The sequence below is a fragment of the Andrographis paniculata genome, unplaced genomic scaffold (assembly GCF_009805555.1).
Source record: "Andrographis paniculata isolate CXL003 unplaced genomic scaffold, ASM980555v1 Contig15END, whole genome shotgun sequence".
NCBI classification, from domain to species: Eukaryota; Viridiplantae; Streptophyta; class Magnoliopsida; order Lamiales; family Acanthaceae; genus Andrographis; species Andrographis paniculata.
Genome location: NW_026137435.1, coordinates 498,160 through 642,338, shown reverse-complemented (window position 1 = coordinate 642,338; position 144,179 = coordinate 498,160). Strand labels below are relative to the sequence as shown.

Sequence of the window (144,179 nt, the reverse complement as noted above, 5' to 3'; positions counted from 1 at the left end):
TTTTGGTTGATGTTTGCATGTTGTTTGAATATCAAATGGGCTGTGCAGCAGGAGATTGAGCCTTCGCGATGATCATTCAATAAACAACCAGTCTGTGTTAAGAGATTTTTCTATATTGAATTTAAAATTTGTTGTTGCCATGCGTGAATTAATCATCTTTAGCCTACCGTTTTGTATATGCCATAATTAAAAATTGAAAAGTAGCAAATTAATGAAAAAAAATAAAATTATGTCATATAGAAACATATGTTGTGTAATTTATATATTGTATTGTATTGTATAAATATTTTTATTATGTTGAAATCAATAATATATTATGTTACGTAAAATTATATAATAGGTTGCATGTTCTATTATTATTATATACTATCATATATGTGACGTCTGTCTCATATATATATGTGTGTGTCAATTGAGTCAAATTTGAACCGTACTGATTTAATCTCGTCAATACGGTAATCGAAACGTTTCAATATACTAAAATTTTTGAATTTTTAATTATGAATATTTCTTTTTTTTTTTTCTTTTTCTTTTTTTTTTCTAATTTTGTAATTATAGATATTTCTCCTTTTCCATGACTAACTTTCTAGATTGCATTTTTCATAGCAAAGTTATGTATAAAAGGTTTATAATTCATTCACAACCAAATTCTCCTCTTCAACTTTCTATTTGGTTATTCTATCTTTACTTAGTTAGTCGATCTCTTTTAGTTACAGTGCTGCTTCGAAGAATAGTAAAATTTTGAATTAAAATAGTTGTTTGATATGATATAAATATGTATTCATATGATATTTTGAATGTAAAATTAAATTTTAGTGTAATAAAATAAATAAATATTGAATATTTAATTTAATGTTTTTAGAGAGAAATGAAAGTTGGAATACTAAAACCAAAGGTAAAATCTTATAATTAACCAGAGCCTTAGTCATTTTATCTTCGTAGATACAAATAAATCAGAGGACCAACGAACGTGTTTTCATTATACGGAAAGAAATATTCATTGACTTGGCAAGTTTCTTCTCATGTACTCCTTCCGTTCCAATATAATAGTTATGTTTATCATTTTTGTATATCCTCATATCACTATAAAACTATCATTATTTTTTTATTATTATTACACAATTGTCAGTACTTTTTATACTAATACACTCACAAGGGCAAAAAAGTCTTTTACGTGTATTTTTTACCCACTATCAATAAAATATCAATATTTATATTGTTCACTGTTTTTTTTTGTAGCACTTTCCCTAATTTATATTGTTCACTATTTTTTTTAAATATTAAATCAAATATTTAATTTTTTATTTTTATATATTATACAAAAAAAAATTAATTTTACATTCAAATTATTACATCAATACTTATTTACATCATATCATACAATTATTTCAATTTAATATTTTAATTATTCAAATTTCAACTTAGAATTTCTAAAACAAACACACCCTGTACCTATTAGGCTCTTGTGATAATATTCAAAATTGTAAATAAAATACAATATTCTTAATTTAATTTAAAATACGTCATTCGTTCCAAAAGTATAATCTTATTATGTTGGGTAGGAGATTCAAAAAATATTGATATTATATTAATAATGGGTAAAAAATAAAGATAAATAATTTTTTGTCCTTCTGAGTGTATTAGAGTAAAAAAAAATAGTGGTAATTGTATAATAAAAATAGGAAAATAAATATAATTTTATGGTAATATAATTATTTATGAAAATAAAACTATTATTTTAAAACGAAGAAAAATATAAATAAGACTATTGTATTTGAACGAAATGAATTTTAAAAGGAATTTTAAAAATAAAAATAAAGTGGAAAACAGAGGTCAAAGGCGTTGCAGAGCAAATGGACGTTGACGTCATCTCCACGTGGCCTGTCTGCCTTACTGCAGATTCACCATATGCAGTGGAGCCCACTCACACTTACTTCCCACGTGGACCCACTGGCTTCTTATTTATTTTTATTTTTATTTTATTTTCTTAGATAATCTACTTTATAAAATTATTGAACTATAATTATTATCCATAATTGTCTTATGATGTATTTATTATTATGATTTTAAATTATTAATAAAATATAGTGAAGTATTATACTATTTCCTCTCAACTCAATATATTATTTATTAAAATATTTATTTTATTATATTAAAATATATTTTTAATTTTTAAAAAAGTTTCATTTCATTTGTACCGTAAATAAATATATTTTAGATATTTTTATTAATTAATAAAATATTATTATTTTTTTAATTTAAAATAAAAAAATAAATTAATACTTTAAATTTGAACAAAAGAAGTATATATATTTTTATTTTACTTTTTTAATTATTCAAATATTAATTGTATACTATTATTTTAGCAATTATAAACTGTACCTTATAGTATTACAAATATTATAGAATTTAGACTTATTTATATATATATATAATTATATTACTCTACACATTAAAAATAAAATAGTATTTTAACTAGCTAAATAACCATGAACTATAATAAAATTATTCTTTTTATTTGGAATCTGAATTTGTTCATCTAACTTATTTAAATGGTATGATTCTCCTCCTATCCTATATCCTATATATAATTATAGTAAAAAAAAATTTAAAATTCATGCAATTTTAGAATTTCAAGGTTTCTTACGTATTTTTTTATTTTTAAAATTTTTATATTTATATTTATTTTAAATATGTTAGTGAATATACAGTTTTATTCAATTTTTTAAACTATGGTAATGTATATACAGTTTTATTGTGTTCTCTAAAAGTAGATTATATAACATTAAAAGTTCTTGGTCGGGTGAAGATAGTTTCAATCTATTTTTGCAAATTAATTTTTTTATTTCTTTTGTTTTTTTCTATTTTATTCTTATTTATTCTAATAATGGTTTTTGTTGTTGTTCATTTTATATAGAATCAAGAAATTCATTGTTGTTATTAGAAGAAACTACTTTTTGATGGACTAAGTTATTGGTCGTGAGTTGAAACTTTGAATTTGATTTATATCTATTATAATTTGTTTTTTTAGTATTCTTTTTATTTTAATTTCATTTATTCATCATCGGGCCGAAGATAATTTTGATATATTTTTTAAATTAATTTTTTTATTTCTTTCTCATTTTTTTTCTTATTTTATTCTTATTCATTCTAATTATATATATATATATTTTATGTAGAATAAAAAAATTCACTCATGTTATTAGAGGAGACTACTTTTGAGATGGACAAGTTATTAACATGAGTTGAAACTTTGAATTCGATTTATCTCTGTTATAATTTGTTTGTTTAGGATTATATTTATTTTTATTACATTTATTTCTAAATTGTCTTCTATCAATTATTATAATTTCAATTTATTTTTTTTGTTTTGGTCGTCGGAGTAATATTTTTAATATTTGTAGTAATTAATTATTTGCATTTTCTTCTAATATTTAAAATAAAAATATAAGTAAAATTATAGAAAAAATTTCATTAAAAAATACAACCACTAAAATAGTAAAATATAAATATATTAAATTATATAATTATTTTACATATATATTTTTTGATTTATTTTAAGGGTGTGTTTGTCTGGGGGTTTGGATTTTGGATTGGGATTTGAATAGTAAAAATTTTGAATTTGAATAGTTGTATGATGTGATATAAATAGGGTTTGATGTGATGTTTTGAATGTAAAATTGATTTTTAGTATAATATAAAAAATGAAAAATAGGTGTTTGATGTGATGTTTTTGGGGGGAAAAAATTGGATGAATAGTAGAAATCCTTCAAACAAACACACCCTAAATATTTATAAAATCAAATAAAAATAATATAATAATTACATTTAAATATAAACATCCGTGTATAACACGGGTTTAAACGCTAGTAAATATTATAAAAAAATATATTATATTTTAACACAATATAAATATACATATATATTCTATACGCTCATAAAACGTTAATAATTCAATATAAGATATTACTTTTATACATCTATCTATATATATATATATATTTTTTTTAAAAAGAGTGTAATATTTATTAAAGTTTATAGTAAAAATATTTCTGTAGAGAACAGATTCGCTACATGCAATGTTCATGGCGGAATGGGCAGACAGTTATGTGTCATTTTCTGAGTTCCTCCTCTTTTATTATATTTTTGTAAATATTTAATTTATTTAGATATAAAATTTTTTATGTTTTTATTTATTGGATCATATAAGTAAACTATATTTAATAAATATGTTTAGTTTAAATATCTAAAATTTCATTAATAATATTTATTCATTCTCCTTAATACAAAATTGCACCACAAAGGAAATAAATAATTATATATATATATAATTATTCTAGTTAGTAAAAATGATATATATAGGAGTGACCTAGAATATTACATATATATTTTTTTATTATTATATTTTTATTTGAATATAATATATAATATAGTATTCAGACTGGGCCTGTGCGAATGGGCGTGCCTGATCCGATACGATTTATCAATTAAAATTTTAATTTATATTATTATAAATGTATAATAAAATAAAAAATTGATTATATGTTTAATATTACAATTTTAAATTATCATTATATTATTTTGTATCATAATTTTATTGATTTAAATTAATACTATGATTTATTCTTAATAAAAAATTATGTGTTTTTTTAAATAAAAATATTTTAAAATTTGTGTTTGTCCGGCCCAACACTATTCGAAGTGGGCCATACCTATGCTTCTAAGCCCAATTAAAAATCGGGCTAGACCTATCAAGACACAAAACAAGAATAGGCCGGACCGGCTCGAAATTGTCACCTCTACGTGAAACTAGTTTCATGATAAAATTTCGATTGAATCTTGAAGCCCGTGTGACACTGGTCCATTGGGTCGGATTGAGATATGGGCCTCGGTTTGGGCCCAAATGATCCGTTGTTGGGCTTTGATTGACGTTGGCTCGGTGCTACTGGACTTCGCTCGATGTTGTTGGTCTTCGATCGGCCTTTTGCTTTTTGATTGATCACGAGCCGATTTTATTATTGAGTTGAACCTCGATTCTATTTTATTATCTTGAACTTCATTCATACAAGATCTTGTCGATCCAAGGTGTTTCGAGACAAAGGTAACAATGAAGTTGTTTGTTTGGATGATTTGCTTTGGTTTAACTATTCATAATTTTATTATTTTTTAAAAAAATATTAAATCAAATACTTATTAGTATTATTTTTTATACTAGTCTGACACTAAAATTCATATTTTCATTCAAAACATAATATTAATTTCTAGTTATATCACATCAAACAATTATTTAAAGACCAATTCAAAATCCCCAAACAAACACCCCCACTCTTTTTCTTAGATTCAATTTGATTTGAATTTATTTGCAAACAATGTAAATATTTTCGATAAAGTAGAAATAAAGGGAAAAAGACTAAATTAATCATATTAGTATTGTATGATATAAATGTAATGACATTTGTGTAATATATTGTAAATTGAAAGAGTATTTGTAATGTTAGGTAGATAGTACAATTACTAAAAAAAAATGGAAATGAATACTTTGTTATGGGACAAACCAAAAATAAAAAAATAGATAAATTGTTAATGAACGGAGGGAGTACAAGTTTATGTTCAAATATAATTTATAATTTTGAATGAATATTCAATTTGATTCAAATACCAAATAGCTATATATTCACAAAGAATTGAAACGTACACACGCCTACTTTTAATATACACACCATCCGTCCTAATTTAAAGTACAATTTTTATTATTTTTGTCCGTCTCACTCCAAAATATTATTTTTCTATTTTAGTAAAAATAATTATATTTCAAATATTAAAATACCTTTAACTTGTACTTAAATTACAAATATATCATTATAAATGCAATTACTATATAAAATCAAATATAAAGAATGCTAAAATTTCTTACACATTTCGAATTAACTAATAAAATACCATTCTCTCCGTCACAATACAATAGTCTTGTTTACCATTTTTGTCCGTCTCAAAACAATAGTTTCATTTCCGTAAATAACTATATCACAATAAAACTATCCCTACTTTTTCATTATTATTACACAATTGTCACTACTTTTTACACTAATATACTCCAAAGGACAAAAAAGTTATTTACCTTATTTTCTACCAACTACCAATATAATATCAATAATCCTTAAATTCCGTGTCCAACACAATAAGACTATACTTTTAGGATGGAGGGAATATTATTTTTTAATTACTACTCTCTTTGTCTCAAACAAGGTGCAATATTTACTTTTGGCACGAGCTTTTAGATGAGCAGTATTAAGTAGGATAATTTAGAAATTATGTGATGTAATAGAGAGAGAAATATATATTTTATTTTTTTATTTGGATGATGTGAGTGGATAAAGTGTGGGGTAGAGATTAAGTATAATTAATTATTTTCTATTTTAGAAATATTGCAGAGTGTTTGAGACATACCAAAAAAGAAATATTGCATGATATTTGAGATTGAAGAAATATAAAACTCCAAAAAAACCACTTTGAAGTAAGTGGGACGGACGGAGTATTCTTCTGTGACGTTGAGATCCCACAATTTTGTGGCAATACAAAAACTTGAAGAAACACACATAACTTAAGGTTAGGATTATTGTGAGTTTCATAAATTTAATGCCCCGTAACGTTTTTATGTTGAAGTTTTTGACAAGTGATTAATTTGATTATTGAATATATATATATATTATATTATATTTATGATAATCAACTGCTGAGAGAGAGCAAATGTGGACTCAAATGACTGCATAAACAATACGATGCCATTGCCATTGCTTTTTGGCTTCCCTTAAGCTGTAAGGAAAGTAATTAGGTCAACCAAAAAACCTTAACCCTACACGAATGCGACACGTGGCTCACTTAAACTTCAAACTCATGTGTCCGTCTTACTTAATTAGGGCATTATTACAACAACGCCTTTCTATTCTAGGCACACAATATTCTATCGGGTATTGCGATAGATTAAAAAATAATAATATTTTATTAATTAGTAAAAATATAAACGAAGTTTGATTTTGTTTTTATTTGATTTTTTTATAAAGTAATTATATATGTAATGGTATGTTACTATTTTAATTATAAGTTATAAAATATTTTGATATTAATATATAATAATTTTTTTAATAGGAAAAAAATATTATTTCCTCCGTCATCCAATGGTGTACTTATTTGATAGGATACAAGTTTTAAGAAAAATAGGTAAAAATAAAATTTTTTACTTTTTTGAATAAAGAAAAAATAAAAAAGAAACGAAAATAAATTTGGATGACAATTTTTTTAAAAAAAGAAATGTAAAATGAGAACAGATTTGAATAAAGAAGAAATATTGAGTAACACAAACAAAAAATAGTAAAAATAATATTTTGAATTGAGACGAAATGAATATGATTTAATATTTTTGTTCTATCAATCAAATCAAAATATTTGACTAATAAGTCTAGCTCTAAACTTGGCTTCACAACAATCAAAATATAACTATTTATTGTTACAAAATATCATATTAAAATATTATTTAAATAAAAATTCAAATAACACTTCATTTCAAATCAATTTCAAACTATAAACAAACAAATCCTAATTTACTACTATCTCCGTCTCATTTAAATTGTCCACTATTGTTTAGGCACAGAATTTTAGGTATTTTGTAATCAGTAAGTAATTAAAAAGTGTATTAGTAAAAATAATTATAATTTAATAAAAATAAGATTAAATTGCACAAAATTCATCGGTGGTTTCACAAAATTGCGCCAAATCCCCATACTTCTAAAATTGCGTCAAACTTACTCGTGGTTTCATAAACTCTGTTCTAAACCCTTCAGCGGTCCTTATTTAACGGAATTTGACATAAATGCGCCAAAACCGTGAATAAATTTTAAAATTTTAATTTCTAAACCCCTAAAATTACAAATATATTTATTTTCTTATATTTAGCCTAAAAAAATAAAAATAAACTCTTAAAAATTAAGAAAAATAACTATTTTTTTAGCATATTCACTATTTTTTTTAGACTGCATATAAAAAATAAATATACTTGTAAGTTTAGGGGTTTACAAATTGAAATTCTAAAATTTATTCACAGTTTTGATACATTTAGACCAAATATCGTTAAATAAGGACCGCCGAAGGGGTTAGACGACATAGTTTATAAAACGACGAGGGAGTTTAACGTAGTTTTAGAAGTATAAGAGATTTGAAGCTATTTTTATGAAACTATAGGTAGATTTGGTATAATTTAGCTTAAAAATAATTAATAACTAAATAATTTAATTAAAATAAAAAAATTAAAAATTAAATTTTTAAAAATATAATTAAAGTATATAATTATATATATTTTTTAAAAAATAAAAAATTATGTGAGGCGACTAAAAAAAAATAATTAAGTAAATTGGTGAGAGTATTTAAAAGTAAAAAAAATAGAAAGGAAAACTAAATTCCAAAACAACCAACCCGTAGTAAACACTAGTGTTTGTTTTCCGACCGCTGCTCAACAACCTCCGCCATTTCCCTTTTTGCCAGCTGTCCAACATTCTCTCTCTTCACTCTCTCTCTATATATACATACAATTTTTGTGTTGGCTTTCGGACACAACAATTCATAGTTCTTATTACACATAACTCATAATTATATATATTAATAAAAAATAATACAAAATGGCAGTGATCTTCTGCTTCAAATCCAATTTGGTGATGTTAGCAACCGTGATGGCATTTCTCTATGGGGCCTTTGCTCAAGTCGAATTCGTCCTCCCTCCCGGCCTGTCGCCGGCGCCGGCGCCGGCGCCGGGCGCCGCCGGCTCTCTGCCGATCTCCGCAGCCGTCGTCGTTTCTTCTTTGGTCATCACTCTCCTGGCCCTCATGAAGAACTACATGTAGATTTGGCAATATTATTATTATTATTATTATTATTGTTTATTTATTTATTTATTATATTGTTCTTACATATAGATATATATTGTTATATTGTCTTATGAGGGGAGAGATGATTTGGGTCGTATATATGTTATTTTGTATCATGTGAGGAGTTAATAAGAGTATTGTGAGGCACTCGCCTATACCTTAATTGTGCTCGCTTATTGGTTTATTTTTACATAATTCTTTATTAATATTATTTAAAATATACAATATATATATAAACACATATAAAAATCGATAAAAATATAAAAAATATTTTTTCTCATACTACTTTTCCAATTCACTATATCTTATAACAAAAATATATAAAACTATAAACATTAACACTCATGTAGGAATTTAGTTTTTTTTATATATATATATATATTTAAGAAAAATAAAATTTAAAAGATAAAAAATTATCTATGTGTTCATCTTCATCACGTGGTTCTAAACTAGTTGATATCTGTTCGCTGGTATGCCACGTAGGTGCCACATAGACATTGAGGACTAAATATACAAAAAAATTTCATTTACAAAATTATTTTAAGATAATATTTACTAAAATGATTAAAAAAGTTAAATTACGAAACTAAAATACCAGTTTACTCATTTATAATACTAGTATCAACTAAAAATCCTTATATTTTTATCTCTTTCTAATATATAAAATATTTTTTATTTATATATATTTTTATAAAATTAATTTATATTAATTATAAATAAATATTTATTTATTTATTTATATATTCATATTGCATGTCAGCAACCGCTACCCGAAAATACGTGCTGAGTGAGTAAACTTTCGGCCGATGCAAATTAGGTCCGACAGGCAAGTTATAATAAGGAAAATATGTGTAACAGGTGACCTGAGACATTTAAATATAATATTACCCGGTGCGCATTTTCGGATAGCGATTGCTGTTCCCACGGCATAAAAAAATAATAATAAAAAATGATAAGTTTAGAACCTGAGTACATTCAATAATTCATACAGGTTACTTATATATTTATGTCACGATTAAAAAAATTTGTCATATAATAAATTTTATATTAATTATTAATTAGTCGAAAAATATTTGTATCTTTATATGAAATATTTTTTATTGTCATAAATTATTTAAAGTATACTTCACATGTTCTATATAAAGTGTTCATTTTTTCTATTTTTTATATAATTTATATATTTTTTAAAAAAATATGATTATACATTTTAATTTTATTTTAAATTTTAAATTTATAATATTTTTTAATTATAATTAAATTATTTAATTATTTTAATATATAATTATTTTTACTAATATAATTTTTAATTACTTACTTAATCTGAAATATATTTAAAGTAACATAAACACTTTTAATATTACTGAGTATATATTTAAAAAACTTATACAAATATACAATACTAGTATATAATTAATACAAAATAGTTTAATAAGAAATACAAAAAAAAAAAAAAAATACAAAAAAATCACATTAATTTGCTATATATGCATATAAATTACAAATAAATATTAGCTAAATCAAATTTTACCGATTTGATTTATTTTATTCCTTAATAAAAAAATTAATATTAAAAAACAAAGCATTATTTTTTATACTACAAATTTCTCCTACTTCACAATAAAATAAAATAAAATAAAATAAAAAGTTTGTTTGTCTACAATATTCCAAAATACAAAATATATTTTATCCATTTTAATAGTACCTCGTTCAACGGTCAATTCATCCATTTTCACTTTTCTATCAATATTTTTAATATTAAAAATATTTTTATATGTATAATTTTTATTATACAAATGTCAATATTTTTATCATTTTTACTATATATTAATATAATAATTCATATTTAAAAATTAATTAAAAAATAAAATGATAAATTTGCTATGAAAGAGATAGTATCTAATACTCTTTTATCCCAGTACAATAGTATCTTTATCATTTTTGTCTGTTTCAAAACAATAGTATCATTTACATAAATAACCATATAACTATAAAATTACCATTGCTTTTCATTATTATTAGATAATTACCACTACCTTTTTACACTCGTACACTCACAAGAACAAAATAATTTTTACCCCGTGCTTTTTACCCACCAAATACAACCCAAACTATAATCTTTAAATTTTAAATTTTATAATTTTTTTAATTTTAATTAAACTATTTATTTATTTTAATTTTAATATATAATTATTTTTATTAAATAATAATTATTTTTATTAATATATTTTTTAATTACTTATTAATTATACTTTACCTAAATTCTTGTGTATAAATTAATATCCATATTGCATGGCACAAAGATAGTACCTCGCATCAAACCAAAAAAATAAACAAACAAACCAGAAAATACTACAACCTAAAATACCAAACAAACACACCCCTGATAAATTTCATTCAACCAAATTTCTTCCTACAAATCAAAGTATCAACCAGAAAAATGGGGGAAATCTTCCGTGGGTTCATTTACCCAAAAAAGAAAGACAATTAGGCGCGGCAATGTTGGTAGTGGTGCAGTGTTGTGAATATTTGCAAAGTTTCGGATCCATTACCATTAACATTCCTTCAAACTCCACCTCACAATCATGCAATCCATCTTTGGAAGCCCTAAATACGCTCCCTATTGTGCGGTTAATTCATTCATCCACTAAAAAGCTCGCTATCTTCATTGTCAGATGTTTCATGGATTTTGTTTCGGATTCTCCCTCACGCCTGCCATGCCTAAGCGGTATATATAATCTTCCTTCGATTTTTTGCAATATTCGTGTTATGTTATATGACTTTGCTTGTGCGTTGTTTGATTTGGTGTTGGAATTACGAATTTATGCTTTTCGCGTGTCGTTAGTAGTTTCGTGTTAAATTTATTTTTGGAATTTCATATTTTCGGTCAAGTTATGTTGTCATTTGATTTTTATAGGTTAAGGAAATGCCGTTTCTGTAACTATAACTGTATGGTTGAAACCATGACTGTTGAAGTTTAAGATTAATAGGGATTTGAAATGACCATATCTTGATTTTCCCAATGAATTTAGAGCTTCGTGTTTATTGTAAAGCTTATTTCTGGGTAATGTGAATTGGACTGGACAGGAAAAGCTGGAATAGTGCCAATTTATAGCTTGTTATTCTAGTTTTGTTGTTTTCCTGCAAGTGTTTGGAGACAATTATATTTCAATACAAATAGTTTTTTTTTTGAAATATCTCAAATCCAAGTAAAGAAAAGGAAACTGAGATCTGTTAGCTGATAATATCATTCCTGTTCATGATGTTACAATCTCTTAGTTGTGACAACACACATCTTCTACAAATGATTTGGCTTGTCATTGGCTTTAAAGCAGGATTAATATTTTGTAGATTTGATGTACATTAGGGTCACTCTCATGGAACTGATATAGAGATTTTAGAATAATTGATATGCTACCTTTTAGTCATGCAAGAGCATTAGCCTTTTTGGGGCATCGTAAATGGTTTTCGCCCGAAACATGTCTACAAATCATTCCAGTAAGAAAGGCCCCAAGGTAAGTTGGCGAGGCCGAAAAGATGATAGGAAATCTAATGAGTTAAGCCCCTTCATAATCTGGTGAACAATTTGTGGAAGGAGTTATTTTTTTTTAAAATGGATCAAATTGGTAACTATTTGCAGTTCAAATCAAATGGTTTACAACAGATAATATCTGTTTCTTAAACTATTGCAATCTGTTTAAACTGCACTTAAGGAAATAAACACAAAGGGAAATATAATATGATTGGGCGAATTTTTATTGTCTAGAAAGAATTATATTTAAAATTTGCATCATTAAATGAGGCTAGTATTATCATGGGCATGCTGATTCATTGTGAGTGCATCAGGGTTCTTTGCAAATTCTTCGCCCACGGGGCGTGTCTAAAAGGGGAGCTTTGTGAGTTCTCGCATGACTGGAAGGCCCTAAAAAATAACGTAACTTCCTTTTCAACCAGCTTCATGTCTTGAAAATTGTATTGCTATTACGCTTTATTTACATTAAGGCATTTTATCACAGATATGTCCCTTCTATCAAAAGGAAAATTGTGCTTATGGTAGCCAATGCCGATATGAACATATCAATCTTTCACGGTCACAACCGTCATCAGAAGATGCTTTTCGCCATGTCGAACCTCTTTCTGGTACTGCAGTAGGTGAAGCTAGAATAAACTTTGGACATTCACCTTCTTTAGGACCTCTTTCCTCTCCTATAAGATATGGATGGAAAGAAAAGACTGGGCATGAAGATATCCTAGATAAGGATTGTGATGTTGGGTATCTTAGTTGTAATGTTGATCCAATGAACCAACCGATTTGTTCATTCGCGGCAGTTGGTGATTGTCCACGTGGTGAAAAATGTCCCCATATTCATGGTGAATCTTGCCCAATCTGTGGGAAACGATGCTTGCATCCTTTCAGGCCTTTGGAAAGAGAGCAACATATGAAAATGTGTGAGAAAAGGAAAAAGCGTTTTGAGACGCTGCAAAGAAGTCAAGAAATAGAGTGTAGTGTTTGTCTTGAGTATGTTCTCTCAAAGCCTACGTTGGGAGAAAAGAAATTCGGAATCCTTTCTGAGTGTGATCATCCTTTCTGCATATCGTGCATCAGGAATTGGCGAAGTAGTTCCTTAGCATCTGGCCTGGATGTTAATTCTACGCTAAGAGCTTGCCCAATATGTCGAAAGCTTTCTTACTTTGTTGTTCCTAGTGTCATCTGGTATTCATCGAAGGAAGAAAAACAGGACATCATTAATCGCTACAAGGCAAAATTGAGGTAAATTTTTTATTTCCTTTCATTGTTTTTTGAGTTGCTGTTTACTTGCTCTTACCGGCTATTTCTCTTTCAGCTCCATTGATTGCAAATACTTTGACTTCGGGAATGGAACTTGTCCATTTGGAACCAGTTGTTTTTACAAGGTATGTCAATGCTGTTCCAAATCATAATGATTGGTTGCAAAATTCGTGTATCATTGATAAATTGCAATTCCTCTGTGTTGATGATTACTTAACAAGAAATCTGATGAGTTTGTTTTTATGTCTAGCAGTAAAATATGTCACTATGGCTCCCCTTCACTAAAAAATTTAACACAGATAATTGCCGGGACACTATAAATGCTCAACATTGGCCTTTCTTTTGTTTTTGCAAAATTTAAATGCTGTTTTCCTGTCCAAAATTCTTGAAAAGAATCGTTAAAAATAAAAATGATTAACCACGACCAATTCTTTTCGTAACTTCTCTTTCAGCTGCAGTAATATTTACTTTACCCACCGTTTTAACAGCATGCATATCAGGATGGTCACTATGAGGGAGTGATTCTCCATCTTGCGGCTGAAGATGGAAGTACAGTGATTGCTAAGAATATTAGGTCTCTACATTTTCTCTACCATTTGAATATCCATTTACCATTTTGAAACGATCGTGTTCTATTATCAATTCACCTCTTCTAACTGTGATATTTTCAGGTTCTACAATTTTCTTAGGAATTTGCAGATACGATGAATAAAGGTTTAAAGATTTTAATGGGACTTTTTAAGGTTTGAATCTCACTCCTTGATCGTTATAGTCATCATTCTATGCTCTGAGTCGGAAGTCTTTTATGAGGATGATGAATTTGAGTGCATAATCAGGAGTAGAAAATTTACGATTTTTTCTTACTTAGATACATAATATCGAAAATTCTTTATAAAATTCAAACGTGTAAAGATAACGCATCCATGACAAGTGAATTACCTAATACAGAACACATATTTTACAAATGTGACATTTTTGGAGAAAAAAAAGAATTTGAATAGTAAAAACATGTAGTAAAACCCACAAAAGAACACAACCTTAGTGTAGAAGTCCTCGCCTCGCGATCTATTGTTGTATTTCTCTTGTCTTCGACAATTTCAAATTCTTGGAGAGTCATACACCATTTTCTCATGTTACAATCAGATCATTTTTTTATTTTATTTTTTACATTGATCATCTCTTGGTTCAGGTGCTCGAATCATATCCTCGGAATGAATTATTTACCTAGTCCTTTTGATTCGTGCTACCATGATTTCGCATTTTCATGGATTGTTCAAACTCAAAACTTTTTATGATCTACCCTTCAATTGTCTCAGATATTACAGGTTTCCCGGCTAATGCAAGTTTCGATCATCCGGACTTTAGAAAGGTACTCATTCTACTTCGACGACATTGCCCGAGCTTGGGAAGTAGCTTGTTAAGTGTATTGCCAGATCAATGAACCTCCATGAAAGTTGAAGAAAATGCTAACCATTGTTTTGTTGATACAAAATAAAATTTAAAAAATTTTAAAAAATTGTATGTATATATGTATAAAGAACCCGTTGGGTTAATTGTGTTCATTTTTTGTGTTGATGCTTGAAATGTGCATTGAATATTTATTATTATTATTATTTTTATTAAATATCAATAGCACAATATATAATTATATATAATAACATAAATCGAATTTTAAGACAATAGTAATTTAATTCAATCAATAAATATCTATCTATATATATATAAAAGAAAATGCTAGCAAATATGGTGAGTAGAAGATTTTTGAAATTACCAGTGTATTTAACTGCATTTAAAATTGATTAATTACATGTACTATATAAATTCTTATTTTCAACTGTACAGTCGATGCAAAGGTACATGCATTTGACAAAAGTTGTAAACATTTTAAATATATTTTTCTATATTACTCCCCGGTGACGGTGTGTTTGTTTGGAGGTTTGGATTTTGAGTTGTGATTTGAATAGTAAAAATTTTGAATTTGAATAGTTGTACGATGTTATATAAATAAGTATTGATGTGATGTTTTGATCGATAAAATTGATTTTTAGTTTAAATATAAAAATAAAAAATAGGTGTTTGATTTGATATTTTTTGGGGGAAAAATTGGATGAATAGTGTAAACTCAATCCCAAAATAGGTATTTGATTTGATATTTTTGGGCTCGGCATGTGGATTAAAAAGATAAATATTTTATTGGAAAAATAAAAAAAATTTAATTAGAAATAAATAAGTAGTATTTATTATAAATAAGTGTTAAACGAAGAGTATTAATTAAATATTATTTTTTTTATTTTTTCAACTATAATAATGAGATAATTTTAATAGACTGAAAATGAGAATAATTTTAAAAAAAAAAAGTGAGAATAATTTGGCGGGCAGAGTGAGTATTTATTATTATTTTAGAATTATTTTCTTTAAATTTAAATTTTCTTAGAATATTAATTATCCCAAAATTTTATTTAGCATTCAAAATAGTATACTTAAAATTTATTTTTTATTTATCTTTTTTTTTTTTTTTTTTTTTTGTACAACCACACTATATATGTTGTAATTGGAAAATAGATACATTGACCAAAGATTAATTAATGAATTTGAACTAACCTACTGAATGCATGTATAGAGTGCATGGTATTTTTACCAAATTCCATATAATTAGAAATTTATGCTTTGATTAGTACTTATTGAAGATTTATCAATATTATATTGATTGTCCAAATTAGTAAATAAAAAAAATACTATCGATAACATATAAAAATAACACAAGATTGTATATGTGGTTGATTCTATTTTATACATGTGCAGCAAATTTATATATAATGTTCGATGATATATATTATTGTGTTGTCGGTACAGTGATAATTATATTTAATTAACACTGTAATTATCATTTAAAACTTTTTATATTTTATTTTTTTCATTTGAAGATAAATTTTAATTTTATATTTAAGATATTATATAAACATAAAATTAAATCATCACATCAGATAATTGTTCAAATTCAAATTTTTATTATTCAATACAATTGCTATATATATATATATAATGTCTATCCATCCTTCATTTTGCCTATATATACAGAGAGAGAATCAACTTATTTGTATTGTCACACATGCAATTTATTTTTGCATTAGCCATTTAGGGCATGTAATCAAAATGAACCCTAAATTAAGTGTTGTCATACTTTTCATATCCATTTTAGCTTCAACTACAATTGCATTCACTCCACCCCCTCCAAAACCGCCGCCAAGAGCGCCGCCGCCGCCGCCACCTCCACCGCCATTTCCACCATGTTATTCTCCCAAGTACCAATACCTATTTTGCCGACCACCGCCTCCTCCTCCACCGTGCGCCTATCTTAACACAAAGTATGAATATTTATGTCGCCGGTCACCACCACCACCGCCGCCGCCGCCGCCGCCGCCGCCGCCACCACCATGCAAGCCGGTACACCAACCTCCTCCATGCCGATGCCCTCCACGCCCCCCGCCGTGCCGTTACCCCCCTCCACCTCCGCCGCCGCCAATAGGCCGAACCCCGCCACGTAACCCTAGAGAACTTGACGATTAACCTCATCCTCAGACATAAATAGATATATATATATATATATGTATGGCGATGGATCAATAAAATTATCACATTAACACATATATGGTACAGCTTCAAACTCAGAAATTAATGGTAATATATATAATATTCCATTGTGATAAACTTTTACTACATGACTGTAAATGTAATGCATGCAAGGACATTTCATGATGAGGATTATATATTATATTTGTCATGTATGGATCAATGGATGGATTACGATTAATAATAATAATAATAATAATAATAATAATAATAATAACGACGAAAGTTATATAGGTTACGGCTCTATTTTTTATTTTTATTTATTTTTAATAATTATTTAGTATTATAATTTTCTTTTTATTTTTATTTTTATTTTTTATTTTTTATTTTTTAAAGGGAAATGGAACTTAAAGATATAATGTAATGATCTTCAAGCAAAATCTACTAACCTAAAAGAACATAAAATTTTAAACCCAACGGCCTTAAATGTTGATTGCCATCTTAATATGGCCCCACCATATATATTTGTTTGATTGAAGTTTAAAATTGATTAAAAATAAAATGTTAATTTAATTATTATTTTTTAAATAGTATTTTGATATAATATTTTATAAAAAAAGTAATATATTTTTATTGAAAATTGTATAGGATGAATAATATTAATTTTAATTTTAATTTGTAAAAAAACAAACCCATGGAACAAATGAATTACTAGTAGTAGAGATGAATAAAAATAAAACCAATTAGAACATTATAAATCAAGGTTAGATAATTGTGTTTATAACCTAAAATTTGGCCGTAGTCTAATGATTTGCATGGTTTATTTCTTCTCAATATATTTTTATATATTGATTGTTCCATCACTTGTTTCCATCAATCAATTTATGTACTAATCTTGTATATTATCAAAATCGATATATATATATTGATCTTAAGTATTAACATACTAATAAAATTGATTAATTACATACACAAAAAAGTTTAACTAAATATGTATGGATCCATCCTTATTGAACTTATTCCCTCATGGGTTCGTACTATTCACATTTTTGTATCGATCATATATGAAAGCACAACAATGTACATCTCCGCGCCAAATAACATCTCCATCTATTGCTACCTACGCCTTGATGTTTTATTTTGAAAATATTAATACAGTTTGAAATCGCAAAAGAAAAAAAGTATACGATAGCTAACTTCGATCATTATCTTGAAGATACCTAGTGAGATTGATGAGATTGTGGATATATTTTCAAGAATTCAAGATGAACATGAGAGAGAGAGAGATTAATATTCACCTTGAGAAGCAAGATAAGGTAAAGAGGATATGTTAGCCAACAAACCCTCCCAATCCAATTCTCCCATTTTCAAGCTTTCTTCTAAGTCCCAATTATGATTCCCAACTCCAACCATTTCTTCTGCAATGAAATCATTGTTAATTTCACCATCATTCTTACTCAACAAGTTTTGATTAATCTTGCCAAATTTCTTATTCATAATTTCACACTCGCCTCTATCGTTGTTCATGCGTTCAAACTCTAGTCCTCTTGCCTCAAATCCGGGGACCAAATTCTCATTGTCCGACCCCATAACAAATGGCTCCCCAATTCCCAAAACACCTTCGATTCCACCAAACCCTAATTGCCCGAAATATCCACCCGAAGAAGGCACTTCAAACATGTTTCGATAGTGATGATTATAACGATGATCGTTGGTGATAGGGTTAGGGTTAGGGTTAGGGCTAGGGTTTATGAGGGAGTGCAAAGCCATGTAGGGTGGTTGCAAATTTGATGAGGTCGAAGAAGAAGAGGAATCCATCGAAAGAGGTGGCATCTCGTATTCTTGCATGAATAGTGTCCCTCCCATATTCGGACAACCAAAGCTGTTAGGACCATTATTGAACTCTGATCTATCATCCCCGTTGTTTGGGGATACTAATGATGTTGGAGTTTTATGGTTACCCTCGTTGTCTTTGTTGTTGTTGTTGTCATTCTTGAATCTCTTTTTGATCGTTGAATTCCAGAAATTCTTGATTTCGTTGTCTGTCCTGCCTGGAAGTCGAGCAGCAATTTGAGACCACCTGATTAACAAAGATGAGGATTTATAAATTAGACTTTGTGTTGTCTAATTAAATTAAATCTTGATACTACATCAAAGAGAAGCAAGTAAAAGTATACCTACAAAGAAATAATCTAATTTTCATACTTGTATTTTATTACATGTTTTCTTTCTAATTAAATAATTTGTAGGTCCCAAATTAATAGCTCTGTGTTAATTTTTTGCTTTCATTTTTCTGGGATGTATCCTTTTGTTATTACAAAATAAAAATTAAAAAAAAAGGATTTTTTTGGAGAATTTATTGAAGTGATTATTAGTGAAACTTTGTGTTATTGATTTCTTTGAGCACATAAATTATGGTGAAAATAGATTATTATTCATGTGAAGCATGAGCTAATTTTTTAAATAAATATGAAACTCAATAGCAACGAATTTTATAAAGAATTAGCATTGCTATACATTCAACATTCACTTGTGCCTACTTCATGACTAATTATATATAAAATCATAAAAAGTTTATAAATTCCAAACTTGCAATGCAATGTGATTAAATAACCTTTTCACTGAAAGTTATATGTCATCATTTATTCAATCTTACAACAAAATAATTGCTAAATTATCATCTCTATCTAAAAGTTTAAAGCAATAAAAAAAATAAAATAAATACTTGTTAATTACATATATTATAGTTTTACAACAATAATATATCAAAAAAATATATATTGTCTTTTAGGAGAAAACACACAAATTTCACAAATTTGCTCAGACTCTTAATAAATTCATCACTTAATCCATACCATCTTAGGATTTCTTCATTTGTATTTTATTTTATTATTTTGATCGATCAAGTTTCTATAAAATATATATATATATATGATATTTTAATAATATAAAAAACATATATTTTTATTCAAAGCTTCAATTAAGCATATTTTTTTGTATAAAAAACTTAAGCTTTATTTACTTGGAATTTAATTTTAGTGTTTTTACTATACAATTCTTACAATTCTCTCTCTCTCTCTCTCTCTCTCTCTCTCTCTATATATATATATATAAATATATATCATTTCACAAAATATCATATCACAATTACTATCTAATCGAAGCCTAAATCAAAATACAAAATCTAAGTCTAAGTAAACAAAACATAAACTAAAAGTAAAAATAAAAATGAAGAAACCCTAATTGATAATTGGAAATGTAGATCAATCAAATGAAGAGATACCTAATTACCTATTGCCAAGAATGGAATGTAAATGGATGATAAGTTGTTCCTCTTGCGGCGAAAATGCGCCGCGCTTTAGATCGGGACGGAGGTAATTGATCCAACGGAGACGGCAGCTTTTGCCGCAGCGTTGGAGGTTGGCATTGCGCGCGATGTCGCTCCAACAACCTTGTCCATTTTTTAGCATGTAATTCATCAATTTCTCGTCCTCGTCGGGAGACCACAAACCCTTCCTCAACTTAACCTTTGGATTAATGTTGTTGTTGTTGTTGTTGCCCTTTTCCTTCATCATTAGTACATTATTGTTGTTGTCTGGTTTCCTCATGATATCAATCTATCCTTATAATGTATGTATGTATATATATATATATCAAGAATTTGAATGAATGGGATTAATCCCAACTAGGAATTGGCCTTAGGATATATATATATGTGTATGTATATGTATAGGTGGGAATGAGAGGTTTTACTCGATGGCTCCACCTCCAACTGGACTTGATGGGGACTATGAAAAATGGGATGTGTGTATATATATATATATATATATATAGATAGAGAGAGAGAGAGAGAGAGAGACATAATGTGAAGTGGAAGCAAAATGTGTAGCGGTTCTCGTAGAGATATGATGATTACCTTGTGAGTGAAGAAAATTTACAAATATATGTGTATATATATATATATATAGAGAGAGAGAGAGAGAGAGAGAGAGAGATCTAGAGAGACAGAGGGATCTGAAAGAGTCAAAGACAAGAAGACCTAATATTCCTTCTTACGAGGTCCCTCTCCAATCCGTTTTCCACTCCACCCCTACTCTCTCTCTCTCTCTCTAGATTGTGCTCAAAGTAGCTAATTTGGTTTGCATTTTAGTTATTGATTAATAGTAAGTATAGTCTGGAAGAATGTCCCACAGACCATCGCTGTCATCATCACCATTACCACTCCATCAAGCTTTCTCTCTGTCGCCTCCCTCTCTCTCTCTCTCTCTCTCTCTCTCTCTCCCCCTAGAATAAACCATTCAGAGAATTTTGACACACGTGTTATTCAAGTATAAACCAGACGATCTACATCATCCGATTATATATTCGATAGGAAGTTATATATATATATATATGTTGTTTACGTTATAAAAAAAGTTTTTTTTTTTTTTTTTTTTTTTTTTTTTTTTTCACGTTTTAAAACAGGTTAATCAAGCAGTCTTAGGAATAGTATATTCGTAAGTAATTAATTAATGGATCATTATATATATATATATATTTTATCAATTTCTTGTACTATATATTTTCACCATTAGCAATAAAAATTTATGAGTACTACATATTTGTATACAAACTTCTCCATCCGGCTATGTTTGTTTAAATTTAACACGAATTTTAATAAATATAATATTATATTGATTAATTATAATATAAAAATAAAAATATTTTAAAAAATATACTAGCGAGTTAATAAAGCGAGAATACTTTTTCGATAAATTGAATATATAATCATATAGTGTGTTGTATGAATATATATATATATATTATGTTGGGATCTATCATAATATGTGATTTATGTGTTGTATGTTCATATGTTACATTTATATTATACTAATATAAATTTTGTAATGTTTATCGCTATATGGTGTGTTAATTGTTATTTACCACTACATTATCGATGCTAAATCATAAAATTTAAGTAACTGCCACCACGAAATAATAATAATAATAATAATAATAATAATAATAATAATAATAATAATAGTAGTAGTAGTAGTAGTAATTTTAGTACAAAAAATTACCTTAGATTATGTCTCTCTCTCTCTTAACTATATATATATATATATACACGTGTATATATATACAAACAATCATCAAATTTTTTTCCATCTTAATAATTTTATTGTGTAAAAATGTCAATTATTCACAACTTTTAATTTGTTACATATAACTATATATCCAAAATTACGATTAATTAAATTAAATTTATGAAACTAGTTAGTATTTACCATAACAACAAAAGTTATAATCAAGCTTACCTATGGAATAAATTTTACTATATATAATATATATATAAATATGTTGCAATCCAAACTATGGCAAGTGTCAAGGAAGAAATAGTTATAGACGAATATATAAATATAATGCAAGATGGGGATTGATTATTAGCTAATTGTTACATCCATCTAGCTAGCTAGTACGATGATTTATTGATGTACGACACAACTACGTATAATGTAATATACGTACATATACATATATATATATATGGAAAATAGAAAACCCTATTTGCAAGCAAATTATCTGTGGATGGGATCGAACAAATTAATAATAATAATAATAATAATAATAATAATAATGTAATTTGTTTGTTTGGTTTCGGTTAGTGTTGAAAAACCAACCACTGAGCCGTTAGAGTTGAAATGATCACCAAACCCTAATATATATATATATACACTTAATTAATTAATCCTTCATCAACAAGTCATTATATATATATATATATATTATTGCAATTTGCATTGCCCTTTACATAAGTAATTAAATATATAAAAAACATATATATATATATATAAATTAAATTAAATAGTACTGACCACTTTGGATATATTCTATATATAGGTGCATGCATGCGTGTTCATGCATTTATTTTGTGCTATATTTTTATGTGCATGATTGATTATGCATTTTAATTTATTTATGAATGTTGATCATATAGTATTTCTTGGGAATTAACCACTCGAACAAATGGCATCGAAATTGACCAACTTTTTTATGATACACCAACTTTTTTTCATTTTGGGGGGATGGGGGAGATAAAATGGTAGTAATAAATAATAATTTAGATACAATATTTCGAGAAATAATAATAATAATAATAATAATAATAATAATAATAAATATTTGAGCATAGAGTTGTGAGAATTAAATAGTAAAAAGAAAGTAGGGATGTATTTGTTTAGTATTTTAGTTTGAGTTATTTTTTATACGAGGAATGAATAATATTAAAATATATATATATACTATTTTGTATTGAATATTAAAAAAAAAAAATGGATTGGATAAACCAAACCCAAGTAATGATAAAATGAAAGAATTCGTCGTCGTTTTTTTTTATTTATTATTATTATTATTATTAATGTAAGCAGAAAAAAATAGATATACTTTTTAATATGATCTTAAATTGATATGACAAAATGTGATCAACAAAAAATTCTTAAGAAATACAACACTAGGTATTTGTCATATTAGTATAATATCAATAATAATTTATATTTAATCAAAATAAAATTACAAAGAAATGGTACAAAAGTTACCCCAAAATGTGTTACCCCTCCGTCCCATAACAAAGTATTTATTTTTCTATTTTAGTTTGTCCCATAACAAAATATTAATTTCTTTTTTTTAGTAACTGTACTATCTATCCATCTAACATTACAAATACCCTTATAAATTACAATATATTACACAAATATCATTGTTTTTATATTACATAGGTTATTTTAGTCATTTCTACTTTATTCCTACTATATCCCAATATAATATTAATATTTCTAAAATTACGTGGAAAAAACAAATTGATAACTAGTTATGGGAAGGAGGGGGTATTTATTATCCAACACAAAAAACAAATCTCATTATTAGAAGTGCTATATATATACCTTTATAAAACAATTTATATTATTTCCAAAAAGTACATATGTTTCATTAGCAAATTCATGATTTCAGTGTGAAATAATAAGAAGATATATATTCATTTATAATTGCATATCATAGGGATTAAATATATTTAAAAATATATATAAAAGTATAAATTTGTATATAATAGGTGTGTTTGTCTGAGGGTTTGGATTTTGAGTTGTGATTTGAATAGTAAAAATTTTGAATTTGAATAGTTGTATGATGTGATATAAATAAGTGTTGATGTAATGTTTTGAATGTAAAATTGATTTTTAGTATAATATAAAAAATAAAAAATAGGTGTTTGATTTGATATTTTTTGGGAGAAAAAATGGGATGAATAGTGGATTAGAAATCTAATCCCCAAACAAACACACCATAGTACACATTACTTAGAAAATTGGCAATTTAGCGTTCATAAATAAACTATTTACTTCTCATTTATTAAAAACTATGCATGTTTTCTTTTAATTTCAAATAAAAATTAACATTATTTAATTTGTACAGTTCTCAGTAAAAATATATATATTTTTTTTACAAAATATTATATCAAAATATTATTTAAATAAAAATTAAATTAACATTGCATTTCAAATCCATTTTAAACTACAATCAAACAAAGTCTTAATTATAATATATTCAATAATAAATGATTAACACAACACCAATTATACATTTTGTTGTTTTTCATCTATATATATATATATATCATATCAATCCATACAGTTTATATTATAAGTAAAAATATTTTTATATTAATATCAAAATATTTTAATTTTTAAATAAATTTAAAAAATACCGACAATACTTAAATAAACTTTTAGTGCAAGTAAAAAGCACATGTACTTGCAAATGATCAAATTTGTCAATATACTAAAATAAAATAAATTGGATGTGGTTTGAAATTGATTTGAAATAGAATGTTGAATTTAAATTTTTGTTTAAATAATATTTTAATTTAATATTTTGTGAGCGAAAATAATATATTTTTATTGAAAATTATACATCATGAATGAATAAGGTTAATTTCAATTTGAAATTATAAAAAAAAACAAACCCTTTGTTTACATAGATATTTCTGCAATTTCATTTTGCTACTCTCTGGGCTTATTACCATACATATGAGAATTTAGGTAAAATATAATTAGTAAATAATTAAAAAATATATTAATAAAAATAATTATTATTTAGTAAAAATAATTATAAATTAAGATTAAGATAAATAAATAGTTTAATTAAAATTAAAAAATTGTAAAATTTAAAATTTAAAATGCGATTAAAGTGCATAATTATATTTTCAAAAATAGAAATAACAAATTATGTGGGACGGACGAAAATAGAAAATATAGATAAATTATATGGAACGGAGGGAGTACTATTTATAAGCAATCATTTTTTATAAAATTATCAAATATATATTTTTCTTCTCCCAATATTACATGAAATATTCAAATATTTATTGTTTTAAAAAGAGTTTAAAAGTTTTATCTAAGCAGGCATGAATGAAGTATTTATTTCACTATAAGAAAATATTATTTTTGTAACGAAATTTTTTCATTCCTAAATACATTTTTTCTGTTACTAATAATATTAGATACATAATTAGATATGAAATTACGTTAGCTACGTGAACTTAAGTAACAAAATTTCGTTACAAATATACTATTTTTTTTATTATTATTATTTTTTTTTGTAGTAAATTTATGCAAATGAAAGGGGAAAGCTTTAGGGTGGCTACAAATTCTATATTGGGAGAATATATGCAATATAAAGAGTAAGATTCACTTCATATAAAGCACACCATAATCTAATCATTATCACCATTGCTTCATTTTTGGGCTTTCATTCTACAACACATAATACACATGTGTGTCTGTGTGTGTGTTTTTTCATTATTTACCTAATAATAATAATAATAATAATAATAATAATAATCCCTTTTGAAAGTTATGAGATTTGAGAAAACAAATCGGCACTGTAACGACAATATATTATAAAGAAAGTAACCAAAATTCATAATTAAATACAAATAACACATTCTGGGTTAAATGACAGTAAGAAATTGTGTTATATGAAAACATTAGTTATGCAGAATTCAACTATATATTGTATTGTCTTTAACTATGAAATATGATACCGTTCTATATTAATATAATACAAATATTAACACATAAACACTCAGCACATGTCATAATAAAAAAAAACAGTATAATTTATAGTTAAATTTATTAAGGGAATTTTTTTTAGCGCATTTATACAACACAATTATGTACGGTTATTTAACATAGGATTTGTATAGTTAAATTTATATTTTCCATGTGCTGATTTTTCTCGAATATATATATGGAAAACATGCAATGAGAAACCCTAATTAGAAAATTAAATATGTAATGAAAGAAAAATCCTATGTAGAAAATAAATAAATAGATAAATACGTATGGAATAAATTGACATATTTAGAAAATATATCTAAAATAGAAATCAATACATATATATATATATGTATGTATATGTATGTGGCTTATAAGATTGCTAATGTCTGTATAAAGAAAAGGGAAAACTGTGAAGGTACTCAAGGGGGTATATATGTGTATGTATGTATATACTTATCCACTACACAGTAATCTATAAGCTCTATGGAAAATTGGAAATTCAAGAAATTGTAATTACTATTAAATAATTATTAAATAATTTATATTTATATTATATTATATTATTGATTCCTGATTTGAACTAAACTCCATTGGACTGGACTGGACTGAGTGATATTCAAATTAATTAATTAATTAATTGTTTCTTTTGCTTGGGATGATTGCCAATGGGGTGGACTGAAAAAGACATCACTCTATTTGCCCCCTGGAACTCATTTGGTAAATAAATAACACTTTTTTTTGGTAATTTTAAAATTTAAAGTTTGGTTTTTTTTTTAAAAAAAAAAATTATAGTATTATTTTTTCTTATAAAATATTAAAATTAAACTAAAATAAAAAATATACAAGTATTGCCATTTTGCTCAATCTTCTATTGCACATTTTCTTATAACATATTCCACCTATCATTCAAATTTATTTCACTTTCTTTTTTAAGTTGTTGTCCAAAAATATTCTAATTTTTTTTAAGTAAAAAGTCATTTAAAAAGAAAAATTAACAATTATTATATATTTTTATTAAAACCCATATCAGGTCAAATAAACACAAATTTACATGGCGAAGGAAGTATTATATTAAACAACTTATTTAAGGGAGCCAAGATATTTTTTATATAGACAATATATTTATATATATATACACAATGTGTGTTGAAAGAATAATTTTTTTTTTTATTTTGTAAGAGAAAATAATATATTTTATTGAAAATTGAAATCACAAAACAAACAAATCTCCATGTTTTGAGGAAAGATATTGTAAATTTTAAGTCTTTGTCAAATACTTCTTCTATTTGTCAGAAGTATGCTTAATAATTTTTTATATAAAAATTAAGAGAAATAATATTTCTATTATTATTTTTATTTTTTTAATAAAAGAAAACATAAATGTAAATTAGAATTTTTTATAGAATTGATAATCTAAATTTTGAATGAAAGTAAATTGAATATAAGAAATATGTAATTCTATCAATTACAAATAAGTATAAATCAACAAGAAAACAATGAATAAAAAGTTTAAAATAATTATATTGTTTTTACTAAATATGATGTAAGCAGAACTTTAATAGACAAACTAAAATAATACGAATAGCACAGTTTCATTGATATTTCCTCTGTTTCATTAAAATGTTATTATTTTTTATTTTTGTCCGTCCTAAAATAAAGTTACCATTTTCTAATTTAGTAATTGTACTGCCTACCTAACATAATAAATCTTCTTTCAACGTACAATATATTACACAAATATCATTACTTTTATATTACATTATACTAATATGAGTATTTTTATTTTTTACTATAATCCAATATAATATTAATATTAAAAAATTTACGTACAAAAAACAAATATCACCCTTAAAACGGAGGGAGTATTTATTTGCGTTAAAAGTTTTAAAATTATTATTATAAAATGATAATGTATCTTTTAGCCCATAAAGGATTGTTTATTTAATTGGATTTATAGAATGATTGTAAATAAAATAAAATGATAGGAGGCGAGTTCCGTATGTGGGCCGGCCCAATATAAAAATTATGGGCTGACAATTCATTTGAAGCCCTGTGGTGTTTGGGGAAATATTGGATTTATTCGTCCAATCTTTTTTTTTTCTTTTTTTTTTCTTGCATAATTTTATATAAGTATTTAACAACAATATTCTTCCCATCTTGCTCTAATGTCTCATTTACCTTTTGTACATAAAAATTATTTTAATATTTGTATACTTTTTTACACAGATATTATTATAATAATATTATAAGACACTGAAAACAGTATTTTAATAATATTTTAGTTTAAATTTATCTTTTTGCATTTATCTTTTTACTTTACAATATTTTAGTTTACATGCGTCATTGTACTTAATATTTGTTGAATTTTTTGTCATTTGGATCCACACCAATTTAATACACTACACATCAATAATTAAGGAGTCCATTGGAATCTGGGCCTGACTTGTGATCCACGACCCGCACCCATCAGCCCTGATCCGTGAACCGCTTGCTCACAGTTACCTGACCCGGACCCGTGACCCACGCCCGTGACCCGGCTAGGATCCACGTCTTTTTGGCGAGGTGTGATCTGGGTCGTTGATTGTGAATCTTAATACTGGCTGTCCGTTGCATTTGCCTTGAGTATATATACATACAGAGAGAACTCGTCGTCTCTCATTATCACTCTCTCGCTCTACTATACCCACTTTCTAGCCTCTCTTTCTCTCAACCTCTCTATTCGTCTTCTCCGATGACTTTTCACGGCGGTTCACGACGGTTTCACGGCGATACCTTCCTCCTGTAATCTTGTGGAGTTCCTGCGGCACATTTTTCCTTTTGTGTGTAGTCGTTCATAGTCAAAAGGCGCTCGTTCGACGTTGTAGGCCTTCGGGTGCCTTGTCTGTTCATGTGTGGGGTTGTTTTTTGTGTGTATCACGGTCGTGGCCGGTTCGTATGTGTAGTCGCTAGATTAGGTGTGTATTGTGTCAATTTTGGTTTTTCCGAGTTGGTTGGGGCTGAGCGTAACCAAAACTAGTTCAATATTTGTGTTTTTACTCGACTTCATTAATAAAATACTTAGATTCGTTCATATATTTTATAACAATATTAAAAATAATAATAGTATAATCTTTTTATCCAAATGTCATCATATTTGTATTATATGATATTAATAAAAATATTTTTGTTATTTTTCCTCTAATTTGTACTAAATTTTGATATAATAATTAATATTCAAATATCATAAAAAAAAATAAATAAATGTCAATCTTGTAAATAGACATATGAGTATTAGTTTGTAGTAAAAGATAAAAATAAAAAGAAAAATAATACGGTATAATATAAATGTAAACAAAATATATATATATATATATTTTATCATTAATGTTTTTCAATAGACAAATATAAATATATATGCGTATAAAAAAATAATCGTTGGATTGGTATTGTTAGTTAGTATAATAACGGATAACATATCATATCAGTAACAGCCAACCAAACTTTCCTTCTTTCCCATGGCCGCCGCTGCTCTTCGCCTCACCTTCACCTCTTCTCCAATCCCCAATTCACTCCAAACCCCCGCCAAAATCCCTTCCTTCGATTTCTTCAAAACCAGACATCTCCCACCCCCACCCCCTCTCTCCCTCTCCTCCCAAAACTCCGTTTCCCAATCCCAATCACTCCCTGCCGAAGAAGACGACCTCGACCTCGACCCTACCGCCGAATTGAGCTACCTCGACCCGCAAACCGACCCGGACGCCATTACCAGCTGGGAGGTCGATTTCTGCTCCAGGCCCATCCTTGATGCCAGGGGAAAGAAGATTTGGGAACTTGTGGTGTGCGACCAATCGCTCTCACTACAGTACACCAAATACTTCCCCAATAATGTCATTAATAGCGTCACTCTCAAGGACGCCATTGTTGCTATCTGCGATGAGCTCGGCCTGCCTTTACCTGAGAAAATTCGATTTTTTAGGTTTGTTGTGGATAATACTATTATACATTCCTTTTTTTATTGATTGTGTACTGTATAATACATATTTGGGATTGATTTTCCTAGCTGTTTTTGATGGATTTGTAGGTCGCAGATGCAGACCATTATCACGAGGGCTTGCGGCGAGCTCGGCATCAAACCTATTCCTAGTAAACGGGTGTGTGTTCATATCTTCTTCTTCTTCTTCTGTTGCAGTAAATTTTTATGCTTCTGTTGGATGAGCTGTTTGTATGAATATATCATTTTGCTCTTGGTTAATTGATTGATAGAAATTCGAAACAATGTAGAGATTTTGTTGGAGAGTGAAGGAAATTAAAGATAACTAGGTGTGTTTGGTTCATCGATTTTTGTAACGAATTTTTCATTCAAAATATTACATCAGCCCATATTTTTATCGCATCGTACAACTATTCAAATTCAACTCTTTTACTATTCAAAACCCAAACTCAAAATTCAAACCCCCGACCAAACACACGTTTACTTGTTCTAAGAATGGAGAGCAATACTAAAATAAAACTCACCTTGATTTACTTGCAAATGACTTACTCCGTTTAGACGAAAGGTTTGGAATTTTGGAAAATTTTGAGAGTAATAAAAAGTCGGGTATTTACTATGATGTTTTATTTGAAGAAAAAAGAAGTCGATGTGATGTTTTTCTAAAGAGAAAAAAAAAATTACTGATAACGAATAGTGCAAAAGCTCTAAAAGTATTAATGTAATATTTTAAAATTTACGTACCATGCAACTTAAATATATTGCAAGTACACAACAATAATCAAGTTCATTTCATGTGTAAAAATTTCTTCTTTCGTTTCAGTGTTTATCGCTAGTTTTGTGGTTAGAAGAACGCTACGAAACTGTGTATACACGGCATCCTGGTTTCCAAGAAGGATCGAAGCCTCTTCTTGCACTTGATAATGCCTTCCCAATGGAGCTTCCTGAGAATCTCTATGGAGAAAAATGGGCTTTTGTGCAGTTACCCTTTTCAGGTTATACGATGAAAAAACTCTGTAATTCACTTTAGGAAGAAGAATACTGATTTGTTCACAGTTGAAATACTTTCTTGAATGGTCCGGATTTATATAAGTTGCACTTATTGTTTTAGCATTATGAGTTTATTACAGATATTACATTGTCTGATTCTCTAAAGTTGTAGCATAAATATGTTTTCGTCGATCCTCAGCTGTTCGTGGGGAGATGACATCTGTACAGACTGAATTTTATTTCGGTGCAAGTTTAGATTTGGACCTTCTTGGGATTGAAGTTGATGAGAAAACATTGATTCCCGGGATTGCAGTTTCGTCTTCGCGGGCTACACCATTGGCAGGTATCTCATCTATATACTCTTGATATTTAAAATTCTCATGAGCAAATTTACCTTTGCATCATTACATTAATTGATTTAGGTGTACACGAATCTTGCTCGAATTAATACAAGTCTCGGATACTACATCTTGCATCTTTCCGTTGTTCACTGAAAGCTCGTTTCAGATTGGCCATTTTAATGCCTAAAGCATATGGATGTGTAGCAATGTGTTTCCTTCGTATCGTGAATTATATCATTAAGATGGAAACTTTCTGTTTTTGTTTTTTCCACTTGTTAAAGAGTTGGGCATTTCAATATGATTGTGTGAAAAGAATCCCGTTTGCAAATCGTTATATATATATATATATATAGTAAAATTATCCAATTCAGCTTAAAATTTTCCCGTATTCAGTTTAAAATTTTCCCGTACTTTAAAAATGGTATGGCGTCTCTTGTACTTTAAAAAATATTGCACGAAACAACGCCACTGTGAAACCTTCCTTATGTGATGAGAAGATGATTTTCTATCTATATCTTTTGCATGACGAGGGATTTCATGCAATATTTTTGATAATGTAAGAGTTTTATGCAATTTTTAAAGTAGAATGAAAATTTATGTTGAATTTCGAAACCATAGAGAAGTTTCATGCAATATTTTTTAAAATATAAGGAGGCACCATATAATTTTTTAAAGTAAAAAGAGTTCAGTTTCAAAAGGGCGATTGTTTGTATGTCGGCGAAGTAGCACATAGCATATCATTGACAGTACATACATTCGTTCAACATTATATATATATATATATTGTGCTGAATAAAAACATATATTGTCTATCTATTTTATATCTGCTGACCAGTTAGCACTGTAACCATGGCGATATGTGTGCATATTTATATACGGTTGTATTGCCGACCAAATGCATACTATAGTCACTACGATCAATCAACTTCAGTCACAATATGAAGTTCGTGTAGACGCAAATGGGTACTTAATGCCCATCGGCGTAGAAGTAAAATCTGCTATTTACTTAAAGCGAGGCTAAGAGAATTCCGAATTTAGATTGATTTCAACCTAAACGAGAAACAAAAAGAGTCACAGTTTGTTTTTTGGTTAGATGGAAATGGAAATATACTGACATTTTGTCCCATGCTGCTGCAGGATGGATGAATGGGTTAGAAGTGAGTTCGATCGAAGCAGATACAAACCGGGCATGCCTAATCTTGTCGGTAGGGATATCTTCGCGCTACATTTACGCGACATACAAGAAAACAGCAGTGAGCACAAGTGAAGCTGAAGCCTGGGAAGCAGCCAAAAAGGAGTGTGGGGGCTTACACTTTCTTGCTATTCAAAATGACTTGGATTCTGATGAATGTATAGGATTTTGGCTACTCCTTGATTTGCCACCTCCACCTGTATGATCATTGATACAAAAACATTGATTTATAATAGGGCTTTGTATCTTTGTATTTTTCACTTGCACTGTAAGAAACAAATTATGCATAATGACAGTGGAATATATACATATATATGTATATATACACACACAGGAGGTTGTATGTGTGCTGAATAAAATTATTCAGCTTGTACCTAACAGCATTTTAGATATTACAGATATAACAATACAAAGTTTTTGTTAATATAATATAAAGAAATACTATTTCATTGAACTCAACACATAAATATATATATAAAACCAGCACATAGTGTGAATTTCCGGCACATCCTATATTAATTGAAGTCATGTGTTGTTTGTCGATTTCGTATGTGTTAATTAAGGCTAATCACATAACAAATTAACCGTTTCAGTCCGTTCCACATCTCCTGCTGCCATTTTGCCTGCTAGATTTAATTACTTAAGTCAAGACATTCAACAACTGACATTTGTAATCAATCATATATGGATCCACTCACGAAATTAATATGAGAACACTCTAATAATCGAATAATCCCCTCTTGTTCTCATACTTTAGCATCAAACTCTTTGCTTGCAGGATACTTAGGAAAGCTCAAGGGGTCACAAGGATACAGTTTTGCAGTAAAGAACTACAAGAAGACCAGATAGAGAAAAAAAATTAACAGATATTTCATGATTATGTGAGCAATACAACAGTGATAAGCAAAAGAGGCCTAAAATTTGAGAGAAAGTATATGACCATGCGTAAAGGGGAAAATAAGAAAATCAAAATTAACCAATCTTTTCTGAATGCATACCTTACTCTTCAATGACCAAATGCAGGTGAAGGGAAATCACTGAAGGTTTCAGCAACACGTCGATTGTAAGGATGTTGGGGTTTGAAGATCGATGCATGGGGCAACTCTGGTTTTTCTCCAATACTCTTCTGATGGTAATCCACAAAGTTTAAACATTTTATGCTACTGCTCAACCTGTAGTGAACCAAATTTGAGGTCATATTTAACTTGCCAGATGCTTCTTGCTAGTATATAAGAGAATTAATATAGATTTCCTGTTTACCGTTTTGAAATTCCAAAGAAAATTTAACGACTCAGAATTCACATGGTTATGCCGTGCTTGCAGAATAACATTTGTACTGTAAACAGCTGAAACTTACAAGAAGAAAATTTTCTACTGCAAGTCTGCAATAGCTGGAAAATTCCAAGAAAACCATCTTCGAGACAACATAGAATTTGTGAACGACTCTATAAACAAACAAGGGTGATCAAAAAAACTTAAATAGGACAATTAATTAAGAAATCTGTATGAAAATTTTGAAAATTAGATAGTAAAAAATGTTATGCTAGCAATGAGAAGATACCCCTGTTCTCCAGTATGTTGTATGCAACCATGACAATGATCAAGTCCCCGTAAAAGTTGCTTCATGTAACACTTAACCTGAAAGCCCTGAAAGCCAATCTCCCTGCAATGATGCAGTACTCTCACATGCACAAAAAATTAATATGAACAGCAGAATGTTGCGGGCAGAATTATGGTTGGACCTTCAACCACCAAAAATTCGAGACTCTCATTTATTAAACTTCTTGATTTTTAAGTAACCTTTCCCACATTTGGACGGAATTTCATTTTCCTCCAAAGAAAGATTCAGTTGTTTTTTAAGTAGAGGCAACAGAAGAACACCATTATGGAAGATGCAGTGATTGCGTACCAATCAGGCTACAAATCAACGGGAATTTGGGAGGGGAGATACAGTATATTTGGCATATCGTCTAAACCCTAAACCAGAAACAAGCTTGAGGCATGATGTGCAATAGCATAAGAAGAACAAGTAACCAATAATATACTATGGATTTCATCTACTCCTTCCATGATCACATTTTCCAATCCTTAAAATATGCAAAAAAATTCACACAAGACTTGATCACTAAGAAATGAGATGAAGTACTTGAAGCTCCAGATTCCTTCTGCTTATTGATTGATCCACAGAAAATTTTGTCGACCAGTAAAATCAGATGCAGTCGAAAAGTTGCTACAAATTTATCCGCGCATTAAACACATGACCAAGAGATTGATCTAGCAATCGGCATCCTCTTATTAAAGCACATATACGTTCCACATTAAACAGGGATTTAAATCTTAAACCTTTTTCGTGGTTAGTTCTTTAGAAGAAATTGGGAGGGGTGGATAAATTTCCTCCAAAACGACAATGACAGAAAGAAAAAGAAAAGAAAAGAAATGCATTGGAAAGGGCAACACCATCAAATTTAGAATCTCAATATCCTGTTATCCCTGGACAAGCAACAAGGGAAATTTAACTGTAACACATATAATTCACAACGAATTATTCCACTAAAAGCAGCTACACGAAACAGGTAATTCTGCAATAAGAATATATAAAAAGACTATCTGAATCCTAGCATCTAAATAACACTATTAATTTGCTTATAAAAGATAGCTGCAAACAACAATGTAATACACCTTTATTCTTCAATTTATGTTTGGAATTATATGAGTATAAGAAAATTTAACATGGTTCAAATCGATGTGGAGATTATTGATGTTCTATTAGCTAATATTCAGCTCAAAAGTATAAATCATACATTGAATCCCTCGGCACGAAGGCATCTCCGGTGAGCTTCAATCCATTTTCCGCAAGAATCTTCACAATTCTGCACAATGCACTCATCCCTCAGCTTCTTGGTCTCTGGGCAAGCACAACAGATCTTCTTCTTTGGCTTTGAAGCAGTAGCAGACCCCTCGTCTTTCTGCGATTGCACAGAGATAGTAGAGGAAGGGTTCTCGATTGGAAGCCCGCCCATTTTCTAACAATCCTGAGATATTACTGTAAGTACAGTGATGTAATACAGACAATTAAATCATATCAAACATAATCTAATGATATTAGCAAACATTTTCAAAACCACATAAAATTGCTGGATTCTTGCATCCAGGGATTAATCGTCCGCCGAATGCTCTGGAGAGAGTTTGATTAACAATTTCGCAATCTCCTATCAGTTTTCTTAATACAATCGAGGTAACAAAACAACAAAATTGAAAAAAAGTGTATGTTAGCGCACGTAAATTTTGTGGTCATTGTGATAATGCTCTATCATTTGTAGAAGTGCAGCACAAGATTCGGAAGAACAAGTGAGGGATAATACTGCGGTGATCTGTTCTGTCTGCCTTTGCCTTGGCTTGAGTTTCTTCTTTCCAAACTTGTTTCCGCTTGGAGAATTTTTGGTGGGTTTCGTTTTTGTTTTTGTTTAAAGAAGGTAGAATTCAAAAAATAAAATCATTTTTTGTAAAAAACCAATAAATTACATAATCTTTAATGGAAATGCAGAAACGTTCATTATTAAATATAATTATACAATTTAATTAAATTTTAAAATTCATATTTTTACTTTAATTAAATTATTTATTTATTTTAATTATGATTTTTTAATTACCCATTAACTATATAGTAATTAAAACTCAGTGTGCAATTAAAATAAACAAATTAGTTGGGACAAAAATTACTCCCTCCGTCTCAAATACTGCTACACACTGTTTTATCGTATAATATAAATAATATTCAGTGAAAATAATTATTCGTATAATATAAATAATTATAAATTAAGATTAAAATAACTAATTAGTTTAATTAAAATTAGAACAAATAAAATTAAAAATTTTAAAATGAGATTAAAGTGTCTAATCATTTTCCAAAAAACGTGGGACGGACAGAAACGGCAACGTGATATGGTATCTGGGACGAAGGGAGTAAAATTTTTCTATAAATAAAAAATATTGTATAAATAAATAATTTTTTAATAAAATAAATAAATAATAAGTTCTTTATTTTATACCCCATCTGTCCCATTTTATCATATATATTTTTATTTTCATTCGTCAACTTATTTGGTCATTTTTCTAAAAAAAAATTAAATTGTACTTTTAATACTCCCTCCGTCCCGCAACAAAGTTGTTATTTGATTTTTCATAATTATACTTGATATTAAAAATATCTTTATATTTGAATAATTTAATCTAAATATGTCATTATATTGATACTATAAGAGACTAATAAATATTTTTTTTTTATTTTGTACTGCATTTTGATATAATAAATAATATTAAAAATCAACATGCAAAAAACCAATGTCAACTTTGCAGCGGGACGGAGGAAATATTATTTTAAAATTTTAATTTATAATTTTTTTAATAAAACTAATTAGTTATCTTAATTTAATTTATAATTATTTTTATTAATATATTTTGAATTATTTACTAATTATAATCGAACAATTTGTTCAATGAAGTTGACATCATACCTAACACTGAAAAACTATCTTTTACAATCAAACTTCACCTTGATACAAATAGTGTTGTAGTGTTTTGTATAATGACTTTGTTGGTGTGTGAAGGTGAAAGAGAAAAAATAAGAGAAATTTGAAAGGTCTTCTCCCAAGTGGAAAGATCAAATAAGAATTAATTAAATTTCGTTCAATTTTGATTTAGATAATTGGTCATCTTATTTTTTACTTTATATTCTAACAGATTCCACCACAATAAATAAAATGAAAGATATTTATATCATTTATTTTTAAAAAAAAATCTTTTTTTCATCATCAAATTATATTTTTATTTTTTTTTAAAAATTATTTTATAATAAAAAAATAAGAATATAAATACTTCTTTACCCTCTAAAATCACATTTATTATTTTAAGATTAAAAACATTTTTATATTTATAATTTTATTTTAATATAATAATTAATATTAAAAAACCATATAATAAACAGTAAATGAAACTCAGAGCTGACGGAGATATTATTTTTTAAGCTTAAAAAAACACTATAACAAATTTAAATAAAAAACAAAAGTGAAAAGAAAGTACTAAATATTATTGGATCGCCCCGAACGCGTGCGGTTCGGGTTTTTATCGGGGCGGGTTCTGCGGGTAAAACCCGTACCGTTGTTCGGCTGGCCGGCTTAATAAAAAGATCAATTCCAATGCATCCGTTCTCAATAACTCTTCTCCGATCACTTCAAGTGAAGTAAATCTGGTAGCGAAGCTATTCTAGTCAATTGGATCTTTGGTGCTGCTAGGAGATTGGCGGAATAAGTGGTTGTTTGTTAGTTGATTTTGCAAGATTTGAGTTATGGTGGAACTGGAGGAGCAGCAAAGCCCATCTTCAGGTCTTTGCTATTCTTAGCTTGTTACGAGATTCTAAAGATTTTGGTATTTAGCTGATCTCTGTTTTGGTTTTGGTGGTTTGCATCAACGCTGGGAAATTAGACTGCTGTGTGTAATTTGTGCTTACTGTAGATAATTCCTAGGCTGAGTTATCGGAAAATAGCTTGATTTTGTTCTTTATTGTTCTTGTGTCTAGAGTGTTTAATGTTGGTGGCGCTGCATCCGGTTTTGTTGAGATATATATATAAATGCAATTGTAGCCTTTTGCAGAAAGTGTTGTAGGTGCTGAGTAGCGGAAGGTGTTCTACATTTCTAATGTTTTAATCTTGCCTGCATATAAGCATATGTTTTTATTACGGTTGCTGCCTGTTACCTTTGTTATATGGTTGCATATTGGAATTCTGAATTGTTTATGGACTCGATGTTGGTTTAATCGCCACATTTTATGAATTCCTTGTTATGATATTTTTTCTTGAAAGGAGCTCAAAACATATTGGATTGTCTCTGCCTAAATTACAATCAACAGATTTATTATTATTATTATTATTATTTTTGTGTGCGTGTGTGTGCGCATCGATATAAAAGAAATAACATCTTTTCGCTGCTTGTGTGTATAAATGACAAGAAATAAAGTTTTTAGGATGAGAAATGAACTACACAAACAGCCCAGGGATAAAAATCCAAATTTTATCTACTTTGATTACATGTGTAGGTAAGGTGTTTGATTCAAATAAGGGCCAATATAATTATGTCATATCTTGTGAAATAAAATTCCAAATTTTCTTGGTAGCACTGGGATAAATGTTTTGCCCAAAAATAAGTTGTTTACCCTATCTATCAATCAAACATGCCTAGAGATGATTCACCTTGTCATTCATTTTTGGTTAGCTAATGTAACTTGGAGGTTCATGTGTTGTGTAGCTTTGTGATTTTATAGAGCTGTTTCTACATAGGAAATGCCTGGTATTATGTTTGAGATTTCCCTGTTTGATTCTTGAGGGATTACCGCCAATTGATTGTATTAGCTATTCAGCTTTCTGTAATTACTAATGAACTTTGTGCTGCGTGAATGTGAATGATGGATTTTATTATAATAAGATGTCTTGTGATTCTCTTTTGATTCAGCTTTCTCTACAGATGCAGTTGTTTTAATACCTGTGATTATGTACATTTACCTTCCTTTACATGAGAGATTTGTGTTGTCATTATTGGTACTGGCAATTTTCATATGAACCACAAAATATTGCAGTAGATGTGGCTGTGAGATATTATTTTAGTCCATGAATCTAGAAGCATGTTTGTCTTGTAGATCAAGATGGTGATGGAGATATTGTCACTGAAGCTATGTCAGTTGTGCGTGGAGAATTGCCACAAGATGAAACTGGGGTCCCTAAAGTAGATTCAAAGATGGAAGTCCTCCATGAGAAAGTCCAGAAGCAAATTATCAAGGAAGGCCATGGTCAGATGCCATCAAAATATGCAACCTGCTTCTGTAAGTCTACTATTAAAATTTCCTTGATCGTTTGACTGCCCTTCTATTATGGGGCATTGTGAAATGTAATTGATAAGCTTTACTTGGTGCTTATCGGAATTAAAAGATATTCCCACTTTGGTTAATTTGAATATGTGAATAGTTTGCTCATTTTAGATAATTAACATGTTATGTAATTACTTTTATTTGATTGCAAACAGAGGGTGATGATTTGGTAATTATTTAATTTTAAATATCTTTCTATATATAAGAGTGATGAAATTATTAGTGTGAAGATGTACCAGGTGGGTTCGGTCTTTATGTGCTATATATTGGGGGATTAAAGTTGCAAAGTAAATAGACAGTGTTGGTTTTCATTCATTTAATCCTTAAGTTTGTGAATGCTTTTGTTGCTTGATGTAATTTGGATTCTTAGAGGACATCAATTTCAAGTTGTGTTTTTCACTTTCTTTATGATATGATATCAAAATATCGATTTGTGTGTTGAGATGATCTCTTTTCATAAATTTTTTTGTTCATGCCACTGCTGCTGACTTGCTATGATGTTGCCTTTGAGTTCTTGCTCCCTTTTCACATGTATTTTTTATTCCATTTTCATCAAGACCTATCAGCATTCTTACTTCCTTTTTCACAAATGTTTGTAAATATTCATTTATTTTCAGAGCAAAGTACTTGTATTTGATCTTCGAGATTTGGTCCCTCTCTAAGGCAGATAGGATTCTCCTCTTGGAAAAATTGGATCAAAATTTGATGATATGTTGTTCTCTTAAGGACCATGGAATATTATGGTTTCATTTTTAATAAAAAAAATTCTAAGTGGCTCCTTTGATTTTCTGTTTATTTGTTCGTGTCAGTGCATTACAGGGCTTGGACCAAAAGTACTGGGCACAAGTTTGAAGATACATGGCACGAGCAACAACCTCTTGAGCTAATAATTGGAAAGGGTTTGTACCAAGATTTTGGAAAAATAATCTTAGAACTTTAGATTTAGCACGTCTTAGCCTTCCATTTAAATCTCATAATTTTCTATGATAGTTATTTTAGCTAATAAGTATAGCTATGCTATTTTCCTGAAATCTTATTTGAAATTTGAGTTTTAGTATACAATAATTTGTTGTTATCTCCATGGCTGCCTTATGAACCAATTGTGAATTATCTACATTATGAAACTATTTAAAATTATATACACTTCATTTAGATGGTCACAATGTTCTTCAATTAATCGTTACTGTAGAGAAAAAGGAGATGGCTGGGTTGGGCATCGGAATTTCCAGCATGAAGGCTGGTGAACGCGCATTGCTACATGTTGGTTGGGAATTAGGCTATGGGAAAGAGGGAAGCTTTTCTTTTCCAAACGTTCCTCCAATGGCGGATATTGTATATGAAGTCGAATTGATTGGTTTCGATGAGACCAAGGAAGTGAGTGTTCTTTCTAGAGTCACTAAGACCATTATGTGCTTGCTCTAATTATGGATTCATTGATTCAAGAAGATTAACAATTTCAGTGATTGAAAATTTTATAAAGGGAAAAGCTCGCAGTGACATGACAGTAGAGGAGAGAATCGGTGCAGCAGATAGAAGAAAGATGGATGGGAATGCTTTATTCAAGGAAGAAAAACTCGAGGAGGCAATGAACCAATATGAAATGGTAGCAGAACACTCGTTGTAAGAGCACTTTGTTTTATTATTTTCCAGTCCATCCTCTTTCCAATAAATTGCTGTTTTGTGGTCTAGGCCATAGCATACCTAGGTGATGATTTCATGTTCCAGCTGTTTGGAAAGTACCGCGATATGGCTTTGGCAGTAAAAAATCCGTGCCACCTCAATATGGCAGCATGCTTGATAAAGCTCAACCGTTATGACGAAGCAATTGTGCATTGTGGTATTGTAAGTACCGTGTTTTGATTGTTAAAATTTTAATTGTAAGTTATTTCTGAACATTTTACATATTTAACTGACACTTGCTAGTTTAAAAATGGTTCGTTGTCACTCACATGCTCTATGCGCACACATTACTAGTTGGGCGGCGGTTATTTTTAATCAGCACTGTGCTGATAGCACAGTAATATATCTCAGACATCATATTATATACTCCCTCCATACCTAATGAAACTGCCATTTGGAGTTTTGTAGTAAATTAAAAAATAATTTTATTAGTTAGTGGAAATATGTAAAAAAAATTTACATTTTTGCCATTTGATTTTATGTATAAAATGATCGCATGTTTACTAATATGTTTGTAATTAAAATAAGAAAGAGATACTTTGAAATGGTAAAAATGGTATTTTGAATTAAGACGGAGGGAGGGAGTATAAATTTACAACACATATATAAAATAGAACTAACAACACATGTATATGCTATCTGTTAAATTTCCATATGTTATCTATAGTATTTCCATGTGTTGATTGAGACGATCAATATAGCGCTGATAAATCCTCAATTAGTACACTAACCGAAGATTATTAGCTGAGAGCGGTTGAATATGTGAGGATCTAATATTTATATCTATATCTCAATATAATATATGATGCTGATTTTATAATTTATCATTTACAGGTGCTAGTGGAGGATGAAAACAATGTGAAAGCATTGTTCCGAAGAGGCAAAGCTAGAGCCGAGCTGGGGCAAACAGATGCGGCTCGTGAAGATTTCCTGAAAGCACGAAAACATGCCCCGCAGGACAAAGCAATAGCAAAAGAGCTGCGAGCATTGGCAGAACACGACAAAGCTGTATACCAGAAGCAAAAGGAGCTTTACAAAGGATTGTTTGGACAAAAGCCGGATCCCAAACCGGAGCCGAAAAATTGGCTGGTTAAAATATGGCTGTGGGTGCTGTCATTGTTTCATCGACTTCTCAGGAAACAGCGGCACAAGGCTGACTAAGACTTCATTTTCGTGTCGTGGCTCCCAGGTAACTTATATAACTCCTTCAACTCTAGGGGAATCCTTTTTATGATATGTCACTGAATAGAATTCTTGATTGCAAGTAAGTTTTCTTAGCTCTGGTTTTGTGATTATGACAGTTTCTTGATGCAATGTTTATCTTAAGAAATGCTAAGAAGGTGGACAGTTTCAATGGAATGGTCGAACACTTGGATTGGTTAATGGATGCATTAGTTTGTTTATTAGATCACAAGTTCTTTTTTGAATTGGCCGTAGAATCCACTCATTCTAGTCTTCCGACCAACCTAATAAGTTCCATGTTGTCCCAGATTAAGATATGTTAAGAAGACACATATTTACGCATTGGCTATGTCCACGGACAAAAACGATAAACAGATTTTATTGAGGGCTGCTAGGTTACAATTTATGGATACCGATTTCAGAATAACTTACTAGGTTGCATTCTATAAGTCTGTTCAAATAAATTAGGAGAATACATCGTTCAGGCTCAGTTCAATATGAACTCAAAAGCCCAATACTGCATACCGTCGGGCCAGGACCTCTCCGTGCCTCGGACCAGGCAAGGTTCGGCCCCCCTGACCCCCTGATTTGCTGACCAACATCAAGATTTCTATAAAATTCAGCAAAGTGACAAACTAGATTTAAGGCATATTAATATTTCGGCTCTCAGAAAGTCGAACTTTGGGTATAATAAGTCAAATTGTACTAACGGGTAGGCTTATGATTATAAAGTCACGAGTTAAAAATTTGCTTAACACTTTACTCACAAGTCAAATTGTACTATTTATTTTTTTAAAAGATCATAATAAATTTATATTTATCTTTTGCTTTAAAAATATTTTATATTTGTATAATTTTTTTTATAAACATTCTTTTATTAGTATTATTCTTTTATTAGTATTATAAATCTAAAGATCAAACACATAGAAAAATAAATATAAACTTTTAAAATTTGACGGAAGAATTATATATTTTACCTTATAAAACGTCTAGTCAAATACTATTTCTTTTACATTTATTTTTCAAACTTCCAACCTGTCTAAAGCTTAAAAAATGACATTTGTATGAAGTCTTGAATCAAGTTACTCAACCGGTCTAATCGTAAAAAAATTGAGCCGGTCCGGTTCACGCTAATTAATCGTTCCAATAGTTGATCAAAGAAGACTATTTATTCTGTATAGCCACCATCTTTGAAAAGAGTGTGGAGACAAAGAAGATATTTTTCTAAAAGCTGCACGAATACGAAAGCTAAGAACAACAATAAATTTTCCAAACAAACACGCCTTAAACTTGATGACAGCACCCAAACGGACGGCCAGATTTCGTCGAGCATTTTGCTATTCTGCGCGCGCGTCCACCACTCATACCATACACCCTCTAAAGGCCAAGCGTCCAATAACACTCGAACACGTGTCCCCTCCCTCGGAGACCAGACAATACATCGTTCAACTGCAATTCCTACCATTCTTCGCAAATCTTCATTGCTGCGAGGAATTTGTGCGAAGCTTCACCACACTTCTACGCTTCCCCGAGGCCGGAGTACTTTTGAGGAGGTACGGTTTTTCACTTTGCGTGTGTGCGCGCAAGTGTATGTACTTTCGTTACGGTGTAATTGATGTTATATAATTAGGTATAGGGTTCAAATTTGGCTATCGTCTTCGATTTGGCCGTTGACCGGACGATTTGGTAAAGATCTGACATCTCTTGGCTTATTGATTTCGAGGATTGAGTTATTAGTTTTGTAAATTGATTGTTTGTTGTTGGACGATAATGGAGATGTGTTGATTTTGTTGCGTTGTGTTCGTTTTCAATGAAATTGGGGATGATGATCATCGTCTGAGTATGTGCTTCGTGAATTGAGTGAAATTTTTCTTGTTGACCTTCTGGATCGTTTTAGATCTAGCAGTTTTGGTAACCTTTTCCAACGTTGTTGCTTGATTTTGGTGATTTGAATTGATGCTTGTTCATCAGTGAAGGATTCTGGCCAATAATTCAATCTGCTAATAATTGTTTGTTCTGTAATGCTGTGGAACTCAACATCGAGCTATGAGTTTTTGAGGGTTGGTTTATTTGGTGATGATTTGTTTGATTTTGATTTGAAATTTGAGTTTTAGTTTAAATAATATTTTGATGTGATGTTTTGTGAATATATTAGTGTATTTTTATTGGAAATTGGTTAGACAGTACAGCGGTGATTTGGGTTTGAAATCCAAACCAAAAACGCCCGGAATATTTTGAATTGAATAGATACTTGTGTAAATTGGTAGTCGACTTATACGATATTTTGAATGAAAATTTGATTTTCAGTGTCGTCATAATTAAAATTGAAAATTAAGGTTTTTATTTGATAGCTTTTGAGTGAAGAAAAGAAGGAATGAATAGGTTTCGGTTTAGATTGAAGTTTTGGATTCTTGGGAATGGTAAAAAGTTGGAATTCGATGTAATGTTTTGTCAGAGAAAATATATATATTTGATGTGATATTTTTTGAAAAAATTACTTTAGACAATCAGTGCTGACGGGATGAGTTTATACATCTGTATTTCCCTATTTGGCCTAAAAAATTTTTGTGACAACACTATTGTTCCGACTTCGATGTATTGTATTGTAATTCATGTGGGATAGCACTTTGTTATAAGTTGTCTGATGCAGTTTGTCTCTCGTTTCATTTCTTGCAATTAATGTAGCCAAATGAGTCGTGCGCAAGAACCACAACGGCCCTTTTTCCCATTTGGAAATCCCTTCCGCATGATTTCACCAAAAGGCGCGTATCTTTCTCCGAAGCTTCTTCATTTGTTGAATACATTTGAGGAGACATTGGCAGGAAGAATTAAAAAGCTTATACAGGAAGCCGATGAAGATTTCATTGCCTTATCTTGGATGAAATGTGCAACGGAATTACTCTGCGCAATTCACACCGATGTAAAATCTTTAATCAACGCCCTCGAGCTCCCCGTTTGCGATTGGGAGGACAAATGGCTCGATGTTTATCTGGACAACAGCGTGAAGTTGCTCGACATCTGCAACGCTTTCAGCTCAGAGATTTCTCGGATGAAACAGGGATACATCTTTCTTCAATGCGCGCTGCACAATTTCCGCGGCACGGCTCCAAATCAGTTAAAAAAGGCTCGTTCTTCGCTGGATGAATGGAAGCAACACATCAATTCAAAGAATCCAAGACTCGAGAAATGCATCTTCGCCATGGATGGTCTTGCCCAATCCCTCAACCTGCCGAAAATCAAGAACTCTGCTAAGGGCAAGGTATTGATGCGCGCCGTATATGGAGTCAGGGTGGTTACTCTTTCGATATGCAGTATATTCGACGCAATATTTTCAGGTTCTGCGAGGAAGCTGGTGGAGCTACAAGTTTTAGAAGGTTGCCTTTGGGCCGAGGCTTTTACTAATTTTCAAACTTGTGTAAATATCAAATTTAGGAACACATACAATAGAAGAGCTGTAGTTCTGAAAGAGCTGGAAAGTGTCCACAAAAGTGTCGAGAATTTACATCAGATCTTCGTGAAAGATGGGGTAGATTCGGTAGAAGCCGGAATGGTGCAAGAAATAGCGTCGGATCTCGGAAAATCCGCGGAAAAACTTTCGCGGGGGCTTGATCTAGTGGTGAAGGAGGTCGACAGGTTCTTCCAGATTGTTCTAACCGGTCGCAATGCTTTGCTTGATAACCTTAGGTTTGGTAGTAAGATTTCTGATGGAGCACAAGCTAATAAAAAGGTAGAAGGGTTGATGGTAAGGTGAGCAAAACACACACACACACACACATATATATATATATAGATATAGGTATAGATATATGAATTTATATTTAGTTATTGAAGTGCATATATAAGGTTGCAGGTTTGGAGTAGTCTGCTAAAAATGTGTGTTAGCATTTTACAAGTTTACATTTGTTGTTGTGAGATTTATGTTTGTAGTGATGTGTTGATGAAATGAAAGATAAGAAATTTGTTGTTTGTTTGTTGGGGGGGGGGGGGGTGTAGGTAGAGGGGGTGGGTAGGTTGGTGGCGTGAATTTTCAGAGAAAAAAGAGTGGTCCTGGATAGTAAATAGAGAAATATTTCTTCCGTAAAATTTAGTTACATTAATATACAATATATATGAATTGATGTCACATAGTAGTAGTTAAGATAGCATAGTTATTATTTCATCTTTTTTTCAATAAATAAATATCTTTATATATATTTAAAAAAATTTTATTTTTTTGAAAATGCGTTCATTCTAATTATAAATAAATAAAAAATATTGCTCCGTCATATTGATATTTTTAATATTAATTACAATGACGCAAAAGATGCTGCCGATAGAAGAAGTATATTACTACCGGAATTTATTTTGTATTATGTAAAATTGTACTTTTACAAATAATATTCACATAGTAGTTTTGTATTATGTAAAATTGTACTTTTACAAATAATATTCACATAGTAGTATATATTTTATTAAAATACTCGGTCTGTCATAAAATAATAATTTTATTTTGCTATTTTGTACATTTTAAAAAAATAATTTTATTTTTACTTTTGGTAATAAGCTCCTATTACAAAACTATTATATTTTTTATAATAATACTATTCTTTCTTTAATTTTCATGTGACTCCTAAATATACCTATTATTTTGTGATAAATGGAGTATAATTTTTAGAATATGAATTTATTTTATCATATTTATTAATTTTTATTTTAAAATTATCAACACCAATTCACGTTAAAAGAATAATAAAAATAATAACACGAGTTATTATAATTATGGAACTACTTTTTTTTTTTTCTTTTTTTCTTTTTTTCTACTACATGTGATTTATATGATGTGATTTATCTTACTATCTTAATTTACAAATTATCAAATTAGGTCAGAATTTACTCAAAGCATATTCATATTCGAATAATAAGGCTACAACTAGTCATTTAAAAATAAAAAAATAATAATAATGAATATAACAATGAAAGTAGATATAAAATCACTAGTCAACGATTAATGTTTTGATGTTCAACTCATAAATCAAGTCAACGTACCTCCATATCCATATCCATCTGTGTTTGTAATTAGCATTACAAGTGTTCAATCAAGCCAATCCAAACACCAACCTCACAGCTTTTAACTTACCCACCCTCTAAGAAAAGTCAATTAATTATCTTGACCATGTCTCTCTCCCTCTCCCCAATTTTCTTTCTTTCCTAAATTCTTAGAGAGAGAGAGAGAGGGGGGGATGTCAGAAACTTGTCTACAGTAGCCGACAGTACTCACACTCATACAAAATCCAACAAGAACTTGTCGATCAAAGATCCATTTCTTGAATTTCATCCCCTTTCTCCATTTCCTTTGGTGGGTTTTTCAATTCTTGGGATAGATATGTCCGAGCCGAGTTCAGGAGTGGGCGATCATGGCGGGCATAACATCAGAGGGGTGCCCACTCATGGAGGAAGATATATGCAGTATAGTGTGTATGGAAATCTCTTCGAAGTTTCAAAAAAGTATGTTCCCCTCAGACCTGTGGGGCGTGGAGCTTATGGCATTGTCTGGTAATATTTCAACAATTTTCTATCTACTTTTCACTCTACTGAATCATCTCTCTCTCTCTCTCTCTCTCTCTGTGTGTCTATTAATTGCTTTGGTTTTTGCAAAGTTAGTAAAGTAGCTAGTTTGAGTAGCAATTAATGGTGTTAGAGAGAGATTCTTATCTATTAAAAATGGGGTTTTGGTGTGATTATTTGGTTGTTATTTTGATCCATTTTTAGATCTTTAGTTTAGTGTTGATGTGGCTGAGAAAGTGATCTTTTTGGATTTGTTATTTTCACTTTTATAACATAAAGAAAAAGAGATGTGCAAGAAAAGAAATGAGGGGGATTTTATTGGATAGGAAAATGGTATCTTGTGTGTTGTATGTGCATTTTATTTGAGCTGAGATGTGTTTAAATTAATCCATTAGACTACTTATATCAACAATATAAATGTGTACATTAAAGTATAATTGAAAGAACTTAGAGTGTGTTTGTTTGTGGATTTGATTTTTGGTTTTGGATTTTTGAATAGCAAAGTTTGAATTTGGATAGTTAGTTTATTGTAATATAAATAAATGTTGATGTGATGTTTTAAATTTAAAATCGACTTTTAATATTATATAAAGAAATGAAAAATAGTTTGAGTTTTCTCAGATTCATTGAAACTTTGGTAACTGTAGTTGAGTTTGTTTTGCGATGTCACACTTTGATTGTTTGATATCTTAGGAGAATTCTACGGGCCGTAGAGCGATATATAATTTAGTGCTGATTATTAGGGTAATTGATGTTCTTTCTTAACCATTGTGTTGCTATTTTTTGTAAATTTCAACTCTATAACTTGGTTTTATGAACTTTATCCTACTTGTAATTTAGGGAGCTTAATTAAAAAAATCGAAGTGGAATGGTATTTAAATATATGTTGAAAAGAAAAAATCTGATGGTTATTTTTCTTCAGTGCTGCTGTCAACACTGAGACAAGGGAAGAAGTAGCCATAAAGAAGATTGGCAATGCATTCGACAACAGAATTGATGCAAAGAGGACACTTCGTGAAATCAAATTGCTCCGCCACATGGATCATGACAATGTAAGGACATTCGTATTAACTAAAATAGATATGAAATCTTAAGTATTTGTTTATATTGCTTGATTTCTTATATGTCATGCTTTTCTGTTATGTGTATTTGAATACTATTCTAGTTTTATTGCATCTGAAAACATTTCCTTTTAGTTTTTTGAGAGTATGGTAATATTTCGCTAGATAATAAGTGATTATGCTGAGTAGGACTTTGTTGAAAACTCGAAGGTGATGAATCTTTTAATTGTTTGTGTTGTCCTTAGTGGTACTAATGTATTCAAAGAACTCAAGATACTTGCAGCACCATTTTAACATAAACAAGCAAACAAAAAATATGTTGTGAATTTAGACAAACTTTAGGGGGTATTATGTAATGATCAAATCTGAAATTTGATTTGGTAAATGTCAAACAAAAACTAAGCTTGAAAGACAAAATATGTCCAAACTGAATTCATGAACTAAGGTAACACAGCAATCAATTTCCATCTATTTATTTGGATGTAATGAAGGTCCAGATCACTAATAACTTACTCAAATTGGATTAAAAGCACAAAGTTAGAAGGTGTAACAATTTAAGATCGATTCCCACAAATTTAAGATTGGCCTAGATGGTTATACAAATATGTTTTCTCTAGTAGCAAAAATGTCATTCATATACAGGCTTGGTCTTGTCGTTTGTTAGACAATTAGAATTCTTTTCTTCATGTGACAACCACCTAGTTTTATTGTCCAGAGGGAGTAGGGAGTCTAGTTTGCGTGTAAGCTTTGTCGTTATATGTATGGTTTAAGTGTTTAGAACAATCTCCACGTGCTTGGTTTTGATGATTTAGTGCTACTATGTAGGAGTTTGAAATGATTAGATGCGGGTCAAATTACTTTTTGTGATTATAAAATAATGTTATTGTTCCTAGCAATGATGCCTATTGTATCTTGTTGTGTACGTTGATGATATTGTCATTAAAGAAAGTGATTACGATGGGTTTAGGGTTTTGACATGTGCTAACATACTCAGAAGATACTAAGTCCTAGAAAGCAAATGATACAATATAATAGAATAAATTTGAGTTTCTCATTCTCCTTGTGTAGCATATGACATTATGCACACACGACTTCAGTTTACCTATGAAAATAAACAAGAATCAATACATTTTCCAAAAAAGTAGACGAATTAGTGCAGAAATGAATGAATTATCACCTAACACTCAAAACACTTGCAATTTCTAAAGGGTGCCAATTCATTTTTCCAAAGTAAACCCTTAAGTTTCGTCCATCGACACTTAATATGCATGCAATTTGATATAGTTAAAATGATAACCTTCTCGATCTTGAAATATGCATGTAACTTTTTGATTGAATGCTCAATTTAAGTTAGCAATTAGCTTTAAAAAGCCTCCCCATGTTTGCATAACCAAGTAAACAAACATCATTCTTACGATATAAGCCATCATGTATCAACTCGCAAGAAGATCTAAAATTTTTCATAGATCCACGCACTTGTAGCTTTATTTCATTAGCAACATAATATTCTTACATGAAGCAATCAAAGCTTTGGACTATTTGTGAACTTGATATCGTACTTCAAATGTTTGTTCTTAAAGTTGAACCCATTTTCTTACATTCTTCAACTTTCCATTACAACAGGTGGTTGCAATTAAAGACATAATACGGCCTCCTCAAACAGATAACTTTGTTGATGTCTACATTGTTTATGAATTAATGGACACCGATCTCCATCAGATTATCCGGTCCAACCAACCACTGATGGATGACCATTGCCGGGTTTGACCTCATTTTCTTCTTATTCAAAGATTGAGCTAATTTGTTACCTTAATTAATTGTTTCTCCTCATATCCAGGTTTCTTGCTGTAATTGAATTTCTTAGTAGCTTTTCAATTGTTTCTCAATTAGTTGGTAATATAATTATGGTAAATTGTTTTCTAGTCCTGTACGTCACCCCCTTTTATCATTTTAGAATCATAATTAAACCTTATATTAGATTGGTCCCACAACTAAAAACATTTTGCAGAAATGGCCGTAGTTGTTGGCAGCATCTTTACGCGATGCAGAGTTTATGGATGACACGTGAAAAGCATTTGAGAATCATTTTAGGACAATAACTAACTTTGTATTGGATTAGTCCCATAACTAAAAAATTTTGGCAGAAATAATCTTTAAACGCTATCTACGTGTCATTGACATTATTTCTGGCGCATCACAACGGTGCCACATCAGCAACTCAACGCCTTAGGATCATTTCTGCCAAATTTTTCTAATTGTGGGATTAATTCAATACAGGGTTAGTTACTGTCCTAAAATGATCACATACCAGACATAAAAACTAGTTTACTCTATAATTATTTGAAAGGAAGAAAGAAATAAAGGAATTGGATTTTGCTTTACATTTTAAGCTTCCTAAGAGTTCTTTATAACTCTAATATGATTATTTGCAAGGTCAGATTTGTTCTTTCTGTTAACTAAGATCGTAATCTACACCCAAATATATGCTTTGTTTTAAGTGGTAATCTTATCGATTAATCATTTGCAGTATTTTCTTTACCAAATTTTGCGCGGACTTAAGTATGTTCATTCTGCACACGTCTTGCACCGTGATCTGAAGCCGAGCAATTTGTTTCTCAATGCTAACTGTGACTTGAAAATTGGAGATTTTGGGCTTGCAAGGACAACATCGGAGACTGATTTTATGACTGAGTATGTTGTCACACGTTGGTATCGGGCACCAGAACTTCTCCTTAATTGCTCAGAATACACTGCTGCAATCGACATCTGGTCTGTAGGTTGCATACTTGGAGAAATCATGACAAGGCAACCCCTATTCCCTGGAAGAGACTATGTTCATCAATTGAGACTCATCACACAGGTAATCCTTTGTTTCACACCATACTTTAGGTTATATCCGATATTTTCCTTTTCGGTTTCTAGAAGCCATTAAGAATAGGTGCCTCGAGAGTTTTGTATGCCTAACAAATAGGACCAAAGTGTCGAAATTTCACGAGTATGTTTTTTTTCCGCCTAGATTGAGTTTGGAAATTTGAGTTTTTATCTAAATAATGTTTGATGTGATATTTTTTATAAACCTAGAGTCCAAACATCATCATTAAATGATCATCTCACCTTAAAACTTAAGCCAGTAAAAAAAATACATTATTCTCAGACCCGCTCTGATATCATTTTGAATTACCATTTCACCTAAACGTTTAAACTAATAGAAAATGCATCATTAATTACATATTATACAATAACCAAACACACTCCCTTATGTGCAAGTAGATTTATCTCGATACCATGTTAAATAACCATCTTATTTAAAAACTTAAGCTAATAGGTAAATATCATTAATTACATATTATATAGTCTTCCAACAGACAAGAAAACCGTGTAGACACTAAAAAGATGTGTGTTTGGATCTTCCAACATGTTATTGTAACTTTGCTTTTACTCACCTACTATTTTGCCCGTCTTATGTTTTGAGATCTTGACCTATTGTATCGATGCTCTATCAAATGTCTGTTATTTTTCCGCAGCTTATAGGCTCTCCGGACGATTCCAGCCTTGGATTTCTAACGAGCGACAACGCACGGAAGTACCTTAGGCAGCTACCACAATACCCGAGGCAGCAATTTTCTACTCGGTTCCCAAACACTTCCCCTGGAGCTCTGGATTTATTAGAAAAAATGCTCGTTTTTGACCCCAGCAAACGGATGACAGGTATATACATATATATATATATATTCTCCCTCCTTCCCTTAAGTAGCTATTTGTTTTCTTTTTTTACGGAGTTTATGATATATTAGTATTATATCGACAGATAGTAGAAATGACTAAGACAATCTTATTAGTATTGTATGAAATAAAGATAATGACATTTGTATAATATATTATAAGTTATAAGGGTATTTGTAATGTTAGGTATATATATATATATAATCTTGTCCTTCGCCAAAATTCATATTATGTTAATTTTGCTTTCAATCATTTTCAGTCAATCAGGCACTCTGTCATCCTTACTTGGCGCCCCTTCATGATATCAACGAAGAGCCCGTGTGCCCTCAGCCCTTTGTGTTCGACTTTGAGCAGCCGTCGTTTACTGAAGAGAATATTAAGGAACTTATATGGAGAGAATCCGTGAAGTTCAACCCGGATCCAAATCATTGAAGTTTGAGTATGCGACATCGATGAGTATTTCAACATCTTTTGAAGTATGTGTATTTGATTATGTATAAAGCCTTTTGAAGATTGTTGTTGTATTAAAAATTGCTCCTATTAGGCCCTATATATATATATATATATATATGTGTGTATTGGCTTAAACTTGATGTACAATGGAGCTCAAGTAATGTTGAGTTTTCTTGTTTTCTTGTGTCTTTTTTCACTGTTTTAGTAGGGTTAGATTGGTTGCAAACTTCAATTTGAAGTGGTCGTTACAGTTTTCAATAAAAATATACCCATTCTATTTTAAAATATCTTGCTATATTTTCTTTTTTATTGTCTCAAACATTATGGAATATTTTCAAAATACAAAATTATTAATTATACTTAATTCATGCACTATATTTTATCGTATCATATCATTTTAATCGAAAGGATCTTTTAGAATTTTTAGTATATTAAAAAATAGTAGTATTTTATGATTAGTAAAAGTATGCAACAATTTTGATATTTTTGCAAAATAATCATATATACAATAATAATATATTTGTAACTTAGATAAAAATTCCAAGTATTTTGACATTAGTATATAATTATTTTTACTAAAACAAGAAATAGGTGAAAATATACTTTGAGTTAGACTGAGAATGTATATAAGATTTGTCACAACATTATTCAACTTGATACTAGTTATCTAAATCTTTATGCTGAAATCAAATATTGCACCATGTTTGAGATGAAGAAAGTGCTATCTTTTGTCACAACACGATCATATTAAAATAATATTTAAACAAAAATTAAAAATCCAACGGATCTATTTCAAACCATAATCAAACAAACTTATCGGATGACATTTTGAAGAATAGTAACTTCATTTGTACTCAAGGCAACCAACAATTTTCTTTTTCCCAAATGGTAAACACAAAAGCAGACAAACAACAAAGTTGAAGTTAACTTACCAGAACATGAAGTTTCTTTCACCTCTTCTTCTTAGGCTGGGCTCTTTGCCTCGATTTCGATTTGGAGTCGAAATGGTGAGACTTGAGCTTCTTCTTACGCAACACATCTGCCGCGCCGCCTCCTTCTCTGAACGGCATTCCCATAAGCGCAAGAAGTCTTTGAGCTTCATTGTCAGAGGCAGCTGTTGTCGATATGCAAACATCCATCCCTCTTGGTTTACCGAGCACGTCATAACTGATCTCGGGGAACACACTCTGTTCACGAAAACCTATGCTGTAGTTTCCATTACCATCAAAGCTGTTAGAGCTCACCCCCTGGAAATCCCGCGTCCTAGGAAGTCCTAGATTGATGAGCCGGTCAAGGAAAGAGTACATCACCTGTTGTTAATGTATTATACATAAGTGTGAAGTATACACTTTGAACGATATAAGGTATATATACTCGAGTGGTTACCATTCTCAGATTAAAATATATTATTTCCTCTCATAGTTTCCAGTAACTAACTAAAAGAAACTCAAAAATTTTAAAATCCTAAAAGAAAACAATGAACACCAAAGAAATGTGCATCGGATTCAAGAAAACTAAAGACCATTGTGATTAACTATTCCAGCTTGTTTAGCAATTTTAGCATCACTCAATTAAAGACTCATACAGAAGTAGTAACTGATACTCTCTCCGTCCCAATTCAAAATACTCATTTTTATCATTTTCACCCGTCTCATTCCAAAGTCTTTCATTTTTTATTTTAGTAAAAATAATCATACACTACTACTAAAATACACTTAAATTTTACCTAAATTACAAACATACAATTACACATACAATTACGTTATACAATTACACACTTCTACTATCCAGTAAAATACTATTATTTCTTAATCTATTACAAAACCCCAAAGAGCTCATTTGGAGTGGGACGGAGGGTGTATTTCATCTTAATTATCACATGCGCATTAGGTTGGGATCCCAAATTGTTCATTTTTTCCAAATGTCATCCATTCAGAGTTCAGAAAAAGGCAACAGATGTGTTATAAGCAACATTTTTTACGGTACCGCAAATGCTTTTCATATTTTAAACTATCAAAACATCTCTTATATCATACAAGGATGAATGTGGCTCTTAAGCTTTGGTTCTTTCGAGTTTTATCCCTTTTTTTTTCTTTCTGCAAGGCCAAGGATTTCTTGCATATGTCTTAATGATGTAAGCTAGAGCTTGAATTAGGCAAAGTAAATCCATTAAGAATTATTATGAATTCAGGCAAGGACACCGCACAATAAATGTAAGTCTCTATCGCACTGCAAATACCACATCATAGTTCAAAGCAAATGAGGAAAAACAGAGAAGATATCAACTCACATTTCCTCTAAGAGTGACGGCAATTCCAAGTGGCTGGCCTTCTCGGATCTTAAAGGTGGCAATGGCCTTCCTTGCTCTTGTTTTAATTGGTCTTTGCCCCGTAATGAGAGCCAACTCATTCATAGCTGCATCCAGGCCCTTTGCATTCTGAGCAGCATCTCCAATTCCACAGTTTACAACAATTTTTTCTAGTTTTGGAACCTGCAAAAGACAAAACATAGTAATACCATTTCCTACTTGAATAATACATTCAGTTTCAACATATTATACTGTAGTGAACTATCCTTACCTAAGCAAGATTATCACTACAAGGATATATATATGACAGAACAATGAACATTTTAATCTTAATGAAACTTCAAACAGTTTCAAGACTCAAACAAAGATTCAATCTTCATAAAAAGCAAAATAATGGCAATAACTATGCAATCCTGCAATAGGAATTTGAATGCACAAACAGAAACTTCAATTTGATGAGGCAGCCAGACATTCAAATTTCTCAAAGCACTCATTGCCTAAAAATAACATAAATAAATAAACATTTAAAGCCCTAGGTATCTATGAATTACATAAGGATTCAACGCTAACATTTTCAAAAATGAGGATAATAAGAGAATGTTCAAGGCACCGCTCAGATGCAATCTAAGAGACGTTCCCCACCCAAAATTGGAAACAATAAATTCATGTAAAATCAGTAATGGTAGATTTTTTGTTTGTCAAAAAGAAAGGCAGAGACACATAGAAATGGCGTATTTATCTAAATGTGTGCAGCCATAGAAATGATGTTTTCATCAGTTTACTGACTCATAGATGAAGATGTATATAGAACACAATAATTATCAATCAAGTTCCATAAAATAACTCAGCGAAAAGAAATTTTCAATTTTTCTCATTCGACACGAATTTCATAAAGTAAAAATAGCAATAGCTTGAGGGAATAACCTGATGAATGTTGGTGTAGCTGAACTCTTCCTTGAGCAACGGGACGATTTTCTCCAGATACGTGGATTTGAGCCTGCTCACTTTCTCGGCGTCGGTTTTCTCCACGAGGACTATTGAAGACGTGGCTCTAATTGATAGGCCACTGGAGCGGCAGCAGAAGTTTCCGGCGGGCAGTCGAACATTGAAGTTGCCGCAGAACGTGGAAGCGGATGAGTGCAAAAGCGCGGGAGAGGACGCCATGGAAGACGCGGTGAAATGCTGGCTGAATTCTTTCGCCTTTTAGATGAAGAAGATAAGAGTGGTTCTCAAATTGGACCTCGTTCCATACTGAATTACGATTATGCCACTAGGACATTTTTCACGCGTGTTGCGTGTTGTGTGTTGAGTTAGGGATTTTGATTTTAAATAATAAAATTTTTAAATTTGGTTATAAAATTAAAATTAAATTTTTAATATAATATAAAAATATTTGATTGAATAGTTTGTAAAAAAATGATAAATAATAAAATTGATTTGTGTTGGTTAGTATAATACTCCCGCGGTCCGAGTATACGTTTGTTTAAAAACAACTAGTTTAAAGTAGTGTAATGATTTGTGTAAAGGTATTTATGAAAAAAAAAAAATTAGACATTTAATTAAATGGTTACTTTGTAATTGAACGTTACACAATATAAATATGTAAATTTTCTAGCCAAACGGATGAAGTATTTTATAAAAAAATATTTTAAAATTTTGACAAGATAATAAACGTACATATCACTGTCAAAATATATTGACACCAAAGTAATCTTTATTTACATATTTACTGGGATTATTGTTGTTTGTGGCAGGCCTTGGGAGATCAGAGTCCACTTTTATACTATTAGATCATTCTTTTTTCCTCGGTTTACTTTGAGGCCTATATTCTCAATATTATAGATTGTTGGGTTCGTTTGATATTGTTGGATTTTGCTCGACACTGTCGATGCTATGCTTCATTTGACTACAGTTCGATGTTGTTGGGTTTCGCTCGACGCTTCCAAACTTTGTTTAATGTCGCAGGGCTCTCAATTTATGCTATTGGATGTTTCATTCAACATGCGAAATCTTTGTTTTTAAGTTGACCGTTGAGCTTTGAAATTTTACTACCAAATTGAATTTCGATTATTTTTTCATTATCTTAGACTTCATTGATTCAAGGCAAAAAATTTAGTAAGAATAATCCGATTAGATCATAATTAACTTCGCACCAATTTCAACCAAATTAATCCAAATCTACAGATAATTCACAAATAAACAAAATGAACATATTTAAGAAATGAAGGAGATACGAACAAGTATCGAAGATTTGAACCAATATTCTTATGGTTATCCCTAAGGTGTCCGACCATCTTTTACGAGACTATTTTATTTTAATTTAATTTATCATGAAAATTGAAACCGGATTTGTCAAAAAGCCAAAATAAGTTGCGGCCCCCAACCAGACAAGTAAAGGTTCTTTATTTATAAACGATAAATGCTTTCTATTCTATTTGAATATCCATTCCACCCCACCATTCACTATTCTTATTAAATTAAATTAAATTATTTTTTATAAGTGTCGAAATTAAATATATTATCCCTCCTTCAGTCTCGGCTCAAGGTTGTCATTTATTTTTTTACATAATTTTTTAATATTAATATTATAATAAATTATAATAAAAAAATAAAAATACTTCTATTAGTATTGTATTATGTAAAAATAATGACATTTGTGTAATATAAGGTATGTTGAAATAGTATTTATTATGTTTGATATATAGTACATTACTAAATTAAAAAATAGTAATCTTATTTTGAAATTGACAAAAATAGAAAATGACAACCTTTGTTTTTTTGCATAAAGTACTATAATTTTTATTACTTCCTCTGTCGCATAACCATGTAGTCATTTATTTTTTGCACGAAGATTTACAAATATTAGTATTATATTAAAATATAGTATGAATAAAGTAAAAATAACTTTATTAGTATTATGTGATATTTCCTCCGTCCCAAATACCGTGTCTGCTGCACTGTAGATATTGTATTTTATAAGAGGTTTAATTAGTAGATAATTAAGAATGTATTAGTAAAAATAATTATTCTATAATATAAATAATTATAAAGTAAGATTAAGATAACTAATTAGTTTAATTAAAATTAAAAAAAAATTTTAAAAATTTGAAATGAGATTAAAGTGTATAATCATTTTTAAAAAAGAAAACGACATGGTACATGGACAGAAATTGTAACGTAGACATGGTATCTGAGAAGGAGGGAGAGTATAAAGATAAGAATATTTGTGTAATATATTGAAAATGGTAAAGATATTTACATAAAAAAAAAATAAAAATAAAAATATAAATATTTGCTATGAGATAGAGGAGTATTTTATTTTATTTTTATAAATATATATATCTCCTTAAGTTCAAGGCTAGTTGCCAAAAAAGTGAGCAGGCTATTATGTTGTCGGCATTCTGATTCTCTTTACAATTTTTACACTAAGGCAATTCTCAGTTCCTCCGCCTTTCACGCGCCACCGGAGTTCAAAATGCCGGCACGGCGGCGCCACCTTCTCCTCCTCCTCCTCTTCACCCTCTCCCTGCCGCCGCTCCTCGTCCGCTCCCACTACTTCCCCTCCACCCCCTCCGCCGCCTCCAACTCCGACTGGAAATCCGCCCGCGCCACCTACTACGCCGCCACGGAGCCAATCGACGCCGTCGGCGGCGCGTGCGGCTACGGCGACCTCGAGAAGAGCGGTTACGGCAAGGCCACGGCGGGTCTGAGCACCGTCCTCTTCGAGCGCGGCCAGATCTGCGGCGCCTGCTTCGAAATCCGGTGCGTGGAGGATCTCCGGTGGTGCATCCCCGGTACCTCCATTATCGTCACCGCCACCAACTTCTGCGCCCCCAACTACGGCTTCGACGCCGACGGCGGCGGCCGCTGCAATCCGCCGAACTCGCACTTCGTCCTCCCCATCCAGGCCTTCGAGAAAATCGCCATCTGGAAGGCGGCGAACATGCCGGTCCAGTACCGCCGGATCCGCTGCCGGAAGGAGGGAGGAATCCGGTTCACGCTCGGCGGCGCCGGAATATTCCTGTCGGTGCTCATCAGTAACGTCGCCGGCGCCGGAGACGTCACCGCCGTTAAAATTAAAGGCTCTCGGACCGGTTGGCTGCCGATGGGGCGGAATTGGGGACAGAATTGGCATATAAACGCCGATTTGAAGAATCAGCCGCTGTCGTTCGAGCTCACCGCCAGCGACGGCGGAACCCTAATTTCGTACGGCGCCGCCCCCAAAAATTGGGCGTTCGGGCAAACGTTTGAAGGCAAACAGTTCGATTTGTAAGTGGTAAATTAATTACCATTTTCTAATTTTTTGAGTGTAATTTTCCACTTAATTTCTGGAAATTTCTACTACTGCCTTTGCAATATTTAATTCATTTTTATACATAATACATCATAGTCAAAATTATGTTAGTATTTTTTTATTTTTTATTTATGATCTAAACATTCTATTCATCTATAATATCCCATAATTATAGTTTTAGTCGACTCGGGATTTAACTAACATTACATTACTATATCATTGGCCGTAGTAGTGTTTTTTTTAAATGTAGAGGCATGTTTTATGATAATACAGCCATTCTAAAAACAATGAGACTACAAAAATAATAAATAAAATCCTTAAATGAATTAAGGGTGTGTTTGTTTGGGGATTTAGATTTTGAGTTAAGAATTGAATAGTAAAAATTTTAAATTGAAATAGTGGTACTATGTAAATAAGTGTTTGATACAATGTGATGTTTTGAATATAATATTAATTTTTAGTATAATATAAAAAATAAAAAATAAGTTTTTGATTTGATATGTTAGGAAGGAAAAAATTAGATAAATAGTAAATTTGCTGTAAAATTTTCCTAACTAACAAGCCCTATGGGTGTGTTAGTTTGGGATTATATTAAAAATTAATTTTACATTCAAAATATTACATCAATTTCTATTTATATTATATCATATAATTATTCAAATTTAAAATTTTTATTATTCATATCTCAATTCGAAATTCAAACCGCCGGCTCAGTTGATTAAGTTCCTTTGCAAACCTAAAGAAGTTAAGCTGACCAATATAAATAGGGTCGTTAATAAATGTGTCCGGACCTTATTTGTGAATATTTATGAAAATGACATATTTGTGTATATATATATATGTATATATATATTATGTCAAAAATATATATATGAATTTTTTTATTGAAAAATAAATAAAATAAAACAAAACATTATATATAAATTAAAAAATAATATATCTCGAACAAGTTTAAACAAGTGTAATCGAACCAAACCAAACATGATAAAATTGCTTATCAAACAAATATGAATTTTGATTGATAATAACGGTTTATAATATCACTATTTTATTTTTACTCAATGTATTTTATATTATTAATTTAATTTTTGTTCCAAATTAAAATTACATCAAGTTTTTGGACGAAGATATTAATATTTTCTTTTATTTATTGTACAGTAGAGTGTGTTATGATAGTACTATTGAAAACATTTTATTTAAATTTCAGTCAAACAAGAAGACTACACGTACATTATGAAATTATTAATCATCATTGTGTAATTTTGCGGTTTGGCTTCCAAGTCACAGATTGATGATCATCATCATCGATCTTGTGGAATGATCCTGGCCGTTGATTGCTTCAAATCATTAAAGAATTTGATTTAAATTAAATATTAAAATAATGTATCATGAAACCAAATACAAAAAATACTTTGAATCGTCTATTAATACGACGTCGCTTCCGACCATTTCCCGCCTTCCGGCAGCTCCGCCGCCCGCCGGACACAATCGGGATTTCCAATCCCTATGAAATGCGACGGCCAAGCTCTCCCAAGGTCGGCCATGGCCGTTCTTTTGAAACCCCTCCTCAAGCCACACCCAGCCCCAGTCGAGCCCAGCTCCTACGCCGCCGTCTTCCAGTCATTCACCGGCAAGAGCCTTCTCAGGCAAGGGAAACAGCTGCACGCCCGCCTCGTCCTCGGCGGACTCTCCCCCGCCGCTTTCCTGGCCGCCAAAATGGTCGCCATGTACGGCAGTTCCGGCGACATCGATTCCGCCGCCCGGATTTTCAATTCCGCCGGAACCCTAACTCCTCTCCTCTTCAATTCCATCATTCGCGCCTTCACTCTGTACAAATACTCCGAGGAGACTCTCAGAATCTATTCTCGAATGCATTCTCTTAATTTCCGCGCGGATTACTTCACCTACCCCTTCGTATTGAAATCCATGGCGGATTTGAGCTTCCTCAGCTCCGGAAAAAGCGCACACGCCTTGAGCATGAAGGACGGATTGAATTCCGACATCTACGTCGGGACTTCGTTGATCGACATGTACGTGAAGTGCGGCGAGCTTGCGGAGGCCCACAAGGTGTTCGACGAAATGCCTCTGAAAGATATATCTTCATGGAACGCTTTGATCTCCGGAAACATGCGAGACGGCATCGTCGGCGTTGCCCGTAAACTGTTCGACGAAATGCCGTGGCGAAATATCGTGTCGTGGACGAGCATGATCTCCGGCTACACGCAGAACGGTTTCGCCGGAGATGCTCTGCAAATTTTCGACGAAATGCGCAAGGATGGATCGGAAGTGAAGCCGAATTGGGTGACGATTACAAGCATTTTGCCGGCATGTGGCCAATCGGCAGCGCTGGATCGCGGCCGAGAGATTCATTGTTTCGCTCGGGAGAAGGGTTTCGATTCGCATCCGTCGGTGCAGACCGCACTCGTCGGGATGTACGCGAAATGCGGGAGTCTACCGGAGGCGCGGCGGTGTTTCGATACGTTAAACCCGGATGCAAAGAATTTAGTCGCTTGGAACACAATGATCGCCGCATATGCATCGCACGGACACGGACTAGATGCGGCGACGATGTTCGAGGAGATGATCAAAGCCGGGATTCGTCCCGACGGAATTACGTTCACCGCTTTGTTGTCGGGATGCAGCCATTCTGGCCTTGTCGACATCGGGTTGAGATATTTCGACGCGATGAGTTCCATGTATCTAATTGAGAAAAGCCCCGAGCATTACGCTTGCGTCGTGGATCTTTTGGGTCGCGCCGGGAGATTATCCGAGGCATACGAGCTAATCCTCCGTATGCCGGTGCTGGCCGGGGCGGGGGTTTGGGGTTCGCTGCTGGCGGCGTCGCGATCGCATCGTAATCTCGAAATTTCCGAATTGGCGGCTAAAAGGTTGTTCGATCTCGAACCCGGGAACAGCGCGAGCTACGCCGTGCTCTCGAATATGTATGCGGAGGCCGGCATGTGGGACGAAGTCGACAAGTTGCGGGATCGGCAGAAATCGCAAAACGTTAAGAAGAACCCGGGATGCAGTTGGATCGAGCTCGACGGGAAAGTTCATTTCTTTCTCGCCGGAGACGCGTCGACGGACAAAATCAACGCGTTCTTGGAGGGGCTTCCGGAGAAGATGAAGGCGTCGGGGTATGCGCCGGACGTTAGCTGTGCGTTGCACGACGTGAGCGAGGAGGAAAAAGAGCGATCTTTAATGTCGCATAGCGAGAAATTAGCCGTGGCGTTTGGGCTAATCAACACGGCGCCGGGTACGGCGCTCCGTGTCACCAAGAACATTCGGATTTGCCGGGATTGCCACACGGCGATCAAGTTCATCTCCAAGGCGTACGATCGTGAGATCGTCGTGAGGGATGTGAATCGGTTTCATTTTTTTAAAAACGGCGTGTGCTCTTGCAGCGACTATTGGTGAAAATTAGCGTAGTTTCGACTCGCGAAAAATTCTCGGATTTGGTTTTAGGTCGATAGGTTTAGGTAACGAAGTTACCCAGTCTCGGCCTAACACCCAACATCAGAAACTACGTGACTCTTTTATCATTTTAAGACGGTAATTTGAATCTTCTATAGAAAATAATCTCATAATTTAAAAATTTTGACAAAAATAATACTTTGATAACAAAGTTATATACGTGGTACCCTAATGACATGTTGGAGTTGAGTAAAAATTGAATTTAAATAATTGTTTGGTATGATACAAACAGAGGATAGATATGATGTTTTAAATATAAAATAAATTTATAATATAATATAAAAAAAAAAAAATCATTGTTTGATTTGATATTTTTATAAAAATAATTTAAATAATAAAAATTTATAATAAAATCCACAAAATAACTACAACCTAAAAGAATTAGGTAGCACTAACAGCGCAAGTCACGCATGCAACTACGGTACTAAGAACTATTTCTATCAAAAATTTTAAAATTGTTGAATTATTTCTATATAGTCTACTTATTGTTATAAAATAATAAACATATATGAAAAGTAATTTTATATTCTCTCTGTCTAATAATAAAATATTTATTTTATTTATTAGTAAATGTGCTTTCTATTAACATTAAAAATATTCTTACAACTTACAATATACTACACAAATATCATTATATTTATATGATACTAATAAGGTTATTTTAATTTTTTTTTTATTTATACTACATCCAAATATAATACTAATATTTCTAAAACTCCTTGAAAAGCAAACAAATCCATAGATAAGGGACATAGGGAGTAATTACTAAACATATTATACATCAAATAGAGCCCAAGCCTAAATGTTGAAGCAACATAGTGTATATATATATATATATATATATATTGCTTGGAAATTATTAAGAGTTTGGTTTACTACATTGAGATGTGCATATGTCGTAGAAATCACAAAATGAGTCGAAGACAAAGTTGGATCCAATTTGGGCTACACAAAAATTCTTACACATATTATTAGTGCAATCGACCAATGTTGACCTCATTGTTCCCAAGCATGGAATAGTATTCACTTGAGAGTAAACTTATCACGATATCGCTGGCTACGGATTCGGTGATGACCTGATTTGATCAGATTAGCATCACATAAAAATAATAAATATATATATATATATTATATATTATATATTATATATTATCATAACATATTTACAATACAACATATATTATGTTATAACTCAACATATACTATGTTACGCAAAAATATATGTTGTATGTCTTTTATATGATATGCTGATTCGATTAGTACATTACATAGAAGGAAGACAATGCATTTTTATATAAAACATTTAAAAAAATATATTTATATTTGTATAATTTTTTTGTACAAGTATTGTCATTATATTAATATTATAAAACACTAATAGAAGCATATTTGTCATTTTTTCTGAATTTGTAATACGTTTTGGTATAATAATTAATATTCAAAAATCAATACGCAAAAAGTAAATAAATACTTAGTTACGGGATTGATAAAATATTGTATTGTATTCTATAAATATATTTATTATGTCAAAATAAAAAATTTATTATTATACATAAAATTATATCACGTGTTGTCAAAATATGTATTGTATATTATATTATCGTATGCGATCAATTATACGATGTCTATCTTATATACATATGTTGATTGAATGCTGATTTGATCGGTCAACATTGTAACTGATTTTTTAAAAAATGTTAAATCAAATATTATTTTTTATTTTTTTACATTATATTAAAAATGACATTAACATCTATATATATATCAAATACACCATAATATCATGATCTCGTTTGTTTGATTTTGATTTAAAATTGAATTTTTTATTTAAATTTTAATTTTAATTTAAACAATAATTTGATATGATCTAAAAGTTTGTCCAACCCATTGTCTATCGATCCGATTCTCAACATATATACTTTAATATTTTACGATAGTTAATCGTAACATTTAATACAAAATAATAAAAAATATTATATACTAAAATAGTAAAGAAATACATCATAATATACTTTTATCAACAACAATTGTACAATTAAATAATATTAATTTGTGTTTGAAACAAAAACCAAACATAACCTTTATATATTATTTTTATTTTAAAAAATAACTTGTTTATTTGGTGGTGTGTATGTGTGATTTCTTATATATATATATATATTGAGTGATTTAAAAAAAATAAAAAAAATTGGTTTCTTTTATTTTAAAAAATATATGTCTCTGGAATCTATTCATTTTGATTTTTTAATTATGCAATATAATGCTATGATTCACTAAAGAAATACACAGTACTCCCTCGGTCCCATGTATTATGGACCTATTATTGTAATACGGGAATTTAGGTAAAGTGTGATTAGTAAGTAATTAAGAAATGTATTAGTAAAAGTAATTATCGTATAATAAAAATAATTGTGAATTAAGATTAAGATAACTAAATAATTTAATTAAGATTAAAAAAATTATAAAATTTAAAATTTAAAATGAGATCAAAGTGTATAATTATATTTCAAAAAAAGAATGGACAAATTATGTAGGACTGACGAAAATAGAAAATATGGACAAATTATGTGGGACGGATGGAGTATTAATTATCAAACAATTATTTCATAAAAAAAAGTATAAATACAGTATAAAATAATATAAATTTGAATCAAAATAATATTTAACGTAATTTTTAAATAAAATTATTTTTTTTTGGTAATGTATATTAAACAAAACATAATTGTTTGATTTGAATGTAACAAAGTTCTAGTATTTGTTTCATTACTCAAATTAAAAAAAAAAAAAAAAGAAAATAAATTCTTACTATGTATATATAATTCTTACTATCTATACTATCATAATATGAACGAAACAAAATTATAATATTTGTTTCATTATTCAAATTAATAAAAAAAAAAAGAAAAATAGGGAAACAAATTCAATAATATATATATATAAAACATACTTTTATTTAACTTATTATTAAAGTAACATAGTCACGACCTTATTACATATGCTTTCATTCATGTATATATATAAATCCCGTATATTAAAAGGCTTTTTTACATTCACACGAACAAATGTCTCCTAAATCACAGAAAGCGTTGACAAGATTGGATCCAAATTTGCCAGTGCAAAAACTCTTGCATTTAGCGTCAGTACAACCCGACAATTTGTACCTGTTTGTCCCCGAACATATTGTAGCTTTTACTTCAAAATCAGTCGAACCTATCAAAATATTATTTATAATCATATTATATATACTTTAAATTATTAAAATCAATTATATGTTAACCGACAATATATAATCATAAAAAGTCAAGATTCAGAACACACTCAAAGAGTAACGTCAACAAATTTTCAAGTCATAAAGATTAATAATAATAATAATAATAATAATAATAAAATTTAAAATAAAAACATACCATGAGTTGTGTGTGACATAGATAATGCCATGGCCATACAAAATAGTGCAATTGTGACAAATTTCAAGGCCTCCATTTTTAACTTATAAATTAAATTATAAGTAATTTCTTTTAATTGATATTGAATTATATAATTTTGATTGAATTTTACATGTGTACTTATAGTGCTCAATAAGGGCCTAATAATTAGTAAGTATTGTTTAAATCTTAATGAATTTGGAAAATCATAATTAATTAATTGAATGTAATTCTATATATGTCTATTTGATTTTCTAAACAATATTATATAATATATTGATGGATTTTATTGAAAAAATTTAGAAAATATGTCATTAATATTATTATCTATTTAAAAATATTACTCCATCCGTCATACAAATGTGTGCTCATTTGACCGGACACGAATTTTAATAAAAGTGAGTGATAATTGTTAATTTTTTCTTTTATAGTAAAAAACAGTACAAAAATAGAATAATTTTTTACTTAAAAAAAAAAGAATATTTTTCGATGACAACCCAAAGAAAAAAGTGGACATATATTTGAACGACGGGGGGATTATTATTTATTCAAAATATTATTATAACACAAACAAGTAATTTCATACAATATTATCCATATAGACTTTCCCGTCGGGCCTGGTTTGCAAGGTATTAGATTTGGCCGGGGGTTTACCCAGTACGCACTTTCGGGTAGCGATTGCGGATTCCCGTGTCATCCAAAAAAATAATGGCCTAAAAATGAGTAAGGATTGTGTAATTTTATTTATTATCAATTTAGAAAATCATAATTTATTTATTTAAAAATTGTTAAGGATTATGTGTTCTCATGCATTTCACTATACGGGTAAATTAGAGATTTTCTTAAGGTACTATTATTTATAAATCAAAATATATTTGTATATATATATATATATATTTTTTTTTAAAAAAAAAAAACCCTCAAATGATAGAAAATTTTGCACTTTTCAACTATTAAGGGAAAAATCAAATTGATTTAATCAAATGCCTATATATACATATATATTTATGCTTATGATTTTTTTGGATATTGATAGTTTAGATAGTAAGAATTATATATATAGTAAAAAAAATGTTTAATGAAGAAAAATATTAATAGTAGAATCAATATTTCCTAAGATATTTAGACGATTTAAATAAATTTTAAATATTTTTTTTTAAAAAAAATTTAAATTAACAAAATAGTAAATATTATTAATAAAATACTATTAAAATAATTGATAGTTACATAAAAAATTATATATTATTATATTAATAAATGTGTTTGTTTTGTGAAATAGTATGGAATAATTTTATTTTATTTTATGTATGATATAAAAAATTGTATAAATAAATGTGTAATATATTAATTTTTTTTTAAAAAAAATGTGTAAAAAAAGTACAAAAAGAACACTAAAATTTTTTTAATTGATTGTTTTAAATCATTTTAAGTTCATTCACTTGTATTAATTATATAATATTAAGTAATATAATTATTCTACATGATATTATTGTAACTCAAATTGTCGTTTGATTTTATTTAATATTTTAAAAATATATATTTAATAATAATTAAATAAGAGAAAATAATATAAATGAACACATTAATAATAAAACTATTTTATAAAAATATGAAAAATAAATTTTTTTAAAAAAAATTCAAAATTAGATTGGTCCAGCCCAACACAGTTTGTACCAAACCATGCCCGGGCCTATGTTTTCAAACCTGACATAAAACTAGATTGGGCTGGCACAAAAAAAACTGAACTAGCCCAAAATTGCCACATCTTATTGCTACGCTGCTTATTGGCAAGATGTTTCAAATTTTGAACAATTTATAAGTGAATAAGTATTGCCCCAAAGACATCACAAAACCAATAGTTTCTTTTTGTTTCCAAAAGTGACAGACATTTTCTGCTTCCTACTACGGCAACATTTTTATGTTCAACTCAACAAAGAAAATTGCTATCAGCTCACATTAAGAAAGAAATAAAATGGAAATGTATAGAGTCGAAAACTTCAAAAATATCGTCTACGTGTCCTTTAAAAGCGATCCTATCCTATATGTGATATTATATATACAGCGTACATGGTTTCCGTATAGGAAAAGTGCTAGTTAGTGCTTACTTGTCACTGCAGGTTGTCTTCAGTAGAAGCCAAGGAATATGTACACGATACGCGATCTATGTCAGCCCCGTTTTCTTTAACCTTGGACAGTGATATTCTCCATATCCGTAGTAAACTGATCCTAATGCGAGAGAAAGAAAGGGAAACAAATCTTATTCCATGAACAATATGAATCGTAAATTCGTAATGAACTGAACTGAAATGAATTCTGATTTGAATGGTAAAAGTATACGATGAACAAGCAAAATAAAGGTGTGAGATTCGAGACTTCCTCTGATTATGGAAAGTAAGAACCGAGTGTGTGCTAGTGTTTTTTCGACTAGAAAGCAGAAACAGGGCTGATATAGTAACAATTACTGCCTTGATATAAGTGTTTTCTCAATGTTATTCTTGCTGCTAGTATTAGGCTAACTATTACTAATTTTTCTACAATTATTATGTCAAAAAGTAATCGGAATAGCTGCACAATCTTGTGCAAATGCAGATAAATATAAATCGTACTCCCTCCGTCAGTCAAATTTATGCTTAGTTTTCATTTATGTCTGTTCGCTAAAACCACATTTCTATCCGCTGAAATTTTATCCCTACTTTAAACGTAATATAACTTTGCCTCTATCGATTACCTCGTACCCTATCAATTAGAAATAAAATCCCTAAAGAATTTCCCAAAATACTCATACATAAATTTTATTTCATATTAAAATACTACTCCCTCCATCCCACATTGCATATCCGGAATACCGTAGACACGAAAATTTAGAATAAGTATAATTAGTAGATAATTAACAATATATTAGTGAAAATAATTATCTTATAATATAAATAATTATAAATTAAGATTAAGATAACTAATTAGTTTAATTAAAATTAAATTATAAAATTGAAAATGACATTAAATTGTGTAATCATTTTCCAAAAAAGAAAAATAACATAAGATGTAATGTGAGACGGACAGAAACGACAATGTGGACATGGTAGGTGGGACAAAGAGAGTATGTTTTTTCTTAGTCTTCGTACCTAGCTAAACAAACACATTTTTGCTGGATGGAGAGAACAATGATAAAAAATCTAAGAAAGTAGACACTTCTGGCAAATGCCCGGCTTAGGTCAAGTAGCTAAATGTGTCTATGCAAGGGTTATGTATGCGAGTTCTTATTAAGATCAAATTTCACATTTTTTCTTCAAAGAAGTGAGTTTCTAGAGCGGAAAAGACAGCCTCGTGGTTCTTTAAAATGTTATGTCACGGAATTGCCTCATGTTTGCATGGGCTCCTAATGGACAAAGTAATAATCTAATACTAGTTCATACGTAAGATAAGAGCATAAGCAGAAACGAACAATACCTTTCTTCAGCAATCTCTCTTTTCGCAAGCATGAGAGTTAAGAACACAGGGACCATGGCGGCACATAAATGCTTAAGTGTGTGCCCGCTCAAGATGTGATGTGTCAAATTATAGATAGGCTTGTCAGCAGCTTCTTCAATCTTAGCTATAAGATAAAACCCTGCAAATCAAACTGTAAGTTACTTGGGAAGTCAGAAACTCACAAAAGTAGATCAAAAAGCATTCCAATATGTACAAACCTGCTGCCCAAAGCCAATATGAAGAATGTGTGTACATGGGAGGCAATATAATAGCCATCACAGGGATTGCTACACAAGGAACAAATTGGACCACAGCATATGGGCGCAGATCATCGAAAAAACTGTGATTATATTATAGTTAGCAATTCCCTTAACAGTTTGTATCTAGTATCTACTTCTGTGGTACAGCGACCATTTAATAAGCTTCCAGTTTGCAAAATTAATACTTTGATCAAAGGATTTACGGTAGATTTGTGAATCATGGATCTGTTAACATTATAAATGTCATCTAGCTTTACTATCATCAACTGCATTTTATCTGGAAATGCACCTATTGTATAACAAGATTTCATATTTTAGGAAGGCAAAATAGCAAAAAATAACGTTGTGGTTTGAAAATTTGCTGAAAAAAAACCTCTGGTCCTAAAATCGTCGTTATACCTATTTGAGGTTCAAATAACGTTGCAAAAAATACCTTACCCGTTAGTACTTAACGAAAATTGTAGCGCGCTTAAAGTGCAATAATTATAACAGGAGAGGAAGTTACAAAGATATTTTCATGTGTATCAATAAAACTAGTTGCTACTTATTACAAAATCTAAGATTGTGTAATCATACTCGCAGTTTAAAACGTGTCTGCTACAGTCTCTATTAAGTACTAACTGAAGAGATATTTTTTACAATATTATATGAACCACAAATAGACGAAGTTTTAGAACAGGGGCCTTTTTAGCGAATTTCGCAAACCACACGGAGGTTTTGCTATTTTGCCTTTTAGGAAATTGGTGACAACTACACTGCTTTACCAATGTAAATAAGCACCATTACATTGTAACAAGGGTTAAACTGGGCAAAGGGGGCTTACCACCAATAAAGAATGCTGATTACGCCTACCAAGAAGAGGGGAACAATAGAAAACGTTCCCTTACGAGCATCTACTCTTTCAATAATGAAGATAGCAATGATGGATGTAAATGCCACTGTCATCTGTGATCATCAAATATAAAATTTCAACTGAAAAGAAGTTACACACATAACAATAAAAATAAAAGAAGATATAGCCAGACACGAAGCTCACCGGCAGGCGGTCCCACACAAGACGAGCATCATTAGGTTTGAGGTGATAGTAAGAGGATCCAAATGCGACTGCTGTCACACCAACGAAAAACAATGTCCAACCCCAAAGCTCACCTGGCAAACTTTTGCCACATAAACATACTACCGCCATTAGAAATTGTTGTAACACATAAATCAAATATCCTGGGAATATAAAAATTGTTCTTCTATATATATATATATATATATATGCATGTTTGCTATAATATACTTTTGCAATTGCAGCTGATAATTTCATCATTTTCACGAAGCTGGCCATATACATATGCCATATCTGCACCATATTATTCATTTTGCAGGTAGTATATCTAATGATTGAACTATGTAGCTTCTCACACTTAAGTTCCATTGTTACATTACCTTTAACAATTAATTCAAAGTTCAACAGTAACGAAAACAATGATATATTGTACCTCAGCTTAAAGTAGTTTCCGTAATAGCAAAGCACAAGACCGACTAAACCAACAACGAAAAAGGGGAAGTTCGAAATCACATTCAAAGCATTTGGAATTCCTGCAATGGAAAAATCACAGCAAAAGAAGCAAATAAATAGTTAAAATCGAAAATTCTTAATAACAAGCAAAAGAATAACAACAGAATATCTGGTGTGCATCTACATCCATGGCCTTTACTACAGAATCCCTAAATATCTCCTAGAACATGAATAACCAATCTTCACATTTGTCACTACTTAACAAGTTTGAACACCTGAAAGAACTTTAGAAACAGGTATAATCAACCATAATTCGAATCTACGAACAACTGAAACAATATAAATCATACATACGAAATATTCAAGAAAATCTTCGAACAGAGGTAAAGAAGTGAACTGCAGCAGGAGAAGCAACACCAAAAAGGGGAAAACCTAGTGTTATCGCAAGACTTCCGAACAATCACAGAGTAACATCCAACTTAGGAGAAGTGAGCTAGGAACTATAAGTAATAAACTGTACTGATACAAAAAATGCTCCGAAATTAGATCAAACTACCAAGAAATTCACGCTTATCGGCGAAATCGTGATATTCTTGCGACTGGGGAATTGCCGGAGTGACTATCATCAATACCACGAAACACACGATCGCTACACCCCAAACCAGCGCCGTCCGATTCTTCATCTCCGGTGAGTGCTGAAAGTGCTGCAACGGCGGAAAATTCCGACGGAAAAGCCGATCAAGGTCGTCTGCTTTCTTTCCTTCCTCCAGACAATAAGCATCCCGCGTTCAGTAAGGCGATAAATTCGAGCACTTTGAGGGTGGTTATTGAAATTTTCGTACTATGAGGGTGGGAGATGCAAATTTATTTTTTTCTGGTAAGGTCTACAAATTAGCAGAAATTCAAGGACCAAATCACCAAATTGCTACTCTGCCTAATCAAGTCACGTGAGAAGCACGTGCCGACGGCGTCGGCTCGAATAATCATCGTCCCCACTTCTCTGCCCTGCGCAAAACCCTACGCCGCCGCCGCAGCCACTTGCCTTGTATATAAAGCAAACAAATATTAATATAAAAAAAATTAATAATAGAAGGAAATCCCTAATTCTTCTTTCTAGGGTTTCGTGCTCCAGCCGCCGTCGCCAGGGAACTACTGGGGAGTGGGCAATGGCGCAATCGCTGGAGCTTCTGTTGATTCAGTTTTTGATGCCTGACAATGACGCCCGGCGGCAGGCGGAGGATCAGATTAAGAGGCTGTCCAAGGATCCGCAGGTGGTGCCGGCGCTAATCCATCACCTTCGCACGGCGAAGACCCCAAACGTGCGTCAACTGGCCGCCGTTCTGCTCCGTAAGAAGATAACCGGCCACTGGGGCAAGTTGTCGCCGGAGGTGCGGGGGCAAGTGAAGCAATCACTGATTGAAAGCATTACTATGGAGCACAGGTTGGCTTGTTTGAAAGGAGTTTGTACTTGAACTTGATGTCTTAGTTTGAACTGGTTCGATTAGTCTGCTTCAAATTCGGTTTCTGTTGCCCATTTGTTCCCTTTTGAATTGCAACATCTGTTCCATTCATTTTAGCCATAGATTCTTAGCATGCCAATACAACTTCTGATAACTGTTTATGTATTGAATTCTTGATCTAATTGAATTAATGCATTACATTTTCATGTTACATGCTTTATGGAGCAGGAATCACTCAAGTTTTCATTGTTCATTTATCTGGTTTGCTAGGATTTTGCCTTAAAATCTGGAGCCCAAAAAGGTTCTTTTGATTATTTGAACTAGATGAAACCTATTCCTATACATTATGCTTACATAATGACATGCATTGGATTAGTTTTCAAAACAACTAGACTTAGTCTGTTTTGTCCTTTATATTAAATTACATGACCTTTTCATGGTCAAATCAAAGTTATATGACACGTTGTAAGTTCTTTTGATATATGTGTACAGAATGAATAGCGAGCCAGCTTTATACTGCCTCCATCCCTTTTCATTAATGCCATTTATGGCTACCATATAAACAATCACTTTGATTAGTGATTACATGAAAGTACTACTAAATGGTTTAATTTCTTTGTCTTATACGCCTCTAAGCTGTGCTGCTTACATAAAGCCATTTGTAGCTTAATTTAGTTTCTGTGTGGTACAATGTGGGTTCATTTGTTTTCTTACATAAAGCCATTTGTATCTTTAATTTAGTTTCTGCTTGGTACAAGTGTTGGTTCATTTGTTTTGAATAATCATGATTGGCTGATCTGATTGATTCATGCCTTACCCTTGTTTTGGCAGTCCTCCAGTTAGGAGAGCTAGTGCAAATGTTGTGAGCATAGTTGCCAAATACACGGTTCCCACAGGAGAATGGAAAGATTTGTTGCCATTTCTATTTCAATGTAGTCAAAGTCCACAGGAAGATCACAGAGAAGTATATTGTCATGCACCTTGCTTATTCTGCATAATTTGTTCTAGAGCTTCTCCTCATCACATCATTTTGACATTCCATTATAATTTCAATGGGTTATTCCAGCTAATTTTTAGCTGTGTTTTAATTTAAATGCTGTCCATTTTCATTAATTTCATCCGGATCCATTAAACGTCCTCTTAGGGAAGAAACTCCAACAGCATGAATGGTGTTCTAGATTTGAGCAATATTTGAAACATTGTAGGAAACACATAATTGGCTTCTTATATTATCACTTCTATAGTTATTCATGTCTCTGATTGTTTGTTCACATGGTCGTTAAACACAAGGTTCAACTTCTAACAACCACTTCATTCTTTAATCTGTATCTCATTCGGTCTCTGCTTGTACTTTTGCTAAGTCAATGGCCAATTTCTTTACTGTTCTCTGAGGAAAAAACTGCTGTACTGTGGTCCATCACGTACCTGCACTTTAGCTAACATCATGCTTGAAATCAAAGATCCATGTTCATTTTTAAATTGCCGGAATTGAACTTTTAATCTAACTCAAATTGAAATTGATATCACAATGCTTGTCGACTTAATCTATCTCAAAATTTTTACTATTATTTCATTTTCCTTCACTAGACTTCCCAACTATACTAATCTAAGTTGGTTTGTTGTCTTAGGTGGCTTTGATACTTTTCAGTTCACTTACAGAAACTATTGGGGATTCATTTCGACCATACTTTACAGACTTGCAGTCTCTGTTACTTAAGTGCCTACAGGATGAGACCAGCACCCGAGTTAGAGTTGCAGCTCTAAAGTAAGTTTTGATTTAGGGAATTTTCAATCATGTTACTCCTTTTTGAGATGATTGAATAAAGTGCTTATACACGTGTTGCATTGTCTTCAATCTATCAGGGCAGTTGGTTCCTTCATTGAATTTACTCAGGATGTGGCTGAAGTTGTAAGTCACAAGCTTTTCTTCTGTTTTGTTTTTTTGGAGTCAATAAACTATGAATTAACTATTGCCTGCTGTAACCACATTGTGTTGGTCATCGAATTGAAATTGTGGGTCATAGCTATAGACACTTTTAGAGACCTCTCTAGTTTTAGTGGTCCACATATATGTTGTGATAAGATATTGTTTCAAGACAACAATTTTCTTCCCTGCTTTTTGATGGTAGCTGTGAATTCATTTTTTATGATACTAGTTTTGTTCCCAAATTTTCATTTTGTTACACATTCTTAATGTACCCCTCCAGTTCTACTAGTGACAAAATATAATGTAGATAAATGGGATATGTACTTATTCCAGTGTTTCTTGGTAAGCTCTAATGCTGCTACATCTGGTAATTTCAAACACCCCCTTTGAGCAATTGAACTACTCTTGCATTCAAAACGCTATCTGGTTCTTGTTGTCAATGTTTCTCTGATATATATATATATATTAACAGGTATAACTTTATTATTTGGTTTTATTTGGTCTGATTTTTTATCACTTTTGTATCACTTTTTTGTTGCAGATCTTCAATCTATTACCACTTTCTATATATCATCCCTTTCTCTAATGCATATATTCTGCAGATCAAGTTCCGAGACTTTATTCCTAGCATTTTGAATGTATCCAGACAATGCCTGGCTTCTGGTGAAGAGGAAGTTGCTGTGATTGCTTTTGAGATATTTGATGAGTTAATTGAGTCTCCTGCCCCTCTTCTAGGGGACTCTGTAAAAGCCATAGTTCAGTTTTCTCTTGAAGTGTGTGCAAGTCCTAATCTTGATTCGAACACACGTCATCAGGTTGTAGCACAAGCTGTCCACTTATTTTAGTGCATTCTTCTTTTGGGGCTAGGCCTTTTGTTTGCTTAGTAAATAGATCTATAATTTAAGTTTTTGACCTGCCATGCACCTCAACTTTTGTTTACTCTTTATGTTTTATATGTTAGGCTATTCAAATCATTTCATGGCTTGCAAGATATAAAGCAAGTTCCCTCAAAAAGTACAAGCTAGTTGGACCAATCCTGCAAATTATGTGCCCACTACTTGCTGAATCTACTGATAGGGATGAAGATGATGATCTTGCACCTGATCGAGCTGCTGCAGAAGTAATTGATACAATGGCTTTAAATCTGTCAAAGCAAGTATTACCTCCTGTTTTAGAGTTTGCATCTTTAGGCAGTCAAAACACGAATCCAAAGTTCAGGGAAGCTTCAGTTACTGCTTTAGGTGTTATTTCAGAGGGTTGTTCAGAGTTGATGAAAGACAAACTAGAGCCCGTCCTTCATATTGTTCTGGGAGCTCTTAGAGACCCTGAACAGATGGTACGAGGTGCAGCATCCTTTGCTCTTGGTCAATTTGCCGAGCATCTTCAACCTGAGATAGTTTCGCACCACAACAGTGTTCTTCCAAGTATACTTAATGCCCTGGAGGATGCATCTGACGAGGTCAAGGTAAGGTTATCGTACACTATGTAAATGGGCTTTCAGTTCTCTCTATATCTTAAAACAAGTTCTTTTTTGTTTAACAGGAGAAATCATATTATGCATTGGCAGCATTTTGTGAGGATATGGGTCCAGAAATTCTTCCGTTCCTGGATCCTTTGATGGGGAAATTACTTGGTGCCCTCCAATCTAGTTCTCGTAATTTGCAGGAGACATGCATGGTATAAAGATTTTGTATTGGCAGTTTAGTGTCTGATGTTATTAGCACAGTCATCGTTCTGAGCAATTTGCTTCTTTTGTAGTCTGCAATTGGTTCAGTAGCATCTGCAGCAGAACAAGCTTTTGTTCCTTATGCTGAGAGGGTTCTTGAATTGATAAAAATCTTTATGGTGCTTACAAATGATGAGGATCTTCGATCACGAGCGAGAGCAACAGAATTGGCTGGAATGGTTGCAATGTCTGTTGGGAGGGCAAGAATGGAACCAATTTTGCCTGCCTTCATTGAAGCTGCAATATCTGTATTAATCCTAGTCATCTTTTTTATCCTGAAAGAGTGTGTCATTGGGAGTCATTGATCAAGCATTCTATTTCAGGGTTTTGGGTTGGAATTCAGTGAGCTTCGAGAGTATACCCATGGATTCTTCAGCAATGTAGCAGAACTTCTCAAAGATGGTTTTACTCCGGTAGTATATCCTCCTTCAACTGTAGATTCATGTTATTAGATGTTTGGAATCTAACAGTATCCATTGTGTGCGGAAACAGTACCTTCCCCATGTAGTTCCATTGGCATTTTCCTCCTGCAACCTTGATGATGGCTCTGCTGTAGATATTGATGATTCTGATGAGGATGATCATGTCAATGGATTCGGTGCGGTATCATCTGATGATGAAGCACGTGATGAGCCCAGAATTCGTAACATCAGTGTACGCACAGGTGTTTTAGATGAAAAGGCCGCTGCCACCCAAGCTCTTGGATTATTTGCTCTTCATACAAAAACTTCCTATGCACCGTATCCTTTGTTTCCTTTAAAGAATGTGTGGTTGGGTGCAAGTGGAAACAGACATTATATGATACCTTAATTCTAAATAGGTACATAGAGGAGACACTCAAGATCTTGGTGAGACATTCAACATACTTTCATGAGGATGTTCGTCTTCAGGCCATAATCTCATTGAAATGTGAGTGTGGATTTATACAATGAAATTGTCATGTTTTCTAGATGATAACAACTTTCATGCATGACATCACTATCAGCCAATTAAGCACACTTTATGATGTGTTGGAGTTGTTTATACCCCATTCCAGTGCCCATTGCAATACAATTTTCTAATATTAATTGATTATAGATTTACAAAATTATTTCTAATATTAAATGGATGCTGAGCCTCTAGGTATTTATTTATTCCTTTCTCTTTTTAACTGGTTAACCCTGATGTTTTTCTCTTTTTTTCTATATGTTTCCTTGTTGACATGTTCATATATTGGTTTTTTAGTTGTGTAATGACTGCATCCTGTGATAGAATCCTTATTCTTCTGAGTGAATTTCTGATGACCAGATATCTTGTCAGCTGTGCAAGCAGTTTTCCAGAATAATAATGTAAGTGCTGAATAACAACTTCTATGCGTAGATTTTGTTTAGTAGCTGATAGGTTTAATGTTACTCTTATGCAAACAGTATAGACTTTGTGTTACATCTATTTCAAATTTTTTTAGTCAGATTCTACTTTCTAAGATTTTCTCTTGTTCAGATTGAAGCTTCTACTTTCCTAATATTATTCTAAGGGATGATGTGCTGAATTTTGCAGGAAGGAATTGCAAAGATAAGAGAGGTTTTGGGTGAGATTTGTTGATTCAGCTGTTGCTATTCTGTACAATTCTGTTTTTCTTATGCTAAACAAACTTATGAGAAACGTTACTTGTCTGATAGATACCGTGATGAATATTTATATGAAGACAATGACTGAAGATGATGATAAGGAAGTTGTCGCTCAAGCTTGCATGAGTGTAGCTGAAATCATTAATGATTTTGGATACATGGCGATTGAACCATGTGAGTTAACTAGAATTCCTACCTCTATGTCCAAACTTCTTTAATAGAGAAAATAATCATGTTTTCAATTTTCTCTGCATTTCAACTGTAGACATGACTCGCCTTGTGGAGACAACTTTAGTGTTGCTTCAGGAGGAATCTGCTTGTCAGCTGGTAGAATCAGATGAGGAAATTGACGAGGATGATACTGAGCATGATGAGGTGCTCATGGATGCCGTTTCTGACCTACTCCCTGCATTTGCAAAGGCATTGGGAAATCATTTTGCTACATCTTTTTCACAGATGTTTCAACCTTTGATGAAATTCTCAGTAAGATACATGTGATGAATCCACTGATTTATGTAACCAATTACTTCTTGTATGTTTGTAATGCTGGTATGATTGCTTACTGCAGAAACAGTCGCGCCCACCCCAGGATAGAACAATGGTTGTTGCAACCCTTGCAGAAGTTGCGCAACATATGGGTGCTCCAATTGCCGGCTATGTTGATGTATTGCTTAGAATTATCCGTACTTTTCCTTGTCCATTTATTTTTATGTGAAACTGATTTGATGGATATGTCAGGCTATTATGCCCCTTGTGCTCAAGGAATTAGGATCGCCCAATTCAACCAACAGGAGAAATGCTGCATTTTGCGTGGGCGAGCTTTCCAAAAATGGTGGCAATGCTATTCTCAAGTATCCTAATTGTTGAAATTGCTATGTTCATGTCATATAACATGATTTCAGTCATTATTAATGTTTTTATTAAATTGAAACCTTAGTCTTATAGGCTGGAAAGGCCTTCTGACAAAATTTTGTTCTTATTAAAATTTCCAGTGTAGACTCTATATATACTTAGTGTGTGTTTGTTTGAGTGTTTGGATATTGGTTTGGGATTTGAATAGTAAAAATTTTGAATTTGAATAGTTGTATGACCTGATATTGATGTGATGTTTTGAATGTAAAATTGATTTTTAGAATAATATAAAAAAAAAAGAAAAATAGGTATTTGATTTGATGTTTTCTTTATTGTCTTTCTTCTTGATCTGAAGACATAGGCTGCGTCTTGTGCAAAATTCCGGTTAAAATAACTTCCCTTTGATCTTCATGGAATTCAGAGTAACTTTCATTTATGTTCTATCAAGTGCTCGCTTCTGCTCCTTACATGTAACATAGATATTATGGTGATGTTTTAAATCGCCTTCATCCATTGTTCGGAGGATCTGAGCCCGACAATGCAGTGAGGGACAATGCTGCTGGTGCAGTGGCAAGGATGATCATGGCTCATCCAGAATCTATTCCTCTAAACGAGGTTGATCTTATACACTTCTTGATCTAATGTTATTTATTTATTTCCCTAAGTTAATCGATATAGACATATCTGTAAATGTCAGGTCCTGCCCGTTCTCTTGCAAGTGCTTCCTTTGAAAGAGGATTTCGAAGAATCTGCTCCTGTTTATGGATGCATCTGTGATTTAGTCTTATCATCTAATTCTCAGGTATTGGTTTTTACTTAAAACTAAACAGGATGGTTAGCGTTACGACACAATATTTCATTAAATTTGATTTCTTGATTTGGCAGATACTCTCTTTGGTTCCCCAGTTGATTAATATCTTTGCTCAAGTTGCTTTATCACCCGAGGAAACTCATGAAGTGAAGGTGCACGTAGGCAGGGCATTTTCGCACCTAATGTCACTCTACGGAAACCAAATGCAGCCACTTTTAGGCAATCTTTCGCCTGCACATGCTAATGCTCTTGCAGCCGTTGCCTCTAAGAGCTGACTCCGATGCAACTTACCTTGAAGAGATTGCTCGATTTCTGCTTTGGTCCCATTAAAGGAGGTCGTATGGAGTTAGATTCAATAGTAAGGTATGAATTCTGTCTTGTCATTATCTCTATTCAATTGCTGTGCTTATCGTGTTGGATACCTTCCCTTCTGGATTGAAATGCAAATTTCTACTCGTGCTGGTGACTTCCCCAATGGCATAGAGGCTGTATTCTTTTGTAGATTGTTTACTATTTAGTTTCTTTTTTCTTTTTTTTTTAAAAAAATATCAAATCAAACAATTATTTTTAAAGTAAACTGCGTTTTTCAGTCCTGATCTTTTTATCATTTTAGGACTTTATTTACCATGTCTGAAAATAGTTGCGATAGTAAAAAAATTTCACTAAAATAGTCCTCTGGTGCTATACTCGCCACACTTGTCCGCAGTTGTTGACATGGCATTGACGTGGCTGACATGTCACTGCCACATAGATGTCACAGTCAGCGACATCTCTAACTCTTTTATTTTTTTTATTTTACAAAATGTCTTACAAATTGTTTCTTAGTTTTATATCTCTAACTCTTTTATCATTTTAAACTTTAAATGGACCATTTGTAAAGTAGTCCTGCAAGTAAAAATAGCTAAAATGGTTCTCCGACATGTCACTAACGGTGGCGATGACATGTCAGCCGTGTTCGCGCAACATCAGCAACGGCGGACCAGCATAACGAATCTGGCACCAGAAGACTATATTTGCGAAAAAAATTTACTTACGAAATTATTTTCAGATAAGGTCAGACTAAAAAAACAGTTTACTCATATTTTTGTTCTTTTATATTATATACTAAAAAATTATTTTATTATTAAATATCACGTCAAATAACTATTTAAATTCGTATTTTTTAGCTTATTTATAGCCATTAGCTCATTCTTTTGATTCTCTCTTTCGGTTGATACAAAATCTTTCAAACTGCATGTTAGTTACTTTCTTTTCCCATGCCTAATCGTAAAATCAGACTGTTGATAAAGCTAATTGTCATTCTTGTAGGTAGTTGTTTCACGTCGCTCTACTGCAGTTTTTGTTGGCTTTTGGGAAACATCGATCTCGGTAGATCTCCCCCGAATTTTGGTGTGCATTCTTTGGCATTTGTGTCCCCTCCTCTTCACCACATTCTTTCCATGTCTTTTTCGAGGTTTGTTTCTCTTCATCATCGTAGTCGTCGTCATATATTATTTTCATTATATTTCATAATTGGATTGATTGATCCCAAGTAGGGTTTGGAATCAATCAGATGGTGCGTGCTCTTATGATATATATATATATATGTGCATGCTTTTGGGGTTCTCTTTTTTTTTTTGTTGTTGATTAAGTTTGATGATATATAGTCAATTATTGTATTGGCAAAGATGTATGGTTTTTCATTCTTTTTTTTTTTTTTTTGGTTGTTTGAACTCTGCAACATTTATTTATACATATATATTTCTTACTAAGTACCTCTGTTGCCAATGATTAATGATTAAAATGTCTTACCTCTTGATTTACAAAGATTTTTATGGATTTTTTTACTATTTATTAAATTTTGATTCGAGAATATAATTTTATATATATATATTATATATATTAAAAATTAATTTTATATTAAAAATATTACATCAATAATTATTTAAATTCAAAATTCAATTTCCCAAACAATTACTCAATCCGAAAGTAATCAAAGAGCTTTTAGCACAAATTTTAGAGATCGATGAAGTAGTACTAAATGTAATCTTTCTAAAATTTTAAAATAAAAAAATAAAAAAGAAAAAGAAAGGAATGTATTTGGTTGGAGGTTTTGTTTCTAATATTAAAATAAATAAATAAATTTGAATAATTTATTATTTGGTATAAATAAGTATTAATATAATATTTTTGTGAAGTTATTAGTCGAACAATGGATAAGCATTCTCATGTAATTTTTCATATATATTAATGCATACATTAAATAAAAATACATAATCTTTTACTATTTTATATGTGTCACTGATGTGAAATTTGCCTATTTTGTATATATATGACAATCAAATGAATAAATCAATAAACTAATAGCTATTCATATTATAAAAATATTTGAAGCCCAATTATAAAGAGTGTAATTTTTTTATAAAAATCTTTATTTAATTTTAGTGATACTATAGATTATGATCACATCACTAAAAAAAAATAAGCAATAAAAATTTGGATATGTATAAAATCTTTAGTTGTTTCCATCCAACTAATCAAATATCAATATCGATCCAATTTAATGACATTCCATTTATTTTGAAATTCAATTTAGAAAATATTTTATAATTTGAAAACAGATAGCCTTAATTATATTATAAACTTTCCACTAAAATAAAAAACCTGACTCATGCTAAAATGTGAGATTATTTTTTAAATCTTAAGATTTAAATGATTCTGAAAATCAATTGAAATAATATAATTTGTTACTCATTTTTAAGATTTTTTTTTATTATTATTTTCAAGATTATTAAACATGTATATATATATATATACATATTATCCGTGTGTTTGTTTGATGGTTTGGAATTTACAAATAGTAAAAAATTTGAATTGGAAAAATGGTATGATGTCATATAAATAAGTATTGATGTGATGTTTTAAATGTAAATTAATTTTTAGTTTAATATAAAAAAAAAAATAAATGTTTGATTTGATATTTTTAGAGAGAAAATTTTGTGTAAATAATAAAAATCTTCCAAAACCCTCCAAACAAACAAATGCTATAAGGTGTGTTTGTTTGGGGATTTGGATTTTGAATTGGGATTTGAATAGTAAAAATTTTGAATTTGAATAATTGTATGATGTGATATAAATAGGTGTTGATGTGATGTTTTAAATGTAAAATTGATTTTTAATTTAATATATAAAATTAAAAATATGTGTTTAATTTAATATTTTTTAGAGAAAAAAAATAAGATGCCTCCGAACAAAAACATTAATGTCAATGGAGCACTACAAGTTGCTCACTATGGTTCTCTTTTTATTTGCAATAATTTCAGGTTATATATATATTTATACCGTAATAATTAATTTAATCAAACACATAAAATATAAATTATTAGCACATACTTTTAATTAATGCAATATATCTTGTATAAATTGTTATCATACACCAACATTCATATTTTACAAATATAATGTATAAATTTATCAGATATCAATTATAATATGTATAATATGAATATTGTATAGCCTAGAAATACATTTGAGAAAATAAATAAAACACTCCAAAGGGTTCTATTTATTATTATTATTATTATTTATTTACTTATTTAATCATTATACATTTTTTCTATTTTATTTATTTTTTATTTACTTCATATTTAATTTGTTATCAAAATTCGGCTTATTTATTTGTTGTATGAGTTTTAATATAGTATATATATATATATACTCCTTTCGTCCCATCGGAGTTGAACCATTTGATTAGAGACACGGTATTTAAGGTGAGAAAGTTTAATTAGTTAATAATAATTAGTTATGATATTATTATATTATTTTTTTTGTATAATTAATAATATTTATATTTTTAAAGTAAATTTAATATATATGATTAAAAAAATAAAATATATGTTTAAATATTTAAAAATTACATAGCAATTAAAAAATATATGCAATATAGATATCATTTTGTAGAGAATAAAATCTTCTATAATACAAGTAAATAAAAAAATATTTTCATTTATTTATAATTAACATAAATCAATTTTATAAAAGATGTGTAGTTTTAAATATAGATAAAAAATTATATTTTTTTAGGATTGATGTAGAAATAAGGGAGTTTTGAGTGAGTCCTATGTCATTTATGATGTTGTACTTTATGTAGTTAATTAAGTTGATTTATATTTGTTAAATATGTTTTGGTTTAATAATTTTTATCAAAAATAGAAATGTGTCAATTGTTACGGGACAGACAAAAATAAAAGTAGTGTTAATTGTGTGGGACGGAGAGAGTATTATTTTATAATAAAAAGTGATAAAAAATTATAAAAGAAAACAAACTTCTTTTTTTATGATAGATAAATATATATATATATATATACTCCATCATCCGTCCACAAAGTAAATATTTACTTTTGGCACGGTATTTAATAAATAATAGTATTTTAATTATAATTGATAGTTAAAAGTAATGTAATGATATTTTTGTCCTTACTTTTTGGTGTAAAATTAATGATGTTATGTAAAATAAAAGTATTTAATAAAATATTTACTTTGTAATTGGACGTCTTAAAATATAAATATGTATATTTTCCAGTTGGACAGAAAAAATATATATATTTTTACGATAAAATGAGTATATTTATTATTTTTATTTTTAATGTAGACGTCTTAGGGCTTGTTTCTTTTGACAAAAACCCAAAGTTTTACTATTTTGACTATGTATTTTTTAAAAAATAAAAAATTATCTTACAAAATATTTTATCTTACATTATTTTAATATAAATCAAACCAAAATTTTCCCAAATCTTTCAAAAGAAACATGCTTAAATACTACATTCGTTTCGGAACTCTAGTTTTGGTTTCGTTGGGTACGAGATTTAAAAAATATTGATATTATATTGATAGTGGGTAAAAAATATAGATAAAAGATATTTTTGTCCTTGTGAGTGTATTAGTGTAAAAGGTAGATAATGAAAGAGTAAGGATAGTTATATAATGATATAGTTATTTATGAAAATAAAACTACTGTTTTCGAACGAACAAAAATAGTAAACAAAACTGGAAACGTGGGAGTAATAATTTTGATGAAATTGGGAAAGGGTGTGGGGAAAGATCTGTGAGCTGGACATCGGGGACACGTGTACGGCGGGGAATGCATCGCCGTGCAACGGGTTATGCAAAAATTATATGGGAAATGTATTTCAGTCAGCTCAATGTGTGAAGGCACCTCAAACTTGTGTTTGTTTGGGTTCAGAATTTTGTGTTGAAATTTAAATAGTAAAAAATTTTGAATTTAAATAGTTTTATGATGTGATATAAATAGGTATTTAAATATAAAATTAATTTTTAATATAATATAAAAAAATAGGTATTTGATTTGATATTTTTTAAAAAAAATAATAAGGTTAATAGTGAATTTAAAATCAAATCACCAAACAAACACAGCCTAAGGGATGAATAGTGTATTTATAATAGTTCTATCACTGCAAATGTTTCTACAATTGTCCCAATTAATTTTTCGTCAAATAATTAAAATAAATAAATAAAACTCTCTATTATTGTTTGTAGACTTTCAATTTAAGTTTTATTATTTTAAGAAAAATATTAAATTAAATATTAAATTTTTTATATTATTTTTAAAAAAATTAAATTTAATATATTGTATCAATATTTTTATATTATAATATTAAATAATTATTCAAATTCAAAATTCTATCATTTAAATCATAAAATTCAACTCTCAAATTTACAAGCAAAGTTTTTAAGTTTAATTTTATTATTACTATTATTATAAATTTTCAATTTTTTTTATAATAAAAATACATTATTTTATTTAACCAAATTTTACCTTAAACTATTATTTAAATACAAATTTGTATTTACTATAAATCAATTCTGATTTAATTCATAGATTATTTACTAGCCCTTTTTTGTAAGTATTAATATTACCATTTCATGTGAGCATTTGAATATTTTGCATGTTACTACTTATATAGACCTTTAATTTATTACTTTCTTTGTAAGTAATATTTTATTTATTTTATTCAAAAAAAAATGAATTTTAAATGTAATGATTAAAAACATTTAAATACTGAATAATAATAATAACAATATAGCTAACAATTTCAAAGTAAGCAAACTGATATTTCTATAATTTGTAATTCCATATAGAACATGCTTTTTTTTTTCTTTTTTTTTATACAAAATATTCGTATTTTTTGAAGTAAAAAAATATATTATTTTTATATTTTTAAACTAAAAAAAGAAAAAATAATAATTATTATTTATTTTTATTAAAATTTATGCCCAATCAACCGACATACATTTGAACGATGGATGAAGTAATGAATTATATGAAATCTTAAAAATTCTCAACCAAATATGTCTATAACATTATTAAAAGATTCAAAATAAAAATAAATTTAATGTGATATTCTTAATAATAATAATAAAAAATTTATTTGAATAAAATATTTTATATATAAAATATAAACTAAAAATAAGTACATTGATTTTTATTTTTTTTCTATAAGAACAATGGGTGTGTTCATTTTATATTTTTGGATGAATGCATTATTTATACTTAAATATGAGAAATTGAGTAGTAATAAAAAAATACTCCCTCCGTCCACCAGTCTATTTATTCGTTTACCTTTTGCACGTAAATTTTAGTATATTAGTATTTTATTGATATATGGTACAATTGATATACATAAAGACTATTATACCCTTAACATTTATGGTATTAAGTAGTGTTATTTGATGGTATTTGTGTAATATTATATAAAGGGTATGGTAATTTTATATTTTAGTGAAATATATATTTACTAAAAAAAAATGTATACATTTGCGATGGACAAACTAAAATGACAAAATAAATAGATTGGCGGTGGACGGAGGAAGTATATATTTTGTCTCTAATTATTGATTTTTGTAAAAAATAAATAAAATATATCTTATATATATTATGTTAAAATATATACTGTATTTTCTTTAAAAATATTTATACAAAATTATTTAGAAAAAAATAAATAAATAAAAATTGGATGAACAACTCGGATAAGATTGAAAACAAAAAGTAACACACCCACTGTTTTTAAAATAGTAAAATTTTAAAATAAAGGTGAATTTTGATAAGATGTAGAAAATAATTATAGTATTTTGAGATAAAAATATATTTTATATAAATTGTTTAAAAGAAATCCTATAATAAATATTGTTCTCTAATTAAAGACAATTCTTTTCCATATTGGCCAATCGAATTTATTTTTTATTCATCCCAACACATCCTTGTTATCATTCACGAGAAAATTAATAAATATCGATTTTATCTAATCGAAATTGATTTAAAATATAGTGTAGATTTAAATTTTTATTTAAATAATATATTTTAAATTAATACTATATTTTTATCAAAGACTATGTTTAAGCTAAATGGAAACTTCCTAATTAGTAATTTAAATAAAATAATTCTCACTTACCATGCATAATATTATATTTATATATATTCAATATTCAATTAATCTGATATTTATATCGTTAATTTTTCAATAAATTTACTACTCATTTAATAATATCTTATCCCAAATTGTTAAAATTTCACATATAAATAGGCCTATGTATTATTTATTCAGACATCATAATATTTGAAAATTATTATTTCAGAATACACTGTGGATGGAGCTCTTCAAAGTTTTATTTGTGGCTGTCTTTTCCTTCTCTATTATTTCAGGTAATATTTTTAAATACATATATATATATATATGAGAAATTATTTATTAACGTGATATTTGTAAAATTGAAAGTAAAAGTTAAAGAAAACACACAATTAGTGTTTTTTTTTTTTAAAGTTCGATAAAACCTATAGACCTGATACATAAATTTATAACAAATATATTTTTTTTAAATAAAAAAAGGAATTCGGGTGTGTTTGTTTGTGAATTTGAATTTTTGAATGGTTTGATTTTATAATTTTAGAAAAAAAATCTTTTGGTAAAATTTACAAAAATACTTCGAAATTATATGATTTTTTTTTTTTTAAAAAAATAATAATAAAAAATTATCATAAAACCCACGAAGAAAAAATAAACCCTCAAAAGGGGTAATAATATTTTGTTAATTATTATATTTATTGGTCAACTTAATTTCTTTATTGTCATTGATTTATTTCTATTTATATATTGAATTAAAGTAAATAAAATATTGTTAAGGTTGCGTGGGGACCACCTGTGAGCTGGACATCGGGGACACGTGTCAGAAGGAGAATCCAGACGCGTGTAATGATATATGTAAGAGCTACATGGGAGACGAGTTTCAGTATTCTCAGTGTATCTTGGCGCCTCAACACAAAGATTATTACCATTGCAAATGTTTCTATACTTGTCCCCATACCAATTAATTAATACGGACGAAAAATCCAAGAATGAGCAATAATATATCATCCGTATAACTTTATTACTCCCTCCGTCCCCATATTATGTCCATATTGCCGTTTCTATCCGTCCCACATAGTATGTCACTTTTATTTTTTAGAAAATGATTACACACTTTAATCTCATTTTAAATTTTTAATTTTATTTTTTTAATTTTAATTAAACTAATTAATTAAGAGCCGTTTCTGTCCGTCCCACATAGTATGTCACTTTTATTTTTTAGAAAATTATTACACATTTTAATCTCATTTTAAATTTTTTTAATTTTATTTTTTTAATTTTAATTAAACTAATTAATTATCTTAATCTTAAATTATAATTATTTATATTATAAGATAATTATTTTCACTAATTTATATTCTTAATTATCTACTAATTATACCCCTCCTAAAATACCGTGTCTGCTACCGTGTCTACAGTGTAACAGACACGGTATCTGGGACGGAAGGAGTATTATTATTATTATTATTATTATTATTTATTATTTTTTTTATCACACTAAAAAAATATATTAATTTTTTATTATAATAAAAATAATTAATATAAAAAAAAATGTAACTATATTGGGATAAGGGAGTGCCTCAAGCACCAAATTATTACCATTGCAAATATTTCTATACTTGTCCCTATATTAATTAGTTAATTAATTAATTCAATTCAATATGAGATTATTATTTTAGGCTAATAATATAACTATTGAATAAACAAACAAGATATAGATTGAAATTGTATTATGAAGAAACTATAACAACAACTAGAACTTAGAATGATACTAATTAGTATATTAAAAACTATGGAAAAAATTATTTTTGCTCCCAATATAATCAAAATTCATCAATTTTGGTTACAATACAAAAATTTTATCAATTCATTTTTGATCTCAATATAATTAAAACTCATCATTTTTAGTCTTAAATATAAAAATCTTATCAATTTTCAACCAAAACTCATCATTTTTGTCCAAATATATTCAAATCTTATCTTTTTCGGTCCCACAATTAACAAACCGACAGAAAATGCTAACATGAAAAAAAAAAATCAAACCTTATATTTATATTTGAAAAAATTGCACAATCTTGTAAGTCCACGTCAGCATTTTCCGTCGATTTGTTGACGGTGGGACAAAAAAAGATAAGGTTTGATTATATTGGGACAAAAAATGATAAGTTTTGGTTATATTGGGACCAAAATTAATAATATTTTTATATTTGGATAAAAAATGATGAGTTTCGGTTATATTGGGGCAAAAAATAATGAGTTTTGATTATATTATGACCAAAATTGATAAGATTTTATATTGTGACCAAAATTGATGAATTTTTGTTATATTAGGACAAAAAATGATTTTTCCCCTAAAAACTATATTAAACACTCACATTATATTTATTTGGATAAATCATTTCAACACTCCCTCGATTGATAATCACATACTTGTATAAACTATCTGAAATATTCATGTTTGGCTTAAGTAAGAGATTTCATAAATATATCTTCAACTTGATCATATGTTTCATAAAATGTCAAAAAAATTATTTTATCTGTCGCTAAATAACGAATAACACACGATGTTATACATCGATGTGTTTGATTTTTCATACAATACAAGATTATTTGATATTTCAATTGTTGGCTTATTATTACAAAAAATTATAGTCATAATGCCATAGTATATATATATATATATATATATTTAACTCCGAGATCACCTTAAACTCATCGCCTACAACTTCAAGCAATTGAGACATATGCCAAAAATTATTTACATATGGATGTATACACTAATCATCTCATGTTTTTATTCTTCAATCGACTCTACAATTATTGAGACGGTACCCAATGATTCGGCTTCGCCATATGCACTGGAAAGGGAATCAAATAGTTGATCTCCCGGCTCGATTAGGTTCAATGGGTAATACACCTTTGTGCTGTATATATATATATAACATACAGTCTTATTATACACAACATATTCAGTATAAAGTAAAGATGTGTACTGTTGATTTATAATTATAATTGTGTTGTACAACAGTATATATGGTGTGCTGAAATAAATTATTATTTGTGTTGTATAAGATAACATATGATGTTAGTTCATGTGCTATATTTGTGTTGTTGGTTCACAATTACAAGTGTGTTGTTTGATAGTATGTGGTGTGCTGAAACCAACTATTGTTTGTGATGTATAAGTCTATAAAATGTGTTGTTAATCCATGTATTGTATTTGTATTATATGAATACATACGGTGTGTTGCATGTAGACATGATGTCGCCTATATATATGTATATCTTAAATACATCGGTTCCGATTAATCAGCTCTTGAACCACCGAACCTCCGGTTCGTCACCGGTTGGACAAAACTACACGACATGAGACAAGACAATTATTACTTTCTTTGTTCTACTTAATTAGTCTCTGTTATAAATTTTGGGAAAAAAAATGTAAATATAGATAACTCGATAGACTCAAATTAAAGTAATTTAATATATGGATAAGAAAAAATTTAAATATAAATCTACTAAATCTAAAATTGAATATAAATCTAATATTTCAATTTTTATTTTTTTCGTCTGTCCACATAATTTGTCTTTTTAAAAAAAATATAACTATACACTTTAATTTCATTTTAAAATTTAAAATTTAAAATTTATTATTTTAATTAAAATATTTAATCAATCTTAATTTTAATTTATATATATATATATATTTATATATATTTTTTATTAAATCATAATTATTTTAATTAATACAATTTTTTAATTACATGCTAATTAAATAATACAATTTAGCTGGACGGATGGCTAAAAAGAAAAGGAAGAAAACGTGGCCAGAATTATCGTCGGCTGTCTGTCTCCTCATTTCCGCAGCAGTCAATTCTTTCCCAAATTCAATTCTGCGCTGTGCTCTACTCTACTCTAGATTTACACATACATACATATATATATATATGTCTTAGTTAAGGTTTAATTTCTTCATCAATCAATCCAATAGGAATAATCCTCCATAAAATGGAAACAGGATCGAAGGCTGATGCTGAGGTCGGCGCCGCCGCTCCTTTGCTGCTTCCGGCGGATTCCGACGGCGGCGAAGCTTCTGAATCAATCACCGCCGTTCTTGTTCTGACCACGTTTGTAGCAGTCGCCGGTTCCTACGTATTTGGCTCTGCCGTGAGTTCTTCCAAAAATAATTTATTTATTTTTAAAATTCCCCTTTTCTTCTTCTTACATTACGTGAATATGTCTGTAGGTGGGATATTCATCGCCTGCTCAGCCTGGAATAATGAAGGATCTTGGCCTAAGTTTGGCTGAGGCCAGTCTTTAATATTTCCTTCAAAATCAATAGAAGAACAATATGCACTTTTTGTACCCCCTCAAAAAAAAAAAAAACCCTAGAATTGCTGTGTTTCTTTTATTTATGTTAGTGTTAATTAGTTCAAATTTACTGAGATAGTGATACATTGAGGTCACAATGCATTTTTACTAAGGTGTGATTGTTTGGAAGATTGGATTTTAAATAGAGTGTTCATTCCCATCTTTTCCCACAACAAAAATATCAAATTAAATATCTATTTTTCATTTTTTATATTATACTAAAAATCAATTTTGCATTCAAAACATCACATCAACACTTATTTATATCACATCATACAACTATTTAAATTCAAAATTTTTACGATTCAAATCCCAACTCAAAATGCAAACCCCCAAACAAATTAGAGTCGAGGGTGTGTTTATTTGGGGGTTTGGATTTTGGTTTAGGATTTGAATAGTAAGAATTTGTGTGAAATTAGTATAATATAAAATGAAAAATAGGTGTTTGATTTAGTGTTTTTTAGGAAAAACTTTAGCGAATAGTAAAATTGGGTAAAGTTTGATAAAATAACACACACAATGTCACACACTCAAGAATTAGTATATATTGAAGCAAGCAAATGATTGCAATTCTATTCCCTTAGTAGATAAAAATGACAAAATTGAAGATACCTGACCTTGTATTTGTTCGTTTGTGGGTTCGGGAGTTGGATTTGAAATCGAATATTTTTGAATTGATACAGTTGTTTGATAATATGTTTTGAATGTAAAATTAAATTTTAGTGCGGTGTAGGTATACCTAAATGATTGCAGTTTATTTTATTTTACTTTTGATTCCCTTAATAGATGAAAATGATAAAATTGGCGACACCCGAATGTCTTGTTGTAGGAATGGGAGTTAGAACTACACGAAATCAAATTATAAAACCAGTCAATCATATTCTACAGCTGTGATCGATTTCTCGAACACTTATGTGTTTCATAGTTTGTGTTTTGGTTACTTTTCCTGTATTTTCTGCTCCATTTAAACAGAACTATTTGACCATAACGAATTTTCGACGCTTTTGTTTACTTGTTTTTTGGTTTTGTTCCTTTTGAGATTTAATAGTAATTGAATATGATGTTTTTAGTGGAAAAATTGGGAGTACAAATATTTTAAAAAAATTAACACAAGTTAACAAACTAAGTTATTTTTATTTTTTTCTATCTTGATCGATAAAGAAGGTAAGCAAAGAAGTCATAAGAAGCTTATTTATTCTACTTAAAAAATACATACCAATAGTAATATACCTTACTCGATTTTATGATGTTTTTACGTTAATATAATTGTGTCCCTTCATTTGGTTTCCATTTTGCAGTATTCATTGTTTGGATCAATATCAACAATCGGGGCTATGATTGGAGCCGTAGTGAGTGGCAAGATAGCCGATCTCTTTGGAAGAAGAGGAGTAAAGATTTTGTTCATCTCAATCACAATCGATAGTATAATTTTTAAGTGTAGAGAACTTGATTTTTTTTTTTTTTCAAGTTCGAGCAATTTTCTAATGCAAAGACAAATTGGCACCACAGGCTATGGGATTTGCCGAGTTGTTTAATCTTTTTGGGTGGATCGTGATAGGCCTTTCTAAGGTAAATCCAAGTCACGAATTATTTCATTTTGGCACTTCTGTTACTTTTCGTTTGGATCGTGATTTTTGGAGTAGTTTGATCTTTTCGGGTGGATCCTTTTTAGAATGCGTGGTGGCTCAATCTTGGGAGGTTTTCGACAGGGTTTGGAGTTGGGCTTCTTTCCTATGTTGTAAGTGGAGTTTTCTTCTCGGATTTTCTTCGACTTAGATATCTTTTATAAACTTTAGTCAAATGTCAATTTTTTAGGTGCCAATATATGTGGCTGAAATTACACCTAAGAATCTCAGAGGAGTATTCACGGCAGTCAACCAGGTAGATCAAATATATTATATATCCCTCAACTTTTAAGCTTTGAAATTGTTTAAATTCATAAATGCTGAAATAAAATGATATTGTTTTGATGTTTTAGTTTATGATTTGCATTGGTTCCTCGGTCATGTATATCGTCGGCAACCTCATCACATGGCGCCTCTTGGCTTTTATTGGTAATTCATTTTCCACAGTCTGTCTTTTCTATTTGCTTAAATACGTTAAAATAAATAAATAAAAATAAAAAGATATTTCGACTCTGTTTTAGGAACAATTCCATGTTTAATACAACTTATCAGTCTTCCATTCATTCCCGAGTCTCCGAGATGGTTGGTAAGTTTGTTAAGAATCTATTTGAAGTTTCTAATAGGAAATGGCAAAGTTCAAAATCCTAATTGTATTGAAGCTTACGTTTTTTAATTGAGCTGATTATTTGTGGGTTTGGATTTTTAGGTTTGGATTCTTGAATAGTAAAAAGTTGAATTTGAATAGTTGTTTGATTTGATATGAATAGATATTGATGTAATGTTTTGAATGTAAAATAAATTTATAGTATAATATATATAAAAAAAAAAGTAATTGTTTGATTTGATATTTTTTAAGGAAAAAAAGAATTTGAATAGTAAAAATCTACCACAACCTTAGGAATTATGACAATAGTATTTCAACAGGCTAAGATTGGCCGTTGGGACAGCTGCAAAATATCGTTGATACGCCTTAGAGGGACGAGCAACATTACCAAAGAGGAAGCTGAAATCAGGGTAACATTTATGACATTTTAGCTCGATTGATGTATTTCAAGAATTCAATCTCATTATCAAATTATGCATTTACTTCAGGACTATACGATAGCTCTCGAACAAATGAAGGGATCTCGATTAACAGACTTGTTCCAAAGAAGATACGCTCACGCCCTTACGGTAATGCTCCATTTTAGGCTTCATTACATTTTTACATAAAAATGTAAAAATATTGCAACAAATTTTTAATTTTTTTATTTTTATTGTTATTAATATAGGTTGGAGTCGGGTTGATGGTGTTGCAACAGTTTGGAGGGGTGAATGCGATCGCATATTACGCGAGTTCCATATTTTCATCCGCTGGTGAGCTAGATTTTACGATTGTGTTATATGTGGAAGTATATTGCCTCCGTCACCCAAACTTACTTATACTTTTCTTTTTGTTTGTCCGTTAAATTTAACCTATTCCTATATTTTAAAGAAGTTAAATTTTCAACAATTAACGATTACCCTTGATTCAATACTTATTTAGTATCGTTGTCATTGTCTTTATTACATTCTCCTTCATCATTTCTAGTTACTGACTAAATTTTTAAAAATATCTCTAACTATCTTTTTACTTTTCTCACCTTTTTATTTGTTTTTCTTACTTTTCATGACTATTTTTATCTGACGATGGAAGTATTTTTTATTGAGAATCGTAAGAGTTGAATAGTGGTGATTTGAGAAATCAAAACAAAACACACCCTTTTGAGTTTTGGAATGCTTTGGGAAAGATAAAAAATTAGAATAAAAAATAAGTATTTGATGTGATATATATATATATATTTGAAAATGTATTATTGATGAATAATGTCAAAAGTGATTTGAAAACATTTGTTGGATTGTGAGGCAGGTTTTTCGTATAGAGTCGGAACGACAGGAATGGTTATAGTTCATATTCCTATGACGCTATTGGGAACACTCTTGATGGATAAATCCGGCCGACGCCCATTGCTATTGGTAATACTATTGTATGCTTTTACTATGTTCTAACTTTTTTCTCTTACCTCGGAAAAGACAACATATGTAGTTGCGCGCTAACGCAGGTTTCTGTGACGGGAACTTCCTTGGGTTGCTTCTTGATTGGATTATCGTACTTCTTACAGGTTACACTTATCGATAGTACACTTACTTTGTTCGATATAATTACAATTCTAAAATTTACCAAACTCCAACTCAATGAGATTGAAATCATTCGTAATTTGATTATTATACCCCATCCGTCATGTAAAATAAGCTCATTTTGTTTGAACTCAGGTTTTAATGTAGTATATATATATACATTTGTTTTATAATAATAAAGAAAATACTCCCTCCGTTTACATGTAAGTTTTTCATTTGACTTTTGCGCGTAGATTAAGATAAATTAATTATTTATAGATTTATAGTATAATTAATAAAATAGTGTAATGTTTATTTTACCCTTGATATTAAAGTAAAAAATGAGAAGTTTTGATTTGAATAAACTAAAATAGTACTCTTGGACATAGAAATGAGCACGTATTTTTTTAATGACAAAGGGAGTAGCACAGTCTTACTGCAAGAATTTATGACATTCGATTAGTACTATGTATATATATTTAATTTAATTACAGGATCATAAGCTTTGGGATTCAAGTCCGGTGCTGGCATTGCTAGGCGTCTTGGTAATGAAAAGTTGCGCAATCAAGTGTAAATAAATTTGTTTTTTTTAAGGATGTTCGATTTGAGCTGGTTTATGTATGCCTTGAAACAGATATTCTCGGGATCTTTCTCATTAGGCCTTGGAGGCATACCTTGGGTGATAATGTCTGAGGTACCGAACTATACATGCTGTTGTTGGTTGACTTTCGTTTGTAGATAAATAAATAAATGAGACGTATTCTAGAAGCTTAAATTTTTAGGTGAGACGGTCATTTATATCATCTAACAGCCGCGGTGTCTGAAACTAAAATTTCCTTAAAGATTGGAAAAAACTTAGTCGAGCTGTTATTGCAGATCTTCCCGATAAATGTAAAGGGATTGGCGGGAAGCCTTGTGACAGTTGTAAACTGGCTCGGCACATGGATTGTTACGTATTCGTTTGCGTTTTTGGAACAATGGAGCGCCGCAGGTTTTTTTTTTTTCATCTTGATTTTGTTTTCATTTTTGCTCGGGATTTTATTTTATTTTTTATTTTTGTTTTTCGATTTAGGGATATTTTTTATATTTGCAATAATATCCGGGTTGACGATGGTGTTTGTCGTAAAGCTGGTTCCGGAAACTAAGGGGCGGACATTAGAGGAGATACAAGCTTCACTGACCTCCTTCGGGTAAGAAGTTTAGGACATGAAAGGAAAGGAGATGTTGGTTTCGTTTGAAGATAACGTTGCATGTGGTTATTGCATTTCAATCATTTGTTACCAAATAATGGGAAAACTTGCATAATATCTTGTATTTTTTTTTTAATGTATAAACATTTTTTTTATTTTATTTATTGCATAAAATATTTTTATGTTAATATTAAAGTATGTATAAAATATTTTATCTATTCAAATGTTGAGGGTAAATATACGCCATTATACAAGTGTTATACAAATAAATAGAGTAAAATATCTTAAATATATATGTAAATTAATAAATGTTATAAAGTATGTATGATAATTCTAGTATTTTATATCTATATATATATAATAATATATTTATATTTACAATAAAAATTAAGAATATTTAAAATTTTAATATATTTTTATTTTTATTATAATACTCCCTTCGTCCCAATATAATAGTCTTGTTTATCATTTTTATCCATCATAAAACAATAGTCTCATTTTCATAAATAATCATATCACTATAAAATTATCCCTACTTTTTCATTATTATTACACAATTGCCACTACATTTTACGCTAATATACTCAAAAGGGCAAAAAAATCATTTATTCTTACTTTTTACCGATTACTAATATATATTAATATTTCTTAAATATCGTATTCAACTCAACAAATTATACTTTTGGGACAGAAGTATAAAATAAATACATTAAATGAACATACAAATAGTAAAGTAAGTACTTTCAGTTAAAAGGAGAAAATATTTATTTTAAATAAAATAAACAAAAAAGATCAACTTTTCATTTCACAATTTTGAAATGAAAATGAAGGGCAATTAATTTTTATAAATTGTGAAATGAGAGGGTAACCAATTTTTTCTTTTATTGGCATCTTTGCCAACAATATAAAATTTAAAAGTTCAATAACGCTCAAAAATTCACATTATACCTCATTCTAAAGGTTACAACTATATCTAACTTCAATTACTTCACTTAGTTGATAAATTTTAATTTGCATTTGAGCCAATCCCTTGTAGATTGTCCTTAATCACTAGAAAACTAATTATATTCAACAACTTATGTACTAGGGTTAGAACAATATATATATATATATATATATAATATTTCACAACAATAATCACCAAACAAATAAATAAATATTTTAAGCAACACTTCACCATCAAAAGACAACAATCACAAAATAAATCCATATAAATTAGTCATAGAACAATATATGTAGACAAATATTTTTTGAAATTTTAAAATAGTAAAAGTTAACATTTAATATAATATTATATATATAAACAGAGTCTAATTATACAATTTAATCTCATTTTAATTAGACTAATTAATTATCTCGAATAAAAATATAATATTTCCTCCCACAATACATCCTATCAAAATACTATTTAAATAAAAATTCAAATCATAAACATATCACTAGGATTTAACTATCTTCACCAATGCCAAAAATCAATCAATAAACCTGCCAATACAGACTATCTAAATTCTAAAACACATTTAGTTGTAGGCACAAGAAACCCCTCTTAAAAAATCTCAACAATTCCAAAAGAACACGGTCCCGAAAGATATACACACATAACATATATACGCAACACCGGTACAGCCACAACGGCCGCTTATTTTCAGACAATCAAAGTCGAACAAAATTGGCAACCTCAAAACCAAAACAATCACCAAAAGAGACAGAAGAAGAAAAAGAAAAAAACAGGGGACCTTCAGAACATATGCATATTTACGTATTAAGAACAAGAAATAGGAACAGATTATCTTGCCTCGACAGTCGATCCGCAAATCCCCACTGTATATTCATTCCCCGTCAATGGCGCGCCGTAGTATTGCCTGTAATGTCAGTTGGTTAGAAGCATCTTGCGGTTAGTTATCCAAAAAAAGGGAAACTATGGTATGGTGTTCATCACGACTTATGTATCTATCGTATCCATCATTTTCATGGAATCTAATTATCGTCACTGTGGCTGGTAAGAAACTAGAAAAACCTCCTCCTGAAACTTCTCGTCGTCGCCTGATACGATCGCATCAGCAAACCGACGCCAATTCCAACCCCAAGGCACATTCCCAGGCCTATTCCTACACCAACGCGCACACCCGCGTTGAACCATGACAGCTGGCCGTCTTCCCCGGGGTACATTTCATCGTGATAATAGCCACCGTGCATCACAGCTTTGCCGTCGGATTCATAGTCTTCTGAATCAGTGTCTGCTTCCATTAACTGCAGAAAGAGAAACTAATTGCAGAGTCGGGAAAACTGAGAGAGAGGCATCGAGTTAATGTGAAGACAAAATGTTACGGTAATATAAAATTACAAAATTAGTACCACAGGCATGCACAACACTTCGCGTTGCATCAAGAACTGGTTTTTGATTCGGGGATTTTACGCAATTCCACTATTCGTAAACAATTTTCCCAAAAAATATAACATTGAACACTTGTTTTTCATTTTCTATATTATACTAAAAATTAATTTTACACTCAAAATATTCCATCACACTTATTTATATTACATCGAACAACTATTATAATTCAAATTTTACTATTCAAAATCCAAACGCAAAAACCCCCCAAACAAACACACACATATATACGCCTGTTAAAATGCAACTGGCTGAGGAAGTAATTTCTAAATTCTAGTGGACAGAAACAAAGGTTGTGTTCTTTTGTGAATTTTACCACAGATTTTTACTATTTAGATTCTTTTTTTCTCAAAAAATATCAAATCAAACAATTAATTCTCTTTTTTAAAGGTATAATAGAACAAATTTATTTTACATTCAAAACATCATATCAACATCTATTTATGTCGCATTAAAACAACTATCCAAATTCAACTTTTTACTATTAAAAAATTCAAACCCAAAAACCCAAACACACTTGCGTTCTCTTGTGGGTTTTACCACAGGTTTTTACTATCCAAAATTTCTTTTTTCTCCAAAAATATCAAATCAAATAATTACTTTTCTTTTTTAATATTATACAACAAATTTATTTTACATTCAAAACATCATATCAACATCTATTTATATCACATCAAACAAATATTCAAATTCAACTTTTTACTATTCAAAAATCCAAACCCAAAAACCCAAACACACTTAAGCTTCCGAAGAAAATGAGAAACATATCTGGTGCAGTGCTTAGTTTTTTAATTGCAGGAAGCATGCCATGGCACAATATATTAAAGTGCTACCGTATGAAAACTATGGTCAATAACGGTGCACACATCACGGCAAAAGCTAGCAACCTAGTCAGGCTAGACAGCTCAAGGAGATACGAGGCCAGGTCAGTTTATTCTTTACCAAATCATGACAAACTTGTGGGATTAACGAGTTCAAGAATTTACATGAAATTAAGAATATGAAATCATAGAGTGTGTTCTAGTTTTGAAGCAAGAAAGAACAGCAAGATTCTGTCACGACAATTGTCCTAACTAACACAAACTTTAACTGCCACTCAAAGTAAAGCAATTGCAAAACCTTCGACAGACATACTTTCACGATGTTCAATTGTCGAGCAGACCACTTTCCCAAACATATACACATTGCACACTAACAAGAAGTGTATTTCTTTTCCTAAATAATTATATCCATTCAAGAAATTAGGTTGATCCTAAATGATCCCAAATGACCTAAATGTTGATCTCAAACACTCCAAAATCCCTAAAAATCGAACATAATGAAAACTTAGAAGCAGCAACCATCAGCAATGAATCTTCCTAATGTAACTGATAATCTCAATACTTACCTGCTTGAAATAATGGATATAATTTACAGCAATCATATTAATAAGCCAAAATTCAAACAAGCCTTCATCTTCCCATTAAAGCAAAGCTTGAAATTAGCACTTGTACCTGCAATTTCCGCTGTCGAATTAATCCATTGGTGGAAGCAGCAGCAGCCGGTTCCTTCCCCATTTCCTCATCCTCTGGTATTGCATCGAGCATTCCTGGCCTCAGTATCTTCCTCCTCGGACTAACCAAAACAGTTTTGGTCAAAATAATCGGCGCTCCGGAGCAACATCCGGCGATGTAAACCTCGATTGAAGGCGAACCGATCCCAATTTTGGGCTGGAAGAAGGTCGACCTAGCGTTGGTGGCCGTGTAGCAATCCATACTCCAACCGCTTCGCGATTCAGTCTCCAAGGAACTGCCATTGCTCCATCCAGTTGCGGCGTCGGCTCTATGCACCGAGCCGCAGAGTATCAGATCCGAATCCTTACCCTCCTCTTCCTCCTCGCACACCTCGAACTCCACAGGACCGGAGATTTTGACGCTATCGGTGGAGACGTAGGTGACCTCGGAGGAATCCTTATCGACGCGATCGCGGCGGAGGGCGATGAGGACGACGTCGGACGATGGGGTACGGACGCCATTAAGTTCGAGGAACACCCCCAATTCGCGGCGGAGATGGCGCAGGGTGAGGTGGTCGGGGATGGCGTCGACGGTACAAGGCGCGATGCGGACGTAGAACAAGCGTATCTCCAGGCAACCGCCGGTGAAGGGCGGGGGCGACCTGTAGATGGCTAGTTGCAATGCATCGTCGTCGTTTTTGTTCATTTCCAAAAACCCTAATTTCGAAGGGATTGCAGAATTGGGATCATCCAGAAGGGAATTGGGGGGTTAGATTAGATGTAAAAAATGATAGTATTTGGAATTGGGGGAATTGAATTGAGAGAGGAAGAAATGATCACATCGCCATAGCCATAGCCATAGCCATAGCCATTGCTGAGGGTGGAAGATCTTTATCCGCTGCCATTTGTTATTTCTTTTGTATTCTTCACCTCTCCAACTCCAATGTAAATTATATATATATATACTTAGCGTTTAAACGGTCCTACGTACGGAATTATTATAATTAAATTTAATTGTTATTATATTATTTTTATTTAATTTTATAAATATTTGAAATAAATAAAAAATATATATCTTTAATTAAAAATATATAAAATTAAATTATTTTATAATTATAATTTTATTGTTAATAATTATCAAATAAAACTTAAAAAAAAAAAATTTATCATATTAATTATAAAAGTACATATTAAATTATCTATACAAAATAGATAATAAAAATAAAAGATATAAGATTAAAATAAATTTTTATTATATTTTTAAAATTTATTGTTTACAATTATAATATTTTACATAAAAGAGAGAAAATTGAGTAAAAACTTGTGAAATGTTAATTTTAATTTTTTTTTTACAAAATTTAAATATTATTTTATATGACATGTTCTACATAATCTATCAAATATTATTTCCAATAAATCAATAACATTTTCCATAAAGTCACCTAAATATAATAATAAGGTAGTAAAAATATACAATAGATTATAATGATTAATAAAAAATATATAAAGCAAACTTATAAAGATATAGATAAAATAAAATTATAATACTCCCTCCGTCCCATAAGAAGGGTGGCATTTGCTTTTTGCAATAGATTTTTTAATATTAGTATTATATTAAATTGTAGTAAAAAAATAAAAATACTATATTAGTATGATGTAATATAAAAGTAATAACATTTGTGTAATATAATGTAAGTTGAAAGGGTATTTATTATGTTAGGTAGGTAATACAATTACTAAATTATAAAATGGTAACTTTGTTTTGGAACTAACTAAAATAGAAAATGATAACCTTTCAATGAGATAAAACGGAGGGAGTATCAAACTATCAATATTTATAACTACAATTGAAAGCATTTGCATAAAAAAAAAAAAAAAAATAGACAAGAAAAAATAATTTAATAAATAAAAAATAAAAATAAAAAATAAAAACTAAGATTAAAGAAAAAAAAACTCAAAACAAATATAAAATTGACTGGTGAAGACTGCGACAATATCTTACAGTGGATGTTCACCATATACAAAATCAAAAATAGCCAAGAAAAAATAATTTAGTAAATAGAAAAATAATAATAATAATTAAAAAAAAAAAAAAAACTAAGAGATAAAATTGATTGGTGAAAAAATCTATACTGCATAAAAAATAGTCAAAAAATAATAATTTAGTGAATAGAAAAATAAAAAAAAAAAAAAAGTAAGAGATTAGAGAGAATGATTCAAAAAAATATAAAATTGATTGGTGAAGACGGAAGCAGTATTTTCTAGCAGCGGTGAATCTCACATTCTCTTCAGACGTTCATCATATACAAAATATATACGGCATTAAAAAATAGCCAAAAAATAAATAAAATTAGTGAATGGAAAAAATAAAAAAAAAAATTAAGAGATTAGATAGGAAAAACAAATTGATGTTCTTTTTTAGCAGTGCAGATTTGTATATACTGTGATCTTCTTCTTCAGTGCAGATTTGCCTCCCGTGATCTTTTCTTCTGAAGATTTGTTTTTAAAAATTAAATATAAAACCACCCACTACCTATTATAAAACTATTAAATACTAATTTCAAAACAAAAACTATCTATACTAAATTTTAGTTTTTTTTTCCCTAAAAAAACTTACAAATAAAAAAAATAATTTATATACTCCAAAAATAAAAGCCAAAAATTTGAAGTGTGGGGTCCACACCCTTGTACTATAATTATATATATAGGATATGATATCTAAATTTTCAAAAATTATATAATTTATTTGTTTTGTAAAATAGTTTGAAAGAAATATATTTATTTATTTTTTAAGTAAAATATAAAAAATTATATAAATAATATAAAAATTAAAAATATATCTATTATTTTTTAAAAAAAAAAATATGTGATAAGAGAAAAAATTAAAAGAACAACCCCTCCACGTTACCTTCTATTTTTGGCTTAGCATAAGTTTATTTAAATGTAAGTATTTTATATGTAAATTTACAATTTTTATTTTATTTTTTTATTTTTATGATGCGAGAACTTGTAACTGTTATTTTTTAATGTATTTTGAATAAATTTTGATCGAATTTAATAATTTGCAAATCATGTTCGACAAGATAAGTCAATATCTATAACAAATGTATTTAAAATATTGAGGATTTTTTTTTTAATATGAACAATATACTTATTTTCTCTGTGTTTTATTTTGTGTTTAGAATATATAATTTGAATTGTCTATGACTTTCTTTAAGTGAATGAAACATAAATATCCAATTTTATGATAATTTTTTTTCAAAAATGGTCAAGTTTTTCCTTGGAAGATAGACATATCAATTTTTCCATTTACAAAAATCCTAAAATAAAATATAAATTTACAATATGAATTCATATTTCATATTGGTAACAAAAGTTTGAATTTTAGAATGCAAAATGATAACTTATATGGTAATAAAACCAATATTATTTACTTTACATTGTTTTTAATGAAAATACATTATTTTTTTTTTTACAAAAATATTATATCAAAATATTATTTAAATATTAGTATTTTTTTCTCCTTCAATATAACATTAAATATAAGTAGTTGATATCAATAAACTCTCTTATCTCTAGGTATTAAAAATAAAAATAAAAATTCCGTAACAAATGACCTGGTGGTGTAGGGGTTGGATTTGTGACCAGCTATTAGGTTCGGCCAAGAATTTTTATTAAGGAAATGAATTGATTGGTTCTAACATATAGCAAATAGCTATGTTTTGTGAAGAACTCTTGGTCCTTTTCTAAGAGTTTGACCTTTTGTATTTTATAGTCAAATTGAGGAATGTTTTTGTAATTATTTTTTATTTTGTAAATAAGTTTTATTACAATTTAGAACAATATATAATTATACAATCATGTTATAATTATATTATAAATTCATTAAATATTTATTATCAATGGTACCTATAAAAAAAAACATCAAACACACTATTGGAAGATTTAATATGGATTAGTGCCTCTGGTGGTGGGAGGTGGATTCGTGATCTCAAGGGGGTTCAAACCCCCGACGCTTTCGGGTCCACTTGTTATATATGGTTCGCCTAATTTATAAGGTGTTAAATTTGATAAAAAATTTATTTAGTGTGCACTTTCGAACGGTGGTTCGCAGATTCTCACGTCATAAAAATAAATAAAGTAATGATTAGTAAATTAGATTCAACCATCAAGGCATATTTGCTTAATAATGATTGGTAAACTAAATTAAACAAAAAAAAAAAAAGAAAAACATTGCATAATGAGAGTAAAGGGAAGCGCCTTACAAACAAAGGCACCGAAGACCTACTTTCACTGGCTGACGTAAGTGGGACAAGGTGAAGCGCCCCCCCCCCCCCCCCCTCCCCAACCCCCACCCTCTTTACCCCCTTTGTGTTTTTTTTTTTCGTTTTTTTTTTATTTTATTTAAAAAATATTTATATATATATATATGCAGAAAGGTAACTAAAATAAATTACTCTATACGTCTCGTAACAAAGTATTCATTTTTTTATTTTAGTCCGTCCCATAACAAAGTATCCATTTTTTTTTCAATAACTGTATTATCTACATAACATTACAAATACCCTTACAACTTACAATATATTATACAAATGTCTCATTACCTTTGTATCACATATACTAATAAGGTTATTTTAGTTATTTCTACTTTATTCCTACTATATCCCAATATAATACTAATATTTCTAAAACTACGTGTAAAAAGCAAATGAGTATTTAGTTTCGAGACGAAGGGAGTATAAATTGTTAAATTGTTAAAATTTTATATATAGTGTATTTATTTGGAGATTTCAATTTAAAATATAAAATTAATTTTTAATATAATACAAAAAAACAATTGATTTAAGTTTTTAAGGAAAAGTAAGAGATAGTAAAAATTCTAAGTAGTACGGATCATTAGTGGATCATAGGCGTGGTAAAAATAAGCACGGCTTGAAAACTCGGTCTGAACACAACACAAAAAAATTGTGTTTGAATTTTAAAAAATAGGCTCGAAAATTTTTGGATCGTGCATGGCCCGACACGCTAATGAACCGAGTTGTATATGACCTAGTCCGATTTTTAAAATTAATATTTATTTTAATAAATTTACATATGTATATATATTAATTTTTTGAAATAAAAGAAAATGTTACTTGATGGTAAAATCTTAGTTTGTATATGATTAATTGTGGACTAATTCTCCATTTCTGTTATTAAAATATATTTTGTTCTAAAAGCTAAAAACATAAACAAAATAATTTAAAAGTCTTTTAAAAAAGAAGTGGACCGGCACGGCCCAGTTTCAAATTGTATCTAGGCCGATCTTTCCAAACCCGATTGTAAATCGGGCTGTACTGGCCCAACAAAGCTTTAAATCAGGACGTATCTACCCGACATAAAAGAATCGAACCGGCCCAAATTATCACCCTAATAGATCCTGTTAGAATATAGATGTAGGGTTGTGACTATAGTTTTCAAAGAAAATGTTAGTGTGTTAAATGTGTTATAAATAAAAAATAAGTATAAATTTGAACTCATGATCTCACATATATAAATTTATTTTACACAATCTGAAATTATTTATTTATTTATCTTGTACATATAAATGTGTGCCTGAAAATGGGGCCCACAGAAGGCCCATGTCTCTGAAATTTGATATGTATCGTATAGGCCGGCTATGCCTATACTTCATAGTTGTTCTCCTACCTTAGCTACCCAAAAAGTCAATCCCATAATAACTAATTAATTATTTAATACTTTATTTATCTATTTATTTACTTTTTACACGTAATTTTATAAATATCAATAAAATATTAAGATAAAGTAAAAATAAAGATAAAAAGACTAAATTTATCTATTAGTATTATATGATATAACGGTAATGACATTTGTGTAATATAATGTAAATCGGAAAGGTATTTGTAATGTTAGGTATATAGTACAATTACTAAAAATGAAATAGATACTTTGTTATGAGACGAACCAAAATAAAAAAATAATAGATTGTCAAGGGACGGAGGGAGTAATACATACTTATTTAATACTCTCTCCGTCCAGCTAAAAAGTATATATATTTTTATTTTGGGCCGTCCAATTACAAAGTAAATATTTCATTAAAAATCTTTTTTTTTTTATAAACTCATACTTTACATCACATCATTATTTTTACATTAAAAAATAAGGACAAAAATATTATTATATTATTTTTAACCATTCACTATAATTAAAATATTATTATTTTTAAACATCGCGCCAAAAACAATTTTTTACTTTGTGTGTGGACGGAGGGATTATTTAGTAATTAATATATATATATATATCATACAATAACATTATTGTTAAATGGTTCTCCTTCGAATTTCTTTTCTTGGAAAATATATGTAACCATTTTAATGGATTTTAATTAATAGCCACTAGTTTAATTGATTACCTGTGCATGCCTATTTATTTATAATATATTTTTTTTGAAAGGGAATTATATACAATATTTGTGTATTTTTATTTAACTCATGTTTATTTTTAATTTTAAATAAAACATATCATTATTAAATTTATTTGTATTTTTAATAAAAAAATATTATTTTTTTACAAAATATTATATAAAAATATTGTTTAAATAAAAACTTAAATCAACATTTATTTTCAAATTATAAACAAACAAATTCAAAATATCAATTACTTTAATATCGCGGCAGATCCCAGCTAACTAAGGTCAATTTAACCTAATAAACATATATAATAACAATATTTGATGTTCTATGTAAGACTATATATTGTATTATTTATTATATATTTTAAGTATATATTTATATTCATTCAAAGTATTTTTTTTTTTTAAAATATTATACTCAATTATACTCTTTTTCATCCCAACTCATTTGTATCTGTTTTTTTTTATATTAAATTAAAAAATAATAATATTGTAGTATTAATGAAAGTTGTACAATGATTTTAATATTTTTGTTTTTAAAAGTATAAAAAATATATATATTTATAAGAATTAGAAGCATTTTAATATTTATATATGAATTATTTTACTATAATATGAAAGTGACACTTTTTATTGGAAAGATGAAAATGATAAAATAGTAAATTGGGTTGGGACATAGGAAATATATCAGTAGAATTTAATACATTTTACATAAGATCAAAATCTCAAATACTAAATTAAAATGACATCATATGATTTGTTTGAACTTATTTGAAATGAAAGAGTTGATTAAAATTTTATTTAAATAATATTTTGTGAAAAAAAATTATATTCTCTTTCGTCCACCAACTAGGGTTCTACTTTTCTATTTTAAATGTCGAACAATTATTGTTCTTTTTTTATTTATATACACAAAATTTACTCTTTTGCCTTTACTTTATCTACTATTTTCTTTTCTATACACAAAATTAAGAACAAATTTGTCATTTTATAACAAAAATTTTAATTTCCTAAAATACATGTAAATATCAAATCAGATATTAAAAAATGGACGGAGGGAATATATTTTTATTAAAAATTACAAATTAAATAGCAATATTTTTTATTTGAAAAAAAAACATCCATATTAAAACAGTTAGAAAAAAATTACTACATCTTGTCCCACATAATTTGTCCATATTTTATATTTTCATCGTTCCACCGATTATTCACTTTAAACATATTTTAAATTTAAAATTTTATAATTTTTTGGCTAAATTGCACAAAATCCACATGTGGTTTAATGAAATTGCACCAAATCCTCCGTACTTCTAAAACTGCTTCAAACTCCCTCGTGGTTTCATAAATTTTGCGGGTAACCCCCTCAACGGTCTTTATTTAACGGTATTTGACCTAACTGCGCTCAAACTGCGAATAAATTTTAGAATCTCAATTTTTAAACCCCTAAAATTACAAATATATTTATTTTTTTATATATTTAGCCTAAAAAAATAGTAAAAATAAACTTTTAAAATATGAGAAAAATAATTATTTTTAAGTATATTTACTATTTTTTTAGGTTAAATATAAAAAAAATATATTTATAATTTTAAGGGTTTATAAATTGAGATTCTAAAATTTATTCGCAGTTTGAGCGCAGTTAGGTCAAATACCGTTAAATAAGGACCACTGAGGAGTTAAACGCAAAGTTTATGAAACCACGAGGGAGTTTAATGCGGTTTTAGAAGTATGGAGGATTTGGTGCAATTTCATGAAATCACAGGGGGATTTTGTGCAATTTAGTTTAATTTTTTTTAATTTTAGTTAAATTTTTTATTTATATTAATTTTAATTTATAATTATTTTTACTAATATATTTTTTAATTATTTATTAATTATATTTTTATTTAAATTTCCGTATGTACAGTCATTATAATTATAACAGGAGAGAGTATAATGCATAATACTATTCAATAATAATATTGATAAAAATAACCAGGCAATAAACAGTAGCGTGCGTATCGAACAAATATAGTAATAGAAATATGGGGTGGAGGAAGGAAGGCAGAATTTAGTGATAGATATTGGATCGGCGGTTGATGAGGACGACGACGTCGTCTTTAATTTTTATATTAATTTAATTTATCTTTGCCAATAATTTAATGCTTAAATTTTTCTATAAATTTTTAAAAACTTATATCAAAATAATAGTTTTATTTACAAATTTTTTTATATCTCAAAACAATAGTTTAATTTCTATAAATAATTATATCACCATAAAATTATATCTACTTTTTCATTATTATTATTACATAATTATCACTACTTTTTACACTAATATACTCACTATGGCAAAAAAATTACTTTTTTTTTTATTTTTTTTAACTATCTATATAATTTCAATTTTTTTTTAAAATTTCATGCACAACACAATAATACTATATTTTGGGACGGAATGAGTATAATTTTTTTACTGAATAGATAAATAAAAGTATTTTTAAATGATATAAAAGAAAATTATGAGCAGAAATCTTTAGAATACAGATGGTACGACTCATGCTCCATTGTCCACAATATATAATAATAAATTATTAAATAATTGCTGATTTCTAATATTCAAATTCACAGTATATATATACACACGTGTGTATATAACACACACTGTGTGTGTAGATAGAGATGCAACGTTGTCCTCCATCTATTATTTCTTTTTGGTTACGTATGGGCTATATATATATATAAATGTAATTAATATATTTTTTTACGTAATATTTCCTCTTATTTTTAAAAGTCACGTGTTATTGTATTTAATATTAAAAATATATTTATATTTATATAATTTTTTTTACAGATATCTTTTTATTAGTATTATAAGATATTAATGAAAATATTTTTATATATTTTCTTAATTGATATTACGTTTTGATATAATAATTAATATTTAAATATTAATACACAAAAAGAAAATAAAACTTTTAGAGTTGGATAAAGATAATACAATATATATTACGAGATAAAACATTATATATTGTATTATAAATATATTATAATATATAATACTATTTTTGTCCGATTCTAAGGGTTCCATATTAATCTTTGAATATGAATTATTATATAAAAACGTAGTACAAACTAAGAAAAAATGATAAAAATACTTCCATTAGTTTCTTATAATACTAATGATATTTGTGCAAAAGAATATATAAATATAAAAATATTTTTAATATTAATACAATGACGTTAAAGAATAAATAAAATCCTTAAATTCGGATAAAATCAATATTATTTATGTATATTATCGTGCTGATTTGACCGAATGAACCGATGATGTAGGACCCATAAATTATTATTTTGGTTCATTTATTGTGTTTTTGTTTTCGTGTAAATGATAATAATAATAATAATAATAAAAGAAAATGAATTGTGTGCAGTCCTGCCCTGCCTCTGTCCTTTTCTTACCACCATCTCTTTTATTATTGTGTTTTGTAAATCACTGCTTTTTCCCATTCTCTCTCTATCTATACTCTCTCTCTCTCTCTCTCCTATCAATTCTTATTTGCATTTTTGCCCCAAAATAATCTGCATTTTGTTTCCAAATTTCGAAGAAGAAGAAGAAAGAAGACATGAAGGTTTGGTTCATGCTCCAAAATCTCTTATTGCTTATTATTCTGTGTATTTTAATGATCCTAATTTTTGTTAATTCTTACTAAAGAAATGATCTCCTTTCTCTAGTGGGAATCTTTTTTTATTTATTTATTTTATTATTATTATTATTATTATTATTTTGTGGGAAAAGGGTTCAATCAAGAATCTAAAACCACTAATTAGTTGATTAGATGATGATGATCTGATAAATTAAATTTGTGATCGTAAAATTATGAGTTAAAAATTGATAAATGTCACTGGAAAAAGTTTCAAAACTTCTAAAAGATTTAGTATGTTGTCAATAAAAATATAAGTATATGTTTTTATATTATAAAGTAGTCCCTATATTTTATTTAAAAATATATATATATATAATTAATAGTAGTAGATTGTTGGTGATGTAATGAAACGGCGTCGTTTGATTGAATGTGTAGAAGAAGTTTGTGCTGAAGCTGGATTTGGAAGCAGAGGACAAAGAGAAGCAAAGAAGGGCTTTCAAGACTGTGGCTGCCCTTCCAGGTCTCTTTTTACTACCTTTTTCCTTTTTCAAATTTATTTTTTATTTTTAAATTTATCGAATTACTACTTATTCACTCTCACTTTCTTAAAATTTATGATTTATAATTTTTTTTTTAATTATACTATTTAATTATTTTAATTTTAAATTAATTTATAATTAGTTTTATTATACAATAATTATAATTTTTAAACTGGGCGCAAAAAGTAGGTCGGAGGAAGTATTTTTTTTTAAATATTTTTTATTAAATTTATCTTATTATTAATTTTGATAAATCAATATTTAATTATTACTCTTTATTCGATAATTATTTACTGTAAATGCTACTACTTTTATTATATATTCTCTCTTTATTTTCCTTAATTTGTAACTAATTTTAAAAAAAAATACTTCTAATTACCTTTTTAATTTTATTATTTTTTTCAAAAAAAATATATTTATTTTTCTCATACCAAACCCAAATATGTTAATTTTACAATATATGCATAACAATAAAATTTAATAAAAAATATACTCCCTCCGTCCAATTTATATTGTCCTAAAGTATATTTACACAATTTTTTTAGGTAAGTATCTTTTTGTTATGAATTAATAAATTTGTCTTTACTTATATGATAGAGATTAAAAGTAATAATTGAATGAAGGGTAAAAATATAAAATTTATGTTTAAGAAAAAGAAATAGGACAATAATTATTGAACGTCCCAAATAGAAAAATAGAGTATTAGCTTTTGGACGGAAAAAGTATAAAATATTACTATTTTTTTATTGTATTCTTACGATTTTTATATACTTCACAGCAAAAATACTTAAAATTATAAAATACTAATTAAACAAACTTTGGTATTTATGGATGGATTGAGATCTTCAAAATTAATTAGCTAACTAATATTTTTTCCGTCCCAATGTAATATATATATATATTTTTTGTATTTATTAGTATTTTATTAGTTAGTGGAAGTATATAAAATAATTTTAACATTTGTGTCCTTGAAATTATAAATAAAAAATATATATTTTTTTTAAAAAAAGTTAAAAGTATTTTGGTATTTAAATATGATTATTTTTAAGTAAATATTTTTTAGTGAAACGAAAAAAATAATAAAATAATACATTGAATTAGAATGGAGGAAATACATAATTTGATTTGGATACCATAATTGTGAATTTTCCTTCTGAAAAATTTAGAATGTTGGAAAAACATATGTTTCTTTAGGTTTGGCTTATATATATTTGGTTTGAATTTTGTATTAAAATAATACTCCATCCGTCCCAAAAGATTTGTCTTGTTTTTCTATTTTTGTCCGTCCCAAAACAATTGTCTTTGTTTCCTTATTTAGTAGTCGTGGTCTTCACTTTATAACAAAATTATTTCTACTTTTCCATACTACCTCTAATTATTACTCTAACATAAGCAATGACATTTTAGTCATTTACATTCTACTTTATATCTACTTTCAATTAAATACTATTACTGCTTAATTCCCGTGTCAATTCTCAATAAGACAATTCTTTTGGAACGGAGGGAGTATTTGATTTGATATTTTTTAAAATAAATAAATATATATTTAAAAAATGCAGAATTCAAATATTAAATTTCGAAAATTCTGTATTAAAAAAACACCAATTCGTATCTAACATACATTTTTAAAAAAATACAATCATTTTTCACATACAGTCTATACCGCTTTTCAACTGTTCGTAATTTAATATAAATAAATGTTGAATCATTTATTTAAAATACAAAAATAAAACTATAAATATAAATAAAACAATAATCATAATTATATATATATGTTTAATCACTCCGAAAAAATCATCGTAAAATGTTTCTTTTTCCTTGTTTTAGGAATCGATGAAATTTCAATCGATGCAAAGGGCAAGAAACTAACGGTAATTGGGACAGTCGATCCCATCACAGTAGTGAGCAAATTGCGCAAAAGGAATTGGGAAGTCGGGATTGTTTCAGTGGAACCCGCAAAAGAACCCGAGCCAAAAAAGAAAGAAGCCGAAGCCAAGAAAGATGCGCCGGAAAAAGAGGAAGAGAAGAAAGAAGAAGTTAAAAAAGAAGAACCAAAGAAAGAAGAAGGCGATCAGACCAAAAAAGACGAGCCCAAAAAGGTAGAGCAACCGGAGTTGGTCATGATGCCGTATAGGCCGTATTATCCGCCAATGAGCACATACTATATTCATCACAGTGTCGAAGAGAATCCGAACGCTTGCGCCATTTGTTGAAGAAAATGGCATAAATATGGCGATGAACGAAACTAAATCAAGTCGAGGCAACTCAACTCGATTGAATTTATCTGTAGTAATATCGTTATTTTTGTGCGCACAAATTTTTTTGTGACCGTCTCTCGAGTATATTATTGACCAAATAAAATAAAGTTACTAATTCAATATAATAATTCTATTTTAATACTCTTTCGTTCAAACAATAAGTATATATTTATTTTTGGCGCGGAGTTTAAGAAATAATAATATTTTAATTATAGTTCGTAGGTAAAAGTAGTGTAATGAAATTTTTGCCTTTACTTTTTGGTATAAAAATAATAATATGATGTAAAGTAAGAGTATTTGTGGAAAAAATTGGGGTATTTAATGAAATGGTTACCTTGTAATTTAACGACCCAAAGTAGAAATATGTATACCTTGTAGGTGGACGGAGGGAGTAGTACATTTAAAGTCATATATGTTGAAACTATCCTAAAATACTAGCAATATTTTTCTACTAATTTACAACAACAATTTTATTTCAAACACATCAAAATAAAAATATATAAAACCTTACAAAACACACATAGTGACGAAGCCAGCATTGTTTCGCTGACGAACCGAAGGTTTTGCAGAAATTAAAAAATAAGATATTATTATTATTTTGAACGAAATTAATGATAATATATATATATATATTTCAATGTATTCGATAAATATAAAAATATTAACTTAAGGTGTGTTTGTTTGGAGGATTAGATTTAAATCCAACTATTCATCCAATTTTTTTCTCCCAAAAATATCAAATTAAACACCTATTTTTTCATTTTTTATATAATACTAAAAATCAATTTTACATTCAAAACATCACATCAATACCTATTTATATCACCTCATACAACTATTCAAATTCAAAACATTTACTATTTAAATCCCAATCCAAAATCAAAACCCCCAAACAAACACACCCTTTGTATACATTAATCGAATCTGAACATATAAATGATCTAATATACTCTCTCCGTCCCAATACAATAATCTTATTTATCATTTTTGTCCGTCGAAAAACAATAGTCTCATTTTTATAAATAATCATATCACCGTAAAACTATCTCTACCTTTTTCATTGTTATTACATAATTGCCACTATTTTTTACATTAATATATTCACAATGACAAAAAAGTCATTTACCCTGCTTTTTACCGACTGTCAATATAATATCAATATTCCTTAAATCTCGTGTATAACACAATAAGACTATACTTTTGAGACGGAATGAGTTATCACTAATATAATCGACGTAACAATTTTAATTTTGTTATTTTATTTTATATGAAACACAAGTCTTTGAGATAATTAGTAGACAAAAATGGTCGGTCGAGGAGACCTAAACCAATGGGCCCACTCAGATATGCATAATTTCAATTTAATTTATATCGTCGGCAGCCATTCGTTCGATTGATTCAGTATTCAATCAATTTAAACTTGGAAAACTTTTTAAAAAAATTAAATAAAAATATTTTCGGTCTCATCTAAAGTGGGAAAGTGACACAAGATTCACTTTTGAATTCGAATGCAAAATTATTTGATTTTTTTTTTTTTTTTTATTTTTTAAAAAAATGCAAAATTATTAATTTGGTGGCGGTCATTAATTATGCACACATGTACACCTCACCTCGACAACGACTACACACGTATTTCCATGTCATTCCAAATATTTTATTTTATTTTATTTTATATTATTGGGATAGATTGAGTAGATACACACAAAAAAATTGTTTATATTTTAATTTGAAATTATTTTATTTAAGAGATAAAAGATTGTTAGCTATATAAAAAATAGGCTAAATTTGCATCAAATCTATCCGTTTTTTACGAAATTGTATCAAAATTTTCATACTTTTAAAACTGTGTCAAACTCTCTCGTGTTTAATAAATTCTGCGTCTAACCCTCTCGGCGGTTTTTATTTAACGGTATTTGACTTGAATGCGCCCAAATTGTAAATAAATTTTAGAATCTCAATGTCTAAGTCCCTAAAATTACAAATTAAATTATTTTTCTTATATTTAGCCTAAAAACAAAAAAATTAAACTCTTAAAACTTGAGAAAATAACTATATTTGAATATATTTATTATTTTTTGAAATTAAATATAAGAAAAATAAATACTCCCTCCGTCCCAAATACCCTGCAACATTTCATTTTTTATTTGTCTCAAACTCATGCAACATTTTCAAATTTAGAAATAATTAATAATATTTTTATACATATATTAATATATACTTTACTTTATCCCATCACATCACTCAAATAAAAAAAAAACAAATAACTATTTTTCTCTCCACTCACATAATTTAATATCAAAATTATCATACTTAATACTCCCACCTAAATTCTCATGCCAAACACAAATTTGTATGGTGTTTAGGACGGAGGGAGTATATTTTATAATTTTAGGGATTTAGAAATTGAGATTTTAAAATTTATTCGCAATTTGGGCGTATTTAGGTCAAATACCGTTAAATAAGGACCGTCGAATAAGCTAGACACAAAGTTTATAAAACCACGAGTGAGTTGAAACAGTTTTAGAAGTACAGAGTATTTGGAAAACCACATATAAATTTTGTACAATTTAACCTAAAAAATAAATTATTGAATATTATATCTTTTTAATAAAAATGAGAAATTATATAATATTAAAAAGTAAAATAAAAATGCTAATAAAATTTTTTACAAGCTAAAAGCTATTTATATTAATATATTCTCCTTCAGCCCCTCAAATAAGTATTTCGTTATTTTTAGTATGCATAATAATAAAAATAATTTTATTAATATTTTATGATATAAAAGTAATAAAATTTATATAATATATTATAAATTGTAACAATATTTTTAATATTAAGATGAATAATACATTTAGGGTGTGTTTGTTTGGGGATTTGAATTTTGAGTTGGGATTTGAATAATAAAAATTTTCAATTTGAATAGTTGTATGATGTGATATAAATAGGTGTTGATGTGATATTTTGAATGTAAAATTCATTTTTGATATAATATAAAAAATAAAAAATAGGTATTTGATTTGACATGTTTTGAGGAAAAAAAAACAGGATGAACAGTATATTTGGGGAAGAATCCCCAAACAAACACACCCTTAGTAAAAAAATAAATATTTTATTATGAAAAAAAACAAAATAAAGAAAAATTATTAATAAATGAAGGAAGTATAATATATACACACTCAAACAAAAACAAAATAAAGAAAAATTATTAATAAATGAAGGAAGTATAATATATACACACTCAAAATCTATGGGTGTGTTTGTTTGGGGGTTTGGATTTTGAGTTGGGATTTGAATAGTAAAATATTTGAATTTGAATAGTTGTACGATGTGATATAAATAGGTGTTGATGTGATATTTTGAATGTAAAATTGATTTTTAGTATAATATAAAAAATGAAAAATAGGTGTTTGATTTGATGTTTTTGGGGGAAAAAAATTGGATGAATAGTAAGATTTTGCACAAATCTTACAAACGAACACACCCATAATGTATTGTCTCCCCTCCTAATACTGTGCAATATTTGAGTTCGGCAGGTGAATTTAGATGGATAATATTAAGTAGGATAATTTGAGATAATTTAAAAATTAAATGATATGATTGGAGAGAGAAATATATATTTATTTTTTATTGGTGTAATATGATGAAATAAAGTGAAATTTTATTATATATAATTAATTATTGTTAAATTCAAAAATATTACACTGAATTTGAAACAAAATAAATAAATAAATAAATAAATATTACAAAAGATTTGAGATGGAGATAGTACATATTTTACTTATTTATTCGAAGTCAAATCAGTCACTACAAAACATATGCGAACTTGTTAATAATAAACATAGGGTTTGTTTATTCGGGGAATTGGATTAAATTTTCACTATTTATTCATTTTTTTTCCTTAAAAATATTAAATTAAATATCTATTTTTCATTTTTTATATTATACTAAAAATCAATTTTACATTCAAAACATCACATCAACACCTATTTATATCACATACAACTATTCAAATTCAAAATTTCTACTATTCAAATCTCAACTCAAAATCCAAACCTCAAACAAACACACCTTTTGCGTTTGTTTTTATTTTTAATTTAAATTATTTTCATATTAGAAAATATACACCTTCTCTTTATAGGATGTCTACAAAAAAATATATATACAATTTCCACTTATAGAAAATAACAACATTAATTTTTTAATTTACACCTTTCAATATTAAATTTCTTTATAAAAATACTATAATTACTTCTGCACTCAATATATGAAAAATTCACTTCATTACAAGAATTTAGGTGGATATTACTAAATAAGATAATTTGAAATTGTAAATAGATAATATTAAATAAAATAATTTAAAAATAAAGTGAATAGCAATAATTATAGTAATAGAGAAGATTCTTACAGTTTTGATAGCATGGAGAACCTGGAAGTAGCCTTCTCAATTCATTGTTTAAATGAATGGCAACATAAACCATTTGATTGTTCTCTTTATTCTTACTTAATTTAAATATATATGTTTTGTCTACAACTATACACATCCAAATTTTCGCCATTATAAATAAATCAAACCTTACTGCTGCTGCTTGAGCTCAGCCACCCGTTCTTCCGTTGCCTTTAGCGCTGTCCCATAGATATCGATCAGCTGCCACGACAAATTTATATTGAATCAATTGTATTTGCATAAACATCAAACATATATGCCGCAAAGTTCTTAGAATGAGTATCAACACTATTAGTTCAGCTTACTGAAATATACTCCCTCTTTTCGTTAACAATCTATCTATTTTTACATTTTGATCCATAACAAAGTATTCATTTACTGTCTACCTAACATTATAAATACCCTTCTAATTTACAATATATTACACAAAAATGTCGTTATCTTTATATCATATAATACTAACATCCTCTATTCAGAATATATTTATATCTTTGAAATTGTATATGGAGATAAATTTTACTCCATCCGTCAACTTTGAAAGTTTCATTTGTTTTTTTGCGTGTTGATCTTTGAATATTAATTATTATATCAAAATGTAGTACAAATAAAAATAAAAATGACAAAAATACATCTATTAGTGTTTTATAAAACAAATATAATATCATTTGTATAAAAATATATGACGATATTTTTAATGTTAAGTACAATGACGCAAAATGTAAATGTAAACTTATTAAGTAGACGAAGGGAGTATTTACTAGAAGTGGAGTTGAGTTTTGATCGTTCAGACAAACTCAAGGTCAACTACTCAACTAGTTTCACTTCGAAAACGAAGTTATGAAATGATTTAATGGAACAGTTCCTAGGAAAGGCTTTTTTAGCTCCTAAATCTTGAAAACACTACTCAGACAGTTGGTTTTGCTTTATTTTTCTCTCCATAATCTTAAGCCGCTATCGTACAAATTGAGTATGTAATAATTCAGTGGTAAGAAGAATTTACCTCGTCGATTTCTTGAGGACTTATTATGAAAGGAGGAGACATCATAATGTTGTCACCAGCAACTCGCACCAACATCCCATTCTTCTCACACTGTGCTCCAAAATAAGCTCCGATTCCTAACATTTGTTTCACAAACATAGACAATGGTTGCATATCATGTAATAAAATCACAATTTTCTTCAATAAAAAATTTGGTCATTGTATAAACATACCCCATTCAGCAGGAAATGGATCATTCGGTGATTTATTGTCGGCAAACTCAGTCCCAAGAATCAAACCTGTTCCCCTAATCTTTATAAGAAAAGGAGGATGTAAGTTAACAATAGGTCTTTCTTTCTTTCAATGGACTAAAAGGGCAAATATCTGCGTTTGATGGTACCTCGCCAATAATGGGACTGCTAGAAAATGCTTTTACACCGTCCTGAAATTTAGGGGACACTTCATTTACACGATCCAGAATATTTCTCTCCCTGTGGACAAAGCACAGACATTTCAAAATCGTTTCAACAAAATGTGATTATTCAATTGACATATCTTGTGAGATTCTTAATTTTCAATATATTCAACATTAGCCAATTGTATATATTGCGTGCACATGGGCTATAGAAAGACTGAATTTCCTAGAATAACTGTAAAGCACATACTTATAGATCTTAAGTGTTTCCAGCGCAACAGCACACGATACAGGATGCCCCGAGTAAGTGAATCCATGTGAGAATGAACCTTGCAAAACAAAAGGATGATGTGAAAATATATTTAGGGTATGTTTGTTTGGGGGTTTGGATTTTGAGTTGGGATTTGAATAGTAAAAATTTTGCATTGTAATAGTTGTATAATGTGATATAAGTATGTATTGATGTGATGTTTTGAATGTAAAATCAATTTTCACTAAATTATAAAAAATGAAACATAGGTGTTTTGATGTTTTTGAGGGAAAAAATTTGATAAATAGTAGGATTTTGCCAAAATTCCATAAACGAACACACCCTTTGAGGATCAAAACAGAAAACGTGAATAAAATGAAGTCAAAATACCATCAAGTACCTAGCTTGTTGCTCTGAGAATGGATGACATCGTATATTTCGGGACTAACAAGGACAGCTCCAATAGGCAAATAAGCAGAAGAAAGTGCCTGTATGTTATCAATGACAAAGGAGATTGAATAATCTCCCAAGATTTAAATGAGAGGACAAATTCAGGCAGCAATGTTTGTTTACCTTTGCTAGAGAGACAAGATCGGGTTTGATGCCGTATTTGTCACAGCCAAACATTGTCCCAAGCCTTCCAAAGGCACATATTACCTCATCGGCAATGAAAAGGATATCATACTTCTTCACAACAGCCTGAATCTGCACACATGTAGAAAACATAATACGGTCAAACCATGTATTTATGAAGTCCCTAGTAGGGAAATTTATAAAACTACACCCAAGAAAGGAGTCTGCACAATGCCCGTAAGCATAGTTTAGAGACAAGATAGCCTATTATTAGACAAGTTGTTAAGAACTTAATAAACTAATAAAGATATGCCCTTATTACACAAGATGTTATGAACAACTTCATATGGATAAGCTAATGGATTTCGAACATTCTGCAAAGTGTGGCATAAAAGAAAACTCACCTTTTCAAAATAAGTTGCAGGAGGAGGTATCACACCTCCAGCTCCCATAACAGGTTCCGCAATAAAAGCCGCAATCTGAGATATAATCATACTTTTAAGAAGAAACATAAAAAAAAAAAAAAAAACAAAACAAAAAAAAAGAAGAGAGAATGGCATAAATTATCAGTTACCGTCTCAGGTCCTTCTTTGATGATAAGATTTTCCAAGTTGTTGGCCAATCTGGTAGAAAACTCCTCCTCCGATTCTCCTATAAAGAGTTGCTACAGAAATATTATTCAATCTAGGAAGAAGGTACATTTTAGAATGTTAAGGCCAAACCTGGCTGATGAAATCGCCAATAATGTGGGCAGTCAGTGTGTAGTACGAACGGAGCTGGCAAATCGAATTTCTGGTGCAGTGCAGGGAGACTGTTGAAAAGAAAAGCAGAGGTTGATAAACAATGTATTTCGGCATAAACTAGATTGTTAACAATTCTGACGTATGGAAGGTGATGAAGTTATACCCAGAAAGACTGGCTGCTATAAGAGTCGAACCATGATAACTGCCAAAGGAAATTGGAAGGAGAAGGTAAGGTATATAACAAAAATGAACAAAATATGAAAGCAGAGCAAAGATTATTACGATTTTGATCGAGCAATAAATTTCTTTTTGTTTGGTCTTCCAAGGGCGTTGTTGTAATACCAAACCAACTTTACCTGCAATAGAAAGGAAAACAGATGAACTTCTTTACTGTATCTAAACACAGTAAATGAACCTGATTTTAGAAATTCCATCATAATAGCATTTTCTAGACTGTCATTGTTTCAAGCATGTAGAATAAAAAGGTATTCTTTATCAATCAAATCAGTAAACTTTTTTCTTTTTTTTATGAAGATTCTTGTACCTGTGAATCGTTGGCTTCTGATCCACTATTCGTAAAGAAGACCCTAGCCATTTTATTAGCAGTGAATGTATCCAAAAGTTCCTTGGCAAGATCCTGGATTAATTCCATATCAGAATGGGAGTATTGAATTTCAAAGATTTTCTTGCAGTTTGTAGATCAAAACAACTCCATACCAAAGATGGTTTTGTGGTTCGGTTCCAAAATGAATGGTAAAATGGCAATGTGTTTAGCTGTTTCATTGCAGCATCAACAAGGCGAGGTTCATTGCCCCCTGCAAGATTGCAAGAGCAGAATTAACAGTTGGATGTCAAACTGAAATTTCAGGAGTATGCAAACACTTTTTAACACTTAAATGTGAATGATATTTCTCCCTGGAAGGGGAGGGTTAATACCTAGCGACGTGCACCATAAACCAGCTAGAGAATCGAGATACCTTTTCCCATTAATGTCATACACATAAGAACCCTAAAACAAAAACAGATGTAACACTTACTCCAAATAGATTGGACTAAAACACAAAAATTAAAAAAAAAAAAATCCTGCTTTAGAAGAATACAAATAGGTTTCACATACCTCTGACCTCTCAATTACTAGAGGATGCAAATCTGTAGTTTGCCATCCAGCCGTAAAGGGTGCTAGCATATCATGTCCCTTGAAACTAAGAAGGTCAACGGTTAACAAGACAGACAATATGCAAAGTTAGTATGTATATAGTGTCGTTTTATCGTAATGGAAGTTATTTGGGCACAACCCTTTTGAGAGGAATTTACCATAAAAATCAGAATGCAGGGGTGAAGGTTTCTATACTTAAGTTGATGACGGTGAAAATAGAAAAGGCAGTACCTTTTATCATCGGATGAAGTAACATCCTTCTGCACAGATGCCTGTGTGCTATAACATCTTCCAATCATAGGAGTAGAAATCAAATGCTTCTGTGAACCATTACAAGCCAAAAGCCCCTTTATATAGCAACCAGAGTGTAACATTCCAAGACAAATCAGTGACAAAAAGTTCAAACCATAAAGAGCAGCAACAAAATATGAAAAATGCACCAAAAGAAGGTTCCCTGGAGATACAAACTGTCAAACACTTGTCAATGTGAGAATTATTAGTACATGTATGATGCCTTATCATCTTCCATCAACAACTTGAAACTCGCCATATTGTTGTTAAAATCACATTTAAGGTCCCATATTCAACGATGTGCAGGTAAGTCCCTTCGATAAGTATATTTATGATAACAAGCATTCATTCACTTTTTCTTTTTTATGGCGGCAATCATTCCCATATTTAGTACACTGGTTGGTGGATTACAGTGTATCACCAATGCACTTGTTTTAATACAGACTGCTGGTTTTCACTGGGTACTTTCAAGAATTTTAACCGAAAGCATAGTTAGGAAAGCAACTCATTCAACTCTCAGTCAAAATCATGAATATTCAGCAGTAGGTCATAAAATAACGAAAACACCAACATGAAGAAAATTTCTGGATGATGGAGAAACGGAGAATGAAAAGAAGAATTGCTTACTTTATGAATCCCATGTGATTTGAGAAATGCAACATTGGTATCAAGGTATGGTTCCGAGCATAGATATCTACACAGAAACAACATCAGTAGAAAATGTCAAGTCCTTGCTCTTTGAGTAGACACATTCCATAATTACATTACACACAAGCATTATGTATAATCATCGAAAAGACTCTTAAACCCCCCACATTTATTTTTAGCACAAAATGGCACATGAAGTCAAAAGCTGTTCTGATATAGAAATGAAATTCAATCCCTAAGAGGATGTTCACCTGATTCCAGAGTTGAGTTGTTTTTGGTTGAAATTGATTAGTGAACATGAAGTTAATCATTAATATGCTATACAACCGATTGATCCTCGGCATAACATCTAAATCTTCCCCAACAGTAACCAGTGATACAAAGTGTTTAACAATGTGGAAAATTACACCATAAGTTCCAGTTGACAAAACATATATAAATACATAGAACTTAAAACAAATAGAGTGGCTTAAATATGTGTAACTATGCACTAACTAAAGGACATTTGTATGGCTATGTTTTCATGATTCCTGCTTGATCATGGCTATAATTGGGTTAAAATATCTATTCTTTTTTAAAAAGAGTACAAAAACACCCGATTAGAATCCTAAATATCCATCCTTTTTTCAGACTGAACAATTCACTGTATATAATCCCTCGGAAAGATGCATCATTAGAGACGACATTGAAGCGGACTGAAAAATAGATAACCATGCCGAATGTTGCATAAGATTTTGCAGAAATTTTTTCAAGATACAAAACTAGCACAATTGCAATATCCAATTACTGAAACAGAGATTCACCACAACCTGAATGAAATATATACATATTATAATAAAGATATATATATATATATGTACGCATATATATTCATCTCCGACACACTTAGAAACAGAGTAAAGCGAAACAGTTCGAACCAAACTCACATAATAGACCAGAGATTGAGCGTCTGAAGGAATGAAGGAATCAAGGATTAATTCGAGGTACCCGGAAATCCGTACCTGTAAATACCATTCAAACGATGCGAATGCTTTTGCTTTCGGGAGGATTCCGATAGAGATCGTTGAATGAATCCGCTTGCTTTGAGTATGAGAGGACCGCGAGGCATAGCTTAGGGTTTTGGACTGTTCCAACACTGCAGTTGGTACTCCGTTAAGCGGGAGACTCGCTAATTTTCAGTACCTAAGCCAAAAGAGGAGGCGATGGTGGAGACGAGGGAGTGAAAGTAAGACTGAGTCAAGGAAGGCGACGGAGAAGAAGAAGAAGACAGTGAGAGAGAGATACCTTGAACTTGAAATGGAAAACGACAACGATGGCGGACGGAGAGGAAGGCGGAGGAGATCTGGGAGACACGTCCGAAGGAGCTGGATTAGATAATCATATATTTAATTTTTAAATTTTTTTATTTATTGGTATAATATAATATTAATATTTTATTTTTTTCAAGTTCTGGGTGTGGATGTATTTTTGATAAATTTTAAAAAAAATTAATTTAAATTTGTTATTAAAATAATATATAAGATCATGTATTTTTTTGAAAAACGCATAATACAAAATAGTAAAAAAACTTTGAATTAATTTGGTGACTAAAGAAATAAATTTTTTGTGAAATTTGAAAGAATATTTTTTTATCTGTGAGTTAATAAAACTTGTATAGATAATTTAAAAATAATAAATATATGTAATGTATTAATTTTTTTTAAAAAAAATAACCAAAATACATCTCTAGAATTCTCAATCTCCGATTCATAACTCTATTTTTACAAACTATAACCTCCATATTTTTACATGATTAAAGATTTTTTTTTTAATATTTGATTTAATATCATTTTTAAAATGTGCAAATAAATTTTAATATTTTACTATTTTTACACGTTTAATTTATAACAATATTTTCTATTAATATTTTAAATATTATACCGATAAATCATATTCTTTATTTTTATAATGTGATCATAAAATTAAAAAAAAATTAAAAATTTAATATTATTAAAAATATTTATATAAAATATAAATGATAAATATAAGCAATATTATTTGATTAAACATAATATCAATTCATTTAAATTTAATATAAATAATTTATAATTATTTTATCCTAATTAATTAACTATAAATTTCAATAAACATTAAATGAATAAATAATTTACTATATATATATCAATTAAAAAATTATAATATAAATAAATTATTTTATAAATAATAAAAATAAAAAAGAGATAAAAATATAATTTTAAAATAAATTTTTAAAAACAAAAAAAAAATATAATAAATAAAACATAAATATACTTTATAATTAAAAGTAAATAAAAAATAATATTAAAAATAGCTACAAATAGCACTCTGTTATATAAGAGTGTGCTATATTTGCATAAGAGTTGGAACAAGTTTTTTATTTCCTCACCCTAAAAGAATAGGGAAAAATCTTTTGGTATTTATGTAGTTTGGATGGGTTTTTCTTCGAATTTATATAAAGTAATATATATATATATATATATCGCGGTAATATTTGTAATTTAAATAAAAATTAAAATATTTTGGTATTAATTTATAGTAATTTTTACTAAAACTTAGGAAATGAATATTTTGAGTAGTTGATGAAAATAATAAAAAAAATATTTTGAATTGATATACTCCCTCAGTCCACTTTGTTTTGGGCACGCAGTTTAAGAAATATTGTGTTATGTAGTTAATTAGTTTGATTAGTTGATATAATAAAGTTTATTTTAAATATTTTTATTTGATAAAATGTAAAATTAAAAGTTTAAATATTTTTTGTTTTTATTTTAAAATATTAAATTTTTTATTTACTGAAATTATTTTAAAATAATAATAATAATTGTATATATGGCAAATCAATACATGCAATTAGGTAAAAAAAAAATTAATAATTTAAATGTAATTAATACAGTAAAAAATGTAATAATAAAAGTTTTATATAAAAAATACATAAAATTTTTCGAAATTGATTTGTTAGAAACAGTTCGTTATGACACATCAAATTTAATGCCACATTGTATTCGATATCAAAAATTTTTATATAATATTTTACTGTACCAATATTGTACAAATATTTTGGTATACCGAATTTATAAATAAAAAAATAATTTAATTATGAAAATAACATACATACTCATACAAAAAAAATATCGAAAAAAGTTTTAAATTTTCGGTACGATTATAATAACGATATACATGATATATTCAGTATATATAGATAATAAAAAAATTCGATATTTATGTATATATCGAATATTCGATACAATATTGATATATTTTCTTAATAAATTAAAAAATTTGGTACAATGTACAATATAGTTCAATATTTTCGTTATACTTTTTCAAACTATCTCTAACTGAATTGTATACACCGTATTAGAATATAATAGTTTACATTGAAATACCGAAATTTAAGATAATTTTATAATTTTGCATGATAAATAAGTTTTTTTTATTATTTTTTTGCATAAAGAAAAAAAAGTTTAAAATCAAATCTTAATTAATTTTTCGGTCATAAATTTTTAAATCAAAATTTTATCAATTTTTTATATTACATTAAAAATTAATTTTTAAAATAATTAAAATTAGATGAATACTTATTTATATCATATTAAATATTTATTTTATTTTTATTATTCAATTTTTTTTTTTCAAACTTCTAAATTTACAACTAAACAAATAATAAAATTAAATATATTAGTAAGTTAATAGAATATGGTTAAGAACTAATTTGGTGGGACGGAGAGAGTATAGAGTAAATTATTTAAATACTGTTTAATTTAATTTTTATATAAAATATCTGTCTCATCAAAATATACCAAACTTTTTTTTTTTTCTTGTTATACCATTCAATTATATTACTTTCTATAATCAATAATATCACTCTCTATATACAACAAAAAAGTAAAAAAAAAAAAATATATATATATATATAGAGTAAATTATTTAAATACTATTTAACTTAAATTTTATATAAATATCTGTCTCATCAAAATATACCAACTTTTTTTTTCTTGTTGTACCATTCTATCGCTTTCTATAATCAATAATATCACTTTCTATATACAACAAAAAAGTAAAAAATTAGTTATTAATTTTTACCAAATTCAAATTAATCTATTTATATTATGTTTGTTTATTATTATTTTTTTAGTATGTCTCATTAGAAATGTAAATATTTTCTATATTAGTAAATATAATTATATACTTAATATGAAAATATTTTTAATTTTTGCCTAAATTATAAATATCAATTTATATATATATATATATATATTTCTTTTAATAACTGAGACAAAAAGAATGTGATATAATAGAATTGGATGGGGATCATATTTTCTAAAAGATGCTAACTGTTACAAAAAATACAAGAAATAAACACATAACATATATTTAAAATAAAGAGTTGATAAAGTATATTTGTGTTCTATTTATTATAGTTTTTGTTTTTTTTTTTTAAAAAAAAATTTATTTTAAGTAAGTTATATTTAAAATAAAGAGTTGATAAATCTTACTTAATTTATTTTATTCATTTTTTAATTAATTAAAATTTGCTTTTATAACTTAAGGAATCCGATGCAAACTAGGGTCGACAAGATAAATCTGAATAATAGAAGCATTTGTTCATGGTGGAAAAGAAAAGAAAAATATGAATAGAGTAAAACTATTGTAATATCACTAAGTTAAAATTCTTGTATACATCAATATATTTGATCTTCACACTTCTTTATATAAGGACAAGCAAATCAAAGTACCTTGTCAACCATATATCCTCTTCAAACCTATAAATGAATGGAGATGAGATACATCAAAAACCAAAAATAATAATAATAATAATAAAATCAATTCATATCATTAATTATATCAATTTACTTATCAAATCATTGTAAAACACAAAATAAAATAAAATAAAAACCCTAAGTATGAGCTCGTACTAAGGGCGATCGAGGGCTAGACATAATAACCGGGGAAGAAACCCTAGTTTCATGATCATATGTAATCGATGAAAAGCTCAACCTCAAATTTTTTCGCCACGGTTTGGCCATTTTCACTCGCGCATTTTCTTGTTCGTTTGTTCCCACAAATTTCCGAATCCTCCGCAGCGCTATCTCCATTGTCTCGTCATCCATATTCGCAAAACAAACCCTAAACCACCCGGGCTCTTGGCAATGGAACGAAGAGCCCGGCGAGACATTTAACTTCACATCATTTATTACAACTCTCCACAACCCTAATTCGCCTTCGAACGTCTCTTCTTTCAAAAGATGTCTTAAATCCATCCAGCAAAACAATCCAGCATTGCTCGCCAAGCAACTGATCCCAACCTTATCCAATCCGTTTGTAAATTTACTGTGTCTCGAAGCCAACCTCCTTGAACTTTCCAACAGGTATTTGTCCATGAAGTCATCATCGGACAACATTGACGCCAAGAAATGTTGTGTTTGCGACGAGACCAACCCAAAGCTCGACATTTTTCTCGCGCAATTCACTACATTGTCGTTGTAAGAGTAAATTATGCCAACCCTAAACCCCGGAAACCCCATGTCCTTCGACAAGCTATAGACAATGTGGATTAGGTTGCGATCGCATTCCATTTCTTGGATAATTTCCGACACGCTCGTGTAATTTGCGCCACCAAACACGGTGGCCGCGTAAATCTCGTCGCATACGAGGTGGATTTTCTTGTCGTTGATGAATTCTATTAGGGTTTTGAAGGTTTCCTTGTCCAAGATTGTTCCCAAAGGGTTCGATGGATTGGATAGGATTAGGCCTTTGACTTTGACTTTTGCATTTTGGTAAGACTCTTCGAGAGCTTCTTTAGTGATCTTGAAATTGTTGGAGCTTTGACAATTTATAGGGATTAGTTTCACACCTGTTCTCCATCTTAGGTCCCTATCGAATCTGTAATTTCAATAACACACCAATTAGGGATTGATTATTTTGACTAAATAAAAAAATTCTAACCAATCAAATATTATATATATATATATATATTTTTTTTAAGTTAGAAAAAAGAAATAGTAGTGATTGATAAACAACCATGTGAGAATGTGACAAGATGCTGACTAGATCATGTGTAGATTGATAGATACATAAAATTTTATAAATATAAAAATATTTATATAATATATTATAAATTATTAGAATATTTTTTATAAATATTAGATAAATAGTATAATTACTAGAAAAATAAAATGTATATTTTATTATGAAGCATATCAAAATAGAAAAAACAAATAATTTGGAGTATATAGTGTAAAAATCAATTGATGTGTTTTGTTGGGATTTGAAATGAATTGGTGATTTAAATTTTTATTTAAATAGTATTTTGATGTACTATTTTGTAAGAAAAATAAATGTATTTTATTATTAGTTATTTTGTGTAGATATTAGCTCTGTTCACCCAGAGATTTTTGGATAAATTGATTTTTTTATATGTAGTATGAAAAATGTATTAAAAATATAAAATATAATATTTTAGATTGAATTTTTTTATCTTTTGTATTAAGCAGCAATTTTTTTTAAAATTTTTTTATGATACAAATAATTGTGTAAAAAATATAAAATATTACTTTTTAAAAATTACAATTCTTAAAAAACCCTGGGCAAACAGACCGGATTTAAATTTGAAATAGTAAAAGAGTAAACTTAATATATAATATATTGTAGTATTTGTTTAAATTATATGTTGACCACCTATATTTTACATTAAAAAAAAAAACAAAAAAACAAATTCCAATATAAGATTTCTACTCGACATTGTTTTTGATGTTATTATTTTCCTTTGAAAAAAATGGTGGGTTGGTCGGACAACTGTCAGTCGTATACGTTATCTACCCCCACCGGGATCCAAGCCGTACACGTGGCAACAGATTAGACCACGAGCCAGGTATTTTATTTTATTTTATTTACATATATAAATATATTAATTTTTGTATGGACTACAGGTGTTATATATTGAGGTAGGTGTGGAAGTTGACAAAGTAGTGTATCCGGAAATTTGGAAAAAGTGGGCCCACAAATTTACAAATTAAGTCAAAATAGCAAAACTCGTATTAAAATGTCTTAAAATTGATTCCTTGTCAACTCAAAACATTCCTTTATTTTCAATGTTAACATGTTAAATATTACCACACTCTTAATTAATTAAACCCAATCAATTTATATTATTTATTTTTACTTCATATATTGACCGGATCGAATCAGCACTGCGTTGATTTGACGCAATAAATAAAGAAAAATCTTTTATGAATATATATTTTTTTAGTGAAAATTTTAAAAATATATATATTTACTCTGAAAAAATGGTATAAAGAGTGTTTGGAGAAGAACTTACGCGGGATAATAAGGAGAAGGGATAAGAAATGCATCTCCGGGATCAGCCAAACAGAACATTAGCATCTCATTGGCCCCCGTGGCTCCGCCGCCCATTACTATACGGTCCGGATCGAAACTAACCCTCCCGCCCCTCATCTTCGCCATAAACCGCGCCACCGCCTACAAATTTTTCGGCCATGCATTAATTACACAAACATATACATACACATATATATATAGAGAGAAATTATAAATTATTGTCGAGTATTTACATATATATATATATATAGTTTTCATTTTTATGAGTATGCTTAGCTAAAATTGATTTTATAAGCTTTAGGTATTCAGAATTTTGAACCTAACTATTCCTATAAACAAAAGGGATAGTATTAACTGTTAAATAACTATTTCACCTAAAAATTTAAGCTTATAAAAAAATGTATCATTAACTTATAAGATAAAATTGTTGATTGCAGAAAAATAAAGAAATTGCATAAAATTGCAAATTATCGTGTGTATATGTATATATATATATATATAGATAGAGAGAGAGAGAGAGAATGTACATTTCGGAAATGAGGCAAGCCATGGTAATCTTGAAACAATGCGATATTCTTGAATGCATGAAGCCCTTCATGGCTACATATTGAAGCCTCGGGATTTCTCTCGATCCATTCTTGAACTAAATCGAAGCAAAGCTACAATATATATATATATACATAATTAATATAAATTCGAACAAACGCTTCGTGAAAATTTGAACAAAGTATGGTGAAAATTAAACCTGATTTTCAGCAAGGCCCATTTGAATAACTCCATTAGGGTTTCTAATCGGATCGAATGGATCGCTATCGTACGCTTTCCATCCATCGAAATACGGCGAGTTCTCGCCGTGCTCGTCACTTTTAGCGATCTTCGATAGCATTCGGGTGCTCAAATTCTTGATTTCCATTGTCAGAATCGACGATTGCAAATAATGATAAGCTTAAGAGTACTTTTTTTTTTGCAAAAATGGAATTTTGAGGCTAAGTGGATTGATGAAGGAATGTATTATGAATATATATATATAGGAAATGAAGATTGGTTTAATTTGGTAAAACCAAATTTAAGATGGAATTTTTTTGCAATAAGTGGGAGTGCATGAAAAGGAAAAGTCGGTTTCAACGTTCAACATTTTGAAAATAAATAAATTAATTAAAATAAAAACACATAGGAAAGTAACAAGAGAAGAAAAGAATGATTGACTTGTGTGGTGGGATACGTTTTTATTTTATTTTTATTTTTATTTTTATTGTGAAATGTTGTACTGGTTTTTGAGAAAAGTGATTCGTCAGGGATGATTTAAGCAGTGTAAAGTACGTACGTCTATAAATAATATAATACTCCCCCGTTTCAAACAAGATGTAATATTTATTTTTGATATGAGTTTCGAGGTGGGTAATATTAAGTATGATAATTTAGAAATTAGACGATGTGATGAAGAGATAAATATATATTTTACTATTTTTATTTGGACGATGTGAGAAGATAAAGTGTAGAGTAGATATTAAATATAATTAATTATTTTTTATTTTGAAAATATTACAGGGTTTTTAGACGGAGGTAGTTTAATATAATTAAATAAAAATAAATATGCCCTGATTAATTTAATTTAAATTAATTTTTTTATCATTTTGGTGCAGTAATTGTAAATATTTGATAAAGGAGTCAAAGTACTAAACTAAAAAATAAAAAATAAAAAAATAATATATTTTAATTTAATTATTTTGATTGTTTTCTTTTAATTAATTAATTAATTTCTTCGATATTGGCAAATATTCCAGTTTGGTGTAGTAAAGTCGTGATTATCCAGCTCACGACTTTAGTTCTAATTAGGTGTGAGAACTTACTAGCGACTCTTTCTTAAGTGACAGTTTAATTCTAACTATATTCTTAACTAAATCAAAATCCATTTGGGGTTCAACCACAGATTTTCACTATATGCTATATATATATATATATATATATATAATTTTTTTTTAAAATAAAATTAATTGTTACAAAATAGATTAAACTTATGATTACATGTTTGTTTGAATAATATTTATGGAATAGTATATTCCAATTCTTCATTCTAACTTTCATTTTCTTTTTTTTTTTCTACCAAACATTTCCCATGATAATTAACTACTATTGACTAGAAGTTTCTAAAATAAACATACATACATATATTTTTTTTTTATTTAATATTTTCTTGAAAAAAAAATATTTATTTTTTTGTACGGAGTTTAATAAATATTGTATTTAATTTTAATATGTAAAAATCATTTTACCCCTATAATATGTAAAGTTAGTGTGAGATTATTAATGTAAATCACTATAAATATAAGAGTATTTGTAATATGCAATATAATTTCTACATACAAAAAATGTGAAATATATATTTACCGAATGGACGGACGGAGTAAAAAATATAGTTGTATTGTATGTATACATATATTTCTTATGTTAAAAATGAATCATAGCATGTATTAACTGATACTATATCATATGTTGTCAGTATATTTATTTATATTAATATAATATAAATATTACACTGAATTATAAAATTTAACACAGAAGAATAAAATATATAAACACACTATTAAGTAAATTTCAAAAATAAAATTTTTATATTAATTATACTAATTTTAAAATTCTCAATTTTCATACTCCCACAAAAGTACACAAATTTGTAATTAGGTCTATTATTGTAAATCAAAGACTAATAGAAAAATCTAAAATGTGTTTATTGCATGAACATTACAATAATGAATCAAATCTAAGATTTTCTTGTGTACACAATTAGGTAAAAGATATGTTACATATATTTACCACTTTTTTTAAAAATAAAATAAAATAAAATAAAATAAAATTCTATATATAATTTCAACAATTATTATTTCCCAAAATTATGGATCCACGTGGCAAAAAATTCCACAAAAATTAGTCAAATAGGTTGAGTTAAATGTTTTTGCATTATTAGAGTTTGGAACATATCAAAAATAGGAATATAAATGTGAGGAAATCAAAGGATGTTGCATTCACACGGAAATGGATTTAGCCATTTGAAATTAATAAATTAATTATTATTATTATTATTATTTTGTAAATTTTTTCAAAATAATAATAATTGATCACAGAGTCTGAGTTGTTTGACAAAGGAAATTTGTAGAAATTAAATTAAAAATAAAAAATAAAAATCCATAAATAGGCAGACAGGCGAAGTGAAGCTGAACTGAGTAATTTGTAAGAGGAAGGGTTTGATTATTGGGAAATGGCAAAAGCGTGTTTTCAGACAACGTAATTGTGACACGTTTTATTAAATCGTTGGGACAATTATGAGGCGAGAATCATATGGGGCGGCGGAGGCAGAAGAATTCATGTGTGTCCGGAACAGAGAACCGCGGGGACCTACCAAACTGTGTATATATATATATATATAAATATATATTTTTTTTTTATTTATTTATTATTATTATTTTTATTTTATTTTTTTTAAGGATTAGAATTTTGGATTGAGATTTGAATAGTTAAAAATTTGAATTGGAATAATAGTATTTTCTCTATCCCATAACAAAGTATTTATTTTTTCATTTTAGTATGTTCTATAATAAAGTATCAATTTCTTTTTTTTTAGTAAATGTACTATCTACTTAACATTATACAAATGTCATTACCTTTATATCACACAGCCATTTCTACTTTATTTCTACTATATCTCAATATAATACTAATATTTCTAAAACTACGTGCGAAAAGCAAATGGATATTTACTTATGGGACGGAGGGAGTATAATATAATATAATAAATATTGATATTATATTTTGAATGTAAAATTAATTTTTAATATTACTTTTAAGAGTCTTATTTATTTTTTGTGTGTTGATCTTTAAATATTAATTATTATATCAAAACGTATAACAAATTAAGAAAAAATTGCAAATTTTTTTCATCAGTGTCTTATAATACTAATAGAATGATATTTGTACAAAAAAAAAAATTATACAAATATAAAAATATTTTCAATGTTAAGTACAATGACACAATATGTAAATGTGACTATTAGAGGGAGACAGAGAGAGTATAATATAAAAATAAAAATAAAAAATCAATAGTTGATTTGATATTTTTTAAGAAAATTTTTTATATAAATAGTAAAAATCTTCCAAAATCTTTAAAATAAACACATTCATAATATGTGTAAATCCACCCTACAACCATCTTTTACTATTAATATATAATGGTATATTTATAATTTATATAATATTAAAAACATTTTTATATTAAATGTATGATTATTTTCATTATAATAGAAAAAAAAATTGAATGAAAATAGTAAAAATTGTACTTCAGTATTTCGGTTAGCAGATTTAATCAAAACAACACAATGATAATACAATATATTATACATGACAATATATGATATAATTCAATATAACATAATATATTATAAATTTAAATATAAAAATATATCTATAAAATACAATATAATATATAAACTGCAATGTATATGTTTTTATATACTCCCTCCGTCCACCGCCTGTCTATCCGTTTACTTTTTGCACGTAGATTTTAGTATATCAGTATTTTTATTGATATGTGGTACAATTAATATACATAAAGACTATTATATCCGTTAACATTTATGGTATTAATTGAGAGTGAGTATTTATAAAATTTACGTAATTACGTTCTTACAATGCAAGAAGTCTATTATAGATTTGAATAATTAGGTTAATCTAAATGTAGCTGTAACACTTACTTCATTCTTTTGGAAATTCTCTATAGAAGAGATTTTGAATATTTAATATAATATTTTATAAAAATAAAAATTATTAATATTATAGTTTTTATTTTAAAAAAATAATAATTTTGATAAACAGTATTAAAAGTGTGTATATTTATTATTAGGTGTGTTGTGGTTTTTATTATTATTATTGTGTTTTGATGTTTTTAGAATTGTAAATTATTATTTGATATAATATAAATAAATATTAATTAGTTCGAGTGATTTTTATATTAAAAATTACTTTATATATACTATTTTTTAATAACAACAATGAATATCAATTATTCTAACATCTATTATTTATTTTTTAATATATATTCATCGATAAATATTATGCAAGATAATAATAATAATAATAATAATAATAATAATTCAGAAATTTTGTGCATAGTATGCGGAATGAACTACTTGATTTTGATTTTAGGATATTGTTTTTTTATTCAATATATTTATTTATGAAGATATATATTTTTTAAAAGATATATATTTAAGTGAAAAATTATATGTTAGTATTAAATTTGAAATAAAAATATATATTGTAATTAGCTTAAATTTGAAATAAAATATTATAGCGAATAAATTTGAAAAATTGGAAGTATATTTGGTTTACATGTCAAAATAAATTTTGATTATTTAATTAGTGTGATTTTCAATAAATTATTTTATTTTTTAAAATAATATTATATCAAAATATTATTTAAATTAAAATATAAATAAAAAAATCAAACTTAAATCAATAAATTGAAAAGTTAATTTCACGTCACCATGTATTCAACAAAGTGTGTAGAATATAAGTAGTCCTGTATAATCCAAAAAAATTATTTAATTAAGAGTTTTAAAAATTTAGAATTTTGAATTATTAAGTGAAAATAGTGTATTTTGGGTTAGGAAGAAATAATATATATATATATATATATGTTTAATTTATTTGTAAAGGATGGTGATTTGACCTTACTAATAAAACATATAATATATTTAGGATGTGTTTATTTGAGGGTTTGGATTTTCGGTCGAGATTTGAATAGTAAAAATTTTGAATTTGAATAGTTGTATGATGTGATATAAATAAGAATTGATGCGATGTTTTCAATGTAAAATTGATTTTTATTATAATATAAAAAATAACAAATAAATATTTGATTTGATATTTTTTGAGGAAAAATTTGGTGGGAATAGTAAAAATCCCACAAAATCCCTCAAACAAACACACCCTAATAATAATAATTTATAAATATATAGTATTTTATTATAACACAATATATATTGTATGTTATATAAAAGTGTGTTGTATGTCTTTCTAATATAAATCTTCAGTTCTAATTCAAAATATCTTTTTTTATTATTATTATTTTTATATGTTTTATTTTAAAGTATTTTTTATTATTTAAAAAAAATAATTATTCACTAATACCAAAATATTCACTATTATACATGCAATTATTTTATACGTAAAGTCTAAGAACAAAAATGTAAAAACTCTTACGCAATTCTATTAACTAATAAAATATTATTATTAATTTGTTAGGTATTGGAATGATTTTAATGTATGTATATTTAACAAATGACCTCTCAAACATACGAAAATTCCTTCCTAATTTTTGTACATATCTAAAATGAGAATAAATGTCACACAGACTATATCCACTTAGTCCAGAACGTTGAATGGATCGAATTTCAATTATTATTATTATTATTATTACAATTATTGTTAGTATTATGATTATCTTATTTTTTAGCCGAATTATATTCATCTATAAATTTTTAATACTACCAGGAGAAAATTATTTTTTTTTACCTATTCGATCCGGATAACATTTCTAGAATATCATGTTCTTCTAACAAATAATTTTTGAAATATTTTTAGATTAAGATTATATAAAAAAGTTACAATACATGTTCATACAAAACTATAATAGTATATTCTATCGACTATAAGAAATCAATAATTTGATATATAAAATATTATTTTTTATATTAATTATATATTTTTTTTTTACCACATCTGACATAAAAAATACATGAAATTCAAAAATATAAATTATATAATACTTTATTATGTTTTAGCAAAAACAATACAAAATACTTAGTATTTTATTTACTGTGAAAAATTTATTATGTTAAATGAAAGTATGGCACAAAATATTTTTTTCGTCTAAATTCTATGTATTGTTATAAACGCGCATTTAATTATGCAAATAAAAAATATAAATATCTTAAATAATACTACTATTTTTTAAAATATATAAATAAATAATTTATCACTATTCATTTAATAATTTTGCGGAAGCAAAATGTTACTTATTTTTAGGAGAGAAAATGTTAATTTCTACAAAATAAAAAATAAAAAATTGATAAATTATTTATTTAATTATTTTATTTAAATCTATTTAAGATATTTTATCTCTTTTTTTCTATATAAAACTTTGATAATTAGATAATATTTACAAACAAACATCATCTTTGCTGAAAAGAAAAAAAAAATGCATATATTTTAATTTAACACAATAAAATTTATGCAATAAATAAAATATTATATATTTTATGCATTTATATTAAAATACAAAAAATATTATGCAATTTATGCAATTAAAAATACAAAATAAACACATATATTTAAGTCTGTTAATATATGTATTCAATCATTTTTTATAATATTCATAATTATGCAATTGAGTATTTTCTTTAAAAAAAAAGTTAAAATGTTTTTTCATATTTAAATATAATTACTTTTATTATAATTGAAATGAATATTTTTTTTAATGAAACAAATAAAAATATTGAGTTTAAAGACAAAAATAATAATAATAAATAATTAATTACGTGTATAAATCCAAATAGTCAACGACGTAAGTGGTTGTTGACCAAGTGGTAGATAGTCAACAAGATGTAAAAGCCCCTTATAAAATGGATCAATTTGGACCCGCATGTCAGGCTGTCTTCCATTACAATACCAACATTAAATTTCTTGTCTTTAGAAAATTTTGATAAAATAAAATATCAAAAAATTTAAAAAGTATTTGTGTAGACAGAACAATTTTTCTAAATTTTTAACTTTAAAAGAAAATTAAAAAATTAAAAATTAAATATTAATATAATATTTTTATAAAATAAAAAAATATTTAACATAATAATTACTACTCCGGTTCAACTCCTAAGGGTTTCATTTACTTTTTGCTTGTTGATATTGGAATATTAATTATCATACTCCCTTCGTCTCATAAGAAGGGTTTCGTTTTCCATTTTCGTACGTCCCAAAACAAGAGTACAATTTTCTAATTTAGTAATTGTACTATCTACCTACATAATAAATATCATTTCAATTTATAATATATTACACAAATACCACCACCATCTTTATATTACACAATACTAATAAGAGTATTTTTGTCCTTTTTATTACAACTCAATATAATACTAATATTAAAAAATCTACGTAAAAAAACAAATGTTACTCTTTATATAGGACAGAGGGAGTATCAAAACGTAATATTACAAATTAAGAGAAAATTGCAAAAATATTTCCATTAGTGTCTTATTATAGTACTTAGAAGAACATTTATACAAAAAAATAATACGACACAAAATGTAAATATGATTATTAGAAGCAGACGGATAAAGTATTTATTTAAAAATAACTATTTATCGATTTATTTTAAAAATATTTATATAAATGGAGTTTACGGAATTTAAAAATATTTGTCAATGTCACCCCCACGCGTGCAATACACAATAAATCTAAACATAATCCATTTCGGATCACGAGCTAAAGAAAATTTTAGTCAAAGTATTATAATATTTATCAATAATTAAAAAATAATGAATGCGTTGAATTTAATTTTCATTTTAATTTATTATTTTAATATGTCCGAAAATAATTTAATATCTTTTTAATAATATTGTAATTTTACAAATTTGATTATTCGTATATATTTTATACCTATACATATAAAATATTAATATTAAACATATAGCTAAAAGTAAATGAATTAACACGCATTGAAATAATATTTTAGATAAGATAATATTTCCTCCGTCTCACTTATCATGTTCATATTGCCATTTCTATCCGTCTCACATTACATGTTATTTTCTTTTTTAAAAAAATGATTACACATTTTTATTTTATTTTAAATTTTTTAATTTAATTTTTATTAAACTAATGAGTTATATTAATCTTAATTTAAAATTATTGTTATTATAGGATAATTATTTTCATGAATACATTATTAATTATCTATTAATTATACTTCTTCTAAATTCTCAAATATCTACGGTGACCCAGACATCTAACGTTTGGACGGAGGAAGTATAACTCTTTTTTATTTTTTTTTACTGTGGAGGAATAATGACAACTGCTATTAAATTACTCTTTAGCATGTTTTTTTTTATTTGTCCAAAATATATATACTTTCGGTTTATAGCAAATAATTTTTATATATTTTTTAATTTATATAATTCAAATTCTAATTATTTACATTTACACACTAAATCTATTATATTTAGTAGCAAGATTGATACCTTAAAATGGTTTGAATGGACATTTTTTGTTTTTTTAGGTAAAATATAGAGAAGTATATAGATAATATAAAAATAATAAATATGGTATATTTATTTTTTATATTTAAAAAAACATATTGGTATTTTTTGACAAAAAAAAACATACAATTACTATCTCACCATAATATCATTTAGGGGCTGTTTGGTTAATGGACTTTTTTGGTGGGATTGAGATTTCACAGTATGATTTATATGTGATGGGATTTGTTATATTTAGGATTTGGAATCTCATATTATGTTTGGTTGGTAAAATGTGGTGGGATTTATATTTCGTGGATTTGGATTTTTTATATTCTAAATGATATAATTGTCCTCTTATGAATTTTATTTATTTTGACAAATTAAACCTCTAATTCATTATTAATATAAATTGGAAAATATATCAATAATTTTATAGGATGACAATAGATTCGCGTAAACTCGAGACCCGACCGAACCCGACCTATTTATTTGAAGTTAAGTCCAATTATTTGAGTATTAGGCCTGGATCCGGGTAATATAATAATAATATATCAACCATACATATGAAAAAATAATTTCGAATGATATAATTATATTAAAAATATTTTTTGAGTTTAACGTATTCATTATTTTATTATAATATTTTCTAATAAAATAAATAAATTTTAATATACATTGGATCTGATACATGTGTAATTTTAAATTAAAATTTAAGAATTGTAAAAAAAATGGATTTTTCGGAACCATCAAGTCTTACCGGGTATAGTCTCGGTTGGATTTAGTATAATCGAATCCAATTTAAATCTCGGATTTAACAATATATATTTGGAATGAATATCAGTTCCGACTGAACCCGACTTATGGTTGTCCCTATAATTTTATAATTCAAATAAAATTTATAATAAATAATAATTTAAAGAATGAATTTATTAATTTATTTTAAAAATATTATACAATAAAAAATAATATAAATTTAATTAAATATATAATTCAAAATAATAATTAATTATAAAATTATTTAGTTTTTTATATAAATATAATACTATTATTTTTTTTATAAGAGGATATAAATGTAAAAATTAAAATTTCAAGAATGAGATTTAAAAGTAAGCGGGGGTATTCCCATTACAAAAAAAAATTCCTTATTTGTAAGATTTTAGACCATTTTTTCAAATCCCATCATTTTAAATTTCAACTTTTTTTTTTTTTTTTTTTTAAACAAACATGAATTCCTTGAACCAAACAGTTAGACTAAAAATATTAGTCATTTTGGAATAAATTAGTACCATACTAATTTACTCTAATCTGACATATTTAAAATATATATTAGTGTTATTGAATATATGTATTAAATAAAAGCATACAGTATTAATTCATATTTGTCGGTATGATGTACGAAAATATGGATGTGTTAAAATTAATGATAATTTATGTTGTGTAACAATGTGTGATATACTGTTAATTTAATATATATTGTATTTGTATTATTTTAATATAAATTATATGTTGTCTTTTATATAATGTATTGTTAATATTGTATTGAATTTTATAATTTAACACAATAATAACTGCCCTAAAAGCAATTATTCTCCCGTTCGGACTTTTTATGCCACTATGTTTGGATACGGAGACTAATAAATAATATAAAATATTCCCTTCGTACACAAACTAATGTTCTACTTTTCTATTTGAGACGTTTGACAATTATTGTCCTATTTTTTTTTAAATATAAATTTTACATTTTTACCCTTCATTCATTTATTACTTTTCATATCTACTATACAATTAAGGGCAAATTTGTCAATTCATAACAAAAAATACAATCACCTAAAAAACCGAGCAAATATATTTAGGACAATAGAAATTGGACAGAGGGAGTATGTTAATTCTTTTTAATAAATTTTTTATAATAAATCAACTGTACTTTAATTATTAATTTTTTTTAATAAATTTTTTATAATATTGTATTATAAAAATTTTATTAAAAAATTACAATAAATAATTATGTAAATAAAAAAAATAATAACAAATTAATTATTATTTATTATACTGTCATAATTATACTGAGCAAGTACAAAAACATTTGGACCATCCAACTATAAATTAGATGGATTGAACAATTAAATTTATTTTGAATTAAATATTAAAAAATATGCACTTTATTTTCACTATCCAATATTTAATTTATTGACGACCATGGTTTAGTTAAAAAGCATGAAAAATAAAAATTGACCGTAGAATTAATTAAATTAGTATTTTTTTTTAAAATTTTTTTTTTAACTCCTTCCTTAAATTTCTTGAAGCCCAAGCAGTACTTTTGCCATGTTTTATAATAAGTTTTCTTGACCGCGGAATATATAAGCCCACAGGTTTTTAATTATATAAATTTAATTGGGACGAAAATTTTAAATATATATATATTTTTTTTAATTTAAAAGTAGCTACATAAAAAGTAAAATAAATGTATTATCAAAATATTTTATTAAAAAAATAATCAAATAAATAAATTTTAAAAAATAGTGATAAATTGATTCCGATTTTTCTATAAAATTAAGATCTTGATAAACGAGATATATTCCGAGCAACCATCGGTAGAAATGCAATATATAATAATATTTAATTTATTTAATTTTTTTCTGATTCGGGGGACGATAAATTCTTTGGATTTTTTAGTAGATGTGGTAAACCGGTCGGACCAGTCCTTTTAATTTTATTCTATTTTTATATAAAATTATTACTCTTTTTGCTTAGAATTATAGTCTTGGTTGCGTTGGGCACGGGATTTAAAGAATATTGATATTATATTGATAGTGAGTAAAAAATATAGGTAAAAGATAATGACAATTGTGTAATAATAATGAAAGAGTAAGGATAGTTATATTATTTTGGAATAGACAAAAATTGTAAACAAGACTATTGTATTGGAACGGATGGAGTATAATTTAATAAAATTTTATTATATATTTATAACAGTACATAATAATCAAACCTACAACCTAAATTGTAAAAGATAAAAATTTCACAACTAATAAAAATTTTATTACGCTGTGTTTACTTGTGAGGTTTTGATTTTATTTTTTTATTTTGAATAGTAAAATTTTGAATTGAAATAGTTGTTTGATGTAATATAAATATGTATTGGTGCGATGTTTTTAATATAAAATTAGATTTTAGTATAATAAAATAAATAAAAATTGGGTGTTTGATTTGATATTTTTGAAAAAAAAAAATTATAATAGTAAAATTAAAAGTAAAATTTTACAAGTAAACACAACCTAAGTTGCCTTATATTACCAACACAACCTTGTTAATATATTTATAAATTATTTTAATTTAAATAATTTATTTTAATAAACCGGATCAGGCTTATGGGCCCGGTTCTGACACAGTTCATCAATCGTGCCGGGCTAGTATGACTCAATTTGTACGGTCTGTAATTTTAAATCCAAATACTACGTTCATTCTTCACAAACATTAAATAAGATACCACAAACGTCATTAAAATTATTTTTATATTTATATAATTTACTCCACAAACGTCATTGTATTTGTATTATAAGATACTACTACCGTATTTTTATTTTTTTCTCTTAATTTGTATTACATAGTGATACAATAATTAATATTCAAATATCAACACGAAAAAAAAAACTCATGGTACCCTTCTTATGAGACAAATGAAGTATAATTTTTTCGTACCGAATTCAAACCGGAATTCTAAATCGAGTTTATTTTTTCCGGCTCTTTTTGTAGTAACTCCGGGTTTGTTCTTTTATACTCCCTCCGTCCCATAACAAAGTATCAATTTTTCTATTTTAGTTTTTCTCATAACAAAATATCTATTTCATTTTTTAGTAACTGTACTATCTACCTAACATTACAAATATCCTTACAACTTACAATATATTACACAAATGTCATTACCTTTATATCACACATACTATTAAAGTTATTTTAGTCATTTGTACTTTATTCGTACTATATTCTAATATAATAATAATATTTTTAAAACTACGTGCAAAAAGCAAATAAATATTTAATTCCGGGACGAATGAAGTATTTATTTCC

The 144,179-nt window shown here is 28.7% G+C and overlaps 17 protein-coding genes across 25 annotated transcripts; 10 read left to right on the top strand and 7 right to left on the bottom strand.

The window, feature by feature from the left end:
• The first annotated feature begins 11,323 nt into the window (after positions 1-11,323).
• On the top strand, positions 11,324-15,284 carry LOC127262280 (E3 ubiquitin-protein ligase makorin-like). 3 transcript variants are annotated; one of them, XM_051290913.1, is made up of 7 exons: positions 11,324-11,640; positions 12,759-12,846; positions 12,929-13,683; positions 13,757-13,826; positions 14,202-14,275; positions 14,373-14,444; positions 15,018-15,284. In XM_051290913.1, exons 1-6 carry the CDS (start codon positions 11,588-11,590, stop codon positions 14,407-14,409), a joined length of 1,077 nt encoding a protein of 358 aa, XP_051146870.1. In that variant the 5' UTR covers positions 11,324-11,587; the 3' UTR covers positions 14,410-14,444; positions 15,018-15,284. The 3 variants fall into 3 exon arrangements, with proteins under 3 accessions (XP_051146870.1, XP_051146862.1, XP_051146878.1); XM_051290905.1 differs by having other exon boundaries at positions 14,190-14,275; XM_051290921.1 differs by lacking the exons at positions 14,373-14,444; positions 15,018-15,284 and having other exon boundaries at positions 14,154-14,275.
• Positions 15,285-18,286: 3,002 nt separating this feature from the next.
• Positions 18,287-20,978, bottom strand: LOC127262426 (transcription factor MYB83-like). The gene is made up of 2 exons (XM_051291105.1): positions 20,563-20,978; positions 18,287-19,351 (listed from the first exon to the last, which is right to left on the bottom strand). The coding sequence occupies exons 1-2, from the start codon at positions 20,877-20,879 to the stop codon at positions 18,559-18,561; spliced, it is 1,110 nt and encodes a 369-aa protein (XP_051147062.1). The 5' UTR covers positions 20,880-20,978; the 3' UTR covers positions 18,287-18,558.
• An 8,829-nt stretch (positions 20,979-29,807) lies between these two features.
• Positions 29,808-33,164, top strand: LOC127262764 (protein TAB2 homolog, chloroplastic). 2 transcript variants are annotated; one of them, XM_051291580.1, is made up of 5 exons: positions 29,808-30,318; positions 30,424-30,493; positions 31,154-31,325; positions 31,577-31,663; positions 32,799-33,164. In XM_051291580.1, exons 1-5 carry the CDS (start codon positions 29,858-29,860, stop codon positions 33,056-33,058), a joined length of 1,050 nt encoding a protein of 349 aa, XP_051147537.1. In that variant the 5' UTR covers positions 29,808-29,857; the 3' UTR covers positions 33,059-33,164. The 2 variants fall into 2 exon arrangements, with proteins under 2 accessions (XP_051147537.1, XP_051147534.1); XM_051291577.1 differs by having other exon boundaries at positions 29,810-30,318; positions 31,520-31,663.
• LOC127262774 (uncharacterized) lies at positions 32,957-36,299 on the bottom strand. The gene is made up of 6 exons (XM_051291588.1): positions 36,132-36,299; positions 35,655-35,876; positions 34,415-34,500; positions 34,211-34,298; positions 33,852-34,025; positions 32,957-33,050 (listed from the first exon to the last, which is right to left on the bottom strand). The coding sequence occupies exons 1-5, from the start codon at positions 36,165-36,167 to the stop codon at positions 34,014-34,016; spliced, it is 444 nt and encodes a 147-aa protein (XP_051147545.1). The 5' UTR covers positions 36,168-36,299; the 3' UTR covers positions 32,957-33,050; positions 33,852-34,013.
• A 1,757-nt stretch (positions 36,300-38,056) lies between these two features.
• On the top strand, positions 38,057-42,855 carry LOC127263108 (peptidyl-prolyl cis-trans isomerase FKBP42). Its single transcript, XM_051292068.1, has 7 exons — positions 38,057-38,234; positions 39,542-39,724; positions 40,579-40,668; positions 40,959-41,143; positions 41,250-41,372; positions 41,459-41,611; positions 42,284-42,855. Exons 1-7 carry the CDS (start codon positions 38,198-38,200, stop codon positions 42,608-42,610), a joined length of 1,098 nt encoding a protein of 365 aa, XP_051148025.1. The 5' UTR covers positions 38,057-38,197; the 3' UTR covers positions 42,611-42,855.
• A 1,167-nt stretch (positions 42,856-44,022) lies between these two features.
• LOC127262128 (protein BPS1, chloroplastic-like) lies at positions 44,023-46,597 on the top strand. 3 transcript variants are annotated; one of them, XM_051290673.1, is made up of 3 exons: positions 44,071-44,184; positions 44,262-44,317; positions 45,317-46,597. In XM_051290673.1, exon 3 carries the CDS (start codon positions 45,321-45,323, stop codon positions 46,380-46,382), a length of 1,062 nt encoding a protein of 353 aa, XP_051146630.1. In that variant the 5' UTR covers positions 44,071-44,184; positions 44,262-44,317; positions 45,317-45,320; the 3' UTR covers positions 46,383-46,597. The 3 variants fall into 3 exon arrangements, with proteins under 3 accessions (XP_051146622.1, XP_051146630.1, XP_051146637.1); XM_051290680.1 differs by lacking the exon at positions 44,262-44,317 and having other exon boundaries at positions 44,169-44,184; positions 45,317-45,393; positions 45,477-46,597; XM_051290665.1 differs by lacking the exon at positions 44,262-44,317 and having other exon boundaries at positions 44,023-44,184.
• A 1,114-nt stretch (positions 46,598-47,711) lies between these two features.
• LOC127262357 (mitogen-activated protein kinase homolog MMK2) lies at positions 47,712-53,603 on the top strand. Its single transcript, XM_051291011.1, has 6 exons — positions 47,712-48,163; positions 49,098-49,227; positions 50,860-50,997; positions 51,764-52,096; positions 52,761-52,944; positions 53,219-53,603. The coding sequence occupies exons 1-6, from the start codon at positions 47,994-47,996 to the stop codon at positions 53,389-53,391; spliced, it is 1,128 nt and encodes a 375-aa protein (XP_051146968.1). The 5' UTR covers positions 47,712-47,993; the 3' UTR covers positions 53,392-53,603.
• A 579-nt stretch (positions 53,604-54,182) lies between these two features.
• On the bottom strand, positions 54,183-56,918 carry LOC127263049 (50S ribosomal protein L5, chloroplastic). The gene is made up of 3 exons (XM_051291983.1): positions 56,645-56,918; positions 55,703-55,903; positions 54,183-54,722 (listed from the first exon to the last, which is right to left on the bottom strand). Exons 1-3 carry the CDS (start codon positions 56,882-56,884, stop codon positions 54,363-54,365), a joined length of 801 nt encoding a protein of 266 aa, XP_051147940.1. The 5' UTR covers positions 56,885-56,918; the 3' UTR covers positions 54,183-54,362.
• A 2,146-nt stretch (positions 56,919-59,064) lies between these two features.
• LOC127260155 (expansin-A13) lies at positions 59,065-60,194 on the top strand. Its single transcript, XM_051287849.1, has one exon. The coding sequence runs from the start codon at positions 59,196-59,198 to the stop codon at positions 59,991-59,993; it is 798 nt and encodes a 265-aa protein (XP_051143806.1). The 5' UTR covers positions 59,065-59,195; the 3' UTR covers positions 59,994-60,194.
• Positions 60,195-61,454: 1,260 nt separating this feature from the next.
• Positions 61,455-63,576, top strand: LOC127262110 (pentatricopeptide repeat-containing protein At3g46790, chloroplastic-like). The gene has a single exon (XM_051290640.1). It carries the CDS (start codon positions 61,521-61,523, stop codon positions 63,429-63,431), a length of 1,911 nt encoding a protein of 636 aa, XP_051146597.1. The 5' UTR covers positions 61,455-61,520; the 3' UTR covers positions 63,432-63,576.
• Positions 63,577-68,840: 5,264 nt separating this feature from the next.
• Positions 68,841-72,972, bottom strand: LOC127261147 (uncharacterized). Its single transcript, XM_051289369.1, has 7 exons — positions 72,705-72,972; positions 72,129-72,228; positions 71,678-71,798; positions 71,465-71,586; positions 70,600-70,721; positions 70,361-70,520; positions 68,841-69,139 (listed from the first exon to the last, which is right to left on the bottom strand). The coding sequence occupies exons 1-7, from the start codon at positions 72,829-72,831 to the stop codon at positions 69,022-69,024; spliced, it is 870 nt and encodes a 289-aa protein (XP_051145326.1). The 5' UTR covers positions 72,832-72,972; the 3' UTR covers positions 68,841-69,021.
• A 168-nt stretch (positions 72,973-73,140) lies between these two features.
• Positions 73,141-82,213, top strand: LOC127261141 (uncharacterized). The gene is made up of 21 exons (XM_051289357.1): positions 73,141-73,589; positions 74,440-74,572; positions 75,237-75,373; positions 75,472-75,517; positions 76,138-76,350; positions 76,497-77,000; positions 77,078-77,212; positions 77,294-77,509; positions 77,585-77,674; positions 77,754-78,001; positions 78,082-78,170; positions 78,549-78,589; positions 78,798-78,828; positions 78,920-79,042; positions 79,134-79,351; positions 79,437-79,532; positions 79,607-79,719; positions 80,200-80,335; positions 80,418-80,522; positions 80,606-80,894; positions 81,840-82,213. Exons 1-20 carry the CDS (start codon positions 73,315-73,317, stop codon positions 80,804-80,806), a joined length of 3,150 nt encoding a protein of 1,049 aa, XP_051145314.1. The 5' UTR covers positions 73,141-73,314; the 3' UTR covers positions 80,807-80,894; positions 81,840-82,213.
• A 9,542-nt stretch (positions 82,214-91,755) lies between these two features.
• LOC127260861 (sugar transporter ERD6-like 5) lies at positions 91,756-97,443 on the top strand. The gene is made up of 17 exons (XM_051288850.1): positions 91,756-92,095; positions 92,175-92,237; positions 93,598-93,687; positions 93,809-93,868; positions 93,972-94,037; positions 94,115-94,180; positions 94,278-94,353; positions 94,446-94,510; positions 94,849-94,938; positions 95,017-95,097; positions 95,196-95,280; positions 95,813-95,919; positions 96,006-96,065; positions 96,555-96,605; positions 96,695-96,754; positions 96,937-97,051; positions 97,133-97,443. The coding sequence occupies exons 1-17, from the start codon at positions 91,937-91,939 to the stop codon at positions 97,252-97,254; spliced, it is 1,416 nt and encodes a 471-aa protein (XP_051144807.1). The 5' UTR covers positions 91,756-91,936; the 3' UTR covers positions 97,255-97,443.
• A 1,326-nt stretch (positions 97,444-98,769) lies between these two features.
• Positions 98,770-102,063, bottom strand: LOC127260869 (uncharacterized protein At1g01500-like). 2 transcript variants are annotated; one of them, XM_051288862.1, is made up of 3 exons: positions 101,136-102,063; positions 99,268-99,515; positions 98,770-99,112 (listed from the first exon to the last, which is right to left on the bottom strand). In XM_051288862.1, the coding sequence occupies exons 1-3, from the start codon at positions 101,838-101,840 to the stop codon at positions 99,037-99,039; spliced, it is 1,029 nt and encodes a 342-aa protein (XP_051144819.1). In that variant the 5' UTR covers positions 101,841-102,063; the 3' UTR covers positions 98,770-99,036. The 2 variants fall into 2 exon arrangements, with proteins under 2 accessions (XP_051144819.1, XP_051144828.1); XM_051288871.1 differs by having other exon boundaries at positions 99,268-99,500.
• An 8,925-nt stretch (positions 102,064-110,988) lies between these two features.
• LOC127263412 (heavy metal-associated isoprenylated plant protein 39) lies at positions 110,989-114,038 on the top strand. Of its 2 annotated transcripts, none has more exons than XM_051292425.1 (3): positions 110,989-111,154; positions 111,605-111,689; positions 113,536-114,038. In XM_051292425.1, exons 1-3 carry the CDS (start codon positions 111,149-111,151, stop codon positions 113,919-113,921), a joined length of 477 nt encoding a protein of 158 aa, XP_051148382.1. In that variant the 5' UTR covers positions 110,989-111,148; the 3' UTR covers positions 113,922-114,038. The 2 variants fall into 2 exon arrangements, with proteins under 2 accessions (XP_051148382.1, XP_051148390.1); XM_051292433.1 differs by having other exon boundaries at positions 111,025-111,154; positions 111,608-111,689.
• A 4,282-nt stretch (positions 114,039-118,320) lies between these two features.
• On the bottom strand, positions 118,321-124,840 carry LOC127262694 (gamma aminobutyrate transaminase 1, mitochondrial). 2 transcript variants are annotated; one of them, XM_051291502.1, is made up of 20 exons: positions 124,750-124,840; positions 124,467-124,647; positions 123,445-123,511; positions 122,758-122,873; positions 122,488-122,572; positions 122,307-122,379; positions 122,088-122,185; positions 121,915-122,007; positions 121,653-121,726; positions 121,534-121,572; positions 121,350-121,438; positions 121,202-121,278; positions 121,032-121,106; positions 120,628-120,759; positions 120,455-120,542; positions 120,055-120,133; positions 119,790-119,880; positions 119,623-119,701; positions 119,411-119,526; positions 118,321-118,611 (listed from the first exon to the last, which is right to left on the bottom strand). In XM_051291502.1, the coding sequence occupies exons 2-20, from the start codon at positions 124,571-124,573 to the stop codon at positions 118,540-118,542; spliced, it is 1,650 nt and encodes a 549-aa protein (XP_051147459.1). In that variant the 5' UTR covers positions 124,574-124,647; positions 124,750-124,840; the 3' UTR covers positions 118,321-118,539. The 2 variants fall into 2 exon arrangements, with proteins under 2 accessions (XP_051147459.1, XP_051147468.1); XM_051291511.1 differs by lacking the exon at positions 124,750-124,840 and having other exon boundaries at positions 122,758-122,846; positions 124,467-124,729.
• A 3,365-nt stretch (positions 124,841-128,205) lies between these two features.
• LOC127262412 (1-aminocyclopropane-1-carboxylate synthase) lies at positions 128,206-131,794 on the bottom strand. The gene is made up of 4 exons (XM_051291081.1): positions 131,567-131,794; positions 131,349-131,480; positions 130,802-130,962; positions 128,206-129,366 (listed from the first exon to the last, which is right to left on the bottom strand). Exons 1-4 carry the CDS (start codon positions 131,732-131,734, stop codon positions 128,382-128,384), a joined length of 1,446 nt encoding a protein of 481 aa, XP_051147038.1. The 5' UTR covers positions 131,735-131,794; the 3' UTR covers positions 128,206-128,381.
• Positions 131,795-144,179: the final 12,385 nt, after the last annotated feature.

Coding starts and splice junctions, on each gene's coding strand:
- LOC127262280 (XM_051290905.1), top strand. CDS start 11,588: ATGTTTCATGGATTTTGTTTCGGATTCTCCCTCACGCCTGCCATGCCT. Junction 12,847..12,928: donor GGAAGGCCCTAAAAAATAAC/GTAACTTCCTTT, acceptor ATTTTATCACAG/ATATGTCCCTTCTATCAAAA. Junction 13,684..13,756: donor CGCTACAAGGCAAAATTGAG/GTAAATTTTTTA, acceptor TTTCTCTTTCAG/CTCCATTGATTGCAAATACT.
- LOC127262426 (XM_051291105.1), bottom strand. CDS start 20,879: ATGAGGAAACCAGACAACAACAATAATGTACTAATGATGAAGGAAAAG. Junction 19,352..20,562: donor CATTCCATTCTTGGCAATAG/GTAATTAGGTAT, acceptor TTTGTTAATCAG/GTGGTCTCAAATTGCTGCTC.
- LOC127262764 (XM_051291577.1), top strand. CDS start 29,858: ATGGCCGCCGCTGCTCTTCGCCTCACCTTCACCTCTTCTCCAATCCCC. Junction 31,326..31,519: donor TGTGCAGTTACCCTTTTCAG/GTTATACGATGA, acceptor GTCGATCCTCAG/CTGTTCGTGGGGAGATGACA. Junction 31,664..32,798: donor GCGGGCTACACCATTGGCAG/GTATCTCATCTA, acceptor ATGCTGCTGCAG/GATGGATGAATGGGTTAGAA.
- LOC127262774 (XM_051291588.1), bottom strand. CDS start 36,167: ATGATAGAGCATTATCACAATGACCACAAAATTTAC. Junction 35,877..36,131: donor ACAATGACCACAAAATTTAC/GTGCGCTAACAT, acceptor CAGGATTGTTAG/AAAATGGGCGGGCTTCCAAT. Junction 34,501..35,654: donor TTCGTGCCGAGGGATTCAAT/GTATGATTTATA, acceptor ATTGGCTTTCAG/GGCTTTCAGGTTAAGTGTTA.
- LOC127263108 (XM_051292068.1), top strand. CDS start 38,198: ATGGTGGAACTGGAGGAGCAGCAAAGCCCATCTTCAG. Junction 38,235..39,541: donor GCAGCAAAGCCCATCTTCAG/GTCTTTGCTATT, acceptor TTTGTCTTGTAG/ATCAAGATGGTGATGGAGAT. Junction 39,725..40,578: donor AAAATATGCAACCTGCTTCT/GTAAGTCTACTA, acceptor TGTTCGTGTCAG/TGCATTACAGGGCTTGGACC.
- LOC127262128 (XM_051290665.1), top strand. CDS start 45,321: ATGAGTCGTGCGCAAGAACCACAACGGCCCTTTTTCCCATTTGGAAAT.
- LOC127262357 (XM_051291011.1), top strand. CDS start 47,994: ATGTCCGAGCCGAGTTCAGGAGTGGGCGATCATGGCGGGCATAACATC. Junction 49,228..50,859: donor GCCACATGGATCATGACAAT/GTAAGGACATTC, acceptor CCATTACAACAG/GTGGTTGCAATTAAAGACAT. Junction 50,998..51,763: donor TGATGGATGACCATTGCCGG/GTTTGACCTCAT, acceptor AATCATTTGCAG/TATTTTCTTTACCAAATTTT.
- LOC127263049 (XM_051291983.1), bottom strand. CDS start 56,884: ATGGCGTCCTCTCCCGCGCTTTTGCACTCATCCGCTTCCACGTTCTGC. Junction 55,904..56,644: donor GCTACACCAACATTCATCAG/GTTATTCCCTCA, acceptor TGTCTTTTGCAG/GTTCCAAAACTAGAAAAAAT. Junction 54,723..55,702: donor CCGTCACTCTTAGAGGAAAT/GTGAGTTGATAT, acceptor CATTAACAACAG/GTGATGTACTCTTTCCTTGA.
- LOC127260155 (XM_051287849.1), top strand. CDS start 59,196: ATGCCGGCACGGCGGCGCCACCTTCTCCTCCTCCTCCTCTTCACCCTC.
- LOC127262110 (XM_051290640.1), top strand. CDS start 61,521: ATGAAATGCGACGGCCAAGCTCTCCCAAGGTCGGCCATGGCCGTTCTT.
- LOC127261147 (XM_051289369.1), bottom strand. CDS start 72,831: ATGAAGAATCGGACGGCGCTGGTTTGGGGTGTAGCGATCGTGTGTTTC. Junction 72,229..72,704: donor CGATAAGCGTGAATTTCTTG/GTAGTTTGATCT, acceptor TTTCCATTGCAG/GAATTCCAAATGCTTTGAAT. Junction 71,587..71,677: donor TTGTGTGGGACCGCCTGCCG/GTGAGCTTCGTG, acceptor TGATGATCACAG/ATGACAGTGGCATTTACATC.
- LOC127261141 (XM_051289357.1), top strand. CDS start 73,315: ATGGCGCAATCGCTGGAGCTTCTGTTGATTCAGTTTTTGATGCCTGAC. Junction 79,720..80,199: donor GGTGGCAATGCTATTCTCAA/GTATCCTAATTG, acceptor CATGTAACATAG/ATATTATGGTGATGTTTTAA. Junction 80,523..80,605: donor TCTTATCATCTAATTCTCAG/GTATTGGTTTTT, acceptor TTGATTTGGCAG/ATACTCTCTTTGGTTCCCCA.
- LOC127260861 (XM_051288850.1), top strand. CDS start 91,937: ATGGAAACAGGATCGAAGGCTGATGCTGAGGTCGGCGCCGCCGCTCCT. Junction 96,606..96,694: donor TGGCATTGCTAGGCGTCTTG/GTAATGAAAAGT, acceptor GCCTTGAAACAG/ATATTCTCGGGATCTTTCTC. Junction 96,755..96,936: donor CTTGGGTGATAATGTCTGAG/GTACCGAACTAT, acceptor CTGTTATTGCAG/ATCTTCCCGATAAATGTAAA.
- LOC127260869 (XM_051288862.1), bottom strand. CDS start 101,840: ATGAACAAAAACGACGACGATGCATTGCAACTAGCCATCTACAGGTCG. Junction 99,516..101,135: donor TTCGACAGCGGAAATTGCAG/GTACAAGTGCTA, acceptor CTCTGCAATTAG/TTTCTCTTTCTGCAGTTAAT. Junction 99,113..99,267: donor ACGAGAAGTTTCAGGAGGAG/GTTTTTCTAGTT, acceptor CTGACATTACAG/GCAATACTACGGCGCGCCAT.
- LOC127263412 (XM_051292425.1), top strand. Junction 111,690..113,535: donor GACTGTGGCTGCCCTTCCAG/GTCTCTTTTTAC, acceptor TCCTTGTTTTAG/GAATCGATGAAATTTCAATC.
- LOC127262694 (XM_051291502.1), bottom strand. CDS start 124,573: ATGCCTCGCGGTCCTCTCATACTCAAAGCAAGCGGATTCATTCAACGA. Junction 122,186..122,306: donor TTTATGGTGCACGTCGCTAG/GTATTAACCCTC, acceptor GCAATCTTGCAG/GGGGCAATGAACCTCGCCTT. Junction 121,727..121,914: donor CAGAAGCCAACGATTCACAG/GTACAAGAATCT, acceptor TTTCTATTGCAG/GTAAAGTTGGTTTGGTATTA.
- LOC127262412 (XM_051291081.1), bottom strand. CDS start 131,734: ATGGAAATCAAGAATTTGAGCACCCGAATGCTATCGAAGATCGCTAAA. Junction 131,481..131,566: donor TGGGCCTTGCTGAAAATCAG/GTTTAATTTTCA, acceptor TATATATTGTAG/CTTTGCTTCGATTTAGTTCA. Junction 130,963..131,348: donor GCTTGCCTCATTTCCGAAAT/GTACATTCTCTC, acceptor AAAAATTTGTAG/GCGGTGGCGCGGTTTATGGC.